Here is a 139,893-nt window from a genome sequence, read left to right as displayed (position 1 = left end):
CTGGACTCCCTGGCATTTAAAGCTCGTTTGTAGGTTTAAATAATCGGTAACCTGACTTATTCCTAAACATCTCCAGTAACTCATAAGGGCCAAAAAAGTAAATGAGGGGCTTGAGGACATACCCGTATTAGCATTATTCTCTGTACAGAGAGAGTAACTCCGCTAGATTTTAGGACTGAAAAGTCCAAAAAGTGGCATAGGATTCCTGTTGGTTGTTTTGACACATTTGGGGTTTTCTTGGGGGCTTCTTACCAAACCAGCAATCTCTTCATCATGACAACACAGACTCCTAAGGGAAGGAATCTTCCCTCACTTAGTGAGACACACTTACTGAATGGCAGGCTCTTCATTTTATCCCCTACTCTCAGTTCCTCTTTATCACAATTCTGTGAGGCATTATTAGCAACTCCATTTTATATTTGAGGAATATGAGAGATGGAGTAGCTTGCTCGAGGTTCCAGAGATTCTGTTTCTGAGGCTAAATAACAGGTGAAATCTTATGTCTTGCAGTCCATACTGTGCATTCAACGACTTGCAGCATCTTAGATGACACTGCATGATTGAACCAATAACGACAGTAGAACTATCAACACACTCATACCAGGAGCATGACGAATACCCAGACCCCTAGTGAGACTTAGGAGTAGTCAAGCACTCTAAATAGCAACAGTGCAGATGCATGCTAACCATGGTGAATAGTTATAAAAGAACAATCAGAATTAAGAAGGGCAGATCATATTCAAAATACTCAAAATCAACTTGCAGTCACAGGTGAGCTGAATTTCTTGTTCTAAGAAGGAAGTCAGGTAGATATTGAATCTTCCAGGAAGCCTACCACAGGCACAGTCTTTTTGCAACGGAAGCAGGCTTAGTAAACCAACAACGAGTTAAGAGTGGTTGATTACTAATTCATATTAAATTTTCAAAAAACCACCAGTGGTCCTTTATTTCAACTAATCTTATATAAAAGTTCACTCATTCAAGTTTCCAGAATGATGTAAAGTAGCATTGAAAATCAAATTTATGTAATCTACATAAACATAGACAGTTAATAAGAAGTCAGTCATTGACTTCTTCACTAATAAGTTATAATGTAAATTTCTTCCTTAGGGAAAGAGTGAGATTTCCTTCTGTGGTGTAAAATACTATAAGTTTTATATATTTCTTTATAGAGATGAAAGCATTAAAAAAAGAAATACAGTCAGATATCTTGTAACCAAATCTAATCTGATTATTCATCCTATGGTTCACTCCAGAAATTATTCAAGGAGTGCTTTAATTCTCTTATGTTCAACTCAGTTCAGGAGTTAAAAACAAAAAGAAGTTATTGGTTCCCAAAAGGTGAGCACTTTTCAAGCATCCACATCAATGCCAAATGCTAATTCAGAGTAAATTTTATTTATCAACAATCATAAAAGACTGCATTCAATATATGACTAACTGAATTCAACTTCCTTAACATTACTTCTCCTAAATAAATACACAAAAGTAATACGTGCATTTACCTTTTCCTCATTTCTGAAATATTTATTGATTTTGGTATAAATATTGCCATACCCATCCTCCAATACTTGGTATACATGTACTCATAATTCTTTCCCTGAGTTGCCCAGCCAACAAAAAATGTTTTCTTCTTAGAATGTTTTTATTATTTTGTAAATTCTATTTATTATTCAGAAATATTCAAAATTATATAAATCTTATATATTTTACATTTCTCTAATACTTTATGTTGTATTCTCCATGTTCACAATTTTATCACCAATTAGTGTTTATTTCTTACAGTTACAAAACTTCAAGTTCAAATTGAATAAAATATTTTTTAATATTTTTGTTGTTCAAATACAGTTTTCTGCCTTCTCACCCACCCCTTCCCACCACCCCAACCCTCCTCACCTGCCTCCCCTATTTCCACCCTCCCTTGTTATTGTCCATGTGTCCTTCTTAGAATGTTATTCCATTTGTTCCTTCTTTGCAATGTTTACCCTCAGTTTTTTATAGTTCTGTCCACATATAAACTCTCATATCAATTAGCATTGGATAAATAATAGAAGTCTCTATAAAATGTGTTTAATACATAGACAAAAGATTCATACTAAGTTTTCATTACTTACAAAGGCCTAATTATTTTTCCTTAAAATTTTATGTGCATATATTTTATCCATCCAGCTGATAATGAGCTTCTAAAGGAGAGTGATTTTTGTCTACAGACTTTATGTTTTTCACATATTATCAGTATAAAGCTCTGAGCTTTATAAAGTTGGGAGCCAAGCATTAGGTTAAACTTGATTTATTCATTCTTCATTTTATTTGAAAAATATGAGCCCATGCTCATTTTTTCTAAATCCTGTGCAAGATGTGGAGTACACAATGATGTTCAAACTTAATATTGTTCTTGCTGTCATGGAGTTCACAATGCAGTAATGTAGAAAAATGAACAAATAATAGATTTATACATTCTTGCTGAATAAATGAAGTCTATCTAAACTCTGTGGCCAAGGCTATAACGTGAAAGTGAAAGAGCTGTCTGCCTGCAAACACAAAAAGTAACACTCGAAAGGGTCTCTCTTTTGAAATAGTACATCTCATTATAGAATAAAGAGAAAAACTAGAAACTGTTCAGATGGCAGCAGACATGCATCATGCATCTTTGTGGTTTTGGACTTTTTGGCTTCCTTAAACAAAAGACCACAAATCTTTTAACACCTTGAATAGTGTTAATCTTGGCAATTTATTCTGTTTTTCTCTACAGTGATCTTAATTTTTAGTTGAGCCCAGTGGATTTTCTGGAAACTATTTTGTACTGAACAACTGTCCAGTGAAAGTTGCTGTGCATGAGCCATCCTCCTGCTCTAGCTTGTTTTTCTAATGCCCGCTGGCCTTTAGTTTACAGTGATAACATGCCTTATGTACTTTGAGTGGTAACCATCACATGGTAACACATGCATCCACATTTGATTGCATTCGAGTTTGCAAGTGTCTACTTTTATATCAGAAAAAGACAGAAGAAATGAGGGGAAAGATGTTTGGAAGATTATCTAAGGGACTATCACAGCATCTCAGAGAAGAGACTGACGGCTAGACTCTAGGATAGCTGAGGCAGCCTACACCTAATCATTTTTCATGATCAAAATTTTCTCCAAATAACTAAAAATATTGTAATTTTATTGTGTATAGGTGTTCATGAAATGGAGTTAGGGAAGGCAGTATAAACTAGTAAGCAGTTTGAAGAAAGATTCCATAAGTATCAAAAAGTTTCCAAAGAAGTAATAAAACAACCTGCCTATTGTGAATGGATTTGAAAAAGCTCATAATTCATAACTCGATTATCCATTGCCCATAGGCTTAATAATGTAAAAATAAAGGTACAGAGAACTTAGAGAAGGATCTCTACTGGATCTAATTTATAAAGTTTTCTACACTATTTTTTAATAAAAGAGGCATGCACTTACTTCTCAGAAAATAAAATTTGTTGTGTTATCAACATGTACAAGAAAGAAAGCACGCCTTAGTGCTACAAAAATGAGTGGTCACTAGGACATAGCATGGCCTCCCATCTGCCTCTCTCACAGGCTAACATTTTCACCCCTGCAGTCAGGCCTCTGAATGTGGCAGAGGATTGCTACTAAAGGCGAGTATGTTTGGCTGAGAAGCAGAGTGACCTTCAGGCTATTATATTATTCACTAAAACTTAACATACATTTATATTAGTTACAAGTATTCACATTTGTTACATAAAGTAACAAATATATTGGAGGGTCTACTACGCACAAGAAAAGAAAGAACCATCTTGCAAAGTAGACATTACTTGAAGAAATGGAACTGAGAGATGAAGTTTGTTGGTGAGAATGAAATCCAAGCAGGAGCGGACTTCAAGGAGGACAGGCCAGTAGGAGGTATGACAGTTTTGGAGGGGGTAAACAGGCCTGGTAGGGGCTGATATTTTAGAAATTAGTTAATTTAATAACTCTGATTCTCAGTTTCCTCATCTCTAAAATGAGTGAAATAATGTTAATTATTTCATAGCTCTTTGTGAGGATTAATTAATGTATGTAAATAAAGCACATATAGTTCATGATGTGTAGTATGCACTATTTATTATTATTATATAAAGAAGCTGAAAACTCTCAGAAATACTATGACATTGCAACAGAAATCAAGATATAAGGAAGGCTCATAGTATACTTTGACATTCAGCTGACAGCTGCCTGGGAATATCAGCAAAATTATTGTTACATGTAGATATTGTTTGGGATCATTCCCATTTATGCTGAACTCCTCTGGCTCTTTGACTAGAAATTTTATTGAACTTTTAAGTTTCTCTCTTGAATTATGGTTATTTATGTAATTTTTAATTTCCATAAAAATAAGTTTATAGTGGGATCTTAAGGAGCTAAGGAGCTATGTTGAAGTAATTTTTCTACCTCCTACAGTAAGTAACCCAATAGCAGTAACCCAATGTTGGTTGTACAACTAAACATAGTAAAATTATTTCAATTGTTTTATTTGCTGATTTATAATCTGAATTATACCATCAGTTTTGTGAAGACATAGAGATTAGTATTTAAATCTATTATTCTGCACTATTTGATAACAATATATTTCCACTTCTGATGAAATCATGACATTGTAGATAAATAGAAAGTAGATAGATGATAGATAGATAGATAGATAGATAGATAAACAGATAGACAGATAAATGTGGTCTGTGTGTGGAGCAACAGCACCAATGTCCCCTGGAGCTTTTCAGAAACCACAGCTACTGAAGCAGGCTTTGCATTTTGACAAGGCCAAGGCTCTTCGTATATACATTTAAGCTTGAGAAACGCCATGTTATCATCTCCTTTATGTCCACATAACATTATCAATGAAAGAATGTACCATAATTATGATACTAATGATCATAATATTAACAAAAATGTAACTAACATTTAATAATCTTATAATTCCTATGATCTTATTCTTCCAGATAGTAAGTGAAGTCTTCTATAAACTACCTGTTATAATTCTATGAAGTGGCCATTACAGCATCTACTAAACTAAGATTCAGAAATTTTAAGTAATTTTCCCAAAGTCACAAATCTAGTAAATAAATCACAGACAAGATTTTTAAACTATGCCTGCCTCACTCCAAAGGCTCTGCTTAACATATCATTAATATATTTGTTTCCACATCCCATTTTCTGTGGTTTCCTTTCTATTTCATTAAGTTTATTTATACATGATCAACTTTTTAAGCCTCCCCAATAATTTTGGGAACCCAGTGTATTATAGATTAGTAACAGTAATATCCAAATATCATTCAAGAGAAATTATAATGAAGTAGCTCCAAAAATATTCAAGTACTAAAATGAGTCCGTTTTTTAAAAAATATTGTCGCAAGGCATGTAGCATAAAACTGCTATATGTAGGATATTTCTACTTAGAATTTCTATCTTGCATTTCTCAAGTGGAATAAGATTATTAAATGAAAAAATAATTATGTAAACAGCCTAAAAATTAAGAGTAAGAATTGTTATGTAAGGGGAAAAAATGAGCGCTATTATGCCACATGACTGACAGTGGTAAGAATCATGGGAATTCTACTTGGTGTTTAGTATTTAGTCTCATTCTGCAATATGATCAAACAGTGTGATATTATATACTGGGCATTGTAGGTCAATGAATCACCTCCTTAGGCTCAGAGATATGTAAAGACTTATGGTGTAGGGAAGTCTAGCAGATACTTTCACCTCTAGACCACATCTCTCCCAGCATCTCTTTTCCACTGGGAAGGTGCACATGAAAAGCAGTAACTTCAAACCCAGCAGTGAGTGTTGCCTCTGAGCAGCCAGACATTTTAAAGGAAAATTGGCTTCTAATAGGGTAGTGTGGTGACCTTGGTCTTTTTGTTGGAGAGAAGTATTCTCTAGCCTTGCTGTATTTTTCCCACAGCACCCTTGTGTTGCTATTCCTGTATTCCTGGTTATCGCATGCCCTTTCTGAGAAAACTGTAGAAAGCCCCCAAAGGAGACTGAGAAAAACACAAAATATGCTCAGAGCAGCAGAAGTCCATCTTATTAGTTAATATTTTCATATGAAATTCAATCTTTAAATAAAGACACTGCCATTTACCACCTAGAGCACACAGAATCTTAAAAAGCAGAAAGGCCTTAAAAGACCTAAAAGATGGGATTTGTCAAAGCTGCCTTATCAGAGATGAAGGTGATAAGATCTGAACACAGGACAGGACTCGCCTGAGGTCACCTAGCTAACTGAGCAACAGCAGAATTTTTTCCCCTCTATAACATGTATTATTTCTTTTTAATCATCTCAGTGTATTTCTGGTCTATAGGGGGAACACAATCTCCAATCCACAGGCCTCATTTTCTCTGTGAATTCCTTTTATATCTCCAGCTTTTTAATACCATTTTGGAGTATTACAGAAAATGATTAGCATCATTTCAATGAATATTTTGAGATATACTTGAAAAATTACATAAAAATCAATGATTTAGGAACCTCAGAAATTAAAAAATAAATGCCAGATAAAGTAAAATTATAATTAAATTTCCATGTGACATAAATGGCAATTTATATAGTTATACTTTGCATATTTGCATATACAACAATTGAAAAAATTTCAATACATAAAATGTAAATACATAAAGATGAAGAATTTTAAAAAAGTGAAAATCAGGCCAAAAACTAGCACTGTGTCATCCTCAGACCATAAAATGACTTTCACCCTGAAGAAACAGGAGAACTTGAACATGGGAAGAGCAGTCAGCTAGCCATACTGGTAACTGGACATATTTCAAAAGGCTTTTAGAGAGGATGGAAATGTTCTATTATGTATTCAGTAAAGTGCTCCTGTGGTGTTTCTTGACAATCAGCTATTTTTAAAATTCCCATAGTCTGTCTCTAGATGACAGACAAAGCTGCATAAATATGGGGGGAAGTATGTAAGCCTTACAAAGGTGGTAAATACAATTGTTTTCAACTGTAGATGTTTGTAAGCACACATTCACTAATACATGTTGACGTGTATTTAATTTCTTTCTCACCTACCCCTGTCAAAGTGGCTGAGGCAATCCTTCACAAGAAGATCAATCTTTTTATTTCAGGAAAAGTTTTTTTCACATAATACTCTAACATTTTATTTTATTTGAAAAATAGTTCCATGATATGTACACATTTACTAGAACTCTAGCTGTGTATAAAATTAAAATGTATATTATTTTAAAGATGATAATTATTTATAAATATTTTAAAGTTTTGAACTATTAATTACTATTATTTTATCCATAAAGATTTATTTCTACATTTTTTGTTTGGAATGCATTATCTTAGTTTAACTTTTAGTACCTTAATTTCAATATAATTTTAATTGAGTTATATGTAAAATTATAATAATGAAAAGTAAAAATATAAACAAATTGTAAATAAAATATTATTTAGAACTAAGATTAAGGATTAAATAAAATGGCTAAAGTAATCAGAATTACTTTAATAAACAAGGTATTACCCTAATGGGAACATTCTTTTGGCCTGCTAGATGATTTTCACAGGTGTCTATAGTTTCTGAGCCTCAGTTTGAGATGAGTTTCCTCATCTCTGTAGTGCAAAGATTGGACTAGGTACTATTTTATGTTCTATTGAATTCTGTGAAGCTATTTAATAAAATTGTGTTTATACTTCTCCACTGTATTTCATACAATAGAACTGTCTTCATTGCTACCATCAGTCCCTTCGCATGGATGCAGAGCAGAGCCTCTTCAACTTTCCCAGAGAATTCAGAAACCCCCTGCCGTCCCACCATAGTCCCACGCAGATTCTCAGCCCCAAACTTTAAGTGCACTTGTTGCCATCTCTTCCTTCACAACCTTCTTATGCATATTCAATCTGTGGCCCTACCATTTCAAATTTGAAAAAGTGTGCCTAATGCATCCATTCAGTTCTATTTCCATAGTAAGCACTCTAGTTCAAACCACTGTCTACTTCTAAATTCAATACTCCAGTGGGTCTGTAATGTATCTACATATTTCCACTTTTTCTCCACCATCTATTCTCTAGATGGCAAAGAGTAATCATTTAAGAAAAATGGGAGGGTAATTACATGATGTCACTGTTTTGGTTAAGCATTTCAGAAGTTTCCTGATGCTTGTGGAAGAAAACCCACACCTTACAGCAGAGCCCCTAGCCCTAACCATGCCTACAACCTCATGGCATGCCTCCTTCCTGCTTTATTTTCCTCCAGTTACCCACACAGAAATATCCTCCCGTCACGGAACCTTGGCATCCATTTTTCTCATTCCCTGGAATTCTCATGTCATCTTTTCCTCTTTCAGTCCTCAGCGTACATATTATTTCCTCAAAGTAGCCTTTCTTGGTCCTACTTTATTTCACTCCATTTTTAACTGCCTATCCTTCACTGTACTTATTTTGACAGGTAAACAACTTGCCTATTTGTGTGATTCCTGGTTTTCACTTAGGAGAGCCTTTTTAATGACATTTCAATATGTCAGGGCTCTATCCCTTTGTCGTCAACACTTAATCACCAGCACTTGGCCCAGAATCTGGAACAATAAATGCTTATTGACTAGACAATGAGCATCACAAAGATAAAATCAAAAAAGCCTTGGGGAATTGCAGGCATATTCTTTTATACTCTTAGGCTAAAGCTGAAAATAGATTCAGGCTATGTAAGAAAAAATCCAATTATATTAGTACAAAAGAGAACTCTTTTTAAATCCATATTCCAGGTTTGATTGGGTTACCTAAGCATGTGAAATGGAAGTTAGGATACAAGAAGATTATTAGGAAGTGTCCTCGAGATTAAAATCTGTAAAAGGAAAAAAAAAACAAAAGAAATAATATTGGACAGAGGGAGAAGATGAGGAATGATGAAATCCCAACAAAGCCCCCAACCAAATTTACAGGAACTTCTGGAGCTGAAATGACTTTCATAGGTGTTCAAACTGGAGCTAGAGGAGTGGGCCTTTATACCCTACACATGGATCAGTCATTGGATGAAGAATGTTCTGTGAAAAACAACTGTGGGTGAGGTGGCAGCTCTCTGTAAAAAATTAAATTCTAGAGGAATGCTGACAGATGAGGGTTTTCTGTCTACAACACTCTCAGGAGCTGGGAAGGTAAGTCCTTTATCCATGAAGGGCATCAATGCAGAATATCAAAATTCAGTATAATCAATATACTTTACCTATATTTGTCATAATTAAATCAGAATTATTGTGTGTTTTTTTCTACCAGTCATATTAGCTCACAAGTACGACATTTGAAAAACAACAAAGTGGTAGACAAAATTCTGGGTAATAGTAGGAAAAAACCTTAACATACTCCTGTAGTTGTCATAAAACATTTAGATAATAAATCTAGATCTCTTTGCCCATCTACAAAGTCTAAGAACTCAGTCAAGCTGAAGTTTAGTTCCTTGAAGATCTATTTTTAAAATACTATTACAGACAGATATCTGTTTGAGATAAATTACCTTTTTAATTATTTTATTGTACATGTAGCAAGCCATCAACTACTAAATGGGAGGAGAATTCTTGAGGAGATGGCAATATTTCTTATGTGTAGAGCATCTTTCTCTGAGTAGCACCAAAGTGAAATAAAGTCTTGACCAAGTCAAGAAAACAAACTTAATCAGAAACAAGGAAAGAAAATAACCTCATATAAACTCCCAAAATAGTGACCAAATACAATCAACTTGGGACAAATGCGAGAATAAAAGTTGGATACTGAAAACTTCCCTTGCCACCTCATTCTTTTCCTAGATGTCTTCATTGTTTCTAAAAATTCTTTCTCTAACCTTGACATATATTTACCAGAATTTTTTACAGTAATTGCTTCTTAGGCTTCATCTCAGTATCCTTATTGCCAAGACAAGTGAAAAGTTTTAATCTAAGAGCAAAATATTGTATGCCTAATGCCATTGTCCTTTATGAATTCCCAGGTCATAGACAATCACTGGTCAATAAGAATAAAAATCAGAAAATAAATCACCCACGTAGACTTTCCCTTCTAAAGTCCACTTGAGGATGAAAAACAAACCAAAATGAAGAACTAACAAATAATTGTGTTAGGGTAAAAGTATTGATATTAACATTATCTTAGTAAATAATATTGCCTTTAAAAAATAGTGCACTTAGAGAAATAAAACAGGATGTAGTTTAACATGTCAATAATCTATGGTTAAGATTTCAATATCTTTACCCCCGAGGAATGACCAAAAAGAGGTATATGTGGTGTGAAAGTGTTCTTTATTTTAAAAAATATTATTTAATTCTTATATTAACATTTTAGACATAAATGTTCAAATATACAAGTATAAAGTTAATCAAAATTATTTTTAAATCTTATTTTCTCTCAAATTATTTGAAAATGACAAAATATTGCATAGCAATATAACAATAGCATAGAATCAAAACAGAAAGCAAGCATTAAAAATAGAAAAAGTGCCCTGGCTGGCATAGCTCCATGGATTGAGTGTGGCCCTACAAACCAAAGGGTCACTAGTTCGATTCCTAGTCAGGGCACATGCCTGGGTTGCAGGCCAATTCCCCAGTGGGGAGCACTTGAGAGGCAACCATACATTGATGTTTCTCTCCCTCTCTTTCACCTTCCCTTCTCCTCTCTCTAAAAATAAGTAAAATCTTTAAAAAAGAGAAAATGTAATGCCATAAATTTGACAAAACTACTTATAACAAAAAAAATGGAAAGAAAACTTACTTGTAAAAAGAGACATAATTAATGTGTTATAAAAATATCACCCAAAATGACTATACCCTATAAAACCAATAAGAGTAACAAAAGCAAAAACTAAGATGATAGGTAAAGATATAACCTGGGAAATACACAAAGGAAGAAATAGGGGTTGAAATGATAGTCTCAAAAGATAAAATCCATAATACATAATAATTTTGTATGTTTATGTTCCAAATAAGACAGCATTGAAATACATAAAGGAAACATTTCGAAAACACAAGGAGAGATAAAGAAATGTGATACTATAGACAGACTTGGCCTAACTCACTGACAGATAAGACTAAGTGAGATAGAGAGGACCCCTAAATAATAACATCAGTAAGCAAAATCAAATAGCTCTGTACTAAGCCCTGTGTGTTATAGGACCTACATTTTTTTTCTGAGTACAATAGCATAATTATAAAAATTACCCCTATGTTGGGCCACAAAGAAGCCTTTAATATGTTCCCTGAATAAGCAAACACACATGTAAAACATGTAGAATTATGGTACAATCATTAAGAGGATATTTCTGTTTGTGTCCACAATTTACGTAGGAGGAGACAGCCTTCTAAGGCTAAAATGCTTTACCCCTTTGAGGGTTACAATTGTGGTAACTTACTTGATGCCCAGCCAAGGCCAAATGGGAAGAAAAGGCAGTGAGGCTTCTTAAAAAATAAGAAGATTCATTGTGAGAATAAGAAAAGAATGAGTTCACTGATGGCTTCTCTGCCTCAAAACCTAGATGGAGAGAACATTCTCCATTTGATGAAAGTAAAGCAACTGACACCACAATCTCTTCTAATCCAAACATCCTACTGGCAAGAGTGTATGCCTGAGAAATAGAGTTCACGTGAATTCAAAGAGTTTAAATTAGTTAATGCTGGGAGCTCAGCTGTGGTATTGAGCTCCCTTTTCATTAAACATAATGGAGACTGGGGAGTGATAGTGGTGGGGGAAGTGGAGACAACTGTGCTTGAACAGCAATAAAAAAATATAGGTAAAAAATAAATAAGGTATCTTTTAAAAACAAAAAAATACATAAATATACATAACAGTGGAGGAAGGAACATTCTTTGTTTTCTAGAAACAACTGTACCAAGGCAAAAACACTGGACAATAGTATGTAAAGTTACAAGGCGCAGTCATTGTGTGCAGCCCCCAATGGCCCACCTCTTCCAACTCAGTTTTCATAGGCATCAACATCAAGACTTTATTTTTCTGATGGCTGCTCTAGCAATTTGTGGAAATTATGAGTGCCATGCCTATGTGGGAAAAATTATTTTTAAAACCATGTTTATTACTAGGAAAATTGAGTCTCATTTTTCAAAATTATGCACCACAACAGAAAATCATTAATAATCTGTCTTTTATACTTTACGAAAAGACATTGACAGAAAGTAAGGTAAACAGTTTTTATTGGAATTGAGAAAAAAATAAAACTTATTTTTTTAGACATTAACCAAAAATAAATTGGGAGAGAAAATGTTACTGTTAGTTTTTAGTTAAATCATAGTGGTTCTGAATACTCACTTTTAACAGAGAAAAGTCAGTGCATGAATATCAAAGGAATTTATTAAGCAAATGTCGGTTTAATTGAATTCCAGAATATCTTCATGAGCTTCACTTTATAGGGCAGAAAACCTTAGTATTTGGAGGGCATGCTGATGCATGAGAGGAGCAGGAGGAATGCAGTAAGGGATTAAGAATGTATACCAGTAGGAATTTAGTATTTATTTTAATATTGAAAAACAAAACTGTTGATAATTTGCAAATGATTCATTCATCTATTAAAATCATGTTTTATTTAAAGACATCTTCTCAGTAGTTTATCATGGCTCAGAAGCCTTGATCGTAGGTAGAATTATTAACTCTCCTTGGTAATCTCACAATAACCTCTACAGGCATGTTTTGTATTACCTATAATAGTGTGTAATTCTTTTTAAATACACCTGTTTACCCATCAACTGTATTATAAGCTCCATATGAATTTTTCCATCTAGAGTGCTTAATAAAATATCAAAGAATGAACGAATGATTTTACCTAACTTCCTTGATTCCCATTTCTCCCATCACAAATATACAAAGATTGTGTATGTACACAATAACTTAAAAGTCTGCAGTTCAGAATTTTATTTTATAAATTAATGTGTTGCTACATGAAACACAATTCTTAACATGTCTATCAGTGTCTCTTCCTTAACAAAATAGCAAGTAAATGACAAAGGGTGCCCTGACTCAATTTAGCATTGAGATTCTTTGAATTGTGATGAGTAGAATCTAGAGAGGAAACAACTCTCTAGAGGAAAGCCATATATAATCACAGATTAACAAGAGGTGGGCCCAAATTCAACTTAAAGGAATAGTGCTCCTTGTTTTATAAAAAGTTCATAAATTAATTCCTTTATGATCTATTATTTTAGAAGAAACTGGAGTACCCTGATTGCAGATACTTAGTCTGAAAATGTAGCTATTAAAGGCCAATCAAATGGTTGTGCAATTGTTTTAGCTGATCTATGGGTTCTGAAGATATTGTAGCTGCACTGGGGGAAATGTTCTAAACTGATATGGGATCAGACACAAAAAACATGAGTGTAGATAGATGGTTGCTCCTTGTTTTCAAGACTTCACCTTGTGAAGTTACCCATAAGAGATAAGGAACCAAGAGACAGGAGACTGTAAAAAAGACACATAGCATTGATCTTTATTCTCAGGTAGAGACTGTAAGAAAACAGAAGCCACCAGTGTAAATCTCAGCCAGGCCTTCACAGATGATGTCCTAAGTGTGTTTTCATCAGGTGAATGTGACTTTTCATAGGTTTGTCCTGTTGGCAGTTGGGATACACTACCACAGTGAGCAGGATATGGTGGTGGGATAGTGGAGTGAGATTTCTTTTAAAGAACATTCATACCCCTTTTAAACTCAACTTGAGAAAAGACAGATCCCCATATAGGAGATGAGAATAGGGAAGGAAGGACTTGGAAGAACAGGTTTTTAACTTCATGTGAATTCACGTTGTAATGCTTCAAGTATTCAAGCCCTCTAGTGGGTGGAGTTAACCTACACCCTGGCAAATGGAGCAATTGTTTAATTAGGTACACAGGTTTGTTATTAAGCATTCTCTGATCTCACTTAATGGGTACTATACTCTTATTAAATAACAGCCTCAGTGCAGTGTATACCTTCCTGCTAAGCTTTGTTCACAGCTTAGTTTGAGAGACTGCTTTACTGAATATTTTGGACTGTAAGACACACCAGACCATAAGACACACCTAGGTTTTAGAGGAGGAGAATAGGAAAAATAAATTTTGAAGCAAAAAAATGTGGTAAAATATTTAATAACATAAATAACATAGGTGGCTACCCCCCCACAGTGAACCAGGTAAGCTACATTCAGACTATAAGATGCACCCCCATTTTCCTCCCAAATTTGGTGGGAAAAAAAGTGCATCTTACAGTCCAAAAAATATGGTACATTAATGTCTCAGTCCTCATTCAGACTGTAACCAACATGATCGCAGGCATCATTTGTTTTGCATATCATTATATGTCTGGTTCTGACCACATAATAGATTCTCAGTAAATATTTGAAGATACATTGCCACATAATAATATCATAAAACATCAAGAATTTTGTAGATAATTTTCAGAGAAAAAAGTGAAACCTGAAACACTTAAAAAATTCCCATAGCTACCTAATTAATGTGTTATACTTTGATTATTTGCTTGATGAACTATATTTGCAAGGAATACTTGTAATTAGCAAAAGGTTTTCATAAATATCTATTAACTGCAAATTTCAGTAACAACGTTGTATCTTTTAAGACCTTCCCATTATAGACCAGATATTTTAAATTTAATTGTTTTGCCCATAACTTTGTATCAAACAGGTTATATTGGATCACACTTTTATTTACCTGTTTTTTGCTACCATAGAGAGAAACATCAATTTTAAAAGGCTAAAATTAATACATTAATACTATTTCTTTAAAAGTGGCAATATTTCCTGAGAACCAAAGGGTTGCTGGTTTGATTCCCAGTCAGGGCACATGCCTGAGTTTCAAGTCAAGTCGTGCCCCCCATAGGGGGCATGTGAAAGGCAACCATACATTGATATTTCTCTCCCTTCTCTTTCTCCTTCCCTTCCCCTTTCTCTAGAAATAAATATTTTTTTAAAAATAGCAATATTTTAATAACATTAAAATAAGAGACTATAACATTAGTAAGAGACCTTATTAAGGAACTCTACTATTTTGAGATAATAAAAAATTAAGTATCTATCCCTCTCATTTTACAATAAACAGAATAGAAAATAAGCAAATATGATACTGAAAGATTATTGCATTTTTTATGAAGGTATCAATCAATCTCAGAAAGTTGCTGAATGAATTCTGTTACTAAGTTAGTATGAGCTGATTAACTTAGTCATTCATTTATCCTTTTATCAAATATGTTTTTAATTTTTTAACTAATTTGTTTTTTATGGAGAGAGGAAGGGAGGGAGAAAGAGAGGGAGAGAAACAGCTCAGTTGCCTCTCTCATGCACCCAGACAGGGAACTGGTGCATAATGTCATTGAACTCCACTTTTTCATGTATAAGCAATGTTAAAAATACCTGTGCTTTAGTTTGTGGTGAAGAGTAGATGAACTACATGTAAAATTCTAAATCCTCTAACTTAACATATGGAATTATCTTGATAATTATTACTTTTTTTTCTGGTTGCTCATGACTGCATAATAGCCACACTAATCTCAGTGGCATAAAATAGCAAACATTGGTTGATCCTCAGGGTTCTGAGACTCAGGAGTATGAACAGGACACAGAGAAGAAGGCTTGTCTCTACCCACAAAATCTGGGATCTCAACTGGGAAAACCCAAGTAGCCAGAATCATCTAGTGACTTCATTCACTTGTTTTACAGCCAAGTTGGAATCACTCAAAACTGGATCAACTGGAGAACCAATATGTGTTTTGTTCACATGGTCTGTGCTTCCCATAATGTGACATTGGATCCCAAGAATGCACACATATGACAATACATTCCAAGAACAAGCATTCCAGGAGAATCAGGTAGAAGCTGCAGCCATTTTTGACCTAGCCCCAGAAGACACATGGTAACACCTACTTCTGAATTGTTACAAGTTCACCAAGACTTCCATGGGTAGGGAATATATACCCTACTTATCAGTGAGAAAAGTTTCAAGGAATTTGTGCCCAATTTATATTGCTGTCACAGTTCCCATTCTCCAGTATAGGTTAAACAAGCTGATTGTTGTCGGTGCTTGCTGAAATTGTAATGGGTACAGAGTGGGGGTCCCCTGAAAATGACAGAGCATATTTCCCACAACCCTTAATTGGGGGAAGGACGAAGTGGATAGTACAGAGTTTAAGATACTTTGCATAACGATGGCAAGATAATAGCTGTGCTTTTCCTGGAGGGAAGAGGACTGCTTCCTAGAGCAGGAAAGGTATACATGACTTTAAAAAAGTGTATAGTTACTCATGACATAGCCAGAGGAGGTGGATACCCACCCTAAATGTCCAGGCATTGCTGGGAACTTTTTCCCTGACTAAAAATGGCAGTCAAAAGAAGACAAAATATACTGAGGAACTGGAAAAATGGTGGACACTAACATGTCATAGGAGGGGCCAGATATGAGGCCACGCAGGAATTTCTGGGCTGAGCATTTAAATAAGGGCAGGCTGAAAGGGCGTAGGAGGAGAGAGTCTGCCATGAGGTCTGGTGTGTAGGAGAGAGGGTCCACCATAAAGAGGTCCCAAATGAGTGAGAGAGACATGGGGGTCTGCCACGAGGCCTGGGGGGTACAGGAGAATCCACCATGAAGAGAAGTGGTCCAGAGTCAGTAAGAGCATGTCACAAGGTCTGGAGTAAAAAAGAGGAGGCCTGCTGGAAAGCCTGCCTGGAGAAGAATGTGGCAGAGCTGATGGAGCTGCAGGGAACTAAGTACAGATCCTGGAAGGTGCTTGGAGCTGAACTGTGACTGGGAATGTTGAGTTGCAGACCTCTATTTCTCTGAAGGAGGTACAGAAAAGTCACTATCTTAGGGCTGTACCTCCTTGTACCCTGCCATGACCCAGTGTCACATGGCATATATTTTCCTGAACCACTGCATGAAGGCTGAGACAGCTCACCCCAAATCCTGAAGGAGAGAGCTGCTGTGAGAAGATGGTGACTGAAAAGCACAAGTGCACATTCCAGAGGGGATGGCAAGCTGTTTGCATGGACAACTTAAGAACAGATGAGGATATGGGGAACTTCTGGGCATGGTTTTTGCTGGTAGCCTTTTGGAGAACAAGGGAAGTGCTGGTTCTTGTGGAAAAGGAGGGCTCTGTATAGGCATGCTCTCAGCACCACCCGCCCCCCCGGCCCTAAGGTTGGAACCCTATTAATAAAAATCTATTTCCTTCAACATTAATGGTTGGATCATATGTCAGGGCACCACATGGCTGAGCCCCAGTTTGCTCAGTTACAGAATCACTGCCTACAAGTATTCTGCAACCAGGTGAGGACAACTTCTCAGGTCACACCTAATAGCAGTCCTTGAAAATGTGATTTGTGATCCTGAGCCAGTTAGAAGTGAATGCAAGCTGCTTTAAAAATGGACTTATTTAGTTTTTAAATGGCAATGTTTTAATTTAATTTTTTTTCTGTAATTGTTCTTTAATTCCATTTTTCTGTGATTTTACACAGTGAAAATTATGTGTCATTCACAGTTTATATACTATAGATAGGGACTTTTGTAATAATGACCATGTGTACTTTTATGAATAAGAACTTGTAAGAAATTGAATACTGAACTCAGAATTTCACTGAGTTTTCAAAAAATGTCCAATATGTTAGAAAGCTAAATTTATGCTAAACATGGAAGAAATTTCCAAATTTTAACAATTCAGTTAGCACAGTAAGATTATGAATTCCATGTAATACATGTAAATATTTTTCATTTCTTAGAGAATATATATGACTTTCACCATAACCAGTGTGGCTCATTTGGTTGGGCATTGTCCTAAAATGTGATAGGTTGCTAGTTCAATTTCTGGTCAGGGCACATGCCTAGATTGTGGGTTCAGTCCCTGATTAGGGTATACACGAAAGGCAACTGATCAATATTTCTTTCTCACATTGATGTTCCCTCCCGCTCTTTCTTCCTCCCTTCCCCTCTGTCTAAACATACATACATACATACATTTTAAAAAGAAAGGAAATATAAGGATTTTATATTTTGAAATAGTTACTAAAGTTATAGTTGTATAAAATCCTTACAGTATGCATTTTATAAAGTATAGTTTGAGAATTGTTAATATTAGCAATTAACCTCATTAATATTAACCTCATTATTTTGAACTACTTTCATTTTCTGTTGTGGTAAACTAGATGACTTCTTCTGAAAGGCACATGGGTGTGAAAAAGGCTACTTCTGCCTTCTTCTCTAGTGTAAGGAGAAGGCTCAAATGATGAGGGTGAGTCTGTTGGGTGGCTGAGACTACCTGAGACTTGGAATCTAAAGCTGCTGCCATACGATACAGTACCAGCTAAAGAATCCCTTCTCATGACTCAAGTCTTACTCAATTTTTTAAATCTCTATGTTTTGTGCCTTTTAAAAGGGTGGTTGTCAATTCTGATATACTGGTAAAAAGCTGTTCTCTTTTTCAAGGACTACAGTTTTCTGACAATTTAGTCATGTAGGCAGCATGAGACTGATGAAATTTTCTAACATGACTTAACTAATCATGGCTTTCCTTTGATCATTAGCTTCTAAGAGCAACGGTACTCTTTATTTTGATTAGAATGTCATATTAACATGCTAAAATGTCCAGCAGCTAATCACTTTGTTGTAGAACTTTGTTGCTGAAGGTGAGAGGGGTAAGCAGAGGAGAGTGGTGAAGGGTGCCTGGACCTTAATTAGCTACTAAAGATATTAAAACCACAAAAAATCTTTCCTTTTTAAGATTTCCTTTTCTAAGATTCAGTGCCTGCTCTTCAGTGTAGTTGGGTGAGAGTGGGGAACAGGTTTGGAAAGTTACCTACTTGCAGATAAATCTAAAACCCTGCAGAAGCTAATTTTATATATCTCAGGTAAACTTTTAAGTTTGAGAGCAGGAAAAGACAACATCAGACCCTAAAGGTAGAAAGATTATTTTAGAAGCATTGTGTAGTATGTACTGAAGGGAGTTTGGGATGTAGGGAAGGAAATGATTAAGAGGTTTCTAAATTTGTCCTAGGATGGAGTAATATAAATGACAATCAAGAGTATGGAACTAGAAGTAAAGCCTTGAAATGAAAACAGTTTAAGCCCTTGGTAGTATTTGAGAACTGGTTATAGAAGGTAATTTTGAAATATTAGACATACAAAGAACTAAGTTTTCCAAAAATGAATTGGACTAAAGATGAAAAAAGATGGAAAGAGATAAAATTTAGACTTTGAAGACTAGAAATTTCTAGTTTTATATCTCACCAAATATGTCATCTCAAAAAAGAAAATTATATCATGGAACAAATGAATTTTAAAAAGATTTTCAGAATATACAGATTAGAAAGAGATCTGAAAGATGTTAAGGTTGCATGAAACACACAGCCAGATGTGGTGGTCCTGAAGGACGAAAAATAAGGGAGAGGAGAAAAGAGAGCTCCAGACAGAGGAAATAAGACACACGATCCAGGGACAGGTACCACAGCACAAGGTGAGACTGGGGAGGCTTGTCCCTACGATAAACAGTGATGCCTTTACCCTCCTAGTAAGGGGAAGCCACTGAAGAATTTTGAAGCAGCCATCTCTTTCAGAGGGTGAACAGACCATAAGGAGACCAAAAATGATACTGAGCAACGTAAGAGACTGACTCCCAGTGGTACTCTTGCCACAGTGTAAGGTGAAGGAGAAGCAGATGAAGAACTATCAACCTCCATGGACAAAAAGATAATGCAAAATTTATCACTTACATTACTGTAGCTTTCACCATTGTCAGGGATAATTGAACATTATAATAGTCTCAGTGATAGTGTTCAATGTCCAACTTTACATTGTTATAATAATAAAAACAACAATAGTAGCCCTGGCTCACGTGGCTCAGTGGATTGAGTGCCTGCTGAGAACCAAAAGGTCACTGGTTCTCATCAGGGCACATGCCTAGGTTTCAGGCCAGGTCCCTGGCTGGGGGCATTGCAAGAGGCAACCAATCTGTGAGATCCATGTATCTCTTGCATGTTGATGCTTCTTTTCCTCTCTTTCTCCCGCCTTCCCTTTTCTCTAAAAGTAAATAAATAAAATCTTAAAAACAATAGCAATAACAATTACAACTCCATTTATTGAGCAAACACTGTCCAAGATTTATCTAAGTACTTTACATTTCTGTTTTATACCAAGAGAGGGGGGTGAATTTTACTACCTCAGTTTTATAACTGAGGCTAGTGAGGCTCAGAGAGGTATAGAAACTTGGTCAATGTCACACAGATAAAAAGTTGAACAATCTAGGCCCCTCTGAATTACAGGCCCAACTTTTAACAATTGATAACTGTTCCTTGCTGTAAGATTGGCACTATTCTTTCTCCTCAATTGCATCATTCCCCTGCTCTTTTCCAACTCACTTATTTAGCAGATGTCAATTTTTAAAGTTTACAATTTAGCTTATATCTTATTGATTGCTTTTTAGGTTACCTCTTACCTAGGGACCTGTGGAGAAGTTCCTTAATTTATTGGCAACATATTAAACTATAGTTTGTATTCAGTTTCCACTCATAAAATGTTTTCTTAAAGTCAACAAGTCCCATTCCAAGTGATTGATCCCTATAAAATTAAGATAAAGAGCTGAGTCTGGTATGCTCATATATTCATGTCTTTTTCCTTACACATTGATTTTTTGAAAATCTTAGAATCCATCTACTTCTGGGCCTAAAGAAGTGTACCCATTAACAACAAATTCTACACTGTACATTTTTAATTTAATCTTATATGTTCATACACCATGATATGTATTTAGGTAGATAAAAGGTAAAGATAAATTTAGCTGTAATAGCTTTTTTGTTTATTAGCATTTATTATTGAAGCCTTCCTAGTCTGAAAATGATCTGAAATGGCAAATGAGTCATTTACTTTAAAAGCATAGCCTAGCTTAGCAATAAATAAGGGCATCCTAACATTATTTTAGTAAAGTCTTATGACTGCAAAATCACTGTTTAAAAAAAAGAAAGATGAAGAATACAATGTCATGTTAAATTTATCTTTGTGTACTTTCTAATGGCTTAATTTATTTAGCAGGTACTAATCAAATTGTACTGGGAGTAGAAATTTTACTCAAATAGACTGGGGCCTATTGAGGGTTACCATTTTAATCTGAAAAATAGAAACTGTTTCCAAAAAAACTGAAAAAAAAATGAGAGGTGCTTTTTTTTCTCACATGAAATTTAGTAGTAATTTTCCATTATACATACAATTTGGGAATCAGTCAACTTTTAAATATAGTCTTTGTCTTGGTTGCTTGGACCATAGCACATATTGACTAGCCCAAAGCAGGGTTCCTTCAGTTCATCTGTACTCAAAGCTTCCACATGGTTGTTTTCAAATCCCTATAATATTACAATGTGCAAATTCCAATGCTCACATATATACATACATACCTCAGATGATATCTGTGTTGAGGAAAGATTGCTGCCAGAAAAAGGGAAAAGTTATATAAAGATATTTTAGATATTCTTTTTAGGTAGACCTCTAAAAAGTATTAACTACACAAAATTTTCAAAGTTACTTCATAGGTTCACAAGGCAAACACCCCACAAAGTATAATATCTATGTAATGTAGGCAGCTGTATACAATTACGATCTGTGAAATTTACTCACAGGAGTTTAATTCTATTGTAAGGAGTAAAATTTCTAATATTTTCCTAGGAAGCAGTGTTTTAAAAATGCACATAAATAACTTTGTTAAAATCTGGAATAAATTTATGGTTATAACTTTGACCAAAACACTTAAATGATGTGTGTTAGTATGTTATATAATATTTTAAATGTAGGAAATTACCTATATGGGCTCATATTAAAATCTTCCAAAGAATCAAGCTTACATTTGTGAAAGGAAAGTAACAGATAATGTTCTATATTGTTTATCCAATGCCAGACACTGGTCAAAATATTTAGATATGTTATTTTTAAAAAATTTTATTGAATTTATTGGAGTGACAATGGTTAATAAAATCATATAGTCAAGTCTCCTTCCTTCACCATTTACCACCCTGCCTTTACCCTCTTCTACCTCCCCACACTCCTTTTGCCTTTGGTAATAACCATACTGTTACATGTCTATGGGTTTGGGGGTGGTTTTTCCCCCTTAATCACCTTTTTCACTGAGACCCCCCAAACCCCTCCCCTCTGACATGTCAGTCAGCTCTCTGTATCAATGTCTTTTTATATTATGTTAGTTTGTTTTTATTAGATTCTACATATGAGTGAAATCATATGGTACATATCTTTCTTTGACTGCCTTATTTCATTTAGCATAATACTCTCCAGGTCCATCCATGCTGCCACAAAAGGTAAGATTTCATTCTTTTTTTTACAACTAAGTAGTGTCTGACTGTGTAAATGTACCACTGCTCTTTTTTTTTTTATTTCCATTCATCTACTGATGGGCACTTGGACTGCTTTCAAATCCTGACTATTGTAAATAATACTGCAATGAACATAGGGTGCATACATTCTTTTTAATCAGTGTTTTGGGTTTCTTTGGTTATATTCCCAGAAACAGAATTGCTGGGTCATAAGACAGTTTCATTTTTAATTTTTTGAGGAAACTCCATACTGTTTTCCACAGTGGCTGCTCTGATTTTCATTCCCACCAACAGCACACAAGGGTTCCCCTTTCTCCATATCCTCAACAGCATTTGTTGTTTGTTGGTTTATCGATGACAGCAATTCTGACAGGTGTGAGGTGATATCTCACTGTGGTTTTAATTTTCACTTGTGTGATGATCAGTGATGTTGAGCATCTTTTCATATGTCTGTTAGTCAGCTGTATGTCCTCTTTGGAGAAGTGTCTATCCAGGGCTTTGCCCATGTTTTCATTGGACTGTTTGGTTTTTTTGCTGATGAGTTTTAGAGATAGCCAGATACAAAGATGATCAACATCACTAACCATCAGAGAAATTCAAATATATTAAGTTATTTAACAGAATGAAAAACATAATCTGTTTCCAGATCAGCTAAGTAATTTTAACGACCAAGCAGCTGATATAAAAATAACTGGCTACAGATGGAACTACAGAGTCTACTTAGAAGTAAATTTTCACCAGTTATTGGTGTGGTAAAAACATAGCAGGCATGATATGACATTTTTATGAAGCAATGAAATGTACTTGCATTTGGAAATGTATTAAATGTGAGGACAGTTTTAGGTTTCATTGAGTTTTTCACTGGCTTAATTTTTTCAAGAATCTGATCATGACATTACATATGCTGCTTTTTATAAGTTTTCTTCTTGCTATATCATCATGCTTAACAGAAGGAGTGTGGGTGAATCTATCTACTGCTATTCAATCAATTGAAAAAGATACATCTTGCTACCTACCACAGTTCTGAAATTCAGTAGAAAGAAGCTTAACTTGATGACTCTACCAAAATATCTGTCATAAATAATGACAAAATGGTTTGAAATATCCACTACTGAAAATATAATTAACTCATGATCAGGCTTCTCCTTTCATATCAGTTAAGAAGCATGGTAATTTTTTTTAAGTAGGACTTGATACAATCAATTATAAATATAAACCAAATCAAAATAAAATATACATCTAAGAAAAATACAAGATAATTATATTTTCATATGTAAATGTCATACATAGTTTATTTCTAATCATAAGGATGAATACCTATCAACACAAACCACTGCTAAACCTCCAAACATGTCAACATACACGTCTACTGTAATAATGAGGGTAAAGCTGTCTCTGCATGTGCATGTTCCCAATTATCCCACTCAATGTCACATTAAATAGTCTCTATTTTACTCATAATATCATCAACATTGCTTAACATTTTTAATCTGAAAACTGCAAGCTTTGAAAATAATCTAATTTAGTTAAATGTCTTCAGTATGAAATAAGAAGTTAACTTTAATTTAGAATGTTAGAGATAAAATATCTCATCACATTGAGTGTAAAAACATCACAACAGAGTATAAAATATTTATGTCCAGCACTAAGAACAGTATTATAAATAGGTCACTAGTGGATTTTCACTCAGACCAACTTCAGCTGCTGAATAAGAGTTGGCTATGACACAGGCATCAGACAATCAATGCTCCTTAATAGCAACCATTATAGATCTCACATCTTAACCTGAACCATCCATAATGATTGCTAAAGAGGTTTTCAAAAAGCCAAATTGTGGGCTGGTAAAGATCATTTACCAGGACATCAGGAGGCTGTATACAATATAGTGGCTCAGAACATGCACTTGAGGGTCAGGTTGCCAAGGTTTGAATTTGGCCCTAATTCCTGTTTAAATTATGTGGCTTTTCTATTTCTCTACTTCTCCATCTCTAAAGTGAGCATAGTCCCAGAACCCACCTCTCTGAAACATTGTGATATTACAGTTTTAAAATGCAAGAATTTTTAAGTATTACTACTAAGTTGGCTATTGACTAGTTTAATTTATATTAAAATAACAAAACTCTAAATCATGGTAGCTTCCCTCAGACTAATTCATTTTAATACAAATGTGGAATCTAATGAACAAACTGAACTAACAAGGACAATGGGGACGGACTCATGGAGACCAGGATAACAACAAAGTGGCAGGGGAGAGTAAGGGGAGGGATTGCAGAAAAAAGACTCAGGGACATGGACAACAGTGTGGTGATTGCTGAGAGAAGGAGGGTATAAGGGGACTAAATGGTAATGGAAACAAAATACAATAAAGATTAAATTAAAAATAAAAGTGAAAAAATACATTAAGGTGAAAGAGAATCAGACTTGGAAAAAATATTTAATTCAGGTTGAATGCAATCAATAACTGACTGCTTAATGCAAACTCACTAATAAAAGCCATCGACCTAAGAATCTTATTTCTTTACTATTATTCCCATCTCCAAATAAAATTTTAAGATACTTTTTTTCTCTATTTGTCTTTCTTACCTCCCTTTCTTTTTTTCCCACTCATGTAATTAGTCTTCACCATATGCCACAATGCCCTGATCTTTGTAAACTTTTAATGTCTCAATTTCTCATCTAAATAATATAAAAATTATTTTATATAAAATTTTTATAGAGTTTAAGGTGTGCTATTAAGAGAAGTATTAAGGGATTTTTTTGCATTATCTGGTCTTTCATTTTTCAAATGAGGGCCTAGAACTAATAAGACCTTAAGAAACTCACACCAATTAAATATGTGTGCAAATTTGGGAAGATATCTTAATTGCAAAATTATTGATTTCCATTGAGAAATAACTTTCCATAAGAATCAAAAGGACTGAGCACTCTATTCCCTTCCAAATCATAACCACCTAGCTTTGGCCAACACAACATCAAAACACAAAGAATTTTCATCTCTGTAAATACTTTCAGTTTATCACCCCTCCAAAACAAAAATAAATAACATTTGCTTGGGCTTTTAGTATTGATTTAAATTCTTTTCTTGTGTGTCCAGACATAAAACTCCATTAAACTCCTTATGTTTACAGCTCTTGTGGAATTATAAAACAAACTCAATACACATATAACCACATAATCCATAAATTAAAGTAACATAAATTTAATATAATGAGTAATGTTGCTTTGTTGAAACTAATTTGACAATGGTTGATTCAGTGATAAATAATATAGCTATATTTATTTAAAATATTAAAAGTAAAACACATATTTTGAATTTAAACTAAAAATCAATATCAGGTACTATAAAATTATCATTGAATGTTCTAATAATAATAATGGTATAGAATCCAAAACAAGACCTGTCCAAGTTAACTCCATGATAAAGTGCACTTATATCCATGTTATGTAAGGCAGCATCCTAGAGCAGTAAAAGGTTGACTATTGAATTAGACAGCCCTGATTTTGAATTTGACCTGTGCCACTTATAGACTATAATCTGAAGAACACCACTGAGTTTTTATAAATCTGTTTCCTCATCTACAATTGTTGTTACTCGATAAATTGTAAGGCATATAAGATTTAATTGACATGTATCCTAGTATTTAGTAGATATTCAATAACTGTTAGTCACAACCATTTATTTTCTTTTGGATTAAATATTTAAATGTTTACCATCTGTTACACTGTACAATTACATTTACATAAAAAGCATTTACCATATTTTGCCATGTATAATGTGCATGTCTTTGCCCAAATTTTTGAGGGAAAAATAAGGATGCACATTATACATGAGTAGTACTACTTCCATATCTATATAAATGTTTGTCATTCTTTTATTTATGCTTATGCATTAAAAATGTAACTCTAGAAAGCAATAAAAATATCCATATGCAAAATAATACCCTGGAATATAATAATTGGTTTTGTTTCTAAATATAAATTAAAAAATGAATTAAAAAATTAAAAAGAAAGACTTTTTGAAAGTATGGCCAAAAATATGGGTGCATATTATACACAGGAGAATATTACACATGGCAAAATATGGTACTAATTTTGTTTTACAACTTTCCTATACATCTAAAATAAGGAAAGGTAGCTTTTTAGGAACTATGTTAACCTAATAGTCAAATTTTCTGGGTGCATATGTCTGAATGAGAACATAGAACTTATATGCTACAACTCAATAATTTTAAATAAGAACCATGATTTAACTTTCTAGTGTTTCAAAAAAGTTATTTCACATATTCACAGTGATTTCTTTGTTTTCTCATGACAGAAACTTTATAATAGAAATATCCCACTCCTTGGTGATTTAAATACATCTTCAGCCCTAGAACTATGGTCACCGATGAATAATGCAAAAGCAGATTGGATGAGTGCAATAATGCAAAAAGTACTAGATTGTATAATCAGTCTCATATAAATCAGAGCTTATCCATTTCCACATTTACTAATAATTTCAAAGTAACAATCATGAGACAAAGATAAAACAGAGAGAGGACTAAGGACTCCAAAATAACTGTCTAGGCCTTTTCTTGTCACATCAGGATGCATCCTAGCACAGATTAAAATGAGATTTCCCAAATATATATACTGCCATATCAATTACCTAGGAGGAGCCATTTTTGATAATGAAATCTCAACATTTTGTATTCAGATAATCATGTTCCATAAATCCATGGATTCCATGTTATTTTTCTATTGACAATTTTAGACAATCAGGCAATTCTTGCCAAAGCATTTCCAAGATAAGAACTCTCCCACCAGCAAATGCCATCAGTTATTTGCCAGAAGGTCTGCCATTATATTTACAAGTAGGTTTGATTGGGTCACTTTCTTTTTCATGTATTTCATTTCCACTGCTTAACTATTTGATTCCTAAGTGGATAGTAGTATAAAAACAAATTTGTCAGTCAGCCCCTTAAATGAAGGAAGAGCCTGAAGTGAGCCATATAAGGAGACAGTCAGCCCATGGCAGCTCTAAATAAATCGTGACAACTGAAATGATGCCAAGTCAGAATCAATGCACAGAGCAGAGACCAAGACATGGCTGGAGAAAAGGCAAGTATGCAGCCAGGAATAAAGGTTATACTACAAATGGAAGTTGAGACAAAGAAGTCTCATCTAGTGAGGCAAAAATCGGGATACCTGGAAGGAGATAGTAATGAGAAAGAAAGACCAAAGGTCTATAGAACTCAGAGGACAGACCAAGGTAGAGCTCAGAAAACACTTACACCATCTCGGCATCAAGGGCATTGCAAGGCACAGTCTTCTGCTCTACATATTACTATAGCAAAAGCCTGCATCAAGCAGGTGGGAGCAAGTACTCAGTTGCTCCAGCCTGAGAAGGAAACTGTACATATAAAAACTGTGCCTTTATATCAGGCATTTTAACCATATACCACACAATCAGCAACCAATAAAAATGAGTTTTGGAGAACTTGAAAAACAGAATTTTCCTTGATTTCCCCTCCTTCGCTCCTGTTCTCTACTTCATGCCTGTGTTTAACTACCCTTCCCTTTTGCTACAATTTCAATCTCATAAATAGCACTTTGCTAATCATTTTATCTTGATTATAGATTCAACTGGATAGATTAGAAAATCTTCACTCTCTGTATCTTCCATAAATAGAGCTTGACACTCACCCAGGATGGTCTATCTATTCCTATCCACACGGAGAATCTGTCCCATTCTACATGGCCCCAATCTGTAAAATATAATTGATGACATCTTTTCCCTGAGAAATAAGATTTTTCCCAGCTGCACTTGAGGAAACATCAGACAGAATGGGTCAAAGTCAAAGTAGGTTTGATAAATCTAAAATTATAGTTATACAGTCATAGGTTAGCTGGTTCAGACAACATACCTTCATTGAGAATCAACCAAATGCCAGGTTCTAAGATACTGCATTTACATTCATTATGCAGGAACACATCTTCTTCCTTTAATGAAATAACATTATGTTCCTTTCCTTATTTAATATATACTGTATTTAAGACATCTGCAATACTGTGTGAATTTTGATACCATGGGGAGCCAGGACATGATACTAATTGAATAGATTCCTTAGAGACCTACTGTCAACTGTATAAAGATTTTGTAATGCAGCGTTTCAGTTCATTGCACAAAACATCAAAGCCCCAAGATCAGAGAGAATGCAAATATATTTTAACTGATACTTAAGCAGAAAAAATACATTCAACCCCTCAGAGTATCTTTGAAGAAAAAGGAATTATTCAAAATAAGTTCTATCTTCAGGCCCAAACAAAAAAGTTCTGTGGTTAACTATCATTTAAACTAGTCACCTAGCAATTTATTTTGATTCCTTGGTGAACATTTATTTTTCTTGTCACTATTATTATACGATAAAAGCCTAAAGTATATAAATTCACCTATCTACAAAAGCAAACAGAATTGGTAGTATGAACCCAAGGGACTACCTGGGAAAAAAATCATGAAAACTAAATACATTTGCATGCATTTAACTATGTAGTTCAGCAGACCAATTATGCAGTTCCCAAAAGGCAGCTTAGTGATAGAAAATAACTTCAAATGACTTTTTAGTGTATTTGATTGATTATGCATACCCCAGAGATAGCAGATTGGATTTTAGTGTAGATTGAAAAGTAGAAGAAAGCAAACTACAAGGCAAGGGAGTCCATCCTGTGGCTTATGGGCCACATGTGGTTCGGGATGACTATGAATGCAGCCCCACACAAAATGGTAAATTTACTTAAAACAGCCCTGGCTGGTGTGGCTCAGTGGATTGAATGCTGGCCTGTGAACCAAAGGGTTGCTGGTTTCAATCCCAGTCAGGGCACATGCCTGGGTTGCAGGCCAGGTCCCCAGTATGGGGTGTGCAAGAGGCAATCACACGTCGATGCTTTTCTCCCTCTCTTTCTCCTTCCCCTCCCCTCTCTCTATAAATAAATATTTCTACAAACAGAACATTATTAGTTTTGGGGGGAGGATTAAGTCACAATGTATTTAATGTGTGACCCAAGACAATTCTTCATTTTCCAGTGTGGCCCCGAGACACCAAAAGACTGGACACCTCTGCTAGGGAGGTATGTTACTCAAAAGAGTAAGTACACAGAGGACTACATGTGCAATTACTTATTCCATAAAGATGAAAATTAGTTTTTGAGCAACCACAAAATGAATTGCTTTATATTTCTAGACATTGATTTTAATCTAAGGAACGAACTGAAATCACCTTGTGTCAGCCTGGAAGACAGATTGAGTAAATAGCATCACAAACACCTTAAAACTCAAAGGAATTTGCCCCCAGAATGACTTAACTTCAAGGATAGGTACTTACATAGTATAAATAAAAGAGTTAATTCCTTTGGTTGCTCTAAGTTATGGACCTAGAAGTAAACTCAGTTGACTTCCTGGATAGTTTTATGCTGCCATCTTCAGCTTTCATTATCTCTCGGCTCCAGAAATAGATTTTGAGGACCCAGATTCTACTTTCTGGATTTCATTTGTGAGAGAAATTAACCTGACTCCTCTTTATCTCACAGAACCCAACTCCATTACCTGTCTATCCTTTTCCCGTGATTCAGCTTCCCTTATGCTTTGTTTACCTTGAAGGAGTTAAGGAAATAATAACTATTAAAAAAAAAAACAAGCAAACAAACCAAAAAGAAAACAGAACCAAAATAGAGTCACTTATGTTAAGCCCGACATCACCAAGCCAAAAATGGAATCTTACACCAGTAAATCAGAAATTGCCTGGTTAGTGCTAGTTAGGTAATCTGCCTGATAGACCCCAGTGGGACCCTAAAGAAAAGTAACTTTGTGATAATTAACCCACTTATTGGCCTAGTACAACTTCCTTGTTCTCACTCCCTTCTGCTTGTAAGTCTTTATTTTTTTCAGCTCCCCAGAGCTTCTTTCTTCCTGCTAAACTGGAGGCTGCCCTTGTCTGGGATGTACATCATCAGATTTTCTGGTTCTCAGGCCATAAATTCAGACTGGAATGACACTACTGGTTTTGCAGTAGCTTCAGTTTGCATACGATAGATGGTGGGACTTCTCAGTCTTCATAAACACATGAGCCAATTCCTCATAATAAACCTCTTCATATCCTATTGAAAACCCTAATACATCAGCCGTAATGGGGATATATGTCTTAAGTACCCTTGTTCTGCTTCCTTTTCATTTTAGAGAGAGGTTTCTAGTAACACTTCAGGATGCCACTTTCCTTTAGACATTGCTTATTCATTATTTTTTCAATGACATGGATAAAGATGTGGACTGCCAACACATGTTGGGTTATTTAATTCAAAACCCAAAAATAAGGCCCTGGCCAGTGTGGCTCAGTGGATTGAGTGAAAGCCTTTGAACTGAAAGATCGATTGCCAGTTAGGGCACATGTCTAAGTTGTAGGCCAGGTCCCTGTTTGGGGGCTTGCAAAAGATAACCAACTGTTTCTCTCACATGTTGATGTTTCTCTCCCTCTCTTTCTTCCTTCCTTTCCCTCTCTCTCTCTCTTTAAAAAAAAATAATAAAAAATTAAAAAAATAAAAATCTTGTTTAAAAACCCCAAAATAAGATGCCAGAATGTATGAAACCAAATTTAGTAGAAATAAGTATCAAGTTCTATATTTATGGTTATGAAATATAAGTACTTTTTAAGATACCCAGACTCTAAACACATGCCACAGTGCTGTATAGTTTTGGTTCATTTGTTTTGTCCTCCCTATATGATAAGCACAAAAGTTTCATATTTTTCTTAGTATTCTTAGCAGCTATAATAGTACTTATTACTTAGAATTTGTTTAATAATAGATGTTAGATGTATTAATGAATAAACATAGGATGAAAAAGTCAAATATTTTTATTATGCAAAAATCTGAATGAATTTGTTAACTATAAGCTAAATGTCTGCTAATACTAAACACAGTTAAAACTACAGGAAGATTGATAAAAGTATTACACTATAAAGAATTATTAAAATATTAATGTTTTATATATAAACATTAATGTATTATATAATGTTTTATATAACACATTTATATAAAATATTAATGTGTTTATACATAAAGTTTACCAGACCACAATACTAATATTATGATTATATTCTGAGCCTCTAACTTCAAGGGAGGTGCTAAGAACATCAGGAATATACTACAAGATATGTGAGTGCTTTGAAATTCATGACAAATGTAGATAAATTTAGGATGTTCTATGTTTAATGCAAAAAAAAATGGTCCTTGTATATGAAAGCCACTTCATAAAGAATATTAGTAACAATTATATCAGCTACTTCACTAACCCTTTCACAAATGTCAGAGGGATCTGTTTTTTACTGAATGACCTCTAAGAGCCTCTGAATTCCAAATTCAAGGTTATGTGATTTGATCTAATCACAAATGTGATTAGTTCAATGATGTAAATAATTATACAGAATCCTAATGTATTCATCCTACAGCCTAAGGTTAATGTTGTTACTTAAATATTGAGAGCTCTACCAAACTCAGGGGTTGACCATTTGGAGATACAGAATCTTATCTTGTATAATTAATACCTTAAAGCCAATTTAAAAAAAATTGTTTAAGGAGTTCCTACACTGTCCAGGCAATGGCACAAATTGAGGACCTCAGGAAAAATTAACATACATCCATTTTTTAAAGGAGCTTACAACCTGGCAGAGGAGACAGAACAAATGTAACAATTAACAATAAAGTACACAATATTAAAATAGAGAACTCAAGGACATTCTATAGCTTCATTTGAAGGTACATAAATGATAATGATTTTTCAGCTGTTTTGAATACACATCATGCAGGTTACTGAGGAAGGGGGATTAGAGATAGGAAGGATATGGAGAAGAAAGGGTATGCTGGCCAAGAATCATGTGTGAAAAGTCGTAGGGGCTTGAGCCAAGTGCAGGAGGAGCTTCCAGGCCCCTAAGTAAAGCAGGGTGGGTATGAAATCTAAGAAAAGACTGAATCAGAGATGTTAAGCTCTTTCTGCATATTTGGACCTTTTGGGTGTTTTAGAAATACTTGTGCGTAAACCCTACCCCAACCAGTTAAATGAGAATTTCAGGGACAGTAGCCTGGGAGCCTGTCTTTCAAGTGTCCTAGGTGTATGGGGTACAAAACCAAAGCTGATAACTGCCATTTCCAAAACCTTAACTACCTCCATTTCAAAATAAGAGCTTTGTTTTTTCTGAAAATTTGAAGGACATAGCAGTGTAAAAAAACATAGATTGTAGAGGAGGGAAAAAGGAAAAGGGAAGCAGATTGACTAAGAGATATACAATATAGTCCAGGTGAGAGGCAATGAGGTATGTGCCAACAAGAGAAATGAAAGTAGACAGGAGTGAAAGATTTCAGAAGTAAAATCAAGAGGGTTTGGTGAGTTATGGGATGCAACTGAAACAGGAGGTACAATGAATGGATAGGGGATACAATGAGCTGAAGCATGTGGCTTTGATGGGTAGTGTGTGGGATCTCAATGACCAGCATGGGCAAAGCAGGAAGAGGAGAGGTTGCAGCAGAGGGTGTGGCAGCGGGACAAGAGATGGAGCTGAGTTCAGTAATGGGCATTGTGAGCTTGTGATCACTACAGGACCTCCTGCTGGAGAGACCCAGAGCAGGGCCACTCAGAAGTATGTAGCTAAAAGAGATGTTGAAAACATGGGTTCAGGTTCAAGAGTCATAAAATTAAAAGTGTTTCTGAATTGTGGTTGCAAATCACTCAACAGGAGGTATATATTGTAAGAAAAGAGAATCGAGGGCCAGCTCAGGGACCTGGGGGTAAGGGGGCCTTGAGGCATTTTGTGGGTTACCTTTTGACCAATTAATTGCATTTTTTAGTCTCCTTTACCAATTTGTGTGGGAGTAGTTAATATTCATACCTTTAAACTAGATTTCTTAAAAAGAGTGAACATTCTACATGTAAAAACACTCTTCATTAATCCATATAAATTGACAAGTTTAAAATAGCAAAGATAAAAATGTAAGAAATAAAGAGATCATTTATTGGCTAAATTTCCTTACAAATAAAACAATAATAAATCCTACACTGTTGTAAAATATATGAACTGGAAAATGCTTCATGTGTGTTGAGTAAAATGGTGCTTCAAATTCAAGGTATAATCTATAACAAAACAATTTTTCCAGATTCAGTTTTTATGGCAGGATGCACTTGCTCATTTATATATTCTGCATTTTCTGATTCAAGATATTTAACAATTCTAAAAGAGAACCAAAAAGAGTAATAATTACAAAATAAAACAAAAAGAAATTGAGGAAGATAATTGAGCAGCTTACTCTCAGCAACCAGATTTTTAAGCAATAAAAAATTCACTGAAAGTACAGTGTAGTTATTTAATCAAGGCTAAGATATAAGAATATGCCCTATGCGTGTGTCATAGAGAAAAAAATTACTTTTGGAAGAGCAAAGTGGTTAAATTTCTAAGATTTATTGTTTAACCCCAGAAGGACTTTCTATTTCTTTGTATAAAATGTATACATTTAATGGAAAGCATGCTATGCTTTTTACAAGAATTTCTTCCAAGACTTTGTGTATAATTAATGGCATGCCTACATATTTTTTCAATAAAACTATTCATGCAGAATTTTAAGTAGGCATTTTCAATACCAGACTGAATATATCTTTGTGAAGATACCATTTATCTACCATAACATCCGAAGCATAATGAGACTTTGATACACTGCCGATTTAGAACTGACTTGAAAAATAAAGCCCCAAAATACTGTCCTGTCAGCACAAAGTAAATAAATCCATCACATACATTGAGATTTAAATTTATAAACTTATCAGCAATGAAAGTAAAGTGATTTTTAATAATTTTCTTGACTCCAGATCATATGGTTACAGAATTTATTTTGGAATCAGGAAATCAATGTATATAAAGCTTGAAATAAAGAGCTTGGCCTTTTAATTAAACATACTGTAAGCAAAGAATCACTGAAGCAGTGAATGAAAACCATCTTCTTTTGGCTATTCTCTACAAGGACAACTTCTAGAATTTATTTTGTAACAATAGAGAAGAAATTTTCAGATATTTGCTTAATTTAACTCATGATTTTGTGCTTTGACAATATTATCAAAATATGAAAAGAAAAACTTGCTTTTCTACTATATCAGTAAGTAAAAGGTTTTTTATATATATTATCTGATAGAAAATATGGGATATAAATGTAGATAACTAGTAATTGGAATTGATCATTTATCTGCTAAATCTCTTACACAATCATACATAAACCTTTAAACAAAATTAACTTTTTATATGGCATGCTCCAGGAAGAAAAGGAAAATGCCATTCAGAGACCCAGGCACCCTTACTTAGTTACTGAGTTTCACTAAGGAAGTGCAGCAGTTAATACAGCAGTTAAATACCTGACTCCCAAATTTAAAAAGTCAAAATGTTGAGAGTAAATGATCAATTATCATCTGTGAATCATAATGTCTGAGTCCTTTAAATTACAAAGACACATAGAAGGGAAGTTCTTATACAGAGATCCATGGGCAGAACCACAAAATTTTGTCAATATCTGCATATAAACACTTATTTTTGTTTGAGGGTTATAGATTCCAACATATGTTCAAATATATCTGTGACCATTAATAACCATCATCAGTTTTCTGCTGGAGCTGACTCATGTTGTTGGCCTTTACCTGCTTGGGTCAGCTGATAATTAAATTTTTAGAAATTTTTTGAGCTGTTTGTTAAACTGGCGATAGCTTGAAATTGGCCATGGTGATAGCATTTACATGATAGAAATGGTGTGCTTTATAAATCAGGGCTTTTCTCCTTTCCCTGCCTACCTCCCCTAGTTGGTTTGCCAATACAGGACGGGTTATCTTTATTGTCAGAAGAAGAAAAAAAGATGTCTAATATGAATAGAGCTAAATTATATGCTTTTTTGTTGCATGCTTTTCCATATCCACTTAAGCTTACAGTGCTCTAACATCTCATTGAATATATTAACAGTAAACTAATAACAACATATCTTTGTTAATTATTCCCCCTGAAATATTGTGCCACTGGTTGTGTGGAATGATAAAAGAATGTCAGTTAACTTCCCAGAAATTTAAGAATATTTTTTCAGGAATTTATATACACAAGATTTTAACCTATAAACAAGTATCTCACAAAAACTAATTTTTTAAATTATAAATAAACTATTCTATTCACCAAGCTGCTGAGACATTTTACTTTCTGGTATTTTAACATGAAAACAAAACATGAGAACTTGCCGACGAAGCAAGTGAAAATCAAAAGGGTACAGACTTTTGCAAGTATCATGAGCTAAAAATAAAATGAAAGAGTTTGAAGTCTTAAAAACAAATCTGGAACTAAAAGCCTAGGCAGATAGAACCGCAATAAATTATGAAAAGTTAGGGGGGGGAAAGGAAGTGACAAACAATAAAGTGAAAATTCCTGATAAAGCCAAAAAAAATTGGATGGCAGTCAAAAAAGAACTGTAAGAAAAAACAAACCTTATAACAAGGCAGAACTGTAGAAATGTATTTTCTGGAAAATTGTAATAGAGTTGTGAACTAGTGTGGCAGATAGACAATGCTACCCTTTAGATGACTAAAGGCTGTTAATATAATTATAAGAATGGGAATTCTTATAATTAGCTGAACATATAAAGCCTGAAATATATTATGATATAGTAAAATCAAAGTTATTTCTACTATATGTACCTATTTTTCAAGAGGTAATAATGCAAAGTAGAAATTCAGTAGAAACAAGCAAAATAGAGACAGACTCATGATAGCAAGATGACTGCTACTCGGGGCATGAGGTTAGGGGATGGAGGAATCCAGCACAAAGGGAAAAGGACTCATGGACATGGACAACAGTGTGGTAATTGCAGGGGGGAGGGGGATATAAGCAGGTTAAATGGTAATGGAGAACAATACAATAAAAAATTAAGGTTCAGTAGAGAAAGTTCAAATTTTCCATTTGTCAACCAATCTATTTTTATTAAGTGTTTTGTAGCAATTAAACTAAACAGCTACCAGAACATAAGACATTCAGAGCTTCTGCTTTGCAAAAACTGCACATAAATCTAGAAGCTTTTTCAGGGTATAACCAAAGTCGGAGACTGTATAATATTTTAAGAAACAATTAGGGAAGTTTTTTTTTAAATATAAACTATATATATTGATCTCTGAGATAATTTTTCTGAAATTTAGTTCAAAGTCTGGGTTTTAACTAGATGTGCCATTATAAAATGAAATCAAAGCAAAGCCAGAAGCAATATTTATAGTGGTATTGTCACAGAGCACACACATTTGTATAAAGTTATTTATATGTAAAGTTGTCTGACAAAATTTAAATAGATAATTTTAGCATTTTAACAATGTTTTCAGAGACCTGATGGGTACATTTCTCAGGAACAAAGTTTTTTCTTAAACTACTATTAAAAAGAGCATATACATTTTATGATATATTGTTTCAGTAGGTTGACAAATATGAATGACAGTTATCACATAATCATCAGTAGTTCTTGCATAGTATGGACATTTTATCAAAAAGCTTAAAAAATTTATTTTCCATATCCTCAACCTTTCCTTTCTGAGCCCTTTTCTTCCGTGAGATATAAATTTTTCTTAACAGTAGGCATCTGGGAAAGTTCTGGGTTCTCTCCACTGATAAAGATGATGAATGAAGTTACATTTGACCTGTGAAGTATGTTTTAAATTAAATGTCCTTAAGTGAAATGTGCCTGGTAAGCCTTTTATTTCTAATTTCTGAGTGAGGGTAATTTTTCACCATCCTTGGTAAACTTTGAAATCTCGAACCCTAGTCAGCTCTCTGGATTGACAAAATTTGCTCCAAATGAGAATGGTGATGATCCTTTTCAAGGGGCTCATAGTAGTAAAATGCTTCCTTAGTCAGCAGCTTCATCCAGAGTCTGCCCCACCTTCATTTTCTCCTAAGTCCTCCCTTACCAAATGCACTTTTGAACCCCAGCTCTAGAAACAGACTCTGTAGACCGGAATCTAAGCTATGTTGTAACTCCATTCTCATGACTTTTATCTGTAAAATAAGAATCATCAAATAATGCACAGATAGGAGTCATGTAGTTCATGTGTATTAATAAGGAGAGGGCAGCCTGTATGGGTGCACATTTACTAAAGTGGTAATAAATGGTCCTTGGAGTCTGTGAAAGTTCTCTTCTGGTTGAGTCAGTGTTCTCAGCTAAGTAGAACTGCATCCCCTCCCCCCCAAAAAAGTGATTTCCAGGGAGGTGTGGGAAGTATAAGAAGAAACAGGAGAAGCTGTAAAAAACATTACCCAGGTGAACTACAGAGTGACTACATAGGGGCATATATAGTAATCAGCCCTTCTTATCCATGGGTTTCACATCTGCAGATTCCACTAGTCACAGATGAAAACTATTTGGGAAAATAGTTTTACATTGTTGTTGATGTGTCTGTGTGTGTGGTAAAGGCTAGAGTGTTCACATTTGTCCTGAACTTTTCTGCCATTTCACAATGTTAGAACTTTCATAATTTTTTCAGTTGTCATATTTTATAATATTGAGCAAGCTGAATTGTTATCAGACTGCCTGAGGAATAGAGTCCTCTGTACAGTATAATTTTCTTACTATTTAGACAAGATCTTTGCTGTTGAGAATCTTAATGTTCCTTTGATAAAGCAGGTTTCATAGTCAAATATCAATGATCCATTGAGCTGTTATGAAGTGCAGCTATGCAATAATTTGGGAATCATGAGAGAGATTTTGGTCAACTACTCACAGCAACCTTATGCCACTATGTCGCTGGACATGTGCCCTAGCTCCCACATTACTACTTTTAAATGTCAACTACTTAAGTTGAGGTTTTGCTGCCTATTTTTGCTTTCAAAGTTTAAAGATAATTCTTTTTTTGTTTGATTGAAAATTTTGGTTTTTAGGTTACAAAAAGTTTAATTTCTTCTCTGTTCAGTATAGAGATACAAAAGCATTTGACTTTTGGAATCTGACAAACGAGTTCTACTGTGGTTTTTTTCCTGTTGTAAGCTATGTAAGCAAGTTAGTGAAGCTTTCAAAGCATAGAAACTATAACACATGGGGAAAGTGATGATTAAAAGAAATAGTGTCAGTATAATCTCTGGAACATAGTGCTTATAAATGTTAACATTCTTTTTTTTAAGATTTTATTTTATTTATTTCTAGAGAGGGAAGGGAGGGAGAAAGAGAGAGAGAGAGAAACATCAATGTGCAGTTGCTGGAGGTCATGGCCTGCAACCCAGGCATGTACCCTGACTGGGAATCGAACCTGCGACACTTTGGTTCGCAGCCTGCACTCAATCCCCTGAGCTACGCCAGCCAGGGCAAATGTTAACATTCTAATGATCTGTATCCAGTTCTGATGTATGAATTCTCTTTCCCTATACCAAGCAATGCTTTTACACTAGCTCAGTGTCCTACAATTCAACTTGATTTTGAATTATACAGCAAAGATTGATTCCAGGTTGTCTGATTCCATAGGTTAAGGGCTGAATCCTAGAAGACTGCCCCCACTTCAGATGCTAATCTCAAGTCCAGTTGTTACCTGTGCTTCTGAAAAACTGGCTATAAGTCAAAAGCTCCCAAGATTTCCTCCTTTGGTGTGATTAATTATCTAGAGCAGCTCATAGAACTCAGGAAACCATTTTACTCACTAGACTATGAGTTTATTACAAAGGATACAAATAAATAGCCAGATGAAGAGATTGAGAACAAGGCATGGGAAAGGGGCACTAGCTTCCATGTACTCTGAGTGTGTTGCTCTCCCCAGATCAACACTTGTGCAGCAACACAGAAGCTCACCAAACACACCAAACACCCCTCTTTGGGGTTCTTATGGAAGCTTTATTACAGAGACATAATTTATTAAATCAATGGCCAATGGTGACCAGTATTAGATCTCCAGACCCTATTCACTCCCCAGAAGTCATAAGTTTCAACCCTCCATTCTTGGTTGTTGCTCCTGGAAACCAGCCTCCCACCACCTTTAGCAGATTTCCAAAAGTTAATTCATTGACAAACTCAGGTGTGGTTGAAAGGAACTTGTTGAACAACAAAACACTCATTGCACCTCTATAGCTCTGAAATGATTTTCAGAATTGAGGACAAGAGACTAAATATTACAACAAAAGATGTTTGATTTCTCTTATTGCTCAATAAATTCTGAGTTTTAGGGAACTGTGAGCTAGGAACTATAGGCAAGGGCCAAAATATATATTTATGATAAATCACATTACCATAACATCTAAATGGAAGCCAGGTGGCAATTGCAAGATATTAATTAGTAAGTTGATAAAAGTTTGTTGACAGACCTTCAACCATTGAGACCTTACTTTATAAGAAGCAAAATTAACCAACATTATCAAACCCACACAAACTCTTAAGGAGACAGGAAGGAAGTGTTTCCAACAGAATGGAGACAGAGTTCTGTGTACTCATAAGGAAGAGAAGAATATGAGGGAAGAATAGTTTTACAATCAGGAGCTCTCCTTTTACTGGCAATAACATTTGAAGAACTTAAGGGCATAAGAAATAGACTTTAAATGGACTTAAGTGCTGGGAAATTTTCATAGGGGTGTTTTATTTCTTCTGTGGGAAATCTGGGAACCAACAAAATTGCTTTGGTAATTCATTATGTTCTTTCAAAGTGAAACTATATATATTTTACATTTTATAGCTATCCTATCCTTTGGCATTAATAATTATGATTGAAGGTAAATAATCTCCTTAAGGAACTTGGGTGTGAAATGTTGGGGTAGTATTGTACTATGATTAAAAAGAAATCATTTAAAAGTGAGAATAAGGATGTAGTTTATTAACACCTCATTTTGTGGATTGTACCTGCAAAATTAAACCTTTCTTTTAGGGACAAATTGAAGTTGGTTGTGTATTTGGAAGCTAAATTGGTAGTGTCTGTATTTTACTCTAATTATTTAAAGATTAATATAAATTTGCACTTCAAAATCCTGTAACAAATTAGCTATGTCCAGTGCAGTTACTCAAAAGTGTTAAAATTGTTATCATTAATTAGAAAATAGGCCTTTGGCTCATTTTAAGATATTCCTATGATCCAATGTTGAAAGACAGATTTAGCAATCTTGAATCCTTTGAAAAGGCAGCCATTCTCATAAGGGCACTATTTGCAGAATACTACTTCTGCTTGAGCACATTTTCATTTATAATGTACTTTGTAAATGTGAAAGGAAGTGGAATACGCTATACCAGAATGCACCACTTTGGTATGTGGATTATTTTGAGAAGGCAATCAAGATCCATCAGACTCAAGAAAAACTTTTACCTCTCTCTTAAGAGCCTAAAAGAATTTAGATTAAGGGCCTGGCCCAGAAAGAGAGGTTTTACCAGAGATAACTTTGTGATCTGAAAGTTTTACTGTGTGACCTGGCAAACATCTGATTACCAAACAACTGTTCTTACCTTCTCTGAATTGCCCTTCTCTTCTTTGAAGCCTCTTATCCCCTTCCTTACCTCAGGAAGGCAAATAAGTCTCAATTGCCCAACTCACCCTTGAGTTTCATATCTTTGGGGCTCCCATATGTATGAAATAAAATTTGTTTTTCTCCTGTTAAGCTATCTCACACCAATGTAATTATGAGAACAGTCAAAGGACACAGAAGGGAAGAAAGGAAAAAATTTTCTACCCCTAGGAAAGTTAACAATGTAAATGCTTCTCACTAGCAGGTGTAGCCATCACAGTAGTGTACAATTATCCAGGGATGAATTAAACATGTCAATGGAAAGAATTTAGAGGTCATAAGAATATATTTTATATCAGGCATTTCTTATTCTGCATTTGGGTATCATTTTTCTGACAATAAAAAAACAAAAATAGGGATATCTAGTTATCAAAAATAGGGATATGTAGTTAATTTACTTTATGAATAAGCTATGTGTGAAGTAAGAGCACAAAAGCTCTACATTTAAAAATGTTTTAGAGAAAAAAAGGAATCAACGTATACAAGTAGGCAATAGGACATGGGTACCATTGTAAGACTATGAGGGAGGAGACAAAAAACACCTGGAATTATCTTCTGGAGGGTAGTCCCCTTAAATACGGGCTTTCTCCGCTAGATGAGTGTTCTAGGAACCCATTGGAATCAATGTATAAGCTGGAATTGTTGTGAGAGGCTGCATTTGGTTTCAGTGAACTTTTTAATTTGGAAAACTCTTTCAATGCATCTGCCTATTTCATGACGAGTGATTGACCAGTACACATGCCCTCACCACACTGAGTGTGAAGCAGTTTTTGACCAACAATGGCTTGACTTCCACACCCTACCCTCCCTATTCACACAATCTAGCCCCAAGCAATGATAGACTTCTTTTGGTTCTCCAGATGAAAAAGTCCTCAAAGAGAAACGTTGTGCCAATGTGGAAGAGGTGAAACAAAAAATGGAAGAAGCACTAAAAGGCATCAAAATTGATGAGTTCAAAACCTGTTTTGAGCAGTGGAAAAAATTTCTGAATAGGTGTATTGCATCAAATGGAGAGTGACTGAAGTTTAAACATGTGAGAATAAATACACAATTTTTTATATATAAATTCTGGGAGGGGCAGTTTGGTCCTCTATCATACACAGTCTTAATGTAAAAACAAGAGGACCTTGGGTACCAAAAAAAAGCCTACTTAGCCACTTACCCCTGAAGGCCATAAATGCTGACATCAATTTTTACTTACAAAGGCAGCTGGTAAAAGTTGAGAGTGATATAGAATCCCATGCATATTTAAACCAAAGATTACCAATTATCACTTAAAGTCAACTTGGAAGATCTAGAAGTTGAAAAATTTGACCTGCTTCTAGAGAAGTTCCCATTAAAATAGCAGTTTTAAATGGCCTCTGGAGACTTAATTTATTGTTTGAAGTTTTAAGGCAGTTTACTCTTAAATCTTTTGGAAATGATACACATTCTTGAGAGAACAGAAACTATCTCACTTTCTTGGACTAGTCTAGATTTGATATTAAACAGTTCAAATGCCAAGTTGGTTTATCATTATTAATTAACACATCAAATTAGCTATTGTTTCAATATAAATTTTGGGAAAATTCCTGGCAGGTGAAGAAATATTCCATAGTTAGGGATTGGCATTCAAAGTTGATGATGGCACTTTCAGGTAAACTAGTAAGGATGATCCCTTTTACTGACTAACTACACTTTATAAAACACTGTTAAGTGAAAATCAGGGTTGAGCGACTATTTGTAATGATGATAAACTATTACATAGAATGAGAAAAGTATCTATTATGTACAAGAAAAGAATATAAACAAATCTCTTTCACTATAGGATTCTGATTTAAAAAGCAATTTTTATTTTATTTTGGGAGATTTCAATTACTTTCTTCTCTTTCACAACCCATATTTTTAGTTTCGATTCTACGATGTGAATATTTCTTATATTTCTTTTTTATTTAACCTTTGTTTTATTTTTCCATTACCATTTAGTCTGCTCATACTCCCCTCACCCTAGCAATCACTGCATTGTTTGCTTCTTTTTTATTTTCAGGAAGCCATAGAAGATCTTTGAGAAACTATCTAGATTATTTAACAAATTAAAAAAAATAAATTTAGGCTTGCAGAATTCAGTTACTGATCAAACTTGTAGGTGACACCTTATAAATTTTAAAGCCCTATAAACTTCAATGAAAGGAACACCTTCCTAAAAATGTTAAAATGCTTGCAAATTACCTAGACTGGCCTAAAACATACACACTGTAGTATGTTTTACAGAATTTGAACAGATAGTTTTACATACCATGTACAATTTATACTTACACTGAATTTAAGTAAATAATGAATTACTTGTTATTGGAGGAAGATAATAAACTCTCACCAGATCTGATTTGCATAAATACAGCTTAAAATATCATTAATGTAGAAATTAAACAACATATTTAACCCCAGATATGCAAAGGACAGAGAAAATTTTCAAAGGAGTTTGGCTGCTAAACTCCTTTCCTCAAAGGTCTTTATGTAAAGAGAGCTCCAGTCATCACCTATCCTCAGAATCTCATATCCCAAGTCACATTTCTATTGCATCCCTAAAGTAACCATACATTAAACAAATAAAGATCCACATAGGTGGTTATGGTGCACAAGGTCCATCCACCGGGGGTTTGCCCATGGCAGTGGTAGGGAGTGAGCCAAATGACAGGCAGGTTATCAGAACAAAGCAAGGTAACAGGTCAATAGCAGAGTTCCAGTTATAACTGGAGCCCTGGTATATGACATTGGATCCCTGGTTTTCTTAGTTAGAAGCCAGGGTGTTAATGTCTAGTTGTAGTAGGCAGTTAGATAGGCATGAGGAGAGCAGAAACAATGGGTCAGGTGCAGAGTGTCGCCAGGGCAGAGAGCCCCAGGTGCCTAGCAATGAGCAAACCTTACATGATCACTCCCATAAATATTAACCCCAGGAAATGACATCTAGGCCTCAGCTGTGTTTTGGCTTCAGGCCCAGACAAGCTATGAACCAGATAGAGCAATGCCATAATTGACATTATGACCAGCTACAATGACCAAGGACCCCTCCCCTGGTACTGATTAATCAGTGGAGAACAGGGCCCTTCAGAGACACACCGAGAACGCTGATGGATAGGCTGTTGAAATCTTCCCCTGAGACCTCAGATAAAAGCACTCAGCATGTAGGACCCAGCTCTCTAGAAAGCCTACCTGTGCCTTTCCCCACCCTCTTCTTTCCCTAGAGTATGCGCTCTCTCTCATTTCCAGAGCAAGCCTGTGCCCCTCCTTTCTGTTTGCTCCCTCAAGGTACATATCTCTTATTCCTCGTTCTCCTAAGCTCCAAGGGCCTTTCCACTACTTCTGTAACTTTCCAAAGAAACTTTCTCTTATAGTCAGAGTCTTGCCTCTGAATTCTTTCAAGCAAAATTCAAGTACTGAGGTTGCTGAACCAAGTTCCAGTCTGACTCTACCTTTCTAACACCTGGTGCCATTTGTCTGCTGCCAACACTATGAGGTAGAGAAAGTGCCCTTAATTCTTTTTTTAATCTCCTCCATAGTTTAGGACTATGCCTTGAACTTAATATCTATTTCTTAAGTAAATGAATAATTAATGATGACTAAAATCTGTCCACAGGTCATGTATAGTACCAAGAAGGGACTTCAGCTCTTAAGGTATCAATTAAAAGCCTTGGTTTCTAAAAAGCTTCTAATGAATTATTGATATGTATTGCTCACAATTTCACTCTCACAAGGTAGAAAAAGCAGTGAGGTTACCTGGCCTCTAGGCTCCTCTTGCTTTGCTTTCCTCAGCCCTCATGCCTGGTCCACAGAGAAGAATTTTTGTGGCTCTCAATTCCTTTTGTGCTTTTGCTAGAACATCTTTCCATCCTCCAGGGCTACCAACTTGCCCTCTGCCCAACATTCACTCACAGAAGAACAGACAGCAAGAAGAAATTGTACGCTGACAAAAGGGAGAAAAATATCATTTTGGCAAAAATAAGTAACTTCTATACTCAAATAGATATTTCTGCTGGATTTCAGTAATGGTTTCCATTTAGTCAATACCCCAAATTGGTTCTCAGAGGAATAAAGAGTGGGAAATTATTTATCCAAAATTTCCCTAACCTAATAAAGCCAAACAAATTAGGTTTTCAACTTACCATTCCTTATTTCTCCCTCTCTGGGTGTTTGGTGATGTTGGAAGCTTGACTCCTAATGGCCCATAGTTCAAAAACCTAGTAACTTTGCCTCACCTTTTTCTCCCATGTTCTATTTATATCTCAAAGTACGAACCTCCCAGCACCTCAGCTTTAAGCCCAACTGCCCCATCATGCACCTCAGATGCGCTTTCATCACAGCCAACTTCAATTATGACCAATCAAGACCAAACCAGAGGCTGGAGTTTGACTACCTGACTTTCTGCCATTATGGTGGCCGAAAAAAAAAAAGTCATTTAGCATCTAGAAAAGCTGTTTTGTAGGCACTACCTGATAGAGATAATTTATTATATCATCAGGACAACATAACTGGGATCAAATAGGTTTATATTTAAGGGGGCTAAAACTATTTGAAGAAACAGTGCTAATTTTACACAGAAACTTTTTTAACATATTGATTCCCATATGTCTTTTAAATTTTACAATTTGTTGATATGATGCTATCTTCCCTAACAAAGTGTGCTTTTTTAAATAAAAAGGGAATGGAAATATACTATAATATTTATGTCATCAAAGCCATAGGAAAGAGATCTATATGGCTCAGGAGCCTCCATCATCTGCCTGGCAGCCATTTACCCAAGTTTAAATTAAAATACCAAAAATATAAATATAATTTGTGTTGTATTGTGCTGCCTTATAAGCCTCCAGGCACAAATCTATAAAGTGAGGAGAAACTTCCTAATTACATGTAATTTCCTCTGTGGAACTGAAACAGATGGATTATAAAAATGATTCCATGATAAACAACTAAATGTGGTTACTACCTTCTGTGCTTTCTTGGTTCATATTTTTATTGTTTTTTTTTCTTTAAAGTAGATAATACTTTTTTCTGTAGCAATACAAAATTTGCAGCAGCACTGGAAATGTCATAGTCTATTTTTTTCTTCACTGTAGGTGTCTCTTTAAAAAGGTAGAGAAAAACAGAGGAAAGTTCAGTGTTCGATAGAATAAAGAAGAAGAAAGAAAAGAAGCTATTTTTAAAAAATTCTTAGGAGAGAAGAGAGTTAATTAATTAGATTAAGTTTCTTTTCTAGTTGTTCCAGCTTGTTAATTTCTTAGAAGAGGCTTATTGGTAGAAGAAACGAAGGGTATAAAAAGACAGTCTCATGAAGACATTAATGAAGACACACTTTCTTCAACATTAGTCCTCATGGTATTACGTATGTGTGCATATGCAAAAAGCGAAAAGAGGTTGACATGCATCGTTAGATGGAGGATCAAACTATGATTTCCAGAACAGAGTCAGACACAAGTTCATTTTCCTCTTGATCTTAATAATCTTGATAATCTTAGTGTCAAAAATTAAAAATTCAGATGAGGTTGAATATATATATAATTGTTCCTAAATTAAAAACCAATAGGAGCCTATTATTATAGATAACTGTGTTTGGCATGTGTTTCACTTCACAGTAAATACTATAGAACATCAACTGTTCTATAGAATTAAACCTACTGTTATAAATTTAAACAGTATGTCCATAGTTAATATAGCCTAATATTGGGTGTATGATATGATATTGCTCTTCAAACATGCTAGCTGGTCTTTAAAGCAATATTATGGGATAATTTTGCAGATACAAAAAGTAAATGACATTGTAGGTTAAGGTGAAATATATTTCTGCTCAAAATTGCATGATCCTGAACAAAATTGTTATCTCAGAGACATAGCTGTACTCCCATGAGTACAAAATATAAAAAATAAAATAAAATAAAAAAGAAAGAAAAAAGCATTCTCAAATTAAGATAACTTAACAAAGGTTTATTTACAAAAAAAAAAAAGACCACTTATAAAGACCTGTGAGAATAGTAGTAGAAGAACCACAGTAAGTAGCCCAGTAACTCTGGGTTAGTAGCAGCAGAGAGGATCATGGGGAAGAAATCACTTTGAAAGGAGAAGGAACCACTGACCTTATGAGAGGCATAGATAGGCTGGCCAAGAATACCTAGCAGGGAGGAAGTTTGTGTGATAATCCCTTACTTCCTTTTTTTTTTTCCTCTATACCTCCAATCTCCTGAACACTAACAGAAGCCAAGCACAGGGGAGCTACTGACATATCCAGTACAGGTCAACCTACTTGGATAAAAGCAAGGTAAAGGGTGGAGTACAAATGGGGGTGAGAGACAAACAGAAGCTCTCTATAACACGTCACAGTCCCAATCAATCATAGCAATGACGGGAATGGCATTTTCAGTCTCTGAGCTCTCCAAGAAAACTCACATGCTTTGCTGTATTTGTAGCTTGGCATTTACAATGATTCAAGATATGGGTGCAGACACAAAAAAATTATTACTATCCATAGTACATTTAAATACGTAAATGCTTTGATACAAAGCATTTTTTTAAATATAAACTAATAGAAAATTATGTCTCCTTTATATTGGTTGTGGCATTGTAATAATTTTTAACCACTGGAACATATGCATTATGCTTTCACTAACACTTTAGAGTAGTGAAGAAGCCATTAAAGAATTAGTTATGAATTAGGAATATTGAGAGAGATGGAGCTAAGAACCATTGGCTTAGATTTATCACAACTTATTCTAGGGATGAGGAGGGCCTGTTGAAGCACATGGTGTTCAATCACTATATGAAATGGGAGTTCTATTGACCAGAGAAATAGAGAATGTCTCTTGTGTGGGTAACTAGTGTGTCTTCTATGGCTTAAAACAATAATAATTATATTAATTAACATTCAACTAATTAAAATTTAAAGTCCCTATAATGCGAAAGACATTTGGTAAGTACTTTAAGACAAAAAATATGCTCTTTTTTTTTCAAGTAGTTGGTAGTCTAATTGCTGATATAAGATAATAGGCCTTTTGAAGAACTTTAAAAAGGATAGAATGTAAGAAACATATCCCTACAATAATGTTTGCAGTGTGATCCTACTGTGCATCTTTTTAAGGAAACATTCATATGATCTAATATTAACTGAGCATGGAGAAGCATAAAGGATAGCTTAGTATTATATATATATATATATATATATATATATATATATATATTTATTTATTTATTTATTTACTATCTAACATAAATTTCTAGATAAAAAGTCAATTATCTTTTCCTCAGGGTTTGGCCTTAGGGAAAGCTGTGGGCAAAGTCACAGGGCGATTAGAATCCCCCACAGTGACTCTTCCCTGGAAATATTCATATTACCTGTGTCTAAAGTCTAATTTTTTCTTATGTCAGGTAACAAGGTCACAGAGGTAAGCTTGGCACGCGTCACCACAGAGAATCCCTGCTGCCAACTTTTTATCCTAAGTGCTCTCAAAGCACCCATTTAATGGTCCTTCCTGGAATGGTCCTGAGGATCAATATAAAGCTTATTGATACATCATTTTTGGAATTTACCATATGCTCCTTTATTATACCTGGGATAGCTACCTATTTTCAGAGTTATAGGATTTTAACCTCTTTTCATGACTTTCTCTAAACCATCCACATTGCTTCCAACACCATTCTTAGATTTGTTAAGTGTATTATTCTGTCACTTGAACTCTTAGAGAAATGAGAATCTAATACTATCTCCCCCAACCTAAACTCACAATTACACCGTTTATATTGTATTTTTTTACTGAACTTAGTGTGGTGACAATGGTTTGCAAAACCATACAGGTTTCAAGTGTACAACTCAAGAAAACATGATCCACATACTGTATCATGTGCCCATCACCTCAAGCAAAGTCTCCAACCCCATTTTACCCCCATTTGCCCTTCTCCACATGTCCCCCAACCTCCTTTTCCTCTGTATATCACCACACTGTAGCCTGTGTATATGTGTTATACATATGTATATATGATTTTTTGCTTAATTCTTTTTTCATAAATCCCCCCCAACCCCTCCTCCCCTCTGACAGCTACCAATCTTTTCCCTGTGTCCATGCCTCTTTTTCTGTTCAGTTTGTCAGTTTATTTTGTTCATTAGATTCCACATATGAGTGATATCATATGGTATCTGTCCTTCTCTCTAACTGGCTTATTTCACTCAGCATAATACTCTCCAGGTCTATTCATGCTGTTGCATAAAGTAAGGTTTACTTTTTATGGTCCAGCAGTATTCCATTGTGTAAATGTACCCTTTTTATCCTTTGGAGTACTTACCATCCATATTAGAGATTTCTCCTTTTATAAATTCTAGTCACAGAAATAATTTCTATTAGCATCTATATGAATTTAAGTGAAACTTTTTATTTATATTCTGCTATTGTCAGGATAACATAATATACTGAAGGTTAAAAACTGTCCAATTTTATGGTTAGATTACTTTGGAAATTGGAATATGTTATTTTGTATCTTTTCATAAGTAGGCAAAGACCCTAATTTCTCATGCAAAAATATAGGCAGATTTAAAGCACTCAGCCTCTGAGATTCTGAGAGACTTGATACAACACGTGGAGTTTATCTGAGTCGTTCCATTTTCTAATTACAGTACAGACATATGAACATAACAGGGGGGAAAATCAACTGATTACTCACTAAGCATTGTCTTTGTGATATCCAAAGGAAGCCATGTGTCCTTATGCTTGGGTTCACGGAGCAGGAACACTCGGCTTGCTTGGATGGCACCGTTTGAGACTTGTAATTATGCATCCAATTCTAATCTTGTGAGAAGCACACATGGGGAAAAGAGCACATGTAAAGCTCGCTGTTTTTTGATTTGGCATTCTTCTGGATTACATTTAGTACTTTCTTTTAAATTCTCTCCTTTTGCAGGTCATATGTGATGGATATCCTCCCAACTGTGTAGCTATATATCCAGAGCTACTTCCATAGGAAGAGGTGAAGAGCCCCTACACCTAAAATAAATTATTTCCTTAATTCTACTCAGCTAGAGCACATTTTAAAGTTGTGTTCAAACAACGTTTGTCTGGATTCAGATAATTGTTCACCCAAATATACCCTAAAATCTGATCAGCTTATGGCATTTGTAAAGTTAAAACAAGAGGTCGCAAGTCTAGCATTCCTAGACTTCAGATTTTGACCAAAAATAATAACAATAATTCTGTGTTGAAACTAAAAGGAGGTTTTGTTTTCTTTTACATGGTCACAACATTGTGTTGCTAACTGCCCTCTTTGAGTAAAGCCATACCAATCATAAGTGCATACCCTTAAAGAGAGATGTTTTTGACTGGGCTATGAATTCTTTAAAGACACTGCAAACTTGAGCCATTTCTATGTCCATGACATTTCTAGCAGGCACCCAAATAACATTTTATGGGATGTCAAATGCCATGATTATAAAATAGTAAAAGCTTTAACAAAATAAAGAAAAGCACAGTATATGTGCAGAAGGTATTAAAACATAAATTTATAGTTATGAAAGCATATAATAAGGAGCATCTTTATTCTGAACACCAATTAAGTCAGAACCCACCACACAGGGAATAAAAGTGACAATTGAACCATTGTACCAACAATAACAAAACTCTCTCCTACATGGCAGAATTTAGCATTTACTGCCAAACACAAAAATAATATAAAATGCTTATGAGAATCCTTCCTTCCACCAGCCTTAAGGAATGCATACACTCTTGAGGAGACTTAAGTCTCTGGCAAAAAACAAACAAACAAAAAACACACACACATGTAACACTAATAAACAAAGTAAATATTAGTCAACAACTAAATAACTAAATTTATTTATGTGATATTATGTTGAATACCATTAATTATATTCAATAGTATTATTAATTAATATTTTATTTATTCATTGAGCCAAAACTCACTTAACATCAACCACAGTAAACACTGATGTACTATTGAGAAATTGAGAGCTTGCCATCTTCCATTTCCTTCTATAGTCTTTACATGTGATGTTTCATGAAATCCTTGCAATACATCTATGAGCCATATACTGACTTTATAATCTTACAAAGAAGGAAATTGAGTCATATCGAATGTAAGTTATAATGACTCCCAGATAATCAGAGGTGTAATTGAGATTTGAAGTTACTTATTGGTAGAGTACAATTTAGAGAAGCAGTACAAATGATTGTTGAGAGCATGGGCTGTTGTCAAATTCTACATCATCCCCTTAAAAGCTGTGTGATTCTGGGGAAGTTTCCTTACTTCTTTGAACCTTAGTTTTACATGTGAATCAATTTGTGCCTTTCTAATGAGCTGGTGAGCATTATGCTAATTTTTGTTAGTAAGACAGTTAGAACAATAGCTGGCTCTTAATAAATATTAGTCATGTCGTGCTATTTGCTTCACCTTGAGTTGTTCATGGCTTGATTAAAACCAGTGTCAACATGGGCAGATGCTCATAAAGACAACAGGGAGAAATACAAAACCATATAAACTGCCCCATTTTGCTGGAAAATGTATTTGAAAGTATGTTAAATTGAGAAGGGGAAGGGAAAGTCTCTAAGGATGAGATCACAATGGTGAATCAGTCAGTGACTGGAAACTGATGAGTGTCTGGAATGTTCTCATGGAGACCCTGTGAATTTAAAAAGTTTTGAGAAAGGGAAATGTTGAGTATGACTCATAATTCTTGGATGACTCAGAAGCTGGTGGTAACTTTCACTAAGGATTGAGAAGTAACAGACAGAGAGGTAAGAAGAAAATTATTGCAGAGTTATTTTCCTTTTTAGTAGAAACCTAAGCAAAACTTATCAAATACTTGCTCTTTTAACTGACCACTAGTTATTTTTCTCCCTGGATTAACTTTTCTATCCAAAAAACTGCAACCACTTTTGGCTGGCATGTTTCTTGCTATTATGAGCAGACATTTCTGCTAACACCAGCTGAGTGACAGGTTTACCAAGGGTGCCTGAGTTGTTCCCCACCACATATACACAATTTCCTCTTATCCTTGTTCACACAGCATTTAATTAAAAATTATGAACACCAATAATTTGAATGTAATTATTTACATTCAATTATTTATACCAATAATTTGAATGTAATTATAAATGCTAGAAAGATTAAATTGATGCCTTTTCAAAGGTTGTTATGTCTTCGGTGCTCGGTTTGGAGTATGTGTTTCTAACAAATGAATAGTTTGCTTTAGTCATTCTGACTCATGACTTTAATATAGAGGAGAGGCTTTAATCTTGCCCTGAAACTTAAAAAACATAAGAGGAGGGAATGGTGATTCTGAATTTTCATCACTTCAGCATAAAATACAAATTACCAGAGTCAAACATTGTTATTTTCTGATATTAACATTTGTCAATATTTAAAATTTACAATTTTAAAAGAACATTAGTCTCAGAAAGACAAATCTGTGGATGAATTGAGGAATCTGCTTGAGCACAGCAGTTCTAATGATTTCCATCATTACTGGTCCCAAAAGCAAGCCCGTGGAAAATCTGCATAGGGTGATTGTAAAGGATGTGCAAAAGTACATATCCCTAGCTCTGTACCCAGAGCTTTAGGAGAAAGGAGGAAATACTGCTCAATTAGAGATGATGGATAGATAGATGATAGATAGATGATAGATAGATAGATAGATAGATAGATAGATAGATATCTCTAGTTCTACCTCTATTTCCATACAGTGGTATCAGTGAAGGATCCTAACAATGCCTCTTCATTGTGCTGGATTTGACAATTAAAATGGTTGGAAGATAGACTTTCATAAATGGCACTTACTATTCATCACATCACAAACTAAAAGAATATTTACCAAACTAAATATCATCTTTTATGGTGAATAGACATAAAATTATGACCTAAGTTCAGTCCATAATAACTGCAAACATGTAATACAGACAAACGTCCACTCTGTTTAGAGATGAACAAGAAAGCACATTGTTTTCTTCATTTTCTTGGTAAAATTTTCTTCATTTGCTACCAGGTGATCTTCATTAATCAGTAATCAATAATTCCAGGGTTTATCTGAGATTTCATATTCTCAGGAAGCAGCAGCATTTTGATACAACAGCCATGAAGACAGGAAGGGAGTCAACTTTTATTTCAAGTGATCAGAATTTAGCAAACACAGTTTTTCCTCTGTTAAAATTACAACGGACATTTCAATACTATTACTAATTAATTATTTCCTTATTACATAATACCATGGGAACTTCATGGGGAATAGACACTATTGCTTCAAACAGAAACAACAAGGTCTTGTGTATGATGAGAACCTCATGAAAGCCCAGGTGCAAGATGACAAAATCTTCCAGATATTTTACTTAGGTCACAAACTGCTTAAAGGGCTTTCTTGAATCCTCACTAGTTCACGTTTCCTGTCATCATTCTATCAGTTGTTACAGAAATGTCTTACATTAGCTCTCCAACTACTGTTTTCTAATATGTCACTATTGCCATCTTGGGCAACAAAAATAGGGCTCGGGTGACATAGATTCTGGCTTGTGAAGTCTCTATGTACAGCACCATTTTCTACGAGCACTACAGCCACCTAGAGAATATTGAAAAGGGGGAGTCCCTGGACAAAACAGCGGTTTTGAGGAGTTGGTGCAGGATCAATGGGCTGCCTGGCCTCCTCGTTAGCCGGAGTCCACATAGATTCAACATGGTGGTGCTATTCATGCCTCATCAATGGTGCCAAATCTATTGATTTCTGGACTGCACCTTCCACTGTTGAGGCTGCATAAGGTATGGGAAATATCACTGAATATTTGTAACCAGCCTTTCTGCCTTTGACTGCCAATGATGTAACTTGCGTGTTCCAATAATCTAACTTGAGGTTGACCCTAAATTCTACTTACCTTGATAAGGCAGAGCTGTTAAGACTGTTTATTTCTTAAGTATTGTTACACTGATAATCGAGTTACTAAATTCCACAGTGAGGCTAATAAATCTCTTGCTAATAAATAAACATGTCTTATAACCAAGACACATTTTAACAAGGTATGTTTTTTTGTCTTGCTATGTACAAGAGTGTGGAGGCAGAGTGATACGTGACATTGTAATTGTTGTCCATGAGACTGATGGGAAACCAAACTACTGAGGTTTGCTAACACATGGCACATTTCCAACTAGCAGTTTTGGGAAGCTCACCTATCTTTTGATACATGGATTAGCTCTGAGAAAGAGAAAGAAACTCTGAAACCAAACATCAGATATTTGCAACTTTACCTGGAGTTGGACCTGTTCCAAAACTTTCATATAACTTGTTTAATAAGCAACTGTTGTCCATTGACACATATGCTACATAATACACATTATCAAACTTCAACAGAGGGGAATAAAACTTGTATGTTGTGTTTAATGAAAGTTAATTTTAAAAATTTTAGGCTTATATTCTCTTAAAAATGCTATTATTTGATTTTTTAAACTCTGGGATAAGCCGATTAAGAAATTTGTTCCAATTTTATTAAACCAGCCCCTTGCAGGTGGGATACTTAGTTACCCATCACAGTTATATTGATGACCATGGATCTCATAGGACAGTCTTGAGAGCATTGCTCCACCAACAAGGCCATAAATGAAAACACTTGTAAAACTCATTCGTTCAGAAGGAAGAACTACAGTGGCCTAAGTTTTCACTTGTAGGATCCAAATAATGTTTACCATTTCATATTTTATCCTGGTAGGTGCTCATCTTACAAGCTTAAAAGGAAAGTCAGAGTTGAATCTTGCTGAAGTCATACTTTGATGGATGGAGCTGTTTGGAGCTGAGCTTTTGCCAACTAGACATCCCTAAAAATTCTGTTGGAGGATTTTTTTTTTTTAGATCACCACACCTCCTAAAATCAGGGTTACTGCTTTTAACATAAATATAAATAATTCATCCACTATCAACCACTTTCAAGACTTTAGTAAACAGCTTTTATTGCCTGATGCGCTAGTGTGATCCACACAAACAGGTGATCTGTCGTCTTCTGTAACATTTAGAAAATGCTACCTGGTAAAGTCAAGTTTTGAAATTAGCTCCCATATGATAATTTTCTCATAAAAACATTTCCACTTAAAGGCTTGTTTCTATTTGTTCCTCACTTTCACCTCCACCCCATCGTTTGTCTCTTGCCTATACCTACTGATCAGTGCCCTGGAGCATTATATATTTCCAAAAATTCTTCAATATGCAGATATCACATATGAAAAAAGTGTCATATGTGTCTAATTACTGTTTATATGATTTCGTAAATGCCAGGCACTCTGGAGGCCGGGAGGCTGCTCAAATTTTAATGACCAGGTAAATGCAAATGTTCATAGAACAGACACCAGAAATCCTTTAAAAATTAACATTTTCACTGTTATAAAAAAATCATATAATCATCAGAGTATGAAGAAAAAGTAAAATAATCCATTTTAACATTTGCAGTATTTTTTAACCAGAATGGGCTTATATCTTTACTTTCTTTGTGTCTTTTGAGTTTAAAAGGGAAAATATTTGAAAACTCGGGTAAATAAATTAATGTTGGCATATATTTGAGGCATTTTTTAACCTCCCCAAAAAGAACATTTTGAGAATTCATTAGCCATATATCACCATAATGCAGGCTACTAATAAATGGAAACAACTCATTGCAAAGTTTGAACCAATGATAGCATGATTAGAAATGTTTGTTACCCTAGAATGCATAATTAGCTCTAGAGGTGAAATGAAAGATGAAATCACTTCTCATATTAGAAAAAACAAATGAGAACATAATTTTATAAACCACCATGTTCCTTTGCTATTAAGAATCAATGAAATCTCTAATTAGGGAACATTATGGAAAGGTTAAAGATGAGAATGCATGCAGTTTATCTACAGGAAAGCTAAGCTGCTTAGGTTAATGAAATGTCTATGAAAGTCACATTAATTAGCAGGTTCACAGGGACCAGAGGTTTATAAATACCACAACAGAAAGTCTGAAGGCTGCGTGCACACAAGTGTGCCCCAGCTAGATTACCGCTCAGTGCTTACCTCTTTCAAACCATCCATTCTCCCTCTAATGATCTACATTGCATATTTCTGGAAACCTTTCATAAAGTAGAAATTTCATTTAATTACATAGTTTTAAAGATAAAGAAAAACAATAGAAACTTTCTATTTTTTAGGAAAGGGGATTGTTGAATTTCTGAAGTTTTATTAATAAAATGTTATGACGTATTTTTTTATTTCCTCCTTGTTGTTATTTCTGTCTAACATCAACCTAAATCATCCCTTTCATTCAAAACTGAAAACTTTGCCCACTAAAATCCAGTTTAAGCTAGGAAACAAAAAGTTAGAATCAAATTGTGTATGAGAGATTGTACACTACATAGGTAGTAGGACCAGAAACAGAGGTCAGTTAGAGTTAGCACTTAAATAAAAAATACAAACCTAAAATATTATGAGAATCAATCACTACCACCATACCAGTTCCAATCCCATACAATGAAGTTAACCTCTTATCCACAGGGAAAAAAATTCACTGAAAACAGAATTCTCTACTGAAAGCTTGTTATTGTTGTCCTTCCCTGTGTTGACTAAGACAATACCTGCAGACAGTGCCTTCTCTCACTTTCATTTCTTTCAAATATGTGATCATGTCCGAATAGTTCTAAGTTTTACATACACATCTACCTATAAGGGAAATTGGGGATTTGAGCCTTGATTCTATATAGAGGATTCACAACTAGAAAAATTCTGCAAATATAGAAAGATATTTTAAAGATAAAGACAAAAAAATATTGAAATTACAATGATGTAGCTGATCTGATTCATATGTAACTAATCCAAATGCAGAAGAAAAAAATACAAACTCTAGTCAGACATTTGAAAGCACATTTTATGTCATGGAAAAAAAACAGAAAAAAGAAATATGAAAGTGTTTAATCATTAACAAAGTATTCAACTATTAAAAGAAAATAACTGCCCTGGTTAATTGCATTAATACAGCCATACATCTGAAGACACCCTGCAATCTGTGAAGAGCTGGATGGCTACAATGGAAACAGCAACTTTTCCAGCTTGAGGAGTAAGAACCCAAGAGCTGGGGAATTCGGTGGAGTGATAGAAAATCCCACACAAATGTCAGAGGAGAGTGTCACAGACAGTGAAGATCTGAAATATGCATCTGAGTAAACAGTCCATTCAGACTATGGGTGACCCCTAAGCTCCACATGCATGGGGGAACTCCAGAGACCCCAATAGAAAGCAAGAGCTAGGGAATTAGAATAGAACACACCACTATACACCACAAAGAAATGAAAGTTTGTGTTTGAGTACAGATAGATGGGCAACACCAGAAAAGAGTCACTCTTCAAAGTAAAGTAATGGAACTCAGAGTCCCTACAATGTATCAGCCACAAAATCCGGTATGCAATTAAAAATAACTAAACATTACAAAGAAACAGGAATATGTGACAAAGTCAGAGAAAAAAAAAGGAGACAGTAAAAAGAGACATTGAGATGACCTGATGTTAGAATTAAAATACAAGGACTTTAAGTAAGCTATTATAGAAATGTTAAAAAAGTGAGTGGATGGTCATGTATATGAACATGTCTATTTCAAGTGAGAATAAAACTCTATTAAAATAAAAAGCAGAAATTCTAGAGCTTAGGAATATAATACTTGGTATGGAAAGTTTACTAGATGAGCTTACCAGAGATGACAAGAAAATATCAGTAAATGTCAAAACATATAAATAGAATTTTTCCAACATGAATACTGCAGAGGGAAAAATGATTAAATGCGTTCTAAACAATGAAATTTAATTTCTCTAAATTAACTGGAATGTTTATTTTCACATCATGTGCCCTTCCCATTACTTAATCTGATGATTTTCAAATCACCATAGATTTTCTTGAATGTTTAAAAATGGAAGTGAGAATTAAATTAGTATCTTTAGGGGTACCATGGTGGCTTCTAATTCTGTATTTCTGCCAGTTTCCCATGTATTTCTGCATGATTCTACTATGCAGTCAGGCTTATGAAGCTCTGCTTTGTTTAACCACATGCTGCTCATTTAACTTCTCCAAACTCAACTTACTTCTGTATCTGAGAGCCAGGTTTAACTATAGACTTGATCACTCAGTCACTCTGAGAATACAATATATTCATTTATCCAACCAAAACTCATTAATAACTGATTATATTTTCAGTTATATGTTAGCACCAAGTTCATAGCTGAAAATTACCTAGGTGACTTTGCTGTTTTCTAAAACACAGAAATAGAAGTGCACTCATTCTAGAATGAAAAAGAAATTTACAAAATGTTACTATATCATTTCATAAAATTCCCCACTGCTTTATCACTTAGGCTCAAGTCCTGCTAATACACAAGGAATGACTGTACCATGTCACATACAAATGGTATAAATTTCAGGTTAATACTTTCCAGGTGTTAAAAACCTATGATCAATGCCTTTGAAAACTATTTAATTTATAGGTATTTCTTTGGGAGTTTGCTTATCTATAAGTCCTTCTGTCATAAATTGATAAATAAATTCATCTGGTTACATTCAATTAACAAAATACTGAGTACCGAGGCATAAAGCTTTGAATTATAAATAAAGTTCACATCATACATTATATATATTAGAATATTTTATTAGTAATTGTCTTCAGTTTTAATCAGACTTTTTCTAATATGAGAAAAACCACTTTACATGATATTTTGCTAATATACTATCCAAATTCCCTAGCAATTTATATTTTAACTTTTGCTTTTAGTTCTTTTAAAGAACTCAACCAGCTTCTCCCCTGATATAAAATAAGTTAATGAAGCTCAAACTGCATTAACATATCTATATTTTACACTAAAAAATTAATGAGTTTACTATTATTTTTATCATCAGCAAGTAAATGTAGATTTTTTCTTAAACTATTTTTCAATTACAGTTGACATGTAATATTATAACAGCTCCAGATATACAGCATAGTAGTTATACATTTATATAACTTACAAAGCGACCCTCTGACAAGACTCTCTTGGTACCCTCTTGGTACCATACAGAGTTACTACAACATCATTGACTACATTCCCTATGCTGTACTTTACATCTCTGTGACTATTCTGTAACTGCCAGTTTGTACTTCCTAATCCCTTTACCTTTATCACTCAGCCCCCAACCCCATCTGGCAACCATCACTTTGTAGTTATTACCATTTTATTATTCATATTTCTCCCCTCTCCCTCCTCCTCCCCTCCCTCTCCTCCTCCCCCTCCTCCTTCTCTTCCTCCTCTTCCTCCTTCTCTTTCTCCTCTTCCTCCTTCTCTTTCTCCTTCTCCTTCTTCAAGAAGTCCTTTAACATTTATTTCTTATAATACTAGTTTGGTAGTAATGAACACCTTTAGCTTTTTTTGCATCAGGACAGCTGCTGCCTGTGCCCAGCCTGGAGCCACCTGCAAGGAGCCACAGAGTGATCTGTGGTGTGTGTGCATGACCTGGCAGAGTGAGCTGTGTGTGCTGGGCTTGGAGGATCCTGGCAGAGGTTATGCTGTGAACCAAGGCTGGCTGCCACAGGTATGGGGCTAGAGGCCACTTAACAAGAAGTGCAGGGCACACAGAGGGCACCACAGCTTCTTTGGGGTGTGGCATTTCAGGGATTTTAAGGAACTCCACAGCTTGGGTTGAGGCCATCTGCACATAAGTAATAGCCTCTGAAAGAAGTTTGAAGTTTGGGCCTGTGAGTTGAGTGGGGCTGGTTCTCCAAGAATCACCGGGATAGGGTAAGTTTGAGGGAACTCAGATTTGGTGCCAACTTGCTCCTGCAGGCTGAATGGGTGAGAGCTCAGCAAAGGGACAGAATGGCAGAGAAAGTTGCCCCATTAGCTGTGCCCTGAAGAGAATTCAGTTCCTTCCCTATGTCCCTGGCACTTTTAGAGATGCTGCCCCAGCACTGGACAAGTGCATATGTCAGTGTAAGTATGTTCATCTGTGGGCCTTAAAAATGATGCCTGGGTCTGCAGAAGCCCTCTACCTCACCCAGAGACAGTCCCTGCTGATTCCCACACCAGGCGTTTTCCCGACACTGGTGGTACAGGCTGGGAACAGAGTGTGGGGCTGGGGCCCTGGCTCTTCAGAGAGGTTCTCTGCAGCCAAGATCCTTCCCAATTCTTTTATTTAAAGATTTTTTATTTATTTATTTTTAGGAAAAGGGCAAGGGTAGGGAGAAAGATAGGGAGAGAAACAATGATCGGTTGACTCTTGTTCATGTCCTGACCAAACCTGCAACCCAGGCATGTGCCCTGACTGGGAATCGAACCAGCAACCTTTCGCTTTGTGGGACGACACCCAACACACTGAGCCACACCAGTCAGGACCCTCCCAATGCTTAACTGTCACAGGTGGGTGTGAGGCCATCCCATTTTACATCTTAGCCACTCCTACTAGTCTCCACGATGCGGCTTCATTTACATCCTTAGTTTTAAGAGTTCTGTTCAGCTAGTCTTCAGATGTTCCTCTAGGGTGCATATACCTGATCCTCCATATTGATTGGATGTCCAAAATGTAGATTTTTAAATCTCACTAGTTTAAATAAACTCCACACTGTCTTACACAAAGATTAGCTGTGAATATGGTATTAATCTCTAGAAATAAAAAATGTATCTTGCTTCTTGTTTACATCTGTCTTAACAAATGTGTGACTTTTCCTATCACTTCATAAATTTATAAATGCGAGGACCTCTTTATACTGAGAAAGCTCTTCCCTCCTAGTAACAACTGAGGATTGCTCTAAGTTCCTTCCAAATGGATGGCAGTGGCTGCTGCATGTATGTCACGTACACAGCCACTAGGTGGCGACATGTAATTGTCAGTTCGTGTTCATTCTTTTCCCAGAGTTGCATCTAGTTTCTAAGGACCAAGGAGGGGTTTTCTGTGTTGTGGGTATTTTGTAGTGGGTCGGAGGTAGCACAAATGTTAACCATTGAGATAGACTTGCCCCCATTGGGTCTTCCGTCATTAGTTCATGGAGATCACTGCTATGCTCTCTTTGTCCCAAGCACCATCCCGAAGCCTCTTAGATTTGTTGGGTGGGTGGAACGCAGATTTCCCATCTCAGGTCCACGGAAGACGGTGAAGCTTCTTGTCCTTCCACTTATGGAGGAAAGTGCACTCATTTGACTAAGTGCCTTGCTCTTTCTTGAGAGCCATGTCTAGGATGAGATCACAGAGAGACTCCTGAGACCAGCCTGATTCCACAATGTGGCCACTGTTTCTCCTGCCCCTTCTGAAGCTGGCACAAGGAAACCTTAAGATCTTAGTTTTTACTACTTTTTTTGAATTTCCAAGCCCATATCCAAGCACCTCCTCCATACCAGTCTCACTCGGAGGTAAAGAGAGGCACCCACCACCAATCTCTAAGCTATCTTAGAAAAGGCTACCTCAGCCGCTTCCCCTTTGTCTCCGTCCTCTCCCTCACAGTCCAACCCAGGGAATCAAGGGGAGGATAACTTCTCTATGGCTACAGGTCCAAAATGTCTAGGTCTTGACCTACGGAGGCTTTAAAACCTAGCAAGAATTTAACTGGTTACTTTTTTTTTTTTTTTTGCCCCATGTAATGTCATCCATATCCAAATTTAAAAAACATACAAAATTATAATGTTGCCAATCACCCAGCAATTGGTCTCCATAGCGTACTCTCAGTCTCTTATTTTGAAAAGACGTCATGCTTCCTTCTAATAACATATTTTTAAAATTCGTGGTTAAATTTTAAAAGGGTGTAAATAGTAACATAATTTAGTTTTCTCTCAAGGAACAAATGTTTCATCTGGATTCCTAGGGCAATTCCCAAACTTTTTTAAAGTGCTTAGTTGGTATCAAAATAGAAAGGCCACTTAAAATTCCCACTTGCAACAAGAGAGAGAGAGAAATTAGTGAGAAGAATGTTTCCTCACAAATGTTTTAAAAGAGAAAAAAACTTTCAAAACCCACTAACCAGTGAGTAAAGCTGAATGCTGAACAATTTGATATTCATCAGAAAAAAATAATTCCTTCCAGCTCCTTTACACTACAATTCCATATTTAAGTCAAGTTTCTGGCACAGTTCTGATCAACCCCAGACACTGGCCTGACTCATGAGCACAGCCTTGGAACTCTGTGAGGCAGTTCTACTTACTAAGCACCAAGGGGAAGGCTTGGCTCTGACACAGAATCCACACGTGGGGCAGAGAGGGATAGCTGCTGTGCCACTGACCGTCCCCTTCCAGATGTGGAAAAAAAGGTCCTTGCTACGGGAAAGTAATACAGGTTAAACTAGTTCAATTACATTTAAGATAAATGGATTGGCAGTACTGTCTAAGATGAAAAAGCATATCGCCCCCAAAAGAAAGTTGAACATAGTCAAGACTATGAAATTTAGACAGAAATTGGGCTGCTAGGTACAGTGAATCTAGCAAGAATGAAGCAGATTCAGTTTTAGGTTAAAATGGGCCCCTATGAAAGTTTGTACTTGAAAAGCCAAGGCAGAGGCTGTGCTCTGGGGCTTCCAGGCAGTGAAAATAACTGTACTACTAAACCAGTTAACCAAAAACAAGAATTTAGCATGGATTTTGGGAGAGTGGACAGGAGCTTACTTACCAAATTACTGAGCTAATTATGAGGAAGACAGTGGTAGAGAAGAAGGCCAAGGGACTGGAAACTAATGGGTGAGCCCGTGATCATAACTGGAAAATTCATAACTGTCAGAGATGATGCAGAAACACGCTTCAAATGTGAGCTCTTTCAATCCCTCTGCCATAGTCATTGGTTTCAGGGGCAGGAATCACAGCCCACAGATAGTGTGTGTTTTAGAGGACAGAGTGTGGGTTGAATGACCAGGCTGTGGATAAGAGAGAGGTAGATGCCATCTTTAAACCACAAAGAGTTATTTGGCCTTTGTTGCTGTCTGCCAGTAGCTTCCCCTAGTTCTCAATCAGAATCTTCTGATGGGATGTGGAAACCACAGTTGGCTTGGAAATTGTCCAGTTCAGTAAGTAGAGAAAGCAAAATTGGAGCAAGGTGGGGCCAGGTGGAGCCAGGCATGCACAGAGCCATGGGCTGAACCAAGAAAGGATGCACGGCCTTGGGAGAGGTGACTCTGTCCTACAGACCAAAACTTGTCAAACACCAGACACCATGCAATTGATTCTTGAACAATATGCCCAGTAGCACTGCGTTTTTAGACACTTCAAAAACAAAAATCTGAAACATAAAATTCAGTGACAGCCATTTGCCCTTGGCTAATACATCATTCTGGATACTTCCAGCTTGCTCTTGCTTGCTTAGAACTTTGAGTCCATCAGAGGAGAAGTCACATTTGGTACTGTAAAAGTTTAATGCACTCTCCTCAGCCATTGACCTACTATCCTGGTGTTTAAAAGGCACAGTCTATGTAAACACACCTTTCTACATGGGACGATTTCAGTCCTTGTTTTTCTTACGGAGTTTAAATAGTTCAGGTATCAGTAGTGCGACAACAACGACAACAACAACGACAACAACAACGACAACAACAAAACCAGCATACATAACACAAAGTATCTGCTTAAATGTTCTGTGTTATTTTTGTCATCGTTTATTTGCATGGATTAAAGTAACTGTCTGGAATTTTAAGAAATGCCTACAGATTGAAGAACAATTCTTGTTGAAAGGCTGCCCTCTTGTGACAATGTGTTGTATGTTTTCCTGGAAAAACGTGACCCCATACCTTCTACAGTCTAACTCCTAACAGTCCTTAAAAGAAACAAAACCTTATTACAGTTTGAGATTTAAACATATATATTTCGCTTATGTGGCATCTTTGGATAATGAATAGTATTGATTAGATAGATGTTCCAGGAACTGAAAGTCTAACTGCATCTCTGTATTTAACTAACATAACTAATATATTTCCAACATTTATAACCCGCTTATCTACTTCTAATAAATTGGTTAAATTTCTCTATAAATTGAAGTGTCAGTGACACATATCATAAAATTTAATAAGTCACGGTTGTCATCTATATTACCATAACTACGAATGTCACCCTCAGACTGAACAATCAGTGAAATAATAAATATTAGTGATGAAAATAAATAGTATGTCTTCTGGCTTTGAACAGCTCTTCATCTAACGCAGGAGATAGATGATGTATACAAGCAATTAAAAAGAAAAATTGCAAATGCTATAGTACAGATATATATACTAGACCTGAAAGCATAGAAGAGGAAGTACTTTGCTTTGCTTTGCAGAACCAGGGGAATTGATTGGGATAAGCTCCCACTAGAACATTATTAAAATTTGAAAAAGCCACACTATTTTATTATATGTTGTGCACCCTCAAGAAACTGGGGATTCATTTATGAAAATATTTAGTCCCTACTTTTAATGAGATAAGATATAATGGGAGAAATCATACCGTAAACCATTTAAATGCAACATGATAAGAGCTACAATGTTCTGTAGATTTTCTTTCCTTGGTTCCTCTGGAAACTGTCACCATCTCTTCATGTCATCACTACACCATAGAACAAATACAACAATTATACTGTTTTGTGATGTTAATTGCTTGGGTTCCTTTTTATCTTCCAGCATTTCCCTAGGCCTGCTTCCCAGGTTCTAGAAGCAAAATTACTCTGGACCCACTGTTGTAGAGGAAAAGAAAGAAAGTGTTTCATGGGAGGGAATAGTAACCTGGAATTGTTTCTGATTTTTGTCTTCTATAAACTTAAGCCTTTGCGAGAATTTAGAAGGATTATGGTACTGGTGGACATAAGGATTTTGCTGAGTGAGATAGACTGTGTAAATGTGAAAGAAGAAAGACTTTTATCCAGATTAGAAAAAAAATCACTCCCCATACCTCTTCATCGTTGAAAGGAGAGGAATACAAAGGGATCCCTTGGTGAACAGCAGAGACCTAGGAGTTCTCTAGAAACATCCCAAGAGATGTAAAGATACAGAAAAAAAAAGCTAAAAGGATGTCTAGACATCAGGGGCCATGGACAGACCCTTGACAGGAATTTTGTATTCCAAATATGATCAAGAAGCATCAGTGAGTCTAAGTGGGCCTAAATGGGCTGTGCTGAACAAAGGAGAGGCCAGAAGCAAATATTGTAGGCACACGGCTAAGCCCTAAACGCCTAACCATCATCCATCCCCCGAGCTCCATCTCTGCTTACCAGGGCTGTGCTCTGCCATCCAGATGCCTTCTTTGGGACTAAAGCATCTTCCTCCCAGCTCCTGGGATTGTTGATGGCAGTCTCCTTGCAATCATGCTCACAGCTGAATAAAATCATCTTACTCAAGTAAATTGATAACCCCTTCCCATGGACAGCCTTGACCCAAGGACTGGTCAATGTGGGCACATAAAGGCCTGGCTCCTCTACCCCAATGCAGGACAGTTTTAGACACATAAGAGTCAGGCTACAAAAGCAGAGAAAACTAAGTTAGCAAAGACAATAATTAGTCCTAGTGGTGTGACATCAAAATTGCATTATATGATTACTTAAAACTAATAGTTTAGCCCTGACCAATGTGGCATAGTTGGTTGGGTGATGTTCCACAAAGCAAAGGGTCAGTGGTCCGACTCCCAGTCAGGGCATGTGCCTGGGTTGCAGGTTCAGTCCTTGGTTGAGGCGCATGTGAGAGGCAACCAATTGATGTTACTCTCTCATATTAATGTTTCTCTCTCCTCTTTCTCCTTCCCTTACCCTATAAACAAACAAACAAATAAACAAAATTAATAGTTTAACTCCAGTGAGATATATAAGAAATTGATAGTAGCTTTGAGTCTAGGGCAGGGAACTCTGGATATAATGTCTGTCCTTTTAGTGCATTTTCACTCTGCATCATATTGAGAGAAACCCTTAAGTAAGCAATAGAAAGATCCCTGTGAGGACATTACATATATAGAATAAAGATTATGATCTCAAAAACCCTGTTAGTTAACTCTAAAGGAAGTTTAACTGATAAAAAGGTGTTGATATAAATATGCATTTGAAGAGTTTAATTAAATTGTTTCATGAAATGTGAGAATTTTTAAATCATCTTAAATAATAGGTATAATTAATAAGTGTAAGTAGATATCTGACATTTATCCACAGCATAACTTATACATTCAATTTTATTGACATTTAAAGCTAGATTTACTCAATAGGAAAACTTGGGAGATCACTAACCTGCTTCCCTTTCCCAATCTAGAGTCATAAGTAGTCAATGATTTCTTTTAAGATTCCCAGGAATTAAGAAAAAATAAAATAACATATAAGATCCTTTATCATGATCTATCTTTAAAAAAAAAGCTGAACAATGGAAAAATACCCTTATTCTGAAGAAGGAATGGCAGAGATATGATGAAGTTTGGGCCTAGAGAGTATGGATCTAATTCATTTAGGATATTTATGATCGGCAGGTATGAATTTGCAAATCACTTATATTAGTGGTCCTTCAAGTAGCAGGCACCGTGTCCTGTTAAAATAAACCCAATACAATTTTCATGTAGGTGGTGTGCACAATCCTTAATCATTTCTCTTGTATAGTCCATTCCATTTGAGCCCACTTACAGGTTTTCTGCCAGCTTTTGCCTTTGATGGAGCTGGAAAGGGGTGAAGGGGGTCTCAACATGTTCTAGAGAAGGGATGAAGACAATTACATCACATTAGAGGACTACATTTCCACAAAACATGAACTTTCCTTTTGCTCTTGCCAAGCTATTGTGGCAAAGCTGTACTGCAGCCTTTGTTGAATCTCTCCATCTTTATTGCCCTGGCTTATGTGAATCTTTTTTCATCCTACTTCAGTATGTCAGGACCCCAGCAGAGAAGTTATTAATAAGCTTTCCAGTAAGGCATGTGGGAGATCTATATCTTATTAAAAAAGAAACACATATATGCTCATGTCCTGTCCTTACCCAAGAATGTTAAATAGCCCCTGACTGGAATAACTCCACTTCTGTGATAATACAAGACTTCACAGAACCTGACCACCTGACCTGCCTGCATCACATCTGTCTTCCCTTTCTGCCTCATAGTCTGCAAAGCACCAAGGCACATTTTCTTCGAAATAGTTCTGTCTGCATATACCAACCTTTAAACTTTCATCAAGAACCAATGTAATCATTTCTATTATCAACCAAGCCTTCCCTAACATCCTCACTGCTGCTCATACTCAACCTTGTCCCATACCACACCTTGGAATTATCATTATTTCTGCAAGCATCATATGTCATTGCAACATGTTTATATAGGTAGCTTTCCTAATACAATATAAGTTCCCTGAGTCTAAAAATTTGAACTTTTCCTTTGTTGAAATGATTGATTGGGATAATTAAGTACACAATAACTGTACTTCTTTCAAAGAGATGCATTAGAAATACTTGGGTGTTTGCAAAATATGTTGATGCTGCAAATACAGGTCTTCAGAGATATACTCTAAAAAATGAACCAAGGAATGGCCAACACAATATGGAAAAAAATGAACGAAGTTGAAAGACTGACACTACCCAAACTTATACTTACTATAAAGATACAATAATAAGATGGCATGGCCAAAGAACAGACTAGTAGCTCAATGGAACAGAATAGGGAATCCAGAAAGAGACACATAGTCAACTGATCTCTGACAAGGGAGCAAAGGCAATAAAATGGAGCTATTATCATCGTTTCCACAATGGTGCTGGCACCACTGGAATCCACAGGCAAAAAAAGAAATCTAGACAAAGACCTCACCCTTCACAAAAATCAAATCAAAGTGGATCATGGACCTAAATATACAAATTGTTAAACTCCTAGAAGATGACAGACAAAAACTCTTAGGTGACCTTTGATATGCCATTACTTTTTAGATACATCAAAGACATGATCCAATAAAGTACTAATTGATAAATTGAACTTAATTAAAATAAAAAACTTCTCTTTGAAAGGCAATATACCAGGAGAATGAGATAAGCCACAGACTGGAATAATATATTAGTCAAAGACACATCTGATAAAGGACTCATTTAAACAAATAATTCTTAAAACTCAACAATAAGAAAACAACTCAACTGAAAAATGTTTGAAGACCCTAGTAGAACACCTCACCAGAGAAGATGTTAGGATGGCAAGTAAGCATCTGAAAAGATGATGAACATCATATGTCATTAGGGAAATGCAAATTAAAACAACAGTGAGATTCTACTACACATCCATTAGAATCCAAATTACGGAACCAACACCACCAAACGTGAGGGAAGACGTGGAACAACAGGAACTGTCATTCATTGCTGGTGACAATGCAAATGGCACAACCATTTTGTAAGACAGGTTGGTGGTTACTTTAAACTAAACACACCCTTACTATATGATTCAACAGTCATGCTCCTTGGTATTTATCCAAAGAAATTGAAAACTTGTGTCTACACACAAACCTACACATGGATGTTTATGATAGTCTTATTTATAATTTCCCAAACTTGGAATCAGCCAAAATGTCCTTCAGTAGGTAAGTATATAAATCAGCTATGATACAGCTGGACAATGAAATATTATTCAGTGCTAAAAAGAAACATCTGTTTTCTTGACTTGCTCATTGGGAAGGGATATAATGGTGATCAGCACTGTTGGTTGCCATCATCATATCCTCAGAGTATCTTCCAAATAATTTTTCTTTAACTTGTGTTAAAAGCTCTGTGTGTGTGTGTGTGTGTGTGTGTGTGTGTAGATAGATAGATAGATAGATAGATAGATAGATGAAGTGTTATTTTGGGGTACAGGCTATGGGAAAAAAGTGTTGAAATAAGATTGTTACTATGTTCAACAACTCATTATTTAACAGAAACTGTATGTTTTCTTTTAGAATAAAAGTTTTGGGGGGACAGTGTCCTATGTCATGCAGTTCTGAGAATATGTTTAGTTTGATCACTAACATAAAATATATCCTTAATAAACTCTAATTCCCTCTTTCTCTTTGTCTCTCTCTATCTCTCTCTCATCCCATATCTCTCTACTTAAAGAGTGAACCCACTTTCTAGTTCATTTGTCATTCACTTTGAGAACCCTCATCTTGAAAGACATTTTCCCAATTAAATATCTCTATCAAGGGTTACAGGGTAATGCAACACAACAAATATTGGAGAGTAAAAAAATCCTTTGAAAACCATGACAAGTTCAGCTGGCAAATCCAGTGATTTCAGAAACTATACCTACAGTCGACTTAAAAAAAAAACAAAACTTCAAATGGTCTCTTTACCAAAAGTTATTAAGGAAAGACCTGAAATTTATAATTCTTTTATGCATTTAGAGTATTAATTAGTATTTTAATGCTTTAGTGTTATATGTAGATTTTTTTAAAATTCAGTTCTAAATGAAAATAATTCTTGAACACTATATTTGTCTTGACTAACGTCATCTAATATTAAAATCTGGATTGAATACATTCTTAGAAAAGAGCTTAAGACATGGATAATTTTTAAATTTGTTTTGCTAGGAGAGCCCTTTGATCTCTAACCAGAACCACTTGTAACATTTTGTTTGTTCTTCTGAATAGCCTGTACACACCATTCTCTGCCCACTCTTCCCCAAGTAAGCTAAAAATTTACTGCTTCATTTATTTAATTTTACATTTATCATTCAAAAAATATTTATGGAGCCCCTGAAATAGGCCAGTCATTCACCTGGACCCTGAAAATACAAATTCATATAATACAAAATTTCCTAGTCTCGGGAAAATCACGTTCTAGTGATGAATACAGACAAGTAAGCAAAGAGCTTTATACCCAGTGCTGTAAAAGACATGAAATGCCATTTCTGGGAAACAGAAGAGGAGACAAAGGCAAGGAAAGAAGTGACTCTGGGAGAGATAACACATTAACCATGAAAAAATCCCAAGAAAGGGTCCAAGTAAAAAGAAAGGTGTAAGGGCAAATTATGAGTTAAGAACTGGAAGGGGCATGTGGGGAGAAAGCAGGAAAGCTGGAAGAATATTCTGTAGGGTCCTAGTCAATCTGGGTGAATGATCTGTTGCTTTGAATCTTCAAACACTTTCTGTAATATTATGTTACATTTAAAGCACTTTAATCATTACTGCTAGTCTACATGCAAACACATTCTTCCATGTCCCTGGGAGATATAATTCAAATCCCAGCCAAGAGCCTAGGATTCCAGAAACTTAAGCCATAATACAGAAATCCACATTCAATTCATCAACACCATCTGCATAACCAGCTGTTCACCTCCCCTCCCATATTTTTTTTCTCTTTTCATGTACCACATGTTCCTAGGGACAAAAATTATGAATAAAAGTGTTATCTGTGATTTGAAGTCCTGCATTTCCTATCCCCAATTTCATCCCCCTATTGTTTCTGACAATGCTGTTTTTGCCACCTGGAGAAGCAGCTTGTATTGTCAGAGGTAAGACTTAAGTATTCGGTAACTTCTAGCAGTTTCTTTACCCTAAGATCTTAAAAGCACATGTCAGAACCCAGCACCTGTGTCTGGAGATTTGCCAGAATGGTCACATTCAGCAAGCTCCATGGCATTCGGCTGGCACTCACCAGCCACATCACGGTGTTCGAGCCAGGCTTCCCCTTCTTCCCTATGCTGCTTCTCCAGAGGGCTTGACTTCCTGCTGACCCACCCATCCATCTACCTGTTCGCAGAAACTCACATAATGCCTGCTACATACTCAACAGGTAATCAAAGCGTATCAACATGTATCTTTCAAGTCCTTTCAATTGCCCAAAGGACTCATTTCTCTTTTTCTCCTCTCAGACACTGAGAATGATAAAAGTTCATGATTATAAGACATTTGTAAGGAATAAATGAAATATTTAAAGTCAGACTTGCAGATAGTATTATAAGTCACCGTGCACTTGCTATTACTATATTAATGTGAAAAAACAGGATTTATGTGTAAACCCTGTTATGACTCACAAAAACATTTTTACGAATATAACTACGAGTAAGAGGATTTACATAATTGTGCCTCATCTGTACTGGACATGCACACACAATGAAACAATTATCCAACAGATTAGAACAATATTACAGCCTCTCTGGAAGTACAATTTGTTTTTTAAGGGTAGTTCATTGAAACAAACAGAATCCATTTGGCCTTTCATTATTTCCACTTATCATATCAGTGAATACTGTGGGTAACAAAGGTAGAATTTATTGTTTTGTTAGTGATTTATTTTTTATGTATAGTTTATTATTCAATGGAAACTCAAAGAAGGAATATTAATAGAATAGTTCATATTATTTAATTAGATAAAATCCTAAAATTAACTTAAAAATAAACTGCATTGATATTTTTATTTTTTAAAACATCTTTCAATTACCATTGATATTTAATATTACATTAGTTTTAAGTGTACAGCCTAGTGGTGAGATATTTATATATCTTACAAAGTGGTCCCTGAGTCAGTCTTGCGGCCCCTGACGCCTTATTGTTACTACAATATTACTGACTCCCTAGCTGTCGTCTACATCCCTGTGACTATTTCATTAATTGCCAATATGTACTTCTTAATCCTTTAGCCTTTTTCATCCAGCCCTCCAACCCCCTGCCATCTGGCAACTATCAGTTTGTTCTCTGTACTTGTGAGTCAGTTTTGTTTGTTTATTTCTTTTGTTCATTAGATCCCACATGTAGGTGAAATCATACGGTATTTGTCTTTATCTGACTTATTGCACTTAGCATAATACCCTCTAGGTCATTCATGTCACAAATGATTATATTTCATTTGTTTTTATGGCTGAGTAATATTTTATTATATATTTAACATATATGCCACCTCTTTATTTATTTATCTTTTGATTTGAGCATTTAATCCATTCACATTTAAAGTAATTATTGGCAAGTATGTAGTTATTGCCATTTTATTCATTGTTTTCTGATTTTTTTTAGTTCTGTTTCTTTCTTATTTCCTTGCTCTCTTCTCTTAGATGTTGCTTGATGATTTTCTGCAGTGTTGTGTTTGGATTCCTTTCTCTCTGTTTCTTGCAAATTTCTTGTAGATTTTTGGTTTGTGGTTACCATGTGCTTTGTATATAATGAGCTATGTTTATGGCAGTCTATTTCAAGTTGATGGTAGCTTACATTTAAACACATTCTAAAGTTACTACCATTGTACTCACCCCACTACATTTGTAGTTTTGTCATTACTTCTTACTTCTTGTGTGTGAGCATGTTTGTGTATCTCGTCTGTCACTGTTGTAACTGCACATGATCTTTCTACATTTGTCTTCTAACCTTCACACTAGCTTTCAATGTTGGTTGCTCTACTACTTTTATTATGTGTTTGCCTTTGTCAATTAGAATTTTCCCCTTTATTATATTTTCTCATTCGCATTTTTATTTTTCTCATCTTCTTAAAGAATTGCTTTAACATTCTTGTGATACTGGTTTAGGAACAATGAACTTCCTTTTTTTTTTTTTTTGTCTGGAAAGTTCTTTAACAGTCCTTTGATTCTAAATGATAGACTTACTGTCTATCTTGGTTGTAGGGCCTTGCTTTTCATTATTTTTAGTACTTCATACCAATCTCTTCTAGCCTGCAAAACTTGTGTCGAAAATCAACTGATAGTTTTATTTTTCTCTTGCTGCTTTTAAGATTCTCTCTTTGTCTTCAACCTTTGCTATTTTAATTATGTTGTGTCTTGGTGTATACCTCTTTGGGTCCATCTTTTTTGGGACTGTCTGCACTTCCTGGACTTGTGCGTCGATTCTTTTTTACCAGATTAGGGATGTTTTCAGTCAATGTTTCTTCAAATAGATATTCAGTCTCTTCCATTTTCTTTCTGGTCATGCTATAATGCAAACGTTCATATGCTTGATGTCGTCCAGAAGTCCCTTAAACTGTCCTTATTTTGTAAAATTTATTTTTTTGAAGTTCTGATGGTGCAGTTTTTGCTACCTTGTCTTCCAAACCTCTGATTTGATACTTCATTTCAGTTGTTATATTCTTCATTTCTGACTGGTTCTTTTTAATAACTTCTATCTTCTTCTTAATGCCACCTATCTTTTTGTTGAAAAGAACAGCGATTATCTGTTCTTCCCCTAAGTTTATTGAGCAGCCTTATAACCAGTGTTTTGAAGTCTACATCTAGTAGGTTGCTTACCTCCATTTTGCTTAGATCTTTTTTTGGAGTTTTGTTCCATTCTTTCACTTGGGTCATGTTTCTTTGTCTCCTCATTTCAGCAGCTTCCCTGTGTTTGTTTCCATGTAATTAGCAGATATGCTACATCTCCCAGTCTTGGCCTTATGTAGTAGGTATCCTGTTTGGCCCAGTGGCTCAGTCTCCCACGTCACCTGAGCTGGTGCTCCATAGGTGCCTCTTGTGTAGGTTACGAATGTTCTGCTGTTGTTGTTGAGCCTTGATTGATGTTGGCAAATCAGTACACGGGATTGACCCTCAGGTTGACTGGTTATGAGGACTGGCTGTGACTACAGCAGGCAAGCTATTGTTTGTGAGATAACCCCAAGGAGTAGAATTTGCTTTAGTAGGTCTCTGTTGCCTGCAAAGCCCACCTTTTGGGTATGTTGTTTGTGAAGCTTACTGGCTGGTACTCTGGTGTGGTCTGAAGCTGGCCACCAGGTATTTGTTCTGAGGCCTCTTGGGAAGAGCTCTGGTGCAGGGTAACATTAACTGCTGTGTCTGTTCTGGGGACATCTGGTAGGACCTGTAAATTGATCTTTGGTTGGAGATACCTGTGCTGGCCTTGGAGGTGCCTGGATGTGGTTATGCTGCAATCTGTGGCTGGTTGCCACTAGTGCCAGTCTTGGGGTCACTTGGCAAGTGTTATGAGACTGCTTGCTAGGGGTTTGTGAACCTTTAAGAGATTTGAGGAAGGTCTGCAGTGCAGGCCCAGTCCTGCCACTTGTGTGCACTAACTTCTGAGAAAGGTTTGGGCCAGGTGGGTGAGTTGGATGAGTCTCTCCAGGGTGGGGTGAGAGCAGTGTTAGCCAGCTTAATGGAGAATCGGACTGGGTGTTCCCCTGCCCCTGCCATCCATGTGTGTAAGACAGGATAAACAAGAAACAATGGTACCTGCCAGCTCTTTAGTTCAGAGAGAGCTGTGCCTCCAGCCCTTGCCCAAGCCAAACAGTTCAATTTCTCACCTTGTGTTCCTGGTGCTTTTTGAGCTGCTGCCCCTTCTCTGGAGTTTAGAGCTAGTATTTGTAGACACTTTGGTCTACAGTATCCCTCCATCTCACCTGGACAGAATCCAGAATCCCTGCTGACTTTCACAGTCAGCTGCTGTGGGGACTTTTCCTGACACTGGTGCTCCAGGCTAGGGAACCTAGTTTGTGGCTGGTACCCCTTTCTCCTCACTCAGGACCGCTCTAACCAAGGTATCTCTCCTTCTTCTTAATCACCACACACAGATGTGGGACTAGCCCATTTTGGATTTCCACCCCTCCTACCAATCCCAACATGGCTTCACCTTTTTAATCTTAGATATAGAAGTTCTGTTCAGCTAGTCTTTAGGTGGTTCTCAAGAGTGATTGTTCTATAATTTAGTTTCAATGTCATGTGGTCATGTGAGGAGGTTAGCACAGCATTTGCCCATTCCACTCTCTTGATCTAAAGTCCTCAAACTACATTGTGGGTGGAACTTTTAAAAACAATGAGTCTGATTCTGTGACCCGTATCAAGCAGCCATTCTGAAGGTTAGATAATTTAAATACCTCACCTCTCTGTTTCTTATGTATCTGATCTGGGACGGCATGTCTTCAGAGCACCCTGGCATAACATATTTTGTGCATAATAGTTATTTGTTCTTTTTTTTTTGGACCAGATTATTGCTACAGAATACCTGGGCTTCCTCATGATCCACTGAAAAATACATATTTTCTTCTTCAGTTTTGATATATGATTTCCACAAATTTGAAAAAAATAAATATGATTAAAATACTCCTTGAAGACTATAAACTTGAGTGCCAGTGGAGTTTATTTCCCTCACCACCAAGATGAGCTCCAGAGGCTCCCTTTCCTCATTAACCTTGATCTTGACAAAAGATGTGTAAGGAATTAGGATACTGGGGAAGATGTAAAAACCTAAAGACATGTTATAAGGGTATGTCTTTGTGTTATCCTTGAAAGATTCTATCACCTATGGCAAGGAAGTTTTTTTACAAGGGTTAGGGGACATTTACTTTGCTATGAGGCAAGTCAGCCGCTGTTTCTCCTCCATCCAGAGGCTCTAAGCAGTCAGGCAGATGGCAGCCAGGTTTCTGCTCCTGGAAACACGTGTATAGTGCATTTTATTTAATTTTAAATGTCATCAAAGCCACCAACTGAGATTCAAAAGTTTCTGGAGATATTTGCCAAATTAATTAGGTGGGACTGGAAAAGTCAAGTTATACAAAGGTTTATGGTTTTGTTTAGGAATGCGGGAAGTTTGTGAGCAAATGCCAAAGTGACAGAAGAAAAGCCATCTCTGTGGACTGGAGTCAGAGGTCTGTGGAGTGACAGGCTGTGGCCAAAACTGAAGGAGTTGTTTTTTATTTATTTTATTTTTTAAAGATTTTATTTGTATTTATTTATTTATTTTTAGAGCGAGGGGAAGGGAAAGAGAAAGAGAGGGAGAGAAACATCAGTGTGTGGTTGTCTCATGCACACCCCCTACTGGGGACCTGGCCTGTAATCCAGACATGTGCCCTGACTGGGAATCAAACCAGTGATCCTTTGGTTTGCAGGCCAGCACTCAATCCACTGAGCTACACCAGCCAGGGAAGAAGTTGTTTTTTAAAAAATGACTGTCAGACAGTAGAGGGGCAGGCAGCCCTGCTTGCCTCCATAAACAAAGAAAGAAGCTGCTTCTACTTATCTCTACACAAGTAGGACACACATCTAATATATCAAGGGTATTCATACATTAGTGTTCCCTAGGTAGGCACCAGCAAGGACTCCAATTTACCTTCAAATGGCTTATTAGGAAAAGCTCATCATTGTGAAGCTAAGGAGTTGAGACAGGCGTTATGAACTGAACTGTGTCTCCCCAAAATTCTTATGCTGAGGCCCTAACCCCCAGTACTTCAAATGTGACTATATTTGGAGATAGGCCTTGAAAGAGGTGACTAAATTAAAATGAGTTCATTAGGGTGGGCCCTATTCCAAACTCACTCATGTCCTTATAAGAAGAGAAAATGTGGATACACTGGAGACACAATATACAGAGGAAAGACCATATGAGAACACAGCAGGGAAGGAAGTCTTAGAAAAGTCCAAACCTGCTGACATTGTGATCCTGGACTTCTAGCCACCAGAACGTTGAGAAAATAAATTTATGTTGTTTAGGCCACACTATCTGTGGTATTTTGTTAAGGCAGCCCAAGCAATTCCTCCTGATACAGAAGGAATTCAAAAGCATAGAGGCTGACTCAGTTAACAGATTGGTTTAGAAATATACATAAAGCAAACCTTGCGAACATTCAGATATAAGTGAGAGGGACCTACAGCCCAGGAACTCCTGGGCTGAACAGGTAAATAGGACAATGCCAAGGACATGTAAATCATCATTTTGAATGCAATATTTGTAAATACAGATACTGCCATGTATTGAACTGTGGAGGACACTTTATAGGGGTTAAAAACATGGACACAAGGGCCAGACAACTTTGATTTTGATTTTGGTTTTGAGCATGGTCCTAGCTAAGTTAGTTAACATTTCTGTGCCTCAGTTTCTTCATCAGTGGTGATAACAAGGTCAACCTCATAGGGGTTTTATAATGATTAAATGAATAGAAATACAGTGATTTAAGTGTTAACTATCATCATTTTTGCCATTAGCATTACAGGCAGACACTAGCCAAAGCACTGAATCAATCTTCACAAAAAATCTGACTGACTGAAACAGAGTGAGATAAATCTGGTTACTTAGGATAACACCATGAGTAGCAGCAGACCCAGGATCTGACCTTGAGCATCATGGACCTGTAGATTATTATGCTCCTAAAGATTTTAGAAAGAAAATCTTTATTTACAAAGCATTACAAAAATGCTAAATAGGTCACTAAACAGAAAGTGCATTTATGTTTATAAGATTTACATTAGTCCAAGTGGCTTCTCCAAGTGACAAATTTACAATTAAAAAATATTCATGTATTTTGCCACTGTAGTCTGAGACATGGACAATGTTTAGACAGTGTATTGAAGCAATAAGCTTCCCTTTTTTCTAAAGACATATTATCTATTAATAATAAACAAGGGAAACATTCTATGATTAAATGGTTGGTTGAGGTAAACAGAAATAAATAGCTTTTAGAATGAACTCAGAATGCTTTGTCACATATATTTTTAAATTTTATATATTTTTTATTTTTAAAAGTTTATTTAAAAAAGTAGAAATATCTGAATTCCAGATTGAACAATGCATTCTAAAAGAAATATTGATTACATTGTTCCCAGTTACAACTTCTTTAATTCACAAGTTGTTACAATTAATGAAAGAAGGCATGTCATATTTCTTCTGGTTTGCAAGTACATGGATTGAGAAATACTTCTTTCCTTTCTTTAAGTACAAAGTCATACCTGCAGAGTGGTGGTCTATGAGAGAGAAAAAGAGAAGGAAAAAAAAACTATTAGTAAAACAACAAAGTTTCTTTTTCTCATAAATATTAGAATATGTTATGCTTATAACTAACTAGTTTTCCAAATGCAGGGAGTGGGAACAAACCTATACAAAGGTTTCCACTCTCTTATTGGGCTATGCTGGGATGAAGCAGACACAATGTTTATGAAAAAAAAAAAGAACAGAATAATTTCTGTGTTTCACCTTCTCTCCTTGCTGCTCCACTGAAATATGTACAATGCATGGAGATGCTGCTGGACACCGAAATAAATGAAACCCAAACTCAACTCAGTGGCTAGGCTGCCTCTCCTACCACTGAACTGCACAGACAAGTGCTGACAAAGTGATTTAATCAATTATCTTTGCCACCTACTAAAATGGAAGTAAGAATGAGTGAAGTATTCTATATCTGGGAGGGATTGTGTAGTTGGCAATTGAAGATTTTTGAGAAGTCAAGTTACTGTGGTAAACCAAGCATCTTGCCTAGTTATCATCCTCTTGATATCTTGAAAATCTTCAAAAACACAATAAACTAGAATTAAAAAAAAAGATTGGGAAACGTTCAGGAATGGAGGCTAAAGAAAAAAATGGTAGTGATAAATAGAAATTTCCTATGTCAGCCACAGGAACAGTCAAGGAAAAGGGTACAGCTCAACGTCACAGGGGCTGGTCATTCGCCATTATTTGTCACATGCACTTCGCTGGTTCAAGGGACACAAGATCCCGGCCTTCTAGCTTGGCTGAGACGTCACTGAATACGTTTTTAAAATATTCAACAGAATTTTCAGGTTAAATTATTCAATTTTTAAATAAACCATTTTTTTCTGCTAATGTATCTGAAAGTAATAAAATGTAGACATTCACCTTTAATTATAAAAACTGATATAAAATACTATAGTATTTTACATTTAAAATAATAAAGACATGTTAAAATTTTAATGTTAATACTATAGCAGTAAATGTACAATAAAATGATAATACTTTAATCTCTTAAGACTTTTTAGATGTTAGCAAAATATCTTTTTATTACATTATCAGAGATCAGAATATAATTGAAAAATCAAACTCATCTTTCTCTATTATTAAGATGTAAGTAGAGGAATGACTTTGCCACTCCTCACCCAAATGTATGCATATTTATATCAATTATTTATCCCACTGCATCCCTTATTCCCTGAATGTGACTTCAGTGTTCTGGGTCTCCCTCCGCCTCCTTGTTGAACTTGCCCTGGTAGGACAAGTCATTAAACTTATCAATGGATAAATGACCTCATCCATTAAATAATACTGCTGTTCACATATTGTAATATACAATATTAAGATAGGTTTTTTTCAATCTTTACACAAGAATATTCTATTATTGATCTGAGAGAAGAGAGGAAGAGGGGTGAAGGGGGGAGAGAGAGAGGGACGTGAGAGAGAAACATCAGTCAGTTGCCTCCCCCACACTCCCCACCCAGGGATGAACCCAGAACACAGGTGTGCACTCTGACCAGGAATTGAACCCGCAACATTTTGGTGTCATTTTGCTGTCCCTGACAACACTCCAACCAACTGAGCAACCCTGAAGGGCTAGCTTTTCATTTTTTTAAATCCTCACCAAGGATATGTTTTTCTTCCATTGATTCTGGAGAGAAGGGAAGGGAGCAAGAGAGAGGGTGAAAGATGGCGAGAGAGAGAGAGACAGAGAGAAACATGGGGGGGGGGCAGAAACAGTGATGTGAGAGAAACATAGATCAGTTGCCTCCTGTATGCACTCTGACGGGGTTTCCATCCTGCAACTGTGGCATGTTGCCTTACCAGGGGTCAAACCTGCAGCCTTCTGGTGCATGGAATGATGGTCCAACCAACTGAGTAACTGGCCAGGGATGGTTTTCTTTTCTACAATAACATAAAACCTCTGAACCCTGCTACTAATTGAAATATCTTCAATTAGTAATATACTAAATGTATACTTATAAGTAAGTATTCCACAGGGTACAAAGCCTCTACAAGCATTACACACAGTTTAGGCAGGTTCGTAATGGTTACAATGTTAAATTTCACCAACACATATGAGGAAAACCAAGCTTGTGTGTCTTTACGTTGTGAAAAGCCTATCCAGTCCTACTGTCATGTCTTTCATTTTGACATAATTTATTCTGTCACTAATAATTTCTCCCTAGGCAATAAAAAAGATTTTTAAAAAACCTATATTTTATTTTAAAAATCTAGTACATGTCAAGTTACCATGGGACAAAAATATTATGCTTTTTTTCAATTGCTGAAAGAAATTACTATGGCATTTTAGTGCTTTGCTTACCACATGTTAGCAGAAATGAACACACTGCATTGATAAATTATAAACTTTAATAAAATACTCCAGTGATAATCTCTCTAAAATTCAATTACAATTAGTTTTTTAATGCAATCCATATATATAATGACAAATTACAAGAAATATACATTCTTTCTCATTTCAAAATTCACCTTATGGCTTTTGTACAACATATCAGCACATCTATGCACCTAATATTCTCTTAAAATGTTACCTAAGATTAGGTTTCCAGCATCAGCACATGTGCCTGTCCCCACTGGTCAGATGGGGAAAACCAGTAACTCAACAGGTCTCTGATAAAATGAGTGAAGAGGTCTTTCCTCAGTAGTAAGAATAATGAACCTTGAACTGAACACTACTCCAGTATGCCTAATAAATCTTAAAAGCAGGACTTGAAAGAATCAATTTGTTTGTAGGTAACTAAACAACGTCTTGAGAATAAACCTGAAGAATATTCATAGAGGCTGGTTGTTCACCATTATTTGTCACATGCACTTCACCAGTTCAAGGGGCACAAGCTCCCAGCCTTCTAGCTTGGTTAAGACATCACTGAATACATCACTGAATACATCCGTGAATAAGCACTCCATGTGACAAAATACACCATGTCTGGCATGTAATCGAGAATTTCCAGGTGTGCAAAGAAGTAGGAAAACAGACCCAACATGATGGTCAATCAATTGAAACCAACCCAGAACTAGCAGAGATGTAACAATCAGCAGGCAATGATATTAAAAGAACTATATAACTGTATCCCATGCATTCAAATAGGTAAGTAGAGACATGAGAGATACAAACAAATTCAAATCAAACTTCCAGAAGTGAAAACTACAATGTCTGTTATGAAAAGTGCCCTGGCCCTGGTTGGTGTGGCTCAGTTGGTTGGGCATTGTCCTGCAAACCAAAAGGCTCCAGGTCTGATCCCGGTCAGGGCACATACGAGAGGCAACCGATCGATGCTTCTCTTTTACATCGATGTTTCTCTCCTTCTCCTTCTCCCTCCCTTCCCCTCTCTCTAGAATCAACAAAAATATATATATATTTTTAAGTACACTGAATGAGATTCATATCACATTAGACAATATAGAAGAAAGAATGGTGACCTTAAATACATTGCAATAAAATATATTCAACATGAAATAAAAGAGGAAAATAAATTAAAAAATTAAGAGACCATTGGTAAACAGTGGGAAAATTTCAAGCAGCCTAATAAACTTGACATTAGAATCCTTAAAGGGAGAGCAGATAAAAAGGAACACAAAAAAAGATATTTTAAAAAATAGTTAAAATTTTAAATAAAATTTGATAAAATGTATGAGCCCATGGGCCCCAGAATGTCAACAAGCTCCAAACACAAGAAGTATGAATCAAATTATAAGTTATAGCATAATCAAACTCTTTAACATCAGTAATGACAAAATCTTCAAACCAGCCAGAGAAAAATGGCATATTTTCTTCACAGGAACAAAGGAAGGATAGTAACAGATTTCTCATTAGGATAAAGGCATAGTAGAAGACAGTACAACAACATCTTTAAAGTAGTCAAAGTAAAAAAAAAATTAAAGCTGTCAAACTAGAATTTTATAACCTGATAAATTATCTTTTAAAATGAAGGTATTAGAAAGCTTTTTCAGACACAAAAAGTATGAAAAAATTCACAACCAGCAGACCTACACTACAAAAGAAAATCTTCAAAGAACTTATTAGTCAAAAGATAAATTATACCACATGAAAATATGCATCTAATAAGGTTTAGAAGTCTACTAGAAATGGTAACTAAGTGGATAAATACATTAATTTTCCTAAGTATTTATAATCTCCTTAATAGCTTGACTCTTTAAAAATGATAGATTGCATCATGGAATTTTTAGCATATGTAAAAGTAAAATGTATGTCAACAACAAAATAGAATCTTGGAAGAAATGTAATTATATTACTATATAGGTTTTTTGTTGTATGTTATATGGTAAAATTCACTTGAAGGTAGACTGTGATAAATTAAAGATTATAATGTCAATCCCCAAAAAACATCTAAAATATTTTTAAAGAGTTATAAATAATAAGCCACAAAAGAAATAAAGTGGATGCATAAGACTACTCAGTTTATACAGAAGAATGCAGACAATGAGGAAAAAGGAAACAAAGAACAGAAGGGACAAACAGAAGACAAAACAGCAAGATGACAAATGTAAACCCAACCATATTAATAACCACGTTAAATTAAAAGATGGAAATACCCTTAATCAAATGGCAGAGGTCATCAACATAATGTGTCAAGTTAAACCTAACACTTACAAGATGATTCAGCAATCTCACTCACAGGTACTTTTCCAAGGGAAATAAAAACTTACATTTACATAAAAATATGCACGCAAAAACATGCAAATATTTGTGTTGGCTTTATTCAGAGACAGATATCAAAAACTATGAACAAACCATGTCTTCCAACTGGTGACTGGACCAACAAACTGGGGTATACCATACATAGAATACTATTCATCCATAACATTCCAGTGATATAAGAGAGAACATGGATAAATTTTAAATGCACAGAGCTAAGTGAAAGGACCCATATTTAAAAGGCTACATACTATATGATTCCATTTATATAACGTTTTGAAAAAAGGCAAAACTCCTACAGTGGAAGTAGAAGTGGGCAATGCGGTTGAAAATGAAGGCGACAGCACCAGGCAGTTTCTGTGACTGATGGAAATGATCTGAATCTTGGTTGTGGTGGCTACATGAATTTATCAAAACTCCTAGAACTGTATGCCTAAAAGAATAATTTTACTGTAATGTTTTTAAAGGCAGCTTTAGTCCAACTTTTCTCAGGATGTAATACCCAATCACCAACACTGTAAATATATCTCTCTGTTCCCAAATTTCAAGGTCCTGCTCTCTGGGAAAACACTAGAATAGAAGTACGTTGCGGTCTTTACTGCAGTTTGTTACAAAGAAATAATCACTGGTTGAGTGCTTACACAATTCAACCTGGACCATAAGGCATCACATTTTAATAACTCATGTTCCCAATAATTTGGCAGTGCTAATTCTCATTAATTGCACATCATCTGTATGGACAGATCTAAATAGGAAAAGCAACTAAATGGTTATGACAATTATCTAGGTAATTAAACCTGAGGCATACATTTCATCCAAGCATCTATTAGCATCTCCAGCCAGCAGGGGATGTTCAGAGTTTTGCTAAACACCCACAGGGCATTTTAGTTTTTTTCCCCCTGAGTAGAAAATTTGGTAAGTTTGGTAAATTTTCATAGTCTATCCACTAAATTTTACATAAATGTTAGTTACATTCATGCTTACTTTTTGTTCTGTAACATATCCCTATGACTTCACCCTACCCCTTACTTAACTAATGAATGAGTTGCATAAAACATTTCTCTATGTAAATCATAATTAAGAACATAATGAGTCAAACATAACAGTGGTCACATCTGTCTGTGTCCTTTCTCCTTAAAATAAGTCACTGAGAAATGCACGAAGGGAGAGCAGTGGCTGTCAGTAGGCTCACCAATACTCTGTGTCAAGGTGTGAACATCATGTGGTGAGGTAGAAGATTTGAAAATGTGTCTTCCCCTTGAAATGTCTTCTATAAATATAAAACAAGGGAACTGTTCAAAGTGTAGATAGTTGTCTATGCGTAACCAGTGTTGATGATAAGCAAACACTGAGGAAAAATGAAGTCTTATTGTCAGATGACAATAAGAGAAAAACTAAGTTGATTATTCCACAAAAGGCAGTAGCCACTAACTTATGACTGGAAAGAGAAAACTGCTTATAACCAAATTCAGGATATTGCAAAGCTTCCAGTACATTATGATGGTACTGTTATCTATGCGAACAGTGACCCTTGAAACTATTGCAGGGAATGGCCTAAATGATTCTACAAAGTTTAAACAGTGAGAAGTGAATCTAGCCTTGGCATTTGCCCATATACATACACATAGGGCAGATTATTCTTGGTTCCTTTTACTGTTTACATGTATGGAACTAAATTTATCTTTCTCATTTTAAGCTCCTGCACTTTTATATGCACAAAGATTCTAACTAAATTTTTGGTGCCTGGACAAGATTTACATTGTGTACTTCTTCTACACTATGGAGGTATTGCTTTTGTTTCTCTTTCCATTTATGGTATATAGGAAGAAAACTTTATTCCTGGATAATATGCATCTAAATGCCAGAAACAGAATGTAAGCTAAAGCCTCCTACTTCACTGTTTATACTTACTTTTCTTATGCTCACAGAGGTATTAATGGGGGAAGGGGAATTTAAGGAAATATGATGGTAGAACAACCCTGGGCCTTTAAAACCTAGCTTTTGGGGATGGCAATAATACAGTTGTCCCTTGAACAATGCAGGCATTAGGAGTACAGATCGCCCACACAGTCAAAAATCTGTGTTTAACTTTTGACTCCCCCAAAACTTAATTACTAATAACCTACTGTTGTCTGGAAGCCTTACTGATAACATAAGTAGTCAGCTAACACATATTTTGTATACTATATGTATTATACTGTATTCTTGCAATAAAGTAAGCCAGAGGAAAGAAAATATTAGGAAAATCATAAGGAACAGAAAATACATACATATAATTTATGATTCATGACATACCTAGCTTTTAAATTTTTAAAATTCCAATGCTACATGATTCCTCTATAGCTTTTGTCAAATTGTCACAAATCTTCAAAAACTTTTTAAATATATTTATTTTTTAAAAACTATCCATGTATAAGTGGGTCCATGCCATTTAAATCTTCAGTCCTTCAAACATGACCTCATAACTCCCCCAATACACTTTGTCAAGGAATAATGTTGCTAATATTCTTAACTAAAAGTATCCATATATTTTCATATTTCAAAGGAAAAGGACAGTAAAACTCTCCCAGTATTTTTCCATTATAATGACATCTTCCTTATTGACTTTTGAATGACTAAATATTCTTTATACCAAGTTACAAAATAACTAACACTTTCAAGAATTGTCCCCACTCCCTCTATTGATATGTATGTCATCTAAATGAATATTATTACTTACTATTTTTATTATTTTATTCTCCAAAAATCCTTATTTACTAAGTTCAACATTCATAGATAGACAAATAGGAAATCAAATACATTAATACAGAGACATAGAAAAATAAAAATTAAGTGTTGCCCCAACTAAAGAACAGAGATTTCTAGCAATCCACAAACCTATTGCTGTTGGCACACAGTTGATGCTCCCTGTGAGAACACTTCATATTCAAACTGACAGATGATCAACTCACCAAAGACCTTTGAGTGGTTCTTAGTGCTTTAAAACAGGGGCGTTTTTGCGGAAATATGGGTTCTGCCATGGTGAACGTGTATTGATAGGTCAAGACCATGAGGACAAGGATGTTGGGAAAAACCTCCTTGGTTGTGAGAACATGAAACCAAGAACAGCATATCAAATGGGCTTAGGAAAATGCTATTAAGAGTCTATTGTTTTTTGAAAAACCATACTCACACAGTAATGCTGGTGTTATAATTTTTGGAATAGAGATATTTGTGATGTTACTAACAAACCAAAACAAGGGGCTGGAAAATTGCAGGGGGGAGCGGGGTGTAGGGGGACTAAATGGTAATGGAAAAAATACAGTAAAAAATTTCTTTAAAAGTATAGAGTCATATTCTCCTCATGTTGTTATTGTATATATGCTAAAGTCTGAATCCTGTCAGTATACTCTTGGGGTTGAATCTCTAACACTTTGTAGAATCTTAACTACAGCGGATGAAAATGGACATTATTCTCTTCTCAGATAAAGAGTAATAAAGTTAGGCAAAAGAAAAGATCACTGAAAATCATGATTTATAACTTCTGCAATTATATTTCCTACTATAGTCCTTTGGACCTCATCTAAAGGATTGTATAAATGGACAATAAACCACTCTGTAAATATATATGTATATATAGAAATTATTGATAAACTTCTAAGGCAGACATTTGTCTTACTCTTTTCATTTTTGTTGTATCTCATGCAATAATTGTGTGTGTTTTTCTTTGGTTGTATGATGTGGTTCTAAATGAATCTTCTCCAAACAAAAAACAAAATGCATTTTGTACCTTTTAGATATTCTAATAAAATATAATTTGAAATACATAAAAAACAGATGTTTGAGTACTTGAATTCTTAAACCATTTTATAGCAAACCAATGTTCTCAAGTTTAAAGGACAACATATTTAAATCAAAATTTATTTTCTTACCTGTCTGGATATGTAAGGGATTTTAACATGAGACGCTGGATTCTATATTGGCATGTGGAACATTGCCATTTTGAGCTCTGATAATATGCCAAACCAATGCTTGAAACATTTACAACATCATTTAAAAACTGAGCAAGAATCTTGACTTCTTGAACTTTATAAAGTGATTTATTATTCCTAAACAGAAAATTTGACATACTCAGAATATCAGTACTTTGAAATATAATTTAACTCTAAAATCAATATAATATGAACAATGCAGGATAGAGACCAATCATATAGGAAAAGGCCAAACAATAAACATTATTTAAGTAATTATTTAAATAATTTTATTTAAGTAATTATTTAAATAATTTAAGCAGCAATTTAAAACAATATATATAAAATAATAATATTTTCACCCCTATACATGATATTTGGAGAATACTCTTTGAAAAAAAGTGGTACATCTTATCTGTCTGACTAGGTGTTTAGATTATTCCTTTGTCTAAAATTAGATAAGTCATATTATGCTCCTTTTTCTTAGACCCCTAAACAACTATCAGAGTTCCTTGAATAGAATGGGTGCTCAAACAATAATCCTTTGTTGTTCTGTGCCACTTTATCAAATATTTGTGAATTAAAGATACAATTGTAAAAGCCTGAGTTTCTAAAGAAAAAAATAAATTCAGTATTTAATAAACACAATTTTTGATCATTTCCAATGTACCAAGAAATACAATAAAGCTTTATACACCTTGATCTTATTTAATAATCTCCACAACTCCTTTTATTAGGTACTATTTGTGTTACCATTTTACAGATGAGGAAACTGAGTATCAGAGAATATAAATGCCTTTCCTAAGTAAGTGAATGCAAAACTGAATGCAAAAACAGCCACATCAACACTCTTTACCACTCTGCTCAATTCCTTATCCATGTGTGTCAGAAATGTGGGGCCCTGGGGTCATTTATGTCAATATGGGTCTGCTGACTCCAAATGGAACTTTGAGGAAAATGAAAATGAGAAAAAAGAGGAAGAGGGGGAGGAGGAGGAGAAGGAAAAAAGGGAAGGAGGGAAGGGAAGAACAGGAAAGAAGGGGAGGGGAGGAGAGAAAGGAGAGAAAGAGAATGTTTTTTAAAACTGTTAAAATAATTTCCTTCTTTGATTCAATGTCTTGCTTATGCAAAAGTCTCAATCACACATAGAACAGCCCAAGTGCAACCAGCTGGCTCACAGCACTAGTGCCATCTTATGTTTATCTCTCCTCTCATTTTGAATCTCCACAGCAAGTCAGCCCCAGATGGTTATCACTCCCTCAAAGTTTATCTCTGTACCCTCCTGGCTGAGTCACTAAGTCCTCTTTCACAGAATATGTCATTGGTCACACCTCTAATTTTTGGCCAAAAGCTTATCTAGATTTCTCAGAGATATTTCAAAGTAAGCACATCCAGGTGGGGATGTGTCGTCTTACTCCACAAATTTACATCCACTCCAATGGTTTCAAATACCTTGGTTTGTGACCACCAAATCTCTGCCTCCAGCCTCATCCTGTCTGCTGGATTCAGACACATATATCCACTGTTATTCACCATGTCCACCTGGATATACACCTTGAGGATACCTAAAGCTCAGTAGGCTAAATCTAAATGACACTGTCTCCAACACCTACCTCACAAAACAAACAAACAAACAAACAAAACAGCTAAAATCTACAAATTTCCTTACCATTTAAAATTGCAACCCCCGCCTATTCCCCAAACCAGACAACTAGCATTCACCCTTCATAGTATCCTCTCTTTCATTCCCCACACCCAGTCAATCATAAATTCCTACTGACTTTACTGTGAAATTCCTCAAATATGCTTTGAATTCATCCTCATTTCTCCATTACCACTGCAAACACTCTTATCTCAGGACCATTTCTTGCCCATATTCTTACAATAGTACCCTGTCTTTCCTGCTTCCAATACACTGTGATCAAACTGTTTTTCCAAAATAACAATCCAGTCCTGCCCCAACCAGACAGCCTGAGCTAAAACATGTCAGTGGTTTCCATTTTCCCTGTGAATAAAATATAAATCCTGGAACATGCCCTACAAGCTCTAGTTCCTACAAAACCTAGGCACTCTTCACCTCTCCCAGGTCTCTCTTGCTTTCCCTGCCTATATTTTCAGATGTAATGCTTTTCGTTCAGCTCCTGAAATCGACTCTGCTTCAGGATCTTTGCCTGTATTGGCCTCTCTGCCTGGAATACAGCAAAGCAGACTAACTGCAGCTCATCATTTATGTCCCAATCAATGAGTATAAAACATCCTTGAAGAAACCTGTAGTGGCCCCACTAATTCTCATCTCCTCACCCCAATTTTATGTTTCCTTTCACACCATAGTGTGCCTCAAGACACATTATGGGGTGTGTGTGTGTGTGTGTATCATGGACAGATTTTATTTACATATTTTTATAATTATTTAATTACCTTTATATCTTTCATTAGGGTGGAAGCTTAATGAGAGTAGGACCATGTCTATTTTTTCTTATTGCAGCATCCTCAGAACTTAGCACAGTACCTACTTCCATGTGGAGAGCCATTAAAAATTGTTTGAACAGAGAAATGACAAACATCATTTTATTTGTATTATATACTTGTAAAGTCTCTCTGTTTCACTAGACAATATAAGGATGAAAATCTAGTTAATCCAAAATTTTATCCCCAATTTTTAGTGCAGTTACTGGCTTATAGAAGCTTTCAAGAATTTTATTGAATGATTAAATTGACTCCTCTCTAGGTATCTTCTGTCTCAGTGAATGGCACCATAATTTAAGTAGTCATAAAGATTAACACTTGAAGTCACTCTAGATTGTTTTATTTCATTCACTTTCACATGTTTAATTATAAAAATAGATCTACCCTAAATCTTAAAAACCCACTTTCACTAACTTGGTTAACATCCCCATCATCTTTCACATCAATTATTACAATAGTCACCTTCCTATTCTTGTTCCTCTGATTGCCCCAATTACCCATCCATCTGGGGAATCATTCTCACCTGAATATCCATTATTGATATCCTGTTCAAAATCCTAGATTGGCATATTAATATATTTAGTATCCTATTTTAATGTATGTGACTTTAATGACATAGAGAAAAGCGATCACAGTATAGCATTTACATAAAAATCAAGACACAGAACAATGTGTAACAAGATACTAATTTTACTAAATAAAAAAGTAATATCTGTGTGCACAGGGGCATGTACTAAAAGAAACTATAGGACAAAAAGAGGAGGTAAAAAAAAGGAAAAGGAGGAGGAATAGTTATAAATCAAACGGTAAAACTGAACATCCCTAAATAATATAATTATAGATGATGTTCATTTTCTACTGTATAATGTGACATGTTTTTTACAGCAAGCAAATATTCCTATTTTAATTTTGAAAAGGAAAATACAAGCTCATTTAAATGTCTCTAAATTCCCTGGCATCTAACATAGTTTACATCCCAAAGCATGACTAAATTTTGGCAGAGATATTAATGGAAATATAATAAATTTACTGGCCAGACTTAGATGGACAGAGTTACCATAGATAAGTAGTCCATTTTTTATATTCCTTTATTAAAAATGCACTAATTCAAGTATTTGAATAAAGCACCAAAGTATTTCAGGGTGCTCTGCATAGGACGTGATGTTTGTAAAGGAAATGAAGACTCAAAACCTCCTTGCCTTCTCAGCCAGTTTGCAGCAGCTGTTCTGGGGCTGCAATCTCAGTGGTATTATTGAAATCGGGCACATTCCTACCGCTATACTTTTGAAAGCAGCCTGGTGAAAAAAGTTTACATGGTTTGAATTATCTTCCAAAGTGGATGCTCAAAAAAACAAACATTTTATTTCTGAAGAAAAATAATACTAAATTATACTTACGCATAGAGCCTTGGTGCTTCAACTCTTCCAAGCTGGTTTAATAATCTAAATGTAATAATGCCATCCTTCATAGTGTCATCCAAAACAACAATGCTGAGCACAAAATAATAGGCTACAAAACAAAAATATAGAATGCAGTTCACATTTTTAAAAAATTGTTTTGGTACATATGCAGATGTATATGTGTATAATCTAGGCACATATTATGAATACAAATAACATCAAGGGGCACTTATTTAGTACATGGGTAATATATTTTACTTCTTGTCAATTTTTACGTGGACTTGAAAACAAAGAAGGACAAAGTCTGCCAGACAATGAAGGATATGCTGAAGAGGTGAACAAACAATTAGTGAATACTAGCTGTTCTGCAAACCAAAAAATCTCAGAATTTAGGTAAATTAAAGAATCTTTTTAAAAAATAGCACATCTAAAGTAAATATGAGGTTCTTTAATTATTGATTAATAGTCCTAGATAAGCTTGCTTGACAAATATAATTCCTAATTTCACTGGTTGTTTAGGAATGACTATGAAATTAAATACTCCTAGATAAAGTAAGCTCACAGTAGTTCTTATTCAAAATGCTCTTATTAGTAATTGATAAATTATATCTTTCAGAGGTTGGACTAAACCGAAAGTTCAGACTTTCTGTGAGTTTTCCCAAGTACCGAACAACATGTCCTAAAGACAATGTATATAAACCAAACACTGAACACATGAAATGTTCTTGTGAGAAATACATGTACTAAAATTGTACATGCTAGCTGTTAAATGTTGCTGCTAAACAGCCAACAGTAACTTTTCTTTTGCCTGATGCTCAGCACTACCTCAGGTAACATAATGAATGGATGTCTGACTGGACCTCATCAATTTCTGACACAAGAGATATATAGACATGCCTCTTTCTTTGAAGTGACTGCTCAGTGTTACACAAAATACTTCAGTGCACCTCACCCATAAAAGGTGGGAGTTCAGACTTGCTCAGGTGATTTCTGGCAGCACAACATGTGGAGATGTTACAGAATAAGCCCTCTTCCTGCTAAAGCACATAGACATTCTGAATGTACAATCCATAAGTCAAATGCACAACCAAGCTCAGATGAAGAAGGGAACTATCAGGAGGCATGAATGAAATTAAAGTCAATTCTAAAACTATAAGAAGAACTGACACCCTGGATCCCTACAGAACTTAAGAACTGGGTGTAGCCTGGAGACAAAGCCTTAAGTGTCAACTTCTGCTGGAACAGAAGATGTGATGCTAAGTGATAGAGCTAAAATAAAAATCCTTGCACAGTATCAGGGTTCTTATATTTTTGTTTTGTCACTGAAAGAGGAACATGGAAAATTCCCTCCATTGGTTGTGCATGGGTATTAGGCAGAAAAAAAGTTATCTGAGATTAAATAAAACTCCACATTACATGGAATTTAAGTTTACATTCATCACTGGTGAAAATGTCCCTCCCCTAATCTATATGGAAAATGCTCCATGATTATGTTACCTAAGTTCTGGGGATGGAGGAAGGGAATCCAACTTGCTCTGATGTGAAAATTTTGAAGAAGAGTGACTGCTAAGAATTTTCTATATTAAAAGAAGACATGGATTTTTATTTTGATAACACAAATATTTTATCTTTAGCTATTAATTGAAAGTTGGACTGACCATTAAGACTAGAAAATGATAATAAATCATTCCTAGAGAGGTAGACAGGTAGATAGACAGACAGATAGACAGGCAGATAGATAGATAAATAAATAAATTTAACCAGAAGAAAACTACACATTTCTATATGGAACAATTAAATTGACAATAAATGAAAAAAAAGGACTTTATCTGAAAAAGAAGAGAATAAATACCTTCAAACTGCTAAGTGACTATAACTCTCAATGTAGAACTCTATCCGGAACTAACTTTACATTCCAAAATAAGGAAAAAATAAGGTCACTAAGGGTATATTTCAGCAAGGTAGAAGTTAGACCCAAAAGAAAGAAGTAGGACATGGCAAGACAAAAGTATAAAAAATTGAAGATCCAAAAGAAGGCACATTAATTCAAAGGCTTCATGAGGCAAATTTTTGTGACAAAATCCAGTTAATTGTTTTTGAGGCAAGATGCATTCTTATATGTAAAACAAAAAAGAAGCAAGTCACCAAGAAAATAGAACAACCCTGAACTGTTACATATCAAAAAAAATACAATCTCAGAATACATAGGCAAAAACCTAAATAATGTGACTGACTACCTGCTAAAAGAAAATATTTAAAATCCAACTCAAATTCTAAACATAATAAAATGTCCAGGATGTGGTTGAAAATTACTCACTGTACTAAGAAAAAAAGAAAATCACAACTTTGGTGAGAAAAGACAATCAACTATTGTGGCGGATACTGGGCAACAGTATCCATCTCTGCTGCAGATGCTCATCGAAACACGAGAAAAACATACACAGAGACAACCAGGTCTTGTGGGGAAATAGGGACAGAACGGCCACTCTCTCTAGTGGAAAGTGCCCCATTTCTATTCCCAAGCAGATTTTTATTAAGAATACAGACTTAGTTTGTGAATTCACAGTCTGGCAGAAAAGATCAAAAGAAGTAGGTGACTTACAAATGTTCAGACAGAACCCCCGCTGTGATTCTGGGCAGAGTTTGGGGTTTTATCACTATAGGACCTAAAAGCTAGTCTCGTTTCCTGCTTGTGCCTTCATATTCTAATTTAATAACATCCTCCAGCAAGCAGATCTCACAGGATCTTGCATATTTTATGTCCCAGGCCTGATTACCCCGGGGGTCCACCGTCTCTGGTCTGGGCTGCACCGCCCCTGTTATTTCCACAGGCCTGAGTCAACAGAGGAGACAAAGGCAGCCAGGAGACTTGGATTACTCACTTCTAAAAACAAGGACTTAGGCTTTGACAAAGCCGAGGGGGCAGGGGTTGATGTACATCACCCCTTCATTTCCACAGCCCTGAGTCTCTTCCCAGAGGCCTCCTCGCGATCATGCCTGTCTTAGACAATTCCCTCTATGGGAAATCTTACCCATCATTGGCTAGCTGATCAAGCATAGGAGGTCAGGCACAGAACAGGCAGTGTTCATGTCAGAGAAATAAGTTTTGTCTCCTTAGTGGCTCCTGGTCTGGAGGTCTTTCACTCAGCCTACGTTACGGGGGGTTACAGCTTCCTGAGACCAGGCAGGGTGGACCCCAACAAACTATGACTAACACTGAGATGAAAACTGAGAATTATCTGACAAAGATTTTAAAGAAGCCATCATAAAAAAAGCTTCAAAGTCAGAGTCTGTTAAAAAAATAAAGAAATAGAAAAATCTCAGCAAAGAAATAGAAGCTATAAAAAAGTAGAAATTACATAAGTAAAAAATATAACAGATACAAAATTCACTGGATATGCTCAATAGTAGAGTGAAGATGACAGAGCACAGAAATAAGTAAACTTGAGGAAAGATGAATCTGCCACCCAATCTGTACAACAGAGAAAAAACAGACTGAGAAAGAAAATGAACAGAGTCTTAGGGACCTGGGAAACTATAACAAAGATATAATACATGTGTTAGCAGAGTGTCAATAGGACAGAAAAGAGGGTGGAACTGTAAGAACATTCAAAGAAATAATTGCTGATTTTTTTTTAATTTGGTGATGGAAAAACACACACACACACAGATTCAAGAAGCTGAGGAGAACAGGATAAACCTGAAACAATCTTCACCAAGACATATCACATTTAAACTTCAGAAAACTAAAAATAAAGAATAAAATATTGAAAGCAGCCAATGAGAAATGAGGCATTATCTACAGAACACCAATCTGAGTCACAATAGATTCCTTATTTAAAACCACAAAAAGCAAAGGTAAGTGGCTCCCCATCTTTCAAGGGCTAAAAGAAGGAACTAACTCTGAATCTTATATCCAGCAAAACAATCCTTTGAGGAAAAAGGAGAAATCAAGATATTCTCAGACAAAGAAAAACTACAAGAATTTCTCATTAGCAGACTCATTCTTAATTACCGTAAGATGGAATTTCTTTACACAGAAAGGAACTGATGAAGTAAATAATCTTGGAGCATAGGAAACAAAGGGGGAACAATAAAAAAGAGAAGATATATTGGTACATACCATAAATTAATCCTTTTCCTCATGAATTTTGTAAATCTTATTAGATGATTAAAACGAATTATCATACAATCTGATACTCAAGAAAATAATATTTAAAAGTAGAGAACATAAAGGGAACCAAGTGGAAGTGAGGTTGCCACATTTCACTGAAGTGGTAAAATGTAGATACTCAGTGGCCTGTGAAAAATCACACAAGCATATTGTAATTGTGGTATACCTCCCCAAATATGTCATATACTAATCTCTGGAACCTGTTAATATGCAGAATATTAATTATTTATTTATTCTTTGATATTAATTAGAAGAATTATGTCCTAATATCATGTAGAAAGCAGAAATTATAAATTAAAAATATTGGACATTTAGCTCAGGAGATTTCTAGGCAAAGGGTTGAAAGTGTGGCCTTATTTGTTATTGGTGTTTATGGTTAAATATAAGAGAAAACACATAGATTGAGATAAAAGTTTTAAAACAAAGCAAATCTTACCCTGATGATCTGAAAAATCTTTATCTTACCAAGTTTGTAAAAAATGCTACAACGACAAGATTCACCATCAGAACATCATGCTCTAGAGAAAGAGCTAGAACTGTGTGGCTGGGCAATCTTTCACCCTTAGAAAGATCCAAGTCAGAAACCCAGTAACACAAAAGCCTCTTGGAAAAGATGAAATGTGTAACTTGTAAATTCCCTTAGCCATCTCAGCAGAAGCCAAAAATACAGAAAAAATATTTCAAGGAGCCTTTTGTCTAATGGGTCTCTGTACCATATATGCAGAGCTACAAGGTTTTTTAAAATGTAGCAGCATGAATACTACTGGCTTGGATTGATAGAGACATAGAGAGTACAAAATGAAAGAAGATATGGGACCTCCACAGTTCTACAGGCAAGAAACAAGCTGATAAAACTATTCGGCTGCTAGCACAGGCTTCCATTCATATGAAACTAAAAAATAAGGAAAAAAGATGACTCTGAGAACTGAAAATATGAAGTTGGGAACCTGAAGGAAAGAACCCAGGGTGAATGAACCACAGAGAATTATTCCCAGACCTTGAAACCCAATGAAATTTGCCTCACTGGATTGCAGATATACTTGGGACTATTTTCTCCATCTGCCTTTCATTTCCTCCCTTGTGAACAGCAATGTCTGTAATGGGTATCCTTTGCCTGTTTCAATACTCTTATTTTTAGAATGTACTATAACTTAACTCTTCAGTTTCATAGGCTCACAAATAAGACAAACTGTGCCCAAATTCCATCTAGAGTCTCACCCAAATCTGACTGACATTTAGAATTAAATGACATGATTTGAAAAATTTTATCTGATGAGATTAGATAAGATTTTTAACTTTGAGTCAGTTATATCTGGGACCAACCAACAAAATCTTATTGACATATATAGAACACTCCACCCAATAAACACAGAATACACATTTATTTTAGGTACTTATGAAGCATTCACTCAAATAGAGCATATCCTAGACTATAAAAAAATACTTCCATGATTAAAAAAAGTAAAATTATATAGTTTATTATCTAACCATGACACCAAATGAGAAATTAATAACAGAAAGATAGGAAAATCTCTAAACTGTGAAATTAAATAACATGCCTAAAGAATGGCCAAAAGTGTCAAAAAGAAATATATAGAACTAATTAAAAATGAAAATACAATGTATCATAGCATGTGGGACACAGCTACAGCAGCACTAACAGAGAAATTCATAGGATTAGACATGAAGAAATATCTCAAACCAACCATCTAATATCCTGCCTTAAGAGAAAAAAAATAAATACAAAAAAAGTAGGAAGAAAGATGTAAGAAAGAGCAGAACATAAATCAATGAAATTTAATCATGGAAAAACAATAGAAAATCAGTGAAATAGAAAGCTGATTCTTGGGGGAGAAAGAGTAATAAGATTAATAAACCTCTCAACATAGATAAAAGTAAAAATAAAGAGAAGACAAAAGTCACCACTATAATCAGTAAAATAGAAGATATTACTACAGATCCTATAGTCATTTTAAAAATAATAAAGAAGTGGTACAAACAACTTTATGACATAAATTTGCCACTTCAAAATAGTGGACTAAGTCTGAAAATTACAAACCACAAAAATTTGACCAAGGTGCAATTGATAATCTGAGTAGTCCCATGTCCATCAAAGAGATTGAATTTGTAATTAAAAAGCTCTCAAACAATAAAAAGAAATTTTGAGGTCCAAGTGGCTTTCCTAAAAAATTCTACCAAACACGTAAAAAAGAATTAGCACAAGTTTTTCACAATATATTCCAGAAAATAATAGAATAGAGAACACTTACCAACTCGTTTTATGAGGTTGTATTACTCTTGTATGATAACAGTATTTCATTCATGAACTTAGACTCAAAGTCCTCAACAAAACCTTAACAAATGGAATCCAACAATGTATAAAAATACTTATTATGGCCAAATTGGATTTATGACAGGAACACAAGACTGGTTCACATTCCAGAAACATCAATGTAATACAATATTTCAACAAAGTGAAGAAAAAAATGTATGATTACCTTAGTAATCCAGAAAAGCATTTGGCAAAATCCAAAACACATTGATAAGAAAAAAGCCTTCACAAGTTAGGTACACAAAGGAATCACTTCAACTTTATAAAGACCAGACACATAAACAGTTCAGGTAAACACATACTTCATGGTGAAACACTGAATGGTTTCTCTCTAACACTGGGAAGAAGGCAAGATGTCTGCTCTCACCACTCATTCAACACAGAATTGGGAGTTTGAGCCACTGAAGTAAGTAAAGAAAAATAAATAAGTAAAAGACAGATTAGAAAGTAAGAAAATAAAAGTTTCTCCATTTGTAGGTGACATGATTGCCACATAAAAAATTCCAAAAACTCTATTTTTAAAATCCAAGAAATAACAAGCAAATTCTGAAAGATCCCAGAAAACAAGCTCAATACAAAAGATTCAGTTCCATTTCTTTATACTAACAATGCACATGAAAATCAAAAAAAATTTAAATATCATTGACCATCACTCAAAAAATAAAATACTTAGGTGTGGATGTAACAAAAAAGGCAGGAGATCTGTATGCTAAAATGTATAGCATGCTAATGAAAGAAATCAAAGATTCAAAACAAACGGAGAGGGGACATAACATGTTCATGAGTCAGAAGATTCAACATTGTAAAGACATCAGCTTTCTTCAAACTGACCTATAGGTTTAACGTAATTCCTACCAAAGTCCCAGTTAAGTTTATGTAGACATATACAGTGTTATTTTAACAGTATATTAAAAGGCACATACCTTAGAATATCTAAAATAATCAAGATGAAGGCAAATAAAAAAGAAATAATCATTCTACCTGATAATAAGGCTTACTATACTACACTCTAGTAATTAATACTGTGTGGTCTTAGAAAAAGGATAAACTCATACATCAATGAAACAGAATAGAGAACATGGTATAGACAGAATAGAAAGAGACCTAAAGGACTATGTTTAACTTATTTTTGATAAAGGTACAAAAGCATTTCAATAAAGTAAGAATAGCCTTTTCAACAAGTGGTGCTAGAAAAAATGAGCATCCATAAGGGAAAAATGAACTTTAACCTCAAATATGATATAAAGACTAAACTAAAATGGATTACAGATTTAAATGTAACACATAAAACTATAAAACCTTTACAAAAAAATTGTAGAAGAAAATCTTCAAAATCTAGGGCTCAGCAAAGGTTTCTTAGACACCAAAAGCATGGTCCATTAAAGGAAAAAAAAAAGATAAATTAGACTTTATCAAAAGTAAATACATTTGACCTTGCAAAAGCCCTTGCAAAGAGATAAAAAGACAGTCAAGTTATAGACAGGGAGAAAATGTTTGCATATGAAGTAACCAAAAAGGCTACTATCAAAAACAGATAAAGAGGCTTAGCCAGGAGGCTGGGTTGGTTGGAGCGTTGTCCCATACACTGAAAGGTTTCCGGTTTGACCCCTGGTCAAGCCTCCTTCAGGAGGCAACTGGTCGATGCATCTCTCTCCCATCAATGTCTCTCTCTCTCTCTCTTTCTCTCTCTCTCTCTCAAATCAATAAACATATCCTTGGGTGAAGATTAAAAATATATATCTAAAATGAACTCTCAAAACTCAGCAGTTTAAAAAATCCAATTGGAAAATAAGCAATAGACACAAACACACATTACACTAAAGAGAATGTATTGAAATGATATACAACATCATAAGTATTTGGGGCAGAAAAATAAAAAACTGCAACACGGTTATCACCATGTGTTTATCACAATGAATATTTTTTTTAAACCATGATAACACCAAATGCTAACAAGAAATCAGAGGAACTGGATCACTCATACTTTGCTGAGTGGAATGCAAAATGGTACCACCACTCTAAAATCATCTTATCAATTTCTTATAAGGCTAAATCTGCAATTAGCTTTGGACCCAGCAATTGAATTCCTAGGTCTTTATGACAGATGAATGAAAATTTACATTCACACAAAAACTTGTACACAAATATTCACAGCAGCTATATTGATAAGGGCCAATAACTAAAAACATTCTAATGTCCTTCCACAGATGAATGATGAAACAAACTGTAGTACATACACACCATGGAATACTATTCAGCTATAAGAAGGGATGAATTATTGATACACACCGCAACATGGATAAACCTCCAGAGAATTATGCTGAGTAAAGAAAAAAGGCACATACTGAATTACACCCTTCATGTAATATTTTCAAAATAAAATTTTAGAAATTTATTAATGGATTACAAGGATTAGAAACAACAGTGCCACCCAAGGGATACTTGTGGTAATAAAATTGTTAATATCTTTACTGCAGTGCTAGATACATAGCCCTATGCGTATGATTAAATTGTGCAGAGCTAAACACACACACACACACACACACACACACACACACACAAAAGCACAAGTCTATTAGGAAGTATGAATAAGATACATGGATTGTATCAAAGTCAATATCTTGCTCTGGCTGGTGTAGCTCAATGGATTTAGAGTGGGCCTGTGAACCACTCTCAGTGGGGCTGAGAGTGGTCACTGGTTCAACTCCCAGTCAGGGCACATGACTGGGTTGTGGGCCAGGTCCCTAAATGGGGGCACGTGAGGGACAACCACACATTGATCTCTCTCTCTCTCTCTTTCTCCTTCCCTTCCCTTCTCTCTAAAAATAAATAAAATCTTTTTAAAAAGCAAAGTCGATATCTTAGTAGTGATACTATATTTTATAGTATGAAATTTTACTACTTAGGAAAACTGAATAAAGTGTACACAGGGTCTCTCTTATATTATCTCTCTCGTATTATTTCTTATATCTGTGTGTGAATTTAAATTTAACTCAATAAAAAATGAATTTAGAAAATGGACAGGTCAATTCTGGATGAACAAAAACATCACTAAAGTTTAAAGAATTATACTATCTTATAATTGATAGAAATTTTGACTATAAAACATTGACAATGACTGATCTAAATATTTTTTAAATATGATCATCTATTTTAAATATTTATCTCCCAAAGTCAATGACAGTGACTGGAAACTTTTCTCACAAGATTCTTCATGTAATATAATAGGATCTACTTTTATTCATAAACCACTTTGAGCTTTTCATCTCTAAACAGAATAACTTTGCTTTCTTAACTAGCCCTTCATAAATCTAATTATTTAATATATTTCTAAAAGATTCTTGTTCTTCAATTATTTTCTTCTTGTCTAACTCTAAATATGTTAGAAAAATTATTATTTGCATTTTTTGCATTTATATAGTTTGGTTTTAGTTCCCAAAAATCTGGTAATAATGTTGATAGGTGTCTTAAGCTCTGCCTGTTTTATGCTGACATAACTATAAGGGTGGGAAGGATAATCATGTAAATTTGGGGGAAAAGAACAAGGACTTGATTGTTTCTTTGGGAAAATGTTACCCAAAACATATGTTCCTTTTATCTAAAAATCAAGTCCTTATTTAAAAATTTACAATTGGCTCTAACAAGTTTTAAACTTTCTGGAAGGTGCATGATGAATTTGAGTGGGTAGAAGAACATTTTAGATAAAATATAAATTAGTCCATAAAAGCAATCATTCATTTATTTGCTAAAAATGTTAACTTACTACAGAATGGATTTGTGCCAGTAGTATCCAAAAACACAGTGGTCCTAAGAGATCTTTTTTTTCTTTCTTTTAAAACATCTTTCCATAGCTCAGCTTGATAACCTGAGATTTGAGAAACACAGCATTAGAAATTGGACTTCCATCAAATAGCATGCAAAAACTTCTAATTCTTAGAGAAACTAAAGCACAATAATAAGTAAAGTATAATAATAACAACAACAATAATAATATTCATATATTTTTATAACATCACAATTTTCAAATAATTTTAAATTTTATTTAATTACAATGATAATACAATCTCTGGGAATCTTATCAGGGCTTAGTGTACTCCATATGGCTACAGTCCATCTGTAGACATTTTTACAATTGTATTACATGTTCAGAATTTTACTTGTAACTCTTTTTAGTAAATTCAGTGGAATAAATTTATTAGATAAAACTTGAACACTAAATTTAGCTTGATGAATACAGCCTCCAGTACTTCTATACTTTACATACATTCATATAAATATAGTATGCATATGTATACATTATATACAATATACATTATAGATAGCATCTACATATACTGTATTATTATATGTAATATATATTTTAGATATGTAAGTTATATGTACTTAAGAAATATGTATTATACATACACATATATTTAAGATGCTTTCAATTCATATATTTGTCTATTTCCACATTGCTATCTCCAAATTTGAGATCTGAATATACACTTAACTGGGAATTCAGAGGTCTAACATGAGTTCTCACTTGGGCCCTTAAGAAATCCATATGTTCATATGAAGTCACAATTTTCCTATGTATATGGAAAAGCAGTGGGAGCAGAAAAGCAATCCCCAGCATGAGGTCTGAAGAAAACCAATTCTACAAAATGTCTTGTGAACTGACAGGTCTATAAGAAAATAAGTCTGACAAAGCCTGCTTATTTCCTGTTTCTCCTTAGCAATTCTGTCCTTTAGTATAAATCTCCTGCTGAAGAAAACTGCAGGAGGCTGTTTAATTCAGCCTTTGCAATTGCTACCAATTTCACTGAGCCCCTTGGGCTTTGGAAACATTTCTGGCAGATCTTGCCATGATACTGATCAGATATTTACGTGCTCATGACATGCTTGGGGTCTACTATATCCTCTTTAGAAAACGCTGAACAAACAGCCTTGAGATTCTTCCCAGCTCTAACATTTTATTTTTATGCAGAATCTTTTTTCACTAAATTTCTCACTGGCAAGCTTTTGTTTTCAGAAGTGACAATACTTAACTGCTCTTACCAAGCTTTATCAATTTCGAAAGTGTGAAGAACCATGCATGAGTCATGTCTACTTGTTAATAGCAAATGAAAAGCTAACTATGCTCCATACCTTTTCACTTACTCCTAACACTTCACATTAAAAAAAAAATCAGTGGCAGTAAGATCGCACAAGTCTGTTTCTTTAGTGGAGTTAGAGAAGGATTACAAATAGATAACAAGATTCTTTTGGATACCAAGAACAAGGATCATCATGAAACCATCAAATTTGTCCATTACATATACCACAGAAAGGCAGTTGCTCAGGTTCCCCTCACTAAATATGCTAAAAATATTTAGTAGGAAATAAACTATTTTTTTGGTTGTTCTACTGATAATTTGTCCATAAATGTTAACATATAAATAATGAAAGCTTCAAGCAGAAAATACTAACAATTATATTACATTACTCATTTCCTACAAAAATTATAGTAATTATAACAATCGCTCTTACCTAGCCTAGGGCATGATTTTTTCTCAAAGTCAGCACAATCCACACATGAACCAGTCTGGTAATCTTTGTATGAATGACAAGGAAATGAAATAAAATTGCAGTTTGTTTCCAGAGCTGCCAAGAACAAGTGAACTGCTCTCTGGTGGCCACATTTAATAAATTTTAATCCTTAAGTGTTAAAAATCAAGCAAAAGAATTGTAGGTGTATTAATCTAAGTTCAAGGAAATTAGAGAAAAATTAAAGATTAAGTTCCACTCAATACTGTGTTTTATGAATATTAAAGTGTTGACTATAATGCAGTGTTATCTTAAGCAACTAAATAAATCATACCATTAAAAACTTAGATTTAGTATGTATTTTACATGATATTTATAAGAAATTTTTCTAAAGTAATAATTATTAAAATAAAATTTAAAAATAAAGTAATAATTAACACAGCAAATGCTTAATTTCAGTAATTTAACAAATTCTGCAAACATGTTTTCACCATGTTTAATAACTAGTGAATAGATCTATCCATTCTAAACCCACATCTTTAACATATCTACTGTGTCAGAGATGACTATGAAAGCAGGTGATTTTAAAACTTTATCAAGTCCCTTTCCTTTCCCAATGTCTCATATCCTTATCCCTTTAACCAGACTTCTCTAGCTGCAGTGGCACTTAGCAACGTGTTACTTGACCAGATGCCACCATAGGACCCAGAACATTTCTAAGGCTCTGGAATTAGCCACATTCCACACCTGGAGCAGATGCTCAGCCATTTATGTAGAGAACACCCAAATGCAAGAGTTTGTAAATTTGTGTCTGCACAGTACTACGGCGACGGTAGAGATGACATTTTGAGCAGCCTTACGTTGTTATATGATACCTGGTTGGTAAAATGTGCTCCTTCAATGACTTATAACTTTCCCTAAGGTTAAAATTATAAGCTAAAACTGCTGAAACTATAATGTACTAGGTCTCATCCATGACCATAGGAGATGTCTCCTGGTAACCTTTACAAACTGAAAAGGATAAAACTAAACCATTTTCTACCAATAACTCCTGATTCATGGGCAATGGTGATCAAAATCGTGCCTACAGATTAAGAGAGAACAAAGTCTATTGATTGTCTTTCATCATTTTGAATCATGTGTACTTCATTTGGAAATGCTATTAGTATACCTGAAAATATTGATTTAGGACAGCCAGGCTGCTTTTTTCCTCCATTTGGATAAAAATCTATATGTCCCAAGGGTTCTTTAATGCCTAAACCTGAGAAGAAGAGCACCCAAGAATCACAAAGTGTATATAATCAGATCAGCAATACTTGTATAAAATAAAATACCCTATAAAATCTATTGAAAGAGACTTTCACATTTTGAATTGAAAAATAAATGCAATTTTTAAAAGAGATGTTTTTCTGGTACTAATTCCTCAAATTAGGTCCTCATAAAAATATGGCTAATTAATTTAACACATTTACCAGTCACCAGTTTACTGTGGATCCATCACAGTTCTATGTGCTATGACTATAGTGAAAAAGAAAAGGGGAGCAGAAGAATTTTTTGTCATGGAAATTGCATTCAGTGGAAGTAAGACATAATAAACAAGTGAAAACAGAGGATTTCAGATAAGTGCTATAGGAAAACATTAGAATAAGAGGGCAGTAAGAGACTAATGGAGGTGGTAGTCTGCACTTTTAAATAATTTAGTTGGAGAATTTCCTACTGACATGGTGAGAGCTGAGCAAAGGTGGGAAAGATGTGCGTGAGGCAGTGAATCAAGTATTATATGTAACTGTGAGCATGCCCCAGGTATTCAAAGAAACCAGGTTAGCTAGAGTACAACATGCAAGAGGCAGCATTGGAAAAAATGAAGGCAAATCATACAGGACTTTTTAAGCAAGTGTGATGACTTGTTCTCATTCTGGATAATAATGTCTAAGACTTGGTGCTAGATTCACAAATAGAAAATATCTAATTATGTGTTTCCGTTGGAACAGATCGGGCCAGAGTGACATGAAATATGTAGCTGCTGTTTAAAGGCTCCTCTACATCTATAGATCCTTAGGGTACTGGAAAAAGTGCAAATCTGGGTCCAATACCAAAATAGGGTCTATCACCCAGGGGATCCGTAGGAGTGAAAGAGAGTAGCAAGCTCAAAATATTCAGGACTGTGATCAGATAAAAATCTTGCTGTTCAATAAGACTGCAATGCATTGGCTTCAAGCAGAAGAAATATCTGACCTACAACATAATGAACTTTTAGAGAGATCAGTAATAAATTTAGCAAAACAAAGATAAATACTTAGATCAACAGTAAGGATTAAGATACAACAACTTGATTTAATTCTAGCATGTCACAGAACAAGTGAACAGCTAGTGAGGTGTCCCCAGGGCATAAGAACTGGGCATGGGCATTATAGGGGAGTGGATTCGGCACATAAGGAAAGACAAAGCATAATTTAGATTACTTCATTAGAACCCCCTAGAATTCAGAGAAGCATGCATGAATTGACTGTGGTAGTGGAAAGTATGCTAATCAATCTCATTTTACATTCCATCATCCGCTTAGTTTGTAGATTTAAGCAAGGATGAACAAATCTTCTGAAAATGATAAAAAAAATCAATAATTTTTGAGATCTTTAAAATTTCCTCACATCTGAACTCAACCCAAAGTTTCAAGACTAAGGGTTCTAGGTTTAGAGCCATCACTTTCTCCAATCTGTCACTGGAGTAGAATCAAATCAAGATGAATTCTCAGGAATCATGGGGAAGCAAAAGATATTTATTATTAACCTACAAGCAGTCAATTCATGCACATTATTTCCCTTTTATCACATGGAGGGGACAGGGCAGCTTGGTCTGTTTAGGACATTCATTTCCTTGGTTTCAAGAAGAGTATAGAGAGTAGATATGGGTTTTTAATTCTTTTTTATTATAGATGTGACACATAGATGTGGAAAGAACATAAAGCATGATGCTAGTAATTACAATGTAGCCAGTCGCCACTTCGCCACTCAACACCCATGTTAAGAAATAGTAACTTAGAAGCACCTCATGTGCCCTTAACCAATCACTGGTTTCTTTCTTTTTCTAAAAACAAACACACATCTTTTTTCCTAATAAAACCATTTCTTTTTACTTTCTAATCATATCTCCCAAATCATCATAGTTTTGACTTCTTCACTTTGAAAATACACATAAGTTGTCATAAAAAGATCAAAGAGATCTTTTGATCTGTGATATCCAGTGGCCACTTAGATCTGACAGGCTGTCATCAAAAGATGTTGAAAGTAGAGCTGGTCCTGCATATCTTTGCATTCTGCAACCATAGCTTCAACCAACAGCAGATTGAAAATATTCAGAAAAAAATGTTATATTGTTTCTGATATGTACAATGTAGATAGGCCTGTGATGGCTGCATCTGTACTGAATATATACAGACTTGTTTTTGTCATTATTCCCTAAACAATATAGTATCACAAGTACTTATATAGTATTTACATGATATTAGATATTATAAGTAATTTGGAGATTATTTAAAATAAATGGGAGGCTGTGTGTAGGTCATAGGCATGCACTATGCTATTTTATATAAGGGACTTGAACAGCTGTGGATTTTGGTGTCTGTGGGGGTCTTGGAACAAATCCCCTACTAATACGGAGGGATGACTGTATAAGTCAATCCAAAAGAGTTTACTAGGAAAAATCAAAAATGTGAACAAAAATAAGAAAAGGGTATAAAGGGCTAATTCAAAAGGCCATAGGCAGCATAGAAATTGTAATTTCAGAAAGAAAATTTCAGACAAAGAACTTGAGAGTAACTGGTCAGCAGGTGTGCTGTGTGTGGTAATGTTAAGCTGATACAAAGAACTGGAGATAAAAGCAACTTGAGATGTTGGGGTTCTCATGCTAGGAATGTGAAACTTTGGGCACTGTAGGTTAACTTAGATTTAAAATAAGGAGCAGAACTGTTCCCATTATAGGCCCAGCCCATCAGCATGTAGACATAGAAGTTGAAAAATTGTCATCTATGGCACTTATACTCCTAACAAAATCACTGGTATGGATCACCACAAAGTGAATTCAGAGGGATATGAGAGCAAATAAATGACCTGGACCAAAGAGAAAGGAAACCTGAGGAGACAGAGAAATAGGGGCAGTCTGAGTGTCACTTCCTCTTGTCCCTGTCTTAGCACCACACCCTCCCCATGCCCACAGCCACAGCACATCTTGGTCAGAGTGACACATTGGTGAAGTATAGACTCAATAATAAAAAGGTGTAATTTCAAATTCTGCCTCTGTCACTTACTGGCCTTTTGACCTTACCCTAGCTTGCCCATTGGTAAATGGTGGATGATGATGTTCACTTATTTCATAGAAACATAGAATTCTAAAATTAATTCACAAAAAGAAATTAAAACATTGCCTGATGTATAGGAAGTGCTCAATAAATATTAGTATAATCAGTTTCAAAGGGGATCAGGGTCACCTAAATTGTTCTATGAAAGTATTGGCAATGTACTCTTGCCAAAATTATCAATAGTCTGTGAGACACTTTCATGAAGATAATTAAAAACGACAGAGAACATGTTTCCCTACCTGTAGGGAAAGGTATTCTCCATCTGTGCCTAAATTGCTGTGCTCAGTTCTAGCTGCTACACATCACAGTGAGAAAATGAGTGGAGAGAATAGTAACCTGAATGCATTAAACATGGGGGACATTATGATCAAATCAATAAAACTGTCCATAGAATGAACAGGATAAAGGATTATTTTTATAAATTTCAATTTTTTGATAACATGATGTTTCTTAAAATCTGAAGGAGGAAGCTGAAGGCAGAGTGTCATTTGACACCACACGGGTTCACTAAATCCAAAAAATATTCTTGTGGGAAATACAGTCACTACATAGATACAGGTTTATCATCACATTTCCACTATTCTTACTCCTCTTATGTTCTCCTTTTCAAGAGTCTACATCCCTCTTTTTCATTTTCAAATAATTGAGCAATAAATCCTGCTTTGGTACCATTAGTATCAGAGTGGATGACATCCACAAACTTTGCATCAGTGTAATCTAATCTGCCATTTGATGGTTTTCCAGAGAATTTTGGCCCAGCAGGGTCAAGACCTGAAATACAAAAAAGAAATGATCAATCTAGTAGTTAAATCCTACTGTACTATTGATTAGATAATATGTTTGCATTATTATTACATGATAAACATAAGCCTGCAAAGTTTTAGCTTAAACCTGTCTAAAGACAAATTTAAAGGTAAATAAAACTGGATGAATAGCAAATATCTTTAATATTTGAAAAACACTTTTTACCAATATTCAGACTTTATCAATAATATAGTATTAAGCCACACTAGAAACACCTGACAAAACACTGAAGGGGCTTCTTTAGCACTTTTATTTAAGGAGTAATTAGAAAAAATGGTACAAGTTTAATAATAAGTAAGTTCTCCAACTTCTAAGGGGGAAAAATCAGTGGCATTCTGGTCCTAGCTTGACCCTTGTGACATAGTAGTTCATTCTGGGTTTATCTATATATAGGTCTAAAAGGATTTTTAAGTGTCAGATGCAATATGGGCTATGGGATAAAACATATTTATTACTGTTTTATATTTAAATAAACATGTTTAGCATTCATTTCTCACAAAAGTTTACCACACACACAAGAAAAAAATATATATTATTTTTTAGACTATAAGACACCCCCCGCAAATTTGGGAGGAAAATGGGGGTGCATTTTACAGTCCGAATGTAGCTTACCTGGCTCACTGTGGGGGGGCGGCGGTGGAGTGAGGTCACAGGTTATTAAATATTTTACCACATTTTTTGCTTAAAAATTTTTTTCCCTATTTTCCTCCTCTAAAACTTAGGTGAGTCTTAGGGTCTGATGCATCTTATAGTCCTAAAAATATGGTATTAAAAGTTCCATGCAATATGAATACATTTCTGATGTACTTGAAATTCTAAATACATATTCTAGGCTCATGACCTACTGAAGAGTATCAATAAAAGGAGGGAGGACATAAAAGTCAATGCCTAGGATGGGAGGTGGGGATGGGTGGGGTGGGGTGGAGTGGTGGGAGGGAAATGGAGACAGCTGTACTTGATAATAAATAAAAAAAGAGAGAGGAAAAAAATGCCTTGAGAAGATCTATGCAATGGAAGACACAATCACCTTAAAAAGATATTTTAAAAAGTAAAATACAATGTTGCTTATCTCAGGCCCTTCTATTATTCCTGGTTTATTTAGCCCACTTACTGAATGAAACAGAAATTTCTCTCTTCCTATAAATTACTCTGATGTAGAAGCATTATATCTTCTGGCCTTATCAACTTTCATACTTGCTTGGCATGTGAGGCCTTTCAAACTGGTCTAATATGTGTGTAAACACACCTTAAAATAAAGTAGGATTACTGCCAGTTTAAACTGAGCTAGCATGGTGATTGAAAGAAAATGGGTGTTAGAGACTGTCATGTAAATCCTGGCTTAGCTGTTCCTAACTTTTTAACCCTCTCACACTCATCTGATTAACCTCAGTTTTCACATCTGTATAATGAGAATGATATTAAAACTGATCAGAGTAAGGTATACTAAAGGCCTGTAAACATCCTAACAGTCTGTAAAATTTACCCACATCGCCCCTCCTCCTTTGTTTCACTTCATTAAAAATCCTATTACCTTTTATTTACAGTTGAAATTATTACAAATCTTCTATGGACATGTATCTCCATAGTTTTTTAAAAGCTAAATTGGTTGGGGAGGGATATTATCACCATTCCAGGGCCAGGTAGGCACTAGAATTATTGAATGCAGTAGATTATGTAGTTGTCTAACCACTATGCTGAATACCTGAAACTAATATAAAATAATACAGAATGTCAGCTCTAACTTAAAAATAAAAGTTAAAAAGTAATAATAGTAAATTAAAACAAAATATTCACTGATTGGCACTTAGGCCAAATGGGAGGTTCAGGAAACCCTTTGGACCCCAGGACCACTGGGTACTAGGAAATAGAACCTTACTGGCTGGATGTCATCACAGGCAGTGAGGGAAGATGGCACCACCTTCCTGTGACAACTCCACACTGAAGAAGTGGAAGCATGCTTGCAACGTCTGTCTAAGCCACTTCTGTCTCTGTCCCCAGAAAATGAAAACATGCTCCAAGAAGACAGAGGGCAGAGAAAAAGAAGGCTTGTGCTCCAATTTGGGTTCTCTCACTAATTAGATTGCATCTCAGAAACAGGAAGAGCAGATGGCCATGATTTTCTCAGGATGGGCTGCTGTGCTGGGTGTTGTAGACTAGAGAACTCAGGGAAGCACCACTTCCATCATATCCCCAGAGATGTACACAGTTCCACCTGGGCAGCCATGCTCTGCAGCCTTAGAGCCAATCCATCCCTACCATAAATGGAAGTGTTTCAATACAAAGGAAATCTATAATTCTAAAACAAAAAACACCAGCACTCCTAAAGGGAAGCATGAAAATCCGTATCAGCATTATTTGACTACCAAGCTTACTGGATGAGATAATTTTGTGAAGGAAACATGAGGGGCACTGGGATCCAGAATCCCTTATGCTTGAATACCAACTCTTGATTCTCCTGTCATTCCAGTAAAATTTTTAAAATAATTTAAATATATCAAAGTTTGCAAAAATTAGATATAATACTTATTTATATTTTTAGTTAACACATGAAAAATGTTTTACATTAAATGGACCAAATTTCTCTCCAGATTGTCATAATAATGTGTCCTTAGAGAATTTGAAAGTAACACATGGGCTACAGAAGTTATTTTCAATGTGATTATTTTCAATTCTATAAGGGTAACTTAAGCTCAGTTAAGACTAACTAAAAGAAAGACTAATATTTCAATATAATACAAAAAATATTGTGTATCATTTTTGTTGCTTAAATATTATATCTTTTAAAATGTAAATAGCTATTTCTAATGCTTAAAATTATGCTAAAGCATTGATTTTATCAAAAATATTTTACCTGTTATTCTTCCAAGTTGACCTTGAAATAGCTTTCCCACAAATCCACTAATATGAGCTCCTAAGCTCATACCTATGAAATGAAAATTATCAAGAGATGCTCCATGCTTCTGCAATTGAAAGTATAGTGTTACCATTTTCATTTCAGAAAATCACAAATCATGTCCTTTGCCTTAATATTTTAAAAGTTGTTATTCTTTCCAGTTTAGTTCATTTCTGAGAGATAGTTTTGGAATAGATAGGAATAGATAGATAGATAGGAATAAGTTTTGTAATTTCAAAACACCTACACATTTATTCAACTTCTTCTATAAAATATCTTATTTTTCTCTATACATTTGTAATAATTACATTAAAAATTTACTTAAAATGTAAAAACCTTTCTCATATATTACGTAGAATAGTATATGCAAAGCAATACATTTAGTTAACAAAGCATTTGTAACAATACTAATTAAAGATTACTGGGCACTTACTTTGTACTAGCTACCTTGACAAGTGCCTTATAAATCTCATATTAAATATTCACAATAGCACTGAGTTATTTGTTTTTATCCCATTGCTTAAAACTCTTCTTGGAACTTGTTTTTTAAAGATTTTATTTATTTATTTTTAGAGAGGGGAAGGGAGGAATAAGGACAGGAGGAGAAACATCAATGTGTAGTTACCTCTCGTGCACCCCCTAGGGGACCCAGCCTGCAACCCAGCCATGTGCCCCGACTAGGAATCAAACCAGGGACCTTTTGTTTCACCCACTGGCACTCTATCCACTGAGCCACACCAGCCAGAGCTGTTCCTGGAACTTTTAAAATGCTGAGTGAATATGGTTTGATAATGAGTTGCCCAAAGCCACATACTTGTATACTTATAAGGGCAAAAGATAGACTTCATGTCCAGGTCTGTTTAACTCCAAAATATATGCTAATCAGATTATGTCAAAAATTCTTGGAAAACTGAACAATATGAATAATCATCCTCACTTCAGAGATGATAAAATGAGACTCATGGATGTTAAATAAGTCTTTCCCCAGATCACCAGCTGGAGAGTGACAAAATCTGATCTTTCTTTCTTTTTTTTAAAAAACGTTTTTATTTATTTATTTTTAGAGAGGGAATAGAGGGAGAAAGAGAGAGAGAGAAACATCAGTGTGCGGTTGCTGGGGGCCGTGGCCTGCAACCCAGGCATGTGCCCTCACTGGGAATCGAACCTGCGATGCTTTGATTCGCAGCCTGCGCTCAACCCACTGAGCTACGCCAGCCAGGGCTTTTTTTTTTTTTTTTTTTTTTAAATCTGATCTTTCAAGCCTAAATTCTAAACACCTCTCAGAGTTCCAGACACTCCTTCCCAGGAGGGGGGGGAGTGGGGGCAAATTAAGAGCTTAAAGGAGGGAGAATTTCTTTCCCCATGCTCTCAAGAAGCAAGCCATGGTCCAGTTTACACACTCACACATCTGATGACTTGTAAAAGATGTGGAGCATTTACTTCTAATGAGAAATTGGACACAGGCTCCCCAAGTACAGGGTGGTAATTTTCTTCAAATTTTTCAGAGCAGTGCCTGGAAACCTGAGGGAGTATTACTTTCAACTTTAGGGTTACTGATCTTTGTTTAACTTCTCAAAATGAAGCCTTTGTAAACAAAGCCACTCTTAGAAATTTATCTAACACTACAAGTTTTCATAAATTTTTATATTTAACATTCACAACTCCCACACTTTGAGGTGAATGTTAATTAGTTAAAGACCACTGGTATAAGAAAATGGCAATTGTGCAATGTACAGACTTTCAGTAAGAGCAGAGTTGCATCATTTACCTCTGTCTCCCTAAAAGGATGATTTGGTTTAGTTCAAATTTGAGTATGTAAAAATAATTATAATAGCTGATTTTATTCAATGATTATAATATGAAAAGCACTGGTTAAGAGTTAATTTCATTTAACACTTAAATAACAATTTAAGTATTAAATTGTTACAAAGTTTTGCTATTCCAGATGGATAGCTAAGGAAATAAGGCAGAATGGTTAAGCAATTGTTCAAAGTTACGCAGGTAATGAGCTGGATTTAGTCTTTGAAAAGAGCCCATCGGACCCCTAACCACTTCACTACATGTAACTACTTGTTGGATGTGTTCTGCTTGCTCAATTTCAGCAGAGACTTGGAAGATAAGCACAACACAACTCAAAGGCATATTTCAAGCCCATGATTGCCCCCCAAATCAGATATCACCCTTTTTCCCTAAAGTGCCCATCATATCATTTCTCTCCAGACAAGACCTGGATCCCCATTTGGGCTGATTTAATAAACAGATGACTTAAAACTGTCCTAAATTTATTTCACCTGTCCCAACCTTAGACCTAAATGCTGGACAGATATGAAAAAAACTGAGACTTGCTGCCAAGGTTGGCAGAAATAAGCTACTTTTCAAGTTGTTTTTCCCTCATTTTTACCAATTCACACTTGACTGACCAAAAACATATTAGCTATAACTTAGAAAAAATATCTAAAGTATCTAATGATTATGTAGTTTATTTCCTATGTCCACATAAAATCAATACTTTATCCTGAAATCTGTATAGGTAAAACAAAAAACTTAAAACCTTAAAATATTATAAGATAAAACAGTGACTTAAATTTTAAGATAATTTTATAAAAATTAGATTATGTCTAGGCATAAAATGATCCATTCACACAAATAAAAAAAAAGCTGGCTGCACACATTACCACATCAAAGCAGTAAATCTCTGTGTTTATGAGAAAAAAGCATTAAGTATTAAAGTATTAAAAAACATTATTTCCTTGGCCATGTAGCTCATTTGGTTAGAGCGTAGGTGCGAGAACTCGATTCCTAATTAGGGTACATACAAGAATCAATCAATGAATGCATAAATAAGTGGAACAACAAATCGATGTTTCTCTCTCAACAAATAAAAATTTTTTAAAATTATTAACACTTTGTAGTGTTGCATAACACACTGTAGATTGTATAACACATAAAAATACATAACATTCCAGACTTACCAAAAGCTTCTGAATGCACTTACTCAAACTCACAGCAACTTTTCTGGCATTGTTAACTGCTCTATCATAAATAAAAGTTGTAGCACCCCGGTTCCAGTCTACTACAACTATGTTCATATCGTCTTGATTCAGCAAAACCCTTAGAAGCTTCTGAAGCCATGATGGAACGGAGCCCATTGGCCTGTATCCATGAATGAGCCAGACTGTTTTCTTGCTTACGTTGAAATTAACGTTAAGTGAATCATCCTGCTCAAACAGTGGCTCAGCACAGTTAAGGTTGTTTCTTGTATACATTATCAGAAACATCTGCATCTTGGGATTAAATAAATCTCTGAAAGAATCCTTTATACTTAGGTGAGAGAATTCAAGGCATGGTCTTTTATTCTCTGAAATAAAAAAAAAATTCAGTTAAGCTCAGTACTGAGCTAGTATTCGATTCCATTCCTGCTGCTCTTGCAAAAAATAAAATTGAACTCAAAGGGCAGGGAATTTAATTTCATTAGCACTTCTACATAATTTACTAAGTAACTACAATGTTGATTTGTTGATTATTTAAAAAGAACTTTTGAACAAAAAAATATTTAAGATTTACAATAAAATGCACAAGTAAATGTGGTTAAAAATTCTTTATCTGTGAAAAATAGCATCAATGTAAAATCATTAATATTATTAATAAAGAATTATGTGTATCAAAAGTAGATAAATCATCAACTTTAACAGAAAATCTGCAGAAAATACTTATATATGGGTAATAAGCATTAGAAAAATATATTTTACCTGACTAGTGATCAAATAAGTACAAATCAAAACAATGGTATCATTTCTCCTATCAAATTAAACAATAGAAGAATCCTTTTAATATTATTTGTGAGAGTAATGGAACAACTATTCATATACATGGATGCTGAGACATAAGTTAATACAACATCCTTTTGACATTTTGTGTGTGTGTATCACACACACATGATCTTAAAATATTTATTCTTCCTGATTTTTTTCTAGGATATATATTAATGAAATAAACAATTATATTAAATGTAAAGACATTAATCACAAGGTTATGTATAATCACACAAAAATTTAAAACACCTTAAATATCATTTTATGTTTTCTAATCCCTGTGTGTATTTTACCTGTGTATCTATGTAGCTATCTATATATCTATTAATCTATCTGTCTGTATCTTCCTACCTACCTATCCATTCATCCATCTATCCTAGAAGGAAGTAGGGCAGAATATAAATAACTAAGCCAAATCAGTAGTCATTTGCTAGTCATTGCTAGGCATTTGCAGTTAATTGCTAGGCATTGACATAATGGCTGCTTTATATTTTCTTTTTCATAGTTTTTCAGAATTGTACTTTTTTTTTCAAAACAAGTATATTATATAATACCAAATTTTTAAATGAATATGTACTTGTGCTACTGCTGAAAGTTTAACTTGGTAAAAAAATTTGAGAAAACAATTTCTCAATATATTAAAAATTCATAGAAGGGTTGGTATACTCTGTACCAGTAATTCCACTTTCAATAGTTTTTCCCAAGTAAATGGCCCCTGAACACATTTAAAAATGAACTAAAATAAGTTATTTCATTATTAGAGAAGTAAAAAGAATTTAAATGCCCAGAAATATTAACTTAAGTTACATATTTGATAAATATAAAGATATACTAATATATAAATAGATAAATATATATTGATAAGCCATAATAGTACCTGTTAATATTTATTCATTAAAATCATCCTAGTTTGGAAACTATATATGCGATATTGTTAACAATTATTTAGAAGATATAAGAGGAAGGCAAGGAAGGAGAAGCAAGACCTGCATTTAATTCCCAAGTTAACCGTGGAGAGATACTTGGGCAAGTGAAAATCTTTGATTCTTCATTTTTTCTAAGTACTAGGGAATAAGGAAATTAAGAAAAGGAATGAATTAAACCATAGTGCAGTATCAGATATTACACTGTACAAATTGTGTAAGGAATTGTATGTATCCACTTTCCCACCATCTTGAACCATGAGAAGGCCGAATGCAACTGATGCATCCAAACTGCTGGTTCATTCCAAACCAAGTGAGATTTCACTTGGCCTTAGAATGAGTAATGAAGAATAAACCAGTAAGATCCCTGTTAAAATATAAAATAAATCACCCAAAACAATCAATGGAGAAATCTATGATGTATTATCTATTATCTATTATCTATTACCAGATGTAGAAGTAATTGCAAAAAACTATAGTATTCTTATTAGGCTACAAGAAAATCATGAAAAAACCCCACAGTAACTTATATTAATCTAGTTTGTACTGCTTTATAATTGACCAAATCACACACATATGTCATTTCCTTGGAACTTCACAAGGCAGTAAAAAGTATTCATGGAAAAGGACAAGAGCGTGGTGATTGCCAGGGGGAGGGGAGAATAAGGGAACTAAATGGTAATGGAAAAAATACAATAAAAAATTTTTATAAATGAATGAATGAATAAATAAATTAATTAAAAATGAGGTTCAGGGAGGTTAAGTGATTTGGCTTGGGATAACAAGCCACTAGTACTTGAATCTGGGTCTTTTAATCATAAATCCAATGTTCTTTCAGGTTTTCCTAATTTTAAATAAATGGTAAAATAAATTAATAAATTAAAATAATAAATTACAGTTGCTCATTGTATCTGATTTTAGTAAATCAATAAAAATAAGTTACTGGTCACATCAGAAATATTTTTACACAATTTAGAGAAAACTAATGATGAATTTGTTGAGGCAATGGGCTTAGAATTGCATGCATTTTGAAAAGATCATTGCCCTACAAACAGCCTACTAAGTAAGGTTCTACAAATTTCTACACTCTTTCTACTCAAAGTATAGCTTGCAAACCCATGGGCCTCACCTGGGAGTTTATTAGAACTGCAGAATCTTTGGTTTCACCTCCAGCCAGTGCATAAACATCTCCATTTTAAATAAGATTCTCAGGTATCTTATATGATATACTGTAAATCTATCACCTTAAAAAATGAATCAACTTTTCTGAATTTCACTTTCTTCAACAGTGAAATGAGAATGAACTACTCTCTTTAACATGTCTTCCAGCTTACTGAAAACATGAGTTGGCTAACTACAGCCTGTGAGTCAAATTTTGCTGGCAAGCTAAGAATGGTTTTTCACTTTCAAATGGTTGAAAAGTTAAAATAATATTTTACAACATGTGAAAATTATAAAAATCAAATTTTAGTGTCCATAAATAAATTTTTTTAGGACACAGTCACAGTCATTTCTTTACAAGTTGTCTATGGGTGTTTTCACACTTACGATGGCAGAGTTGAACAGATGCAAGAGACCAAATGGCCCTCTAGGCCTAAAATATTTAGGCCTCTCTAGCCCGTTACAGAAATATTTGCTGACCCTTACTATAATAATAATGTAGCAATCACAACTGCTAGTTAGGCAGTTTATATGAATCATAAACTGAACTGGGTATACATACATATGCATATAATTTGAATGTATATTCCTATATATTTATATATATTTTGTTCAGCTAGCTGTCCACTCCCATTTTGTTCTATTAAATTCTTAGAAAACATTTGACTAATCTGTTTTTCAGAAAATTTTTTGTTTATTGAAGGAAGATATAGTCACATAATCATTTTTATATTGAAGAGTTTGAGACGTGACCTCCAAGAGGTATATATCAGATCTTTAGTGCAGAAAGGAGAGGGATGTGTAATTTGAATAAAGCATTCTTATATAAATAAATTATATAAGTTTATATATAATTCAACAAAAATTTCAACAAAATTCAATAAAAATTTCCTAGGCATGTGAGAATTCAAGGAAAATGTGAGGAAGCATAAGAATGTGCTTTAAGAATGATTTTGAGAGTCACTGAGACCTTTAATTTCCTTATTTCCTATTTACTGTCAATATGTAAAAGGTCTATTATTTTAGTCAACAGAGACAGAAACATTCTTACTAACCATATATGAGTTTTCCCAATTAAGAATATAGGCAACTGCCTAACTAGTAACAAAAACTAATAATAATCTCAGAAAGCCAGCTCTTTAATGTGGAGGATAAACTGTGATGTCAGAAAGATGTAAACCATGATTTGACACAAAGCTTAGGAGCCTAGACTTCAAATTCCTCTGTCTTTCAAGTTGAGGAATTATTATTATACATTATAGAAACATAACATGCCTATAAAGAAACTTCTAAATAAGTAAGATATAAATGATAAACTGTATATTAGTACCATTTAAATTCAATATTGGAATTGTGAGGGTTCAGAACAAATCACCCTAAGATGTGGCTCTGTGGTTTTCAGATTGAGCTAAACACAACAAAGACTCTGCAGTCTCAAGAGAAATTTCTATCCTCTCCCCTTAACTATACAGACAAATTTGAATTAGGGGCCTTGCCCATATTTAGAGATTACCTAAATATACTCTTTTTTGATCTATATATAGGGCATGGGAGACTTCTAATTGTTGAACAGCTGCTATTGTCATCCTGGAAATGACCTTTCCCCCTCTGACACCCCAGGTATCTTACCTCATCCTTAGCTTAGACTCTCAATATCCCATTTTCACTTTCTGTCTTTGAATCTTTCATGTATGTGGGGTTCCCAATCATACATATGTACTAAATTTGGTTATTTTCTCTTGTTAACCTTTCTCATGCCAATTTGATTATTAGACCAGTTGAAAGAACCTTGAGGTTATAGAAAAACTTCTTCCTCCTCCATAGAATATAAAACTCAAATATTTCCAAAATTTACAATTGGCTTAAATATCTAGTGGAAGAGAAACAAAAATAATTTGAATTTCCCAGTTATATTTTTAAGGTTATTCAAGTATGCAGTCAAGAATTTTAAATAAATCAAAGCAAAGAAAAAAATCTTTTGCAACACCCCTACAAAAAAATGATTCATTATGAATTTTAAATGTTACTTTTCTTATTATCATAAAGTAGAACAAGTAGTTCTACTTTCTACTTTATTGACATAAAGTAATGAATAACATTATTAAAATTAGTAAACTATATTATCATAAACTAGAAAACCAGGAGAAGAAAGTTTTACTTTATTACCACAAACCAGTTTTGGTTTTGCTTTTGCTTTAGCATAATAGGAGAAAGAAAGAAAGGAGGAAAGGAAGAAAGAAAGAAATCGAAAGTTGTAATATATGTTTACTTTGTTCACTTTGCAATTGATTATATACTTATGTAAAATCTCCTTAAAAGCAGGGCTATTTAAACAAATGCAACTGAAACAAGATGTTTATTATATCATAATTTTCAAATGCTAAATTTCTTTATTACTGAATTATTCTAATTTCTCTTGAATATTTCTATTTGTTCCCTATATCTTCTAATTACAAACTATCTGGAAAGGAAACACAGAATATAAAAATTACTAAATATATATACAGATATGTATACAAACTTTCTTCATAGTAATCTGTTTCATTAGTATCCATAATTATATTTTTTCCATACCATGTCAGCATTCTCTATCCCACAATACAGACCATATTGACTATTTTATACACAATTTTGAAAGATAAATCAAATTATCAAATTCTTACCAGATCTTGCCCAGCACATCAAACATAGAAATATGTAAACTCTCATTTGGAATCTGATGAAATAAAAAAAAAGTACTCAGATTCACCAAAAAAGAAATTCTGAAATTCAGCGAGGTTTCTCTTTGGTAGGATTGTCACAGTCTGGTAGGTTTTAATGAAAAAGATCCTTGAACTGTGGCTCCACCCTGTTTGTTGAAAAGGTGAGGTAGTTTGTTTTCTCCCAATTAGCTTGTGGCTGTGAGGCAGATTTTTAAGCCTAAGACTTTGTAATAAGTCACAAACATTCAACTATACAAGTTGAATTTAAGGGAAAGAAAAAGCTAATTATATCTTCTTTTATTCCTCTTAGCCTCAGGATTTCAGAAGTGGTTGGGAAGAACATATTTGTTCAAAGCCTAGAGCAAATGTGATGTTGGCAAATGCTAGAAATGGAAAGAGTCAGAAAAAGTTGTGGTTTATGTTCATTTTGATTATAAACTAAGTTGCCTTTATACATCATAAAATCAATAATAAAATCCATGTCCATCAAGCTGTCAAGTATAAAATATGGCTTTTTCATGTTTATGACATTTTGCAACCCAAACTCAGTGGCTATTTTAACATCCAAAATGCTAGTTTCTCTCTTGAAGTCTACAATTTTAAAATAAAAATAAATTGTTTTTAGTATAATGAACATTTATTAAAATTATTATAGGTTTTCTTTACACATTTACTTAATTTTTCTCTTATTTCCTTCCAGCAATGGGCTTTAGTAGGCAAGGAAAACAGATACCTATTCTAAACACGTGCCTTATAAGTTCAAAGTTAAACTTGGTTTTTAGAATTTTAAATCTGTATACTTCCAAAGATACTTTAACAACAGACATGAGTAATTTAAATCATTATCAAAAGCCAGTCTGAGGTCTGGGGAAACATTTCAGAGGATCCACACACACACAAAAATTATTCCTTTAAAAATCATGAAAAAATTAATTACTGATGAAGCCTCATCATTATTTTGTCCCTCTTGATCTCTGGAGATTTTACATGAGACTTCATTTTTAAAAGGGTGCCACCATAAAAATTAGACTGAAGACCACCAAATAACCTAGGTCTTTCCACATTATTTAGCTATAATAACTGTCCTTCTCTAACAAAGGTATAAGTAGACTACATCATTTCAAAATTTGGGAAAAAATATAATTGTCATACATGTTAAAAGTGATTTTTCTTAACCATATTATACTCAAATTAAAAGATAAATCTTTCTTATTTAACATAAATTTTCCTTTTGCTTTGCATTTTTGATGTGACAGTGTAAAATGCATCTTACACATTGTTTTCATCTTTTCCAGTCTAAAGAACTCATATTGAAAATATCAATTGGACATTTAGGACAGCATAATACATAGCAGTTTCAAAATATTAAATTGCCTTTTTATATTTTTTACTTACTATCAATAGTGAGAAAGTTGGGATTATCAATTTCCATTGCATTAAATAACAAAATAGTCAGGGATGGTGAAATATTATATAAAATGCCTATAATTTAGGAAGACAATATTTATGTACTTATTTAGTTCTCCTTGGATTAAAAAATGATTTTAAGAAGCTTATATACATGCATACAATGTAAACAATACTATAAAAGTGATAATGAGGATGGTGATGATATAAAATTGATTGAACCCTACGTACCAAGCATGCTTTTAAGCACTTTATAGGTAAATATAATAGGTAGTTGAGTACTGTTTATTGAGATGGGGTAGTCATTATCAGAATATATTTTGGCATGATCTTTTATATAATTTAGCAGTATGTGTCAAAATGTTTAATGATCTTCCTGTTTGATTCAGCAATTAAACATCTAAGATTCTTTCCTACAGAAATATTTACACATGTACACAAAGATATATAAGCAAAGATGTTTATCGCATTTTATAATAGCCAAAATATAGCAATAATGTAAATGTCTAACAGTGAGTGATTAATCTAATTATGCACATACTGCAGATTACAATTAGTGATGTAGATAAAGCAAGTCAATATTATTGGTGAAGAAGGCCTCCATTATATGATTTAAGGGGAGAAAAGGTAATCTAAAGACAATATGTTTAGTAAAGTTTATTTTCCTGAAATATGTTTTATGTACACATGCACAGATCAAAGTTAGCAAGGTTTTCCTTTAAAATGTTTATCTGTGTATGATAGACATTAATGATTTTCACTTTCTTATTTATTTATTTAAATACTAAAAATATTTCTTTAAAATAAATATCTAATACAAGTAAAACAAAAAATACTATGTTTACTTAAGACAAATATGATTAGAAAAAAATCAGAATAATAACAAAATGAGTCAAATGAAAGTGAGGTCAATTTTAAAAATTCATCCACTACAGTCTCTTTTTAAAAATTATTTATTTATTTATTTTAGAGAGAGGTAAGGGAGGGAAAAAGAGAGGAAGAGAAACATCAATGTGTGGTTGCCTCTCGAGTGCCCCCTACTGGGGACCCGCAACCCAGTACCTGCAACCCAGGTATGTGCCTTGACTGGTAATCAAACTGGCGACCCTTCAGTTTGCAGGTTTACACTCAGTCTACTGAGCAATACCAGCCAGAGACCACTAGAGTCTCATAACACTAACTTACCAAGTTTCTCCATACATTCATTCATTTGTACATACATTTATGCAACTTTTTTTTAAGATTTCATTTAATTTTTAGAGAGGGAAGGGAGGGAGAAAGAGAAAGAGAGAAACATCAATGTGCAGTTGCTGGGGGCCGTGGCCTGCAACGCAGGCATGTGCCCTGACTGGGAATCTAACCTGCAATGCTTTGGTTTGCAGCCTGCGCTCAATCCACTGAGCTACACCAGCCAGGGTGCAACTTTTATTAAGCATCTACTAATATTCTGGCATATCAGATAACTGATATCCAGGGTAACTTATTCAAACTGTATTATTTTCAGAACTGCTTATAATACATTCACAGATGAGTCAGGGATTGTGCTAGTACTGATATTTACTCTTTAGTACTTCACAGTCAGAAGGGCTTGAAAATGCATGTCTAGAAAAACTACAGAACATACAGAAGGGGCAGCCAGCTAATTTAGAGTGTAGAGTTTAGGGAAACCTAGATGGAGGCACAACCTGTGCTGAACTACAAAAGAAAATAAGAGTCAACTGAACAAGGAATGAGAGAAAGGAGCTCTAACTGATATATAAAATATATAAAACATATAAAATATAAAATATAAATACACAAATTTATATTATATAAATATATCTTTATAGGAACATAGTTTATATTTTTATCAAGGATATATTACATATTAGTAAACATTTTCATTTTTGATGTGTTCATACAGTTAGAGATTGAAAATATCCTGATATTTTAAAGAATATCATATCATATCCTGATATGAATAAAGAAAAGCTAATTATTTGTAGCATGTTCCATGCACTTAACCCATAAACCTAATCTGTGACTAATGGTCCCGCAAATACTAAGAGTAAACTGAATTATTTTTCAGCTTCTACTATGTTTGTGACTATGCATGCATTCAATATGTTAAGAAATACAGTATGCTTACATAGAAAAATGATATATCAATATCAACTTTTGAACAAAGAGCTAACTGCATGATTTTCAGAACTTATAACATTAAGTATTCTTAGAATTATAAGCACTATAAACTTATGTTCTACCAGAAGAGTATGTACTAGGAACTCCAAAATCATATACATTTGTAAACAAAGATTAATGCAAATTTCACTAGAACAAGATAATATGATAATTACTTATAAATATAAAGGTTTTAGCATTTGGTCATATATATATGCTACATGTTTTACAATAAAACCTGAAAATTCACCTACCAGATAAGCAGTGTCTGAGAGGAGTTAAAGAAGAACTATGTCGGTTTAGGTAAGATTTATGAGATAAATGAATTTAAAAAAAAAATAAAGAAACACACACATAATAGAAACTTGCAAGTATGCATTCATTCGATCAACATATATTTGTTATATACCTACACTATGTTAGTTTCCTTAACCACTTTCTACCTTACTACAACAATGTTAGTAAAGGAAAGAAAAAATAAAGACAGGATTTATAGACTCATCATATACCAACTGAAGGTGATTATTAAAGTTATTGAAACATTATTTGTATTTACATGCAAAGAAAGTCACTCTCCCATTATGCTGTAAGCTTTAGAAAGGCAGAATTTTATACTTATTTTTGTTTCCCAAGGATTAAAGACAGTGTCTGGACCATAACAAGCACTCAGAAAATAGCTTTTAAAAGAAGTAATGATAGTAGCCCAATCTATTTCTTAAGAAATAGAACTTTAATTCCAAAAAGTGAAATTTACTAACCTAAAATCATAACACTAAGTAATGTCAGATTTCCATTAGAAATCAGGGTTCCAAAGTTGTGTCCCTTTTCATTACAAGAGGTAGGTGATTTTTTTTTTTCACCAACCAAGTAAAAGCATGCCTCAGTTCAACGTGAATTATCACAGGTGCCTACTTAAAGGTCAGATGGTGCCTTGATTACTTGAATGATATCTGCACAATGATTTCAAGTTTTTATGTAGACATACATTATATTCAGAAAGGACACCAAGTTAAAAGTTGACAGTTGATTTACCAAGGTACTGAAATTCTAAATCTCTTTCTTTAAATTATCTTTATTGTTTTTAAGATTTTTAAAAACCCTCAAGTAAGAATCAATTTTTCACACTGGTACACTGTATACAAAGTGCAGTCCTAATGTAAAGTGTGCATATTGGAACCTGCTACAGCGCCCAGGAGCCATCTTCAAAACTTCTAGTATCAATCACAAAACTTGCTATATACTCTTTCCAATATTTCTTGGTATAGGCTTTTTCTCGGGTTCAAATGCCTTCTAGGTTCCCCTAAAACCTCTGCAGCCATTTTCAGACTTCTCTCTAGAAGTGTTTCCTAGGTGAATAAACTTTAGTTTTAGCAGTCTTTTTTTTTTAAGATTTTATTTATTTATTTTTAGACAGGGAAGAGAGGGAGAATGAGAGAGAGAGAAACATCAATGTGCAGTTGCTTGGGGTCATGGCCTGCAACCCAGGCATGTACCCTGACTGGGAATCGAACCTGCGATGCTTTGGTTTGCAGCCCACGCTCAATCCACTGAGCTATGCTAGCCAGGGCTAGTTTTAGCAGTCTTGTATCCACATTCATGCATACATTCTTTCAAAAAATAATTTTATAAAGAATGTAATTTTAAAATCCTAATGATTTTATTCACTCTTTGCCAACTGATCTCCCTTTACCCTGGGAGCTTTTGTAATGCAATGAGGATAACTCGATTTCTGTAGAAAATGTATTTAAAATGTTGGCTGAATAAATCCAGAATCAATTAACAACGTCTTGCCCAGAACGAGGGCAACGCCTCCTCCGCAGCTGATCCTTACTCTGACTCACTCCTCCACGGTCCCAGTGGGATCTCCGGGTGCGCGGTGGGCGTGGCCCGAGGTGCGCCAGGGGCGTGGCCCGCACTCTCGCTCCGCCCTCCTCACAGCGCTTTGGTTGTCGGCCCCACCCCCTCGCTCGGGCGGCGCGGTGAGAAAGCGAAAGGGGCGGGTAGCTGCATCTCCCCATCAATCCTTGGGCGAGACCGGAGGGATGTTCCCAGCTGTGGAGGAGGCCGAGAGGACGGTGTTTGTGGGGAATTTAGAGGCCCGCGTGCGGGAAGAGATCCTTTACGAACTGTTCCTTCAGGTACCGTCGGTGGGGAAGGGGCGGCCTAGGGGCCGGGCGCTTCGAGGCTAAAACGCAGTCTGAGGGGCGGGGTGCACCTGACCTTTCGGAGCCCGGCCCCCTTCCCGCCCCAACCTTGGGCCCTGGTGTTAACTGGGTCCTGCCTTGCTCCTGTGTCCAGGTGAGCGGTTGGGTGGTGATGTGACCCAGTGTGCGCCCCCGCCCCATCCCCAGTGCGGGAGCTCTGGGAAGGGGCAGTGATTGGGCTCCGCCCTGAGAAACAGCTTGGAGGAGTCTGCCTGGGGCCGCGGACGTGCTCCGTAAAAACAGAAAACAGCCGTGTCATTGTCTTCCTTCAGACGATAAAATAAGCACCCTCGGAATTAGCGGTATGGGTTTTTAAATGTTCCCCTATTTGTTAATTTTTCTCTAACCCCTTTTATGCGGCGGGTCTATGATAAATGAAACTTGAGCTGATTTGCTCAGCAAATGACTGTGACCAATTAACCTGGCCAGTCCCTTTTATTTTATACCAAGAAGACTTGGAAACTTTCCAGACCTGCCACCTCCAGAATTAAGCCTCTTGTCACCCGGAAACATTCACCTATTGTACACACCTAGGTCTCACTTGCTGAAGAGATATCCTCATTCAGCCACTCATCTAACCCGTTAATGGTCCAGAATTCCGTTTTAAACAGTAAGTAAGGTACTGGGCATACAAATTTGAGGGAGAGATTTTGGCCTTTCTAAAAGCGAAAACTTAAAATTAATTACCATGGCCTAGGATAATCTATAAAATAGAGGGATGCACAATATAGCGAAGTTTTTTACAGTGTGAATTCTGATGTCACAAGTGTGACCTGGGCTAAATAGCAATAAAAGTACAACAGTTTCCTCATATGTTGCATGATGTGTGAAGGTTAAATAAACTAATCCAGGTAAAACGGAACTGAGCCTGCCCCTTCCTGTTTTTACCGCTGCCACTGCTACCAATAGTACTACCAGTATTAACATCAAGAGAAATCAGGAAAGAGTGACTTGCCCCTGTCAGAATAAGAGCCAGTTTCAAGTGAGAGGCTAGCAAAGCTAAATTTCCAGGAGTAAGTATGAGTACCAGCCAACTGGTTTTTGAAAGGCCCTACCTGTGTCTCTGAACTAAAGCACTCCTGTTAATTGTAGGTACCCACAAATTGATCGAATAACGAGGCCCGAGGGGCGCCGTTATTGATCGAAGCAATCCCTTCCAGGAACACGTTTCCTGTCCTGGACATAAAACTATTTAGTATTTGAAAAATAGTGTTTAAGTATAAGACATTCATGTTCATCCTCCTAATAACTTGCCATCTTTTTAAACTTGCTTTTTTAAACTCTGCTCTAATAGTTGTTTTCCCCCAGTGTTGCTTAAAACTTGTCATTCTAACTAAAAAGCAGTAGAAAGAAGGGAGATGAAGGGAGGGAGAGAAGGAAAGAAAGGACGGACTTAAATCATTCTTTTTCTCTAGAAGATGTGTTTTATGTTGAGCCTCCAGAAACGAAGGAAGGTCGGATAAGGCATGAAAGCCCCCTATACGTACATTATTTTTAGTCAGGGGGACTGGATCTATAAGACTATATAATATATATAATTCTCATTTTTTATGATTTCTACCTAAATTAAATGTTCATCTTTTCTAATAATCAGGCAACCAAGCATAGTTTACCTAGGCCCTTCTAAATTCTAGAACAGTGATTTTTAACTGGTGTGCTACAAGAATTTTTAAAACACGCAGTACCTGATTATTAGGGTCACTGACTGCTTTTCCCTTAGATTGTCAAATAAAAAGCTGACAACAGCCAACACAACAATAGCTGTCCCATGTAAAGGAATCAAAATTACACCTATTTTTGTCAGATTGACAAAAATATATATTTTGGGTGTGCTGTAGTATTTTAGTAATTAATTTACATATGTCATGAGATGAAAAAGAAGTTGCTAAACTTGTTTTGCTAAGTCTAACTAAAGGGGAACAACTTTCCTTTCAAGATTTGGACCTACCACATAGAATTTCCTATTCTTAACACCATGAATGTTTCTTGTAAGCCAGAAAGGACCAAGAACGCGTATGAAGTGTAATATGTATTGTTAGGAAAATATGCTATTAGCAGAGCTACATAAAGCTGTTATTGGTAACAGATTTTTTAAAATCTAAAGTTAAATATACTTGATTTATCTAACTGTAAAAAATCTTTAGATTTATGAGAAAATAATTTTTAAGTTTTTTATAGGCTGGGCCATTAACCAAAGTGACCATATGCAAAGACAGAGAAGGCAAACCGAAGTCTTTTGGATTTGTCTGCTTTAAACATCCAGAATCGGTGTCTTATGCCATAGCTTTGCTGAATGGAATTCGTTTATATGGAAGACCAATCCATGTGCAGTATCGATTTGGTAGGTCTATCTAAGTGAGTTTTTTTGGTGGTGATGTTCTCAGGGGTGTATTTTGTTTTTTATATAGCATAAGACCAGAAAAGTTCCCCCATAGCCTCTATTAGTTTTCTCAGAACACATGTCTAATTCATAATGGTATGTAGTTAGTGTTGCCGTTTACATTGTCAACCGTATTGCATCTGTTTTGTATTAACAGTTTTAATGTTCTATTTTAGTGTCAGCCAGCAAGTATCTATGATAGTTGCTATTGGCTGTTATAAGTTAAACAAATTTAAATGAACTGGGGACACACAACTATAGCTTTTATATAGCAAGACTATGCTAATCTTTTTGTCATTGCTAATGTGTGGTATCAAATACCTACTATTTGGAAGATGGGGTGGGTGACTTAGTCCTCCTGGGAAACCATGATATATATATATATCCACCCCTGGATTTAAGCCCCTATAAGAGCCGCTGACCAAAGGCAGCTGCCTAGTGACACTTCATAGTGGTGGAGCAATGCCTTCTGAAAAGAATGGCCTCAAGTGACTTCTCCTCGCACACATGCTAAGAACTGATCATCTTTGATTAGCTATCCAGAGGACATTGTACTAAAACTCTAGCCCTTTCCAGTTTAGAGGGACTGATAGAAGCAATGCTTATGTTTATGTTTCAGTGCTTGGAATGCTTTTGTTGCTTCCCTCCCTCAATGAAGTTGCTTCCCTCCCTCAAATGATTCAGGCTTATTGATATATCCCTTGTTTGTTTTTTTATTACTCTTGCTAAACAAAATCACACAATAATAAGAAAACAATGTCTTCTTGCAAAGGAAAAGTGCTTCTCTTTGATTTTATATTTTTAATGTCTTTGTAAAGAAAATTGGCTGCATGATGCTTTCAAATACTACCCAGTTATGTTCTGACACTTACCCAGTCAGTTGCTTAGCATCCTCTGCGATGTTGCTTTGTTAGTGCAGTTTAAAGAACTCATGCCTTATACACAGGAGGTAAATAAATAACACTGATTGTTTTGCCATTTTTAGTTTAAAGGTGTGTAGAACAAAACACCATGTATCTTATGTGGTCCCATGTCAATGTAATTCTTTTGTAGAGCCATTGCTTTGAATAAAGTTTGATTATAAGTCAGTCATTTATAATAATATAAACAATCTGTAAATTACTTGGCAGACCAGAGACATGTGCATGTATTGTATATAAGTATAGAATTTTAATTAATACTATATCCACTTGAGTTTGGAGGTTTTGATCATTTAATGTTAGAACTTAAATTGTACCATGAAGTAATCCATTATTCTATTTACTTTAAAGGGAGTTCCCGCCCTTCTGAACCAGCTAACCAAAGTTTTGAGAGCTGTGTTAAGATAAATTCACACAGCTACAGGTAATAAAAATATTTTTCATGAAGGCAAAGAAAATAAACATGTTCTTATACCAGGAAGAGTTTTTATATATTCTGCATTATTGTAAACCTTATCATTTAGGCATGATAAAATTAAGGAATTCATTTTTTTCCGAAGCCATTAAAAATGACAGAAAATGCTTTCATTTAAGTTCAGGCATATTATCTTCAGCAGTACATGGGTTTTATATTATGTTATTTATAGTTTATTGTATTCTTTTTATACCTATTAAATTATTTAAGCATCCAAGGTCTCATTGTAATGAATCATTTAGGCTTCTCTGATACTAGTCTCAACACTCACTAATGGGATATGCAGCTATTCATCTGACTGCTTCCTGTTGTTTTCCACCCTCATCTTTGCCTCTGCCCACCCATGTTAATTTTGCTCTTCCCACAGTACACCTTCTGTCCAAAGGGTTAGCAGTAGTATCATTAAGACTGTGGAATACTATGGAGCAAGTAGAGTAATGAAGACTACCTATAGATCTAGCCAGTATTTGTAACTGCAATTTATTGAACATCCTCATAGAAGAAAACACAAGGTGTTACACTTTTAAATGAAATTTTAGAACACCACAGTTTTTTAATTAGTGATATTTATTATCTTATTATGTAGAAGAAATAAGCAAATATTCTTGTGAACATCAGCAGTCCATTTAGAAAAGAGCATAATTTACATAGACAATAAATATATATTGAAAAATGAAAAAAAATTGCTACCTTTCTCTTTTCAATAACTATAAAAGACTGAATATGTCTTTGGTAATTATTAATGACTTGCTCTGCTATGTTAATACCTAAGTGTTCTTTATAAAATTAACATTGCTTAACATTTTCTTATCAAAAAAACCAAATGTGACTCGAAATTGAGATTTCAGTGTAGTAATAAATAAGACTTGAGGTATTGCTATGTCAGTACATTATCAATATAATAACTGATTATTTGTGGGTGAATGTTTAAAATTAATCTTAACTAAGCTCTCTTAGAGAAACTTTTTTTTAATTACAAAGAGTTGTCTCTATTTTTTTTTTTGTAAAGAAAACAGAGCATTCGAAGGTAGGAATTTTAACTTTCTATTATTTTCTTTTACCTTTCCAAAGAAATGAAGAAGTCATGGGTAGAGCTTCCTTTCCCATGCAGTTTTTTCCAACTACTAATGCAGCTTTACCTCAAGAATATTTTTTCTTTCCAAAGATGGTAAGTTTGATACGCCATTGGTTCAATATGTAATATAATGCAAATAGTGAAGAATATGAAAACTATTTGGAACTTACAGTGTTCAACTCTAAACCTGGGACAAAGGCAGAAGCTTCTTGGAGCACTTTTCCCTGTGGCAGTCAGCTCTAACACAGTCATCTTAAATCCAACACACAGTACCTCAGCAAACAGCCAGCACGTCTCTAGAAGGGGACAGATGGCAGTGATGACGCACTGTGGTCCAAGTAAAATATGAATACAGAGTTGTCATTTAAATGACCATTTCAAAAGATACTTTTAGATTTGAATAATTTTATTTAGTGAATCATTTTTACATACTGCAACCATTAATCACAAATGCATTGCTTTTGGATATGAATTTTTTAAGTAATTTTTTTTCCTGAAGGCAAAGATTTTCAATGTGTTAAACTATATTATTTCCAAAGACTCTCAGAAATATGGTTCTGGACTAGAAATCGTAATTACGATCTTTATTATTAAAGGGGAACTTAGGAAATTATTTTTTTCAGCTCCTTATTTTATTTTCATTTATTTATTTATTTTTTTCCTCACCCAAAGACATGCTTATTGATTTTAGAGAGGGGAAAGGAAGGGAAGGGAAAGGAAGGGAAGGGAAGGGGAAGGGAAGGGAAAGGAAGGGAAAGGAAGGGAAGGGAAGGGAAGGGAAGGGAAGGGAAGGGAGGGAGGGAGAGAGAGAGGGAGACATTGATTGGTTGCCTCTTGTACACAGCCTGACATGGGACAACCCACAACTGTGCATGTGCCCTAAGAGAGTATCAAACCCGTGACCCTTTGGCTTATGGGATGATGCCCCAACCCACAGAGCCACACCAGCCAGAGCTCAACTCATTTTATGCATAATAAAATTGAGGTTCAATAATACTAATCAGCAAGTTTGATTGTACTTGTTAGTGACACATGTGGGACTATAACACAGGTTTTCTGATTCATAGAGTGGGATTTTTTACAAACATCTAGCATACATGTGAGCTTCAGATTTTTTAAAAAGCCATTTTTACTTTTGTAAAGATAAGGAAAGTTGATAATTTAACTTTTGGAGAAAACTTTTCTTAGTTACACTGAGATATTAGTAAACCACCAGTTCACATCTAAAACTGTCAATATCTTCTTCCTAGCATTTTTAAATTTTGGTAGATATGAGGGAAAAACCACACACACCTTCACTTACTCAGTCACTCTAAAGTTATCTCCATTGACATTTAATGTGCTTTAAATAGTTAGAAACTTTAATTAAAAATTACTTTAAAAAGAAAGAATTAGGTATCATAACTACTAACCATGCTATATAATATGGTGGCCATTAGCCGCATGTGAAGCTAAAAAACTGAGTTTTTAATTTTAATTTAAATTAAAATTTGAAACATGATTCAGTTATTAGAAAACTTATACATACATTTAAAAGAACTTGGATATATATATTTACTTTTTCACATGTAAATTTTATGTAATTGAAATTTAGATCAAGTATTTTCTATGAAAATTTACCATCAGAATTGGAATATTCTGTAAAGTATAAAATATATCCCAGAATTTGAAGACTTAGCATGAAAAAGGAAAGTAAAATATGTCATAATAATTTTTATATTGGTTACATGTTGAAATATTTTGAGACAAAATACATTATTTAATTGCACCTCTTTCCTCATTTTTTTATTGTGCCTACTCAAAGATTTAAAATTACATATGTGACTAGCATTTTATTTCTCCAGGAAAGCAATAAGTTGTATTGTAGTAAGCTATACATTACCTTGAATCTTTATGTTAACTATTTAAAGAAACTACCACATTCCTACTTAGCAAAGGCATGGCCTTTCTTATATCAATACACGGCTTGGTTTGCATGTAGTTATTTGTATAATGCATTTAAACTGTAAACTTTTTTTTTAACTTTGGGCTTGTTGTGGCAGATGAATGTTTTTGGTTTTGTTTTTTTCACAGCAGTGGCATGCATATAATCCAGTGCTACAGCTTCCTTACTGTGAGATGACAGCACCACTTCCTAACAGCACATCTGTGCCTTCACTAAATCATGTTCCAAATCTAGAGGCTGGACCAAGCTCTTATGAATGGACTCACCAACAACCACGTGACTCTGACCTTTACCAGATGAATAAGCGAAAGCGGCACAAACAAACAAGTGATAGTGATAGTAGCACAGAAAACAATAGAGGCGAATATAGGCAAAAGTTCCAAAAGTGTAAGAAGAAGAAAAGACACTAGTATTACCTTCAAATGAATTTATCTACCCTTGTCTTAATACTATCAAAAGATAAAAAAAAACCCTGTATTCTACTAAATAACCAATTTAATGGTTTTCTTGTCTTTTCAAAATATACAATAATATGACATCTGATTTGCTATTGAAGTTTTGTTTTGAATGACAAAAACTTAAAAATAATATAATGGACTACTTTTTGTTTTTGTAATGGTATTGTTGACACAGTGGTCAACAAGATATATATTTTGAGTGATATATTTTAGTACTGATGATGAAATTGCACAAAACTGTCAATCAGAAGTCATTTACTGAACACATGGATAAGGCACCATGCCTTCCTAAATCCTCGCTTATATGGAGTGGTAGATTTTCCAAGGGAAACTAGTGCAAATATTTAAGAGTTACATGTAGTTCCTAACATAAGAGGAATAAGCAGGCTTTAGTTTCCTTTGTTAGTAACATTGTTTATTCCTCCATATGTTATTTCTGAGCCTTCTGTTCCTACAGGTTTATTTCATAAAATGATGATACATGACAGTGATACCCAAGGAAAGATGATTACTATTGAGCTAGTTTTAGTGTCATTCCCTTTTTATACAATTGAATATAAATATGAATATGCATCTTCACACTCATTGTATTTCACGAAAATTAGTTGGCTATGTCAGAATTTATTATCAACTTTTATCAACTGAGTTTGAGAGGATATATTTGACATGAAGTAACTCTTGATAATGAATAAATAGAATATTTCATTAATGTATAATTAATATTGATTGTCAAATCAAGTTTCCTGTTTCTGGTTCATTTATTTTTGGAAGATAAATAGATTACATGTAAAATTAATGGTATTTAGCTCACCATAGACTGAAATAATGACAATATGTATTGACTAAAGCCAGTTGAAAGAATCATTGGGAGGACCCCACCCAGTTTGTAGGACAGGCCATGCTTAGGTATTTCTTTTGCATGTTGCATAGCACTTTATAGATCTTTATTATGTAAAATAATAAAGATGTTTTTAGAAAAGTGAGTAACTGAATGTAACTTTTGGTTATAAATATACATTGCAGAGTATTAGCCCAGTTTTACAGGTAGACATTAGTCTTCCCATCTGATCAACATGAAAAACTAAATTCCAGTTGATGTAGCTTGACCTGTATACTTTCACGTTCCTAACTATTCAAACTAAAAAAGATGATACTTTATTTTTAAATCACATTTTTGCAATTTAGAATTATGCCAAAGTCATGTAAATAGGAAAAAAAGAAAAAAAAAACACCTTAGCCCTGAATTATTTTTCAGTGTGATTGGCACTATAAGAAATATGTACATGAGAAATGTCTCTTAGCAAGTAAAAGTGACATATTCATAAGATAAGACAATTATCTTGAAATACTGTTAACAAACTAAAAATCTGAAAACTGCAAGGAATTCTTGCATCTTCTTTCGTCACAAGCAGGAATTACCTCAATAGCAACTTCAGCATGTCAGCTGAACAAACCAGAAGGCAAATTCATCTGTTTACCTAGTGCCTTTTATTAATATATATAAAATTCTCTTTAAATGTCAATAACATGTACAATCCTGTGTAATTTTAAATTATCAGTTTTCCCAATACTGTTTTTCAGTTAAAATGTATTTAAATTATTTATTTGCCTTAGAGAGTTTTGTTTTTACAATTTTAATTCTCTGCCCTCAAAATCTATTTATTTATTTTTTTAAAGATTTTATTTATTTTTAGAGAGTGAAGGGAGAGAGAGAGAGAGAAACATCAATGTGCGGTTGCTGGGGGCAGTGGCCTGCAACCCAGGCATGTGCCCTGACTGGGAATCGAACCTGCGACACTTTGATTCGCAGCCCGAGCTCAATCCACTGAGCTACGCCAGCCAGGGCTAAAATATATTTATTTTTAAGTGTGTACACATTCAACTTCAAATGTTAGATGAAACTTGGAATTTGGGAACAAAATCAGTCCTTTTATTCTCATATTCACTAATTTATTTTTTAAAAATGAGTTTGTGTACTGCAGTGGAAAAACAAGAGAAAAATTGCTTAAAGTTGATCCAAAAGATGAGTGCAAAACACACCCTTGAAATCTGTAAGTGTGCATATTCTACCTGTTTTCCATTTCCATACATCTTAGTAAAGCCAGTTACATCAGAATTAAGAGTCTGTCTCATTAATTTATTTCCTGTTGAGCAAAGTGAATTAATAGCCAGGGTTTGATTTTTGTGAACATGAGCACTATTACACAGATCTCTATAGAAATCATATTTTACTGCAAAAAGCTCAAAAAAAATCTTTTAACAAAGAATGATCCCTGCCTTTACACTTCAAGCCCAAGGAAGCTGAGTGAGCATAGCCCTTCCTGTTTCACTAAGCAGTATTTGCTGAAGTAATTAGTGGTGATGGTATTATGCCTGATAAGAATGAGTTTTACAAGGTCACATGGTGCCTCAACTGTGGGCTAAGTTTCTTTATTCCAAATCATAACCAACCTGCATAAAGTACTTGATGTGCGTGAAAAAACTCAGCAAGTAAGGACCAGTTGATCTAGTACCTGGTTCTTTATTATCTGATTCCTGGCAAAATTTTCTTATTTTTATTATCCTCACCAGAGGACTTTTTTTTGTCATTGAGTTTTTATAGAGAGGAAGGGAGAGAAACATCAATACAAGGAAGAAGCATCAATTGGTTTCTTTCCACACACGCGCGGACTGTGGATAGAACCTGCAACATAGGCATGTGCTCGGACCAGGAATCAGACCTGGAACCTTTCAGTTGTGGGATGATGCTCTAAACTGAGCCACTCTGGCCAGTGTCTTAAAATTTTCTTTGGAGTTTCCAATGCCATCTTGTTATACCATCAACAGATTAGATAAAGATTAAGAAAAACACCTGCTACTGGCATTGTATTTAGAGACTATAACCAGTATAAAAAGATACAAACTAAGATATTTCCTGAGTTTTAAACCCTGAGGAAGATCAAGCCCAACAAACCTACATAATAGCATCTACAGCAAGGAACCCAGACCTAACAATAATAGGCTGGGGGAGCTTAATGAAAACATTCTTTAAATGAATAATGCTGATCAGTCCAAAACTAGTTGAATCCTAATTACTGTCTTTGCTTCTATATAACAAAAATAGTAATATCCTGGATAGGAAAATAACCCTCACCCCAGCTACTTACCCCAGGCTAACATCCTCATTGATTTTATCCAGCCTCCAAATTAATCACAAGGGAACCATTTCAGACTCTCCTGTTTACTACCAAACCCTATAAGTTGTTCTAGACAATTCCCTCTTCATTTTTTTAAGTGATCATTAGTTCTTCACTATGACCTTGTTCAGGTTCTCTTCATTTTCTGCTTGGAGTATATATTAAGCATCTCAGTCAACAATGAATATCATTCTAAACACAGATTTTGTTGCTGGTACCCATCACTGAAAAAGTGAGGTCCCAACATTTGAGGAGCTTATCGCCTAGTGGCATAGATGGACATTTAAAAAGTTAATTTCAGAAAATGTTAACAGAGGTAAGTAAACACAGTGCAGTGGGAGGAGGGAGCCAATCACCTGAATAAAAAGATTTTCTCTATGGACTCATCTGTTTGCACACCCCTGCTGTCCACCCCTCCTTGGAGGTATAGCTCCAAATTTTGAGCTAGTGGTTTGCCTCATATTGGTATTACCCCACCATCCTCTTAAGTATACAGGAGCTTGGGATATGGAAATGAATGAAAAAGGTAAAACTCCCTGATCTCATGAAGCATTCTAGTAGAAAGATAAGATAAATAAAGCTATGTTAAGGAAATAAAAAACCAAAGCAGGAGAGGAAGTAAGTGGCATGGATATCTGAGGGAAGAGCTGGAGGGAAGAACTTAAAATAACAGAAGGAAGCCAGTGTGGTAGATGACAGGAAGACATGGGATCAGAAGACAATGGGAACTTAATAGCCACTACAAGCACATGACATTTAGTGGGGATGTTTTATAAAGGGGTGGGAGTGAGGGTGTGACACGGGCAGGAATATTGAGACTGTTGAAGTTATCCAGGCAAGGAAAAATGGTTGCTTATATCAAAGTTGTAGCCATAGAAGCGGTAAGTGGTAAGATTCTGTATATCTTGAGTTGGACAAAAAGATGGTTCTAGTAGTGTTTAGTTGTCTTTAATTTAATTCAAAACAATTTTGTTAGATTGCATTGTGACAGCTGTCATATCAGCATACATTTAAAAACAACTTACCAAAATTGGTGAATTTTTGTATAGCCATTTTAATGTTGAAGATGGGAGAAAATATACAACATTTTGGCATATTATGCTTTATTATTTCAAGAAAGGTAAAAATGCAACTGAAACACACAAAAAAAGATTTGTGCAGAATATGGGGGTAAAAGTTTTTCCCTTAAGGTCAGAAATAAGGAAGGGTATCTGCTTTCACTTTTATTCAACATAGTATTGGAAGTTTTAGCCATAGTGATCAGACAAGAAAAAGAAATAAAATGCATACAAATTGGAAAAGAGGAAGTAAAACTGTCATTATTTGCAGGAGACATGATAGTGTACATAGAAAACTCTATAATCTCCACAAAAAAATACTTGACCTAATCAATGAATTAGCAAAATAGTGGAATGCAAAGTAAATATTCAGAAATTGATGGCATTTTGATACACCAACAACTGTCAGAAAAAAAAATCTAGGAAAAAAATCCCATTTACTATAGCAAGTACCTAGGAATAAATTTAACCAAGGAGGTGAAAGAACTGTACTAAAAAAAACTATAGAACACCAAAGAAAGAATTTGAGGAAGATACAAATAAGTGGAAGCATATATTATGTCCATGGGTTGGAAGAATTCACATCATCAAAATGTCTATACTATCCAAAGCAATCTATACATTCAATGCAATTTCTAAAAAAACACCAATGGCATATTTCACATATTTGGAACAAATATTTCAAAAATTTATATGGAACCAAAAAGATCTCAAATAACCTCAGTAATATTGGGAAAAAAGGATAAAGTAGGAGGGATCACAATACTTGATATCAAACTATACTACAAAGCTACTATAATTCAAAGTCTGATACTGGCATAAGACAGACACATAGATGAATTGAGCATAATAGAGAGCCCAGAAATAAACCCATCTCTATGGTCAATATTTGACAAAAGGGGAATGAGGATATAGTGCAGTAAAAATGGCTTCTTCAATAAATGGTGTTGGGAGAACTGGACAGGTACATGCCAAAAAAAAAAAAAAAAGTGAAACTACACCACTAACATATACCACACACCAGAATATAAACTCAAAATAGATAAAAGACTTAAATACAAATTGTGATCATAAAAGTCCTAGAGGAAAACATAGACAATATAAAATTTCAAGTATTCTACATGGCAATATTTTTGCCATTTTATCTCCTATGGCAAGGAAAGTAAAGGAAAAAATAAACAAATGGGACTACATCAAATTAAAAGGCTTCTGCATGGCTAAAAAAAAATCATCAAAATGAAAAGAGATCTGACTGTGTGGGATAACATATTTACCAGTGATACACTGGACAAGTGTTTAATCTCCAAAATATATCAAGAACTAATACAACTCAACACCAGGTAGGCAATCCAATTAAAAATTGGGCAAAGGGCCTGAATAGACACTTCTCCTAGGAGGACATACAGATGGATCATAGACATATGAAAAGATGCTCAACATCATTAGCCATCAAAGAAATGCAAATTAAAACTGCAATGAGATAAAATCTCACACTTGTCAGAATGGTTATCATTAATAAATCAACAAACAAGTGCTGGCAAGGATGTTGAGAAAAGGGAACCTTAGTGCACTATTGGTGGGAATGCAGACTGGTGCAGCCACTGTGGGAAACAATATAAAATTTCCTCAAAAAATAAAAATGGAACTGCTTTTTGATCCAGTTATTCCACTGAATTAATGAATTTAAGAAAAGTTAAATTTATATGCATAGGAGTACTCTACAAGGAGTAGCTTCCCAAACAGCTAAGAGATTAGGTGGATATGCCAGCTTAAAAAGAGGCTAGGAAAAGAGTTTTGTGGGTGTATCTGAGAGGAAGACAAAATATTAAAGGTTTGATAAGGGTAGCAAGATTGGAAATCTATCCTTAACAACAGCCAACTGCCCCTAAGAATTTACATAAATGTTTCTTTGTCTTTGGAAGAGAGATGGACACTATATTGACTTAAAGCATTTGACAGTGAGTATTTGACTGCACTGAGATATTTCATGACCTAAAGAGGCAACAGTTGTTTACACCAATAGAAGTTTAAATCTGGGGGCTTTATGACCTCAATCAGCTGGTGCCTTCAAGAGCACTCTGTTCAGATTGATTACAAAGTAGGAGGTCGTCAACATCTTGGACAAGAGCGAAGCCTTGGGTAAAAGTTATAGTGTATTGTTGGGAACCGCCCTGACTGGTATCAGAGGCTGAAACCCCGCCTAGGCTAAAACTAAGGGAACGCCCTTGGAACTGTAAGCCGGCAAGGAGATAAAAGCTTATCTTCCTGGCAAGAATGCTGCTTCTGCTGCTTTATTCATGACTGAACCCCCAAAAGCTTGGTCGGTTAGCCAAAGACGGGTAAGATTCCCCACGGGGAGAACGACCTAAGCCAGGCACGATCACTTTTGGGAGGCCCCCCAAAAGAAGGACTTGGGGGGCTGCAGCAAAAGTGGGTGATGGACCCTCGCTCCTCGGCTTTGACATAGCCTGAGTTCTCAGCGTCTGGAAGAAAATCTCCTTATCTCTCATTGCCTTAGTTCCCTTGTTGCACGTGGGTCACTGGCCAGCAGTGACCACGGAATGCTGTGGATGGCTCGACAATCAACACGCGAGAAAAAACATGCACAGAGACAAACTAGTTTCTGTGGAGAAGTAGGGACGAAATGGTCACCCCCCCTTAGTGGGGAGCGCGCCGATTTACAGTCCATACCTGCTTTTATTGGGCTCATGCTGCATAATAATTTAGGTAAAGTACAGTACTCATTAGGGGAAGTAAGGAACTATAGAAAACAAAGAACTCTGCCGGCCTATTGAGTTGGGGTCAAAGAGCTGTAAGACTGAGGAACAAAATAACTTCCTCCTAAGACCCTTCTCATTCAACTGAGAGCATTCTAAACAAAGAAGGTTTCACAGTAATTTACATGTTCTTTCTTAGGCCTGATCACCCTGGGGAATCCGCACTTCTCAGTACCGAGCTGCACCACCCTGTCATTGTTTTAGGCTTAGGTGGAGCAAGGGAACTAGGTAACCAAGAGATAAGGAGATTTTCTCCCAGACGCTGAGAACTCAGGCTATGTCAAAGCTGAGGAGCGAGGGTCCATCACCCCCTTTTGCTGCAGCCCCCCAAGTCCTTCTTTTGGGGGGGCCTCCCAAAGTGATCGTGCCTGGCTTAGGTCATTCCCCCCATGGGGAATCTTACCCGTCTTTGGCTAACCGACCAAGCTTTTGGGGGTTCAGTTATGAATAAAGCAGCAGAAGCAGCATTCCTGCCAGGGAGATAAGCTTTTGTCTCCTTGCCGGCTTACAGTTCCAAGGGCGTTCCCTTAGTTTTAGCCTAGGCGGGGGTTTCAGCCTCTGATACCAGTCAGGGCGGTTCCCAACATTCCCTTGCTCCACCTAAGCCTGAAACAATGACAGGGTGGTACAGCTCGTACTGAGAAGTGCGGATTTCCCGGGGTGATCAGGCCTAAGAAAGAACATGTAAATTACTGTGAAACCTTCTTTGTTTAGAATGCTCTCAGTTGAATGAGAAGGGTCTTAGGAGGAAGTTAGTTTGTTCCTCAGTCTTACAGCTCTTTGACCCCCAACTCAATAGACCGGCAGAGTTCTTTGTTTTCTATAGTTCCTTACTTCCCCTAATGAGTACTGTACTTTACCTGAATTATTATGCAAAATGAGCCTAATAAAAGCAGGTATGGACAGTAAATCAGCGCGCTCCTCACTAGAAGGGGTGGCCATTTCGTCCCTACTTCTCCACAGAAACTAGCTTGTCTCTGTGCATGTTTTCTCTCGCGTGTTGATTGTCGAGCCATCCACAGCATTCCGTGGTCACTGCTGGCCAGTGACCCACGCGCAACAGTGTATAAATCAGCTATAGGGACTTGGGAAAATATTGAGTGGGACTCACATTATCCTGAGGAACACAAGTTCACATTCACTATCTTCCTATAAATGTGAATATAAAAAAATTATGAGCTCATGTGCAATGGTATTGAGAAGGGAGCTAAGTAGAGGTCAACTGCTGTAAGCCACATTGCATTAGCAGAGATTGAAGTGAGGACGATGGATGAGTTAGGGAATGTGGCATAACATGGGATCATATGAAGTTAATTGCT

At 35.1% G+C, this 139,893-nt stretch overlaps 2 protein-coding genes across 2 annotated transcripts; one reads left to right on the top strand and one right to left on the bottom strand.

Moving 5' to 3' along the window:
- Nucleotides 1–77,290: 77,290 nt before the first annotated feature.
- On the bottom strand, nucleotides 77,291–118,546 carry LIPI (lipase I). Its single transcript, XM_045851892.1, has 10 exons — nucleotides 118,501–118,546; nucleotides 112,914–113,299; nucleotides 109,900–110,008; nucleotides 106,914–107,015; nucleotides 103,062–103,151; nucleotides 101,894–101,956; nucleotides 100,146–100,247; nucleotides 89,874–89,985; nucleotides 85,972–86,148; nucleotides 77,291–77,378 (listed from the first exon to the last, which is right to left on the bottom strand). The coding sequence occupies exons 1-10, from the start codon at nucleotides 118,544–118,546 to the stop codon at nucleotides 77,291–77,293; spliced, it is 1,275 nt and encodes a 424-aa protein (XP_045707848.1).
- Nucleotides 118,547–124,148: 5,602 nt separating this feature from the next.
- Nucleotides 124,149–133,123, top strand: RBM11 (RNA binding motif protein 11). Its single transcript, XM_045851652.1, has 5 exons — nucleotides 124,149–124,244; nucleotides 126,489–126,651; nucleotides 127,962–128,034; nucleotides 129,157–129,253; nucleotides 131,234–133,123. Exons 1-5 carry the CDS (start codon nucleotides 124,149–124,151, stop codon nucleotides 131,513–131,515), a joined length of 711 nt encoding a protein of 236 aa, XP_045707608.1. The 3' UTR covers nucleotides 131,516–133,123.
- Nucleotides 133,124–139,893: the final 6,770 nt, after the last annotated feature.

Source organism: Phyllostomus hastatus, unplaced genomic scaffold, assembly GCF_019186645.2.
Source record: "Phyllostomus hastatus isolate PE091 unplaced genomic scaffold, TTU_PhHast_1.1 phas_contig_86, whole genome shotgun sequence".
In the NCBI taxonomy this organism is placed as follows: domain Eukaryota; kingdom Metazoa; phylum Chordata; class Mammalia; order Chiroptera; family Phyllostomidae; genus Phyllostomus; species Phyllostomus hastatus.
Note: the sequence above shows the minus strand (reverse complement) of the source record. Positions and strands in the feature narration are given on the sequence as shown.

What these genes read in the sequence shown, in the direction of transcription:
- RBM11 (XM_045851652.1), top strand. Translation starts at nt 124,149, where the DNA reads ATGTTCCCAGCTGTGGAGGAGGCCGAGAGGACGGTGTTTGTGGGGAAT. An exon ending in TTTACGAACTGTTCCTTCAG is followed by an intron (nt 124,245 to 126,488) that starts GTACCGTCGGTG and finishes AGTTTTTTATAG; the next exon opens with GCTGGGCCATTAACCAAAGT. An exon ending in ATTTTTTCTTTCCAAAGATG is followed by an intron (nt 129,254 to 131,233) that starts GTAAGTTTGATA and finishes TTTTTTTCACAG; the next exon opens with CAGTGGCATGCATATAATCC.
- LIPI (XM_045851892.1), bottom strand. Translation starts at nt 118,546, where the DNA reads ATGAGAGTTTACATATTTCTATGTTTGATGTGCTGGGCAAGATCTG. An exon ending in GAAGCACCAAGGCTCTATGC is followed by an intron (nt 86,149 to 89,873) that starts GTAAGTATAATT and finishes TTTTCTGTTTAG; the next exon opens with GAATAATAAATCACTTTATA. An exon ending in TCCCTTACATATCCAGACAG is followed by an intron (nt 77,379 to 85,971) that starts GTAAGAAAATAA and finishes TCTCTCTCATAG; the next exon opens with ACCACCACTCTGCAGGTATG.